Source organism: Pezoporus flaviventris, unplaced genomic scaffold, assembly GCF_033815535.1.
Source record: "Pezoporus flaviventris isolate CSIRO_AGI_PZ_B2104156 unplaced genomic scaffold, CSIRO_AGI_Pfla_v1 ptg000016l, whole genome shotgun sequence".
NCBI lineage: Eukaryota > Metazoa > Chordata > Aves > Psittaciformes > Psittacidae > Pezoporus > Pezoporus flaviventris.
The window spans coordinates 4,519,285-4,663,463 of NW_026892564.1; the positions used below are offsets into that span (position 1 = coordinate 4,519,285).

The 144,179-nt window shown below is 40.4% G+C and overlaps 4 protein-coding genes and 1 long non-coding RNA gene across 5 annotated transcripts; 4 read left to right on the plus strand and 1 right to left on the minus strand.

Moving 5' to 3' along the window:
• Nucleotides 1-486: 486 nt before the first annotated feature.
• On the plus strand, nucleotides 487-50,190 carry LOC133269859 (uncharacterized protein C12orf50 homolog). Its single transcript, XM_061454522.1, has 9 exons — nucleotides 487-517; nucleotides 2,297-2,467; nucleotides 3,329-3,406; nucleotides 3,499-3,642; nucleotides 4,457-4,534; nucleotides 5,717-5,917; nucleotides 41,446-41,535; nucleotides 42,073-42,164; nucleotides 49,965-50,190. Exons 1-9 carry the CDS (start codon nucleotides 487-489, stop codon nucleotides 50,055-50,057), a joined length of 978 nt encoding a protein of 325 aa, XP_061310506.1. The 3' UTR covers nucleotides 50,058-50,190.
• Nucleotides 15,961-23,719, plus strand: LOC133269920 (centrosomal protein of 290 kDa-like). The gene is made up of 8 exons (XM_061454657.1): nucleotides 15,961-16,379; nucleotides 16,713-16,835; nucleotides 17,154-17,314; nucleotides 19,937-20,078; nucleotides 21,476-21,549; nucleotides 21,703-21,806; nucleotides 22,632-22,735; nucleotides 22,931-23,719. Exons 1-8 carry the CDS (start codon nucleotides 16,266-16,268, stop codon nucleotides 23,117-23,119), a joined length of 1,011 nt encoding a protein of 336 aa, XP_061310641.1. The 5' UTR covers nucleotides 15,961-16,265; the 3' UTR covers nucleotides 23,120-23,719.
• Nucleotides 24,083-31,917, minus strand: LOC133269926 (RNA ligase 1-like). The gene is made up of 7 exons (XM_061454662.1): nucleotides 31,796-31,917; nucleotides 29,950-30,067; nucleotides 29,536-29,631; nucleotides 26,843-26,959; nucleotides 26,256-26,450; nucleotides 25,095-25,264; nucleotides 24,083-24,517 (listed from the first exon to the last, which is right to left on the minus strand). Exons 1-7 carry the CDS (start codon nucleotides 31,883-31,885, stop codon nucleotides 24,329-24,331), a joined length of 975 nt encoding a protein of 324 aa, XP_061310646.1. The 5' UTR covers nucleotides 31,886-31,917; the 3' UTR covers nucleotides 24,083-24,328.
• Nucleotides 38,940-39,434, plus strand: LOC133269937 (uncharacterized). The gene is made up of 2 exons (XR_009743615.1): nucleotides 38,940-39,030; nucleotides 39,217-39,434. It is a non-coding gene; the product is annotated as an uncharacterized LOC133269937 (long non-coding RNA).
• A 3,163-nt stretch (nucleotides 50,191-53,353) lies between the features above and the next one.
• On the plus strand, nucleotides 53,354-61,987 carry LOC133269860 (uncharacterized protein C12orf50 homolog). Its single transcript, XM_061454523.1, has 10 exons — nucleotides 53,354-53,542; nucleotides 55,437-55,590; nucleotides 56,452-56,529; nucleotides 56,622-56,765; nucleotides 57,580-57,657; nucleotides 58,557-58,679; nucleotides 58,840-59,040; nucleotides 60,122-60,211; nucleotides 61,238-61,311; nucleotides 61,895-61,987. Exons 1-10 carry the CDS (start codon nucleotides 53,354-53,356, stop codon nucleotides 61,985-61,987), a joined length of 1,224 nt encoding a protein of 407 aa, XP_061310507.1.
• The last annotated feature ends 82,192 nt before the right edge of the window (nucleotides 61,988-144,179 follow it).

Consider the following 144,179-nt stretch of genomic DNA (forward strand, 5'->3'; position numbering starts at 1 on the left):
AACGTGGGGCACAGGGACTTGGGTTAAAAAAACACTCAAAGAATAAAGTTCATCTTTGTCTTCTCAAAGATTTGTTTCCAAGACCACAGGTTCTACGAGAAGAAGTTGGGTATTATTTAAGCACCACAAGATGGGTTTGTTTCAGTATACGTGAAAGGAATATGGGGTGGGAGAGTAGGAGCCTCTTGGAGATGCTCTGATTTTCCATACTTTGATGAAACGAGATCAAGAAAGATGCTCAAGCTGGACAGGCCACATGCAACCATCATGCTGACGTCACCAACTGGAGGAGCCCTTGACAACCGCAAAACATTCTATGGAACCCAGACTACGGAACACTTGTTGAACATTCTCTACTGGCTAGCAGTTGCTGACGTCAGCTCAGCGAGCCTGCAGAAGGCACCATCTCCTTTGCACACTAGAGTGTGATGGAGGTGAAAATGGACACGAATGGGACAGAATGCTATTTCCAGTTTTATTCCCCCTATGCACAGGTACGTGACGAGAAGAGCTAAAGGTAATCTAAACTATATACAATTTCAACTGGGCGCAGGCAATCAGAGAACACAGAGGTTAGAAATCACACCTATAGACCACTCATCACTTTCTTACTGAGTCAACATAATACTAATTCTGAACAAATAGACCACGTTTATAATTTCTTTTTGGAGCAACTTCCTGAATTACTGTAAAATCTCTTGTTTAAAACAAAGCTCTTCAGAAAGGGATTGTCCTCAAAAAAATTACTTAAATTCCACTGAGTGAAAATCAGGGTGGCCATATGGACACTTGGTTATTGTCCACATTTCATCACTGGGGGATGATTAATTGTCACTAATGGCTGGGAAATTGGCTTTGGCTCCAGACCCCAGAGATTCTCCAGGTATAGGCCAGTTCTCCTGACTACAGTCCAGACGTGGCCTCTTTTCTTTCTAAATGTCTGGCACTGGGTGAAGCCGACCTTCAAATACTCTAATATTTTAAAGCGTGTCTTTGTTGCCTTTAAAAACTCACACACAAACTCACTGAGAAACAACAGGTCACCTGGCGTGTATAGCTCTCAGCCTGGATGCGGTTTGTATCCAGGATAGAAACATGAGTTTGCATTTGTCACTGTGACACTGTTATACATGGACTACTGCATCATCTTCCCCATTTATTAAAACCAAAATCTTTTAAAAGAGCAGAGTCACCTTTATGACAGCCACGGGGGTATGGGAAACCAGTGTGAATCTCCAGAAATTTGTTTTCTTCGGGTGCAGATTCTGTCAGTGTGGAAAACCTCTTGGATGCGGTACTGTGCGCCCACTATGAAAATGGAGATAGTTGCATCTGTTCAGTGGATTTAGAGATACGGAAATGCAGGTGGAAAGGAGCAAGTCCCTTCAAAACACATGTTTAAGTCTGAAAACAAAAGTGACTTTCTGCAGCCGAGCTGATGTTTCCAATGGGAACTGGAAAAAAAAAAAAAAGATTTTTTTCCAGATTTTTAAGTCCAAGTGTGACAGGTCTGTGCAAGGATTACAAGTTCCCAAATGTCTAGGCTTTTGTTTCTTGTCAGGAATCTTTGTGGGGTTTGTTTTTTACTTCTCATTTTCCCACAGACCCATGTACTCGTAATAGTAAGAGAGTAATTGTGTGAGATTTGCCACATGTACGGCAGATTTTATTCAAGATCTTTAAATGTTCTGAAATATCAGAATACACTCCCACCAAGTCTTACTTGTATGTGCACAGTAGTTACATCATGTACTGATCCATTAAGTCCATTTTTACTAGTTCATTTACAGTATCTGAAAACTGTTCCCTCCTGCAGCAGAAGTTAAAGAACATTGCCTGCTTGTGGGAAAGACAACCCTCAGGCTGTGTGAGGATCAGCTGTGCCTTCCATCACAGCAAACCTCGTTATATCAATGGACTTTTTCTGCCACCTACTAACAGTGAGTAAAAATATTTTCTCAACAGATTTTTCATTAGAATTCAGAAAATATCCTTCTACTCTTGTTCTATTGTATAATAAGGGCAAGAAACGTACCATGCCAAGACAGTCAGGCATGATCTGCTATAGCGAGATACTGAAGTCATGGAATGCTTTGGCATTGGAATGCTTTGGCATTGGAATGTTGTTGCAGGAATTTTGCCTATCATGTTACAAATTGTCATAGCTACCAGTGGTATGAAAGATGAAGTCATGAACGGTAGCTTAGATTGCTGAGATCCACAGAGCAGGAATGATTTTTCCTTGGGTATTTGGTAGATTATATCTCTCTAGTACCGATCCTGCTCTTTTCTGCAGATGCGCTATTGCCACAGGCTGACCAAGAAGTGATTCTGCCTCCAGCCCAGTGTCAAGGCTCACACACACGTCCAGGGAATATTGTAATACCAATTCACTCTCCACTGATTATAAACCTCAACGATGAAGAGGATGATGAAGAAGATGATGAAGAGGACGATGAAGAGAACTGTAAGCAAGTTTTTTCTATCCTTTACAAGCAAGTAGAAGGTATTTTGTAAAACATTATAGTGTACTTCTCACTCAACTGATTCATTAGAATGAGCATTATTTGCATAAAAGAGTGGTTGACAAGTTGCTAAAAGAGTTTCCAGCAAATCTCCAAATTATCAGACCTGACAGTCACCAGCTGCGAGTGAGGCATCATTTTCTAATTCCTGTGAAATGCCCAGCTGTATGTTTCAACAGTGGTATAACTCACATTCCTCTTTCTCATTAACTAGACTTTAAAGGGTGATCCCCAATTCAGATAATTTGTGAATTCAACTTATATAATCTCCTCAACTGATTTCCTCAACTCCATAGGCAGTCTCATTACAAAACATTATTCTGACGTCTAGCAAACACAATGCATACCAAGCTCTTTCCTAGCTTACCTGAATGTGTATGTTTATGTACTTAGGTCCTTATGTTTTAAAACTTATTAAATGCGGTTGAACCATTCAGTGAATCTCATTTAGAGATGGCAGATCCATAGGGAAGAGATGAACTGCACATTCCCGGTGAGTGAAAGGAGAGAACAACCTGCTCTAAGGCGCACACTGCAGAAGTTAAAGTACTAATAATTTTAAGTCAACACATGTTATCTTCTTACAAGGCTTGTAACTGCAATTCCCTTGCCCTTGGAAGTACCTAATGTGAAGGAATGATTTCCCTGTCCGGAAGCAGAGGTTGTAATTGGGATGGAAATAAAAAGGAAAACTAAACGCCAAAAACCGTAACCAAGTGAAATTCATTATGTATTTGACTGTTAAGAATTGTTGAAGGTCTTTGTCTAGCTATCCCCTGATCTTTTAAAAATATTTCCCACAGATGTTACTGACTGTGTGCCTAAGACTGCTGAGGATATCGAAGAGGAAAGAGCAATAAAGGAAATATGCTATAAATCTGGTAAGTAGGAAAGGAGTTGTCACGCTTTTCTGAGCAGCCATGCTGCACACACAGTAATCTTTGGGGTATTTTTCCCTCTTGATAATGTTCAGGAGAGTTTTACGGGATTCAGCAGCCTGGCCAACGGCAGTCACCTAACCCTGTGTCACCGTCCCAGGAAACTGAGCTACGGCCCTCGGAAGCTACCCAGTGGGACTTGCAGAAAGCCAAGTACTTTTCATCGCCTCGGACAATGGGTACCACTTTTGGAATTACTCTTACAAGGAGAAACTAGGACACAGTTTGCCCCTCCTCTCCACTTTTTGAACTCAGGACAGTCCTAAGGCGTTTGCAAATATCATAAAAATACTTAGTTTTTCTTCTTATTTGTGTGTATGGGTATCACACAGGTGGTGACTACCTGCATCAATTGTCACTGTAAAAGGTGAAAATGGGCTGCATATTAACCCCAGGAGTACTTTCCTCGGGTACACAACATCAGTTTTTTGTGTAATTGTTCTTCAAAATCACAATTTATGTACTCTAACCATTCTAATGTTAAGAACTGGTTTCAATTTCTCTAGCAGGCTCTCTCTTGTAAACAGGGACAAGAGTCCCTATTTACACTCTGATAGGGCTATTTATTGCACCGTGAGGATGCCAAAGAACGGTAAAAAACAGCTTTCTCAGAGGCATTTTGAACTCTCTGCTGAACCTCTCTGGTGTCTAGAGGATGAGACGTAGTGGTATATTTCAAGAAAAGGACAGATATGTTTCCCCAAAGCTTTTTTTCAGCCAAGTTCTCTGAGGCTTTAGGTTCTGTGATAACAGGCACCTTGAAAATGCCATCAATTTAATGAGGCAGAATTCATACGTATCATACATGAAGAGTGAATCTAAAGGAATGATTTCCCTGTCCGCAAGAAGAGGTTGTAATTGGGAAGGAAATAAAAAGGAAAACTAAGAGCCAAAAAACGTAACCAAGTGAAATTCATTATGTATTTGACTGTTAAGAATTGTTGAAGGTCTTTGTCTAGCTATCTCCTAATCTTTTAAAACTATTTCCCACAGGTGTTTCTCACTGGGTGGATAAGACTGCTGAGGATATCAAAGAGGAAAGAGCAATAAAGGAAATATGCTATAAATCTGGTAAGTACGAAAGGAGTTGTCACGCTTTTCTGAGCAGCCATGCTGCACACACAGTAAACTTAGGGGTATTTTTCCCTCTTGATAATGTTCAGGTGAGTTTTACGGGATTCAGCAGCCTGACCAACAGCAGTCACCTAACCCTGTGTCACCGTCTCAGGAAAATGAGCTACGGCTCTTTTGATTTTTCTTCACAATCTAGATTTATGTAGTGTAGTTTGAAGCATCCTAAGATTCTTTTCACTGTATAGTATTGACTGACCAATTTTGCAGTCCTAAATTATTCCACAGAATTTGGCAGATTCTTGGTTTTCTCCTTTCTACATTTAAAATGCATCTTGTTAGAATAGTTTCGATGATTTTTTTCTGGCACATGTTTATATATGTTTAGAGTACAGATGAGAGAAACAGTAAGAAATATCTGGGTTTAAGGCACATCCTTATTTTTCATAAGATACATTCTGAGGAAAGCATAGACAGATTTACCCAAAGCATTTCTTTAATTGAGTTCTCCGAGGCATTAAGTTCTGTGATGACAGGCAGCTTGAAAATACCATCAATTTGGTCAGGTAGGATTCATAACTACCATTCATGGGAAGTGGGAAGCTGAAGAACAAGCAGGTAACTTGGAGCTGGTTCTTTCCTTTGGAGCCAGTGCCTTCTTTACTCTGTGTACAACGGTATTTTCTTGGAGGGCATGAGTGTTATAGCTCAGGTAGTGGAGTTACTCCAGGCAGGATCCAAAGAACAGCCGAAAGAGAGAGAAGAATATAAAAAGGGAGTTGGAAGGCAACTGCACTGAACTCATGACAAGCTCCCAGAGGTGGGAGGAAGCGAATGGCAGTGCCCTTCCCAGTGCTTAAACACCAGCAGCTGAAACATTGTTTCTGGTGCTTTCACAGGTGAAAGCAATACAATTCCTGCAGAATTGAGCAACACAAGTAGAGGAGGAGGAGGGAGTACGGGAAGGAGAGTACCAAAAGCGAGTATTTCCAGAACTGGTTGCAGATCCTTTGAAAATGGAGGTAAGATACTTGAGCGTGGAGTCCTTACGGCTAAACATTACCTCATGAATGACATAACTGTCTATATTTGGACTGGGCTATCCACAAATAAAATGTTTTTTGATTTTAGTCTTGTCTTCCGGCATGACGTCAACATTATTATTTGTTTTTTCCCTTTTAGGAAGCCACACTGCCAGTCCCAAAGTACAGCCCAGTTACCAAACAAATGGTCAAAGTAAAGATGGTGAAACTTCTTCTCTTCCACGTGACAGAGAAACCGGGAGAAAGCCTAACTTCTGTTCTTCAGAACCACGAAGATCAGCATATGTAGTCTACCGTTCTGTCACTGTCACCCAAGAACCAAAGTTCACTGGACCTAGAGGTGAGTTCCTGCTTCAAACGGAGGATTCTTAAAATGCCTCTAATACACCTGCCTGTATTGCGCTACAGTCGATTGTGTCCCTGCAGGTAGAATATGAAGATTTATGGTTAAAGATGGGAAAGAGTAAATTTGATCCAGTGTAACTTTCACAAGTAGGTTGCAGCAGTACACACACAAAGAAATGTAAAGATTTTATGATTGTTTTCATAATTTAGGCTTATGTTTCATCTTCAATAAAAATGTCCTTGGATTTTAATCAAGCTGCTTTTCTTGAATTACATGCAGTGTAAATTTCTGCAATTTATTATTGTTTCTTCACATTATTTCTGTTGGACAGAGCAGTGAGGACATTCTTCCTGCCATTCGTGCAGGATGATATTTTCCATCAACTTCTCTCCGTCTTGCAAATATGCCACTATCCTCCTGATAGAACATACTGTGTCATAAATTTGACAGGATCTGACAGGTGGGATTCCGAGCCCTGTGTCTTCCTGTTTGGATATCTAATTTGGATGTAATCATAATTGTACATCTTTTGCTTTAATTTTCTAATAGAGCTTCACATAATCAAGTACATAATTTGAAGTTTATGTGCCTTTCTCCCTGCCCTGTCCATGATAACTCTGGAAAACTGCTTGTTTCATCTGTCACTTCATAAAAATTAGTAATAAAGTATTTCAATAACCCTAAGTTAAAAAGTCATTTCCTCTAAGCAGTTTTGATCACCTATCTTAAACCATGTTGAATCTCCATCTCGAGGTGCCTCCAGGTCTTTCCAATGAAGGGAACTTCTTTCATATGGAGAAGATCAATGAGGTTAAGGGGAATGAATTCCCATATCAGTACTCTGTCCCAGGGACTAATAGTTGTGGGGTTTTTCTTTTTGCTTTTAATGTTTGCTTTGATAAAATGTGGACAGATGGGTGCAGAAATTACAGAGAGTTCATTCTTAATGTGAAGACTACATCTTATCAAGCTTCCAGGTTAAAAAAGGATACAGTATGTCTAAAACAAGGTGATCAGCATTATTCTCATAACAACAACCGTTACCATTTTGGTTACTGGGTTGTTTTTTTTTCAGCAGTTCCCGAGCCATCTGTTCGAAAATGCTCCAAAGGAAAGAATGAACCTGGCGAGAATAGGGGATTTGTGACGCAAACAGGAAACTGTGGTAATACTGCAGTGTTGGGTGTAAACTGAATATTTCAGGTTTAGTATGGAAAAAATAATGTGAATTAATGCACTTAGTCTGGAACTAAGAGAAAACGAGGGTACTTAAACATAACATTGCCTTGCATCTAAGTGCATTCACAAGCAGGGATAAAACAGGAGGACTGATTTATGGATTAGTTTCCTCTAAAAGCAACTGATACCTTTTGGAAGATTTTGGGTACAGGAACACGCACTTAGTTAGAGTCCCTGACAACCATGGCAGAGGGTCCTGGGTTCAGCTGTAGCAGTCAGTTTTTCTTAGTATCTGGTGCAGTGCTGTGTTTTTTACTGTCAGCATGGGAACAACATTCATATCACTGATGTTTTTAGTGCTTGCTAAGTAGTGTTTGCTCTGACCAAGGACTTTCTGAGTCTCATGCTCTGCCAGGGAGGAAGGAAAGCTGGGAGGAAGCAGAGACAGGACACCTGACCCAAACTAGCCAAAGGAGTATTCAATACCACAGTACGTCGTGCCTAGTGTGTAAACTGGGGGGAGTTACCCAGAAGGCCCAGATTGTTGCTCGGGTCAGGTTGGGTATCAGTTGTCACATGGTGAGCAGTAGTAGTTTTGTGTTATACCTTAGTTACTGGACTGTTCTTACCTCAGCCCATGGGAGTTCCACTTTTTCGATTCTCCTCCTCATCCCTCCGGGAGCTGGGGGAGGAGAAGTGAGCTAGCGGCTGTGTGGTTCTGAGTTACCGGCTGGACTTAAACCACGCCTCGCTTGGGAGGTCCTCAGAGCCTCATGGACAGCCTGCAAGATTACAAAAACTCGTTGAAAAGAGAACTAGAGAGAGAGAGAGTCTGTACTTAATCCTAGCTTCTATTTTAGAGGTGCTACAGGACTCACCTGATGCATTCACGGGTACTTCAGATAACATAGTATTTGTAATAATGTAGTATCTGATTCGCCTAAGAAAGTCTTCCCAGAAAGTGCATCTCATATGAGGAAACCATGTCTATGCTCTTCCTACAGACAAATACACTTCAGGATCCTATAATGCACCAACTCCGAGGAAGAGAAATCGAGAAGAGAACCGAAAAGGAAAACGATGTGAAGACAGGAGGGGGATGAATAAAGTACTTGAATTCACAAGAAAAATCTGAATTGAAATAAGGAAATTCTCAAATGGAAAAACCAAAGATGATAATATTGCAAATTCAGATAATAAGATGCAGGAAGTACATGTGATTTGTCAAAACTGTTCAGAAACTTTGAAAGTGTGCCCTGAATTGTCACGTATAAAGTTAATAAATATATTCAAGAAGTTTAATCTGTTACAAAAGTTTGTTCCGTGAATTGATTTTTGCAAAGCTTTTTAATGCATCATTAGTCTTGTGAATAAAAGCAATTAGTTTTACTTAGCAATTGCAGAGGACTTAATGTTAATCGCAACAATACTGCATTCCAGAAAGTAGCTGTTTTGGTGAGAAACCCAGATTCTTAGATGGTTTGTTTAGTGGTTTGGCTGATGTTTTGGGGCTCAGTCAGAGTTTAATCTTGAGATTTTGCCATTTTAGCAGAGCAGCAGAACTGTGGACATCATTGTAGTACATGATGCCTTGCAGCAATATTTTATATTTGTATATATAAATATATAAATATTTTATATTTACATTTTAAAATGACGAGGAATGAAATTAATTTCTCTATGATGCCTGTGCAAACTCCACTCTTCTCACTGATTTATTAGCAGCACCTTGGCAAACACAGGGCCTACAGTCAGGATTGCTGAAGTGTAGCTTAGCAGCCTTTAGCAGGTACGCTTGTTGTCGTGGTTTAAACCCAGTCAGCCACACAGTCTCGCTCACGTCCCCCTTCCTCCCCCCACTCCCGGAGGCATGGGGAGCAGAATCGAAAGAATGTAACTCCCACGGGCTGAGATAAGAACAGTCCAGTAACTAAGGTATATATGAGCCACAAAGGTTCATATGTGCTCAAGCCATACTCATGAAATGCTGAGAGACTCCACTTGGGGGGAGCTGCCAGATCCAAGCACAGTGCTGTCAGATCCAAGCTCCTTGAGCACTGGAAATTTTGAGTTTTAAATTCTTGGCTGCCCCTAGAGTGGCTTTGCCCTGGAGTTTTGAACATAAATAGTCCCTTCTCTTTTGTCTAGGGGGCTCATGACACAGATGTGTCACAGAAAGTTGAGATCGCAGTCAGCCAGCTTGGAGAAAATGAGGCATGTTTCTAATGGGAGAAGAGTTCTTGACAGGCAGAAACCTTGACTGTGATTCCCTTGAAATAATTTTTTAAAATGATACATTCCCACAAAAACCTTTTGTTTTGACACATTCACAATTTCTACTGGAACGAAGCAGTTAGAAAATAACCAGCTCTCCCTAAGTTCCATTTAGTGAATGTTTTATTCATGGCACCCTAAATAGTACCTCTCAAAACTGAAATGTCCCAGTCATTTCATTCTCCACGTAATCAATGTTTTCCCAAGCCTCTCTTCATTTTGGTTGCCTGTCTCTAAGCTTTTTGCCACATCCTTTTTTGAAGAAGTAATCAGCACAGAACAGTGATTCAGAGGAATCTCTCTCGTTGATTTATATGATGCTGTTCACTTCCAGGATCATTTTCAACATCGCTCTGTCTGCATCCTAACATTCTGTTTGCTCTTTTGATTGATGCCATGTATTGAGCAAAGACTGTTACTGAGTTGTTCACAGAAGTATTCAAGTCCTTTTTTCCCCTCTGTGGTTGCAGGTAATTTAGAGCCCTGTAAGGTAATGTAAGGTGCATTAGTAGGTCAGATTATTCTTCCCAGTGTCTGTCACTCTCTTTTACTTCTGAGCCCTGTAAAACAGGCAGGAAGTGGTTCTGCAATCAGGCTTACCCTGAAGGATCACAGCTTGAAATTTGGCCTGGGACTCTGTGAGCACACTGCACCAGCAGCCATCTGGGAGAGGAGTGGAAGAAATGTCTTCCCCACAGAGAACTGTCCTCCTCATCACCAAGTGTGCACCCCCCTTCCTCTCACACACTCGAGTTGCAAGTTACTAGAGGAGCACATACTAAGAGGAAGGCCCCATTTCCGTAGTTTTCTCAAAGAACTGTGCTTCAGAAGCCTAGAGTTTACCGCAGACTGCATGTTGTATGAAGAAATATTTCCTACTGGGTTCAGCAGTAGCAGTCATTTTTTGTGAGGCTCATGCTCTGCCAGGGAGGAGGGGAAGCCGGGAGGAAGCAGAGACAGGACACCTGACCCAAACTGACCAAAGAGGTATTCCATACCACAGCACGTCATGCCCAGGATGTAACTGGGAGTTACCCAGAAGGGCTGGGACGGCGGGGTTGGAGGAGGTATCGGTCAGTGCTTGGTCGGGCTGGGGTGGGGGGGGCAAGTTATCAGTCGGCTGTGCTGAGGTGTTGTGTTCTCTTCCCTTGTTATTTTCTCTTATCATTGTTGTCGTTGGTGGTAGCGGTGATTTGTGTTGTGCATTAGTTACTAAACTGTTCTTATCTCAACCTGTGGGAGTTGCGTTCTTTTCGATTCTCCTCTCTGTTCCACCGGGAGCAGGGGGAGGGAAAGAAGGGGGGGAGCGAGTGAACGAGTTGCCTGACTGGGCTTAAACCACCGACACTCGTATTACTTTAAAAACCATTTGATACATAACTGGTCAGCGTTATGGTTTAGGATGAGAACTGGCAAGACGAGTTTAGCAGCAACTAAAACCATCGGTGTTATCAGCGCTGTTCCCAGGCTGAAAGTCAAAAACACAGCACTGCACCAGCTACTAAGAAAGAGAAAAATGACTGCTACTGCTGAGCCAAGGACACTTGTTAACGAAGCGTAAGAAGTGGCGGCATCCTGCTCAGCCTCTCTGCTGTGCTGGGAGGGAGCGCACAAGCATTGCTTATTTTGCATAGGTTCTTTTGTAGCTTAATGGAATTTAACTGCAGAAGTGTGACAGTGATTGGGTAAATGGCACCTTCCTTGTAAGGTGACACTTCCCTTACCTTTAGGTAAGACAGTGCTTTTCTGCTCCCCTGTTTCTCCTTTCTCACCTGCTCCCAGGATTTTCACTTACAAATGCAGAACAGTTGCAATACTCCCCGGGGCATCAGAGAGGACAGTTGGTTTGGTCCACATCTTAAGAGGAGAGTTTTCTTTGCAGCGTGAGCTGTGAATTAGACAAAGGTAAACTCTAGGTAGGGTAAAAGGCTGCGGCAGTTTACAGTCACTGTCCAAGGCATGATTTGGGGTGTGGAGGTACCCTACAGTCTTGTTTAGGCTAATGGGAAAGAAGTGAGGTCTCAGTGTAACTGCACAAAAACTGTGGGGAGTGAGAAGTGATAAAGATTTAACCTAATTTCTGGAATAAAAAACTGAGGTAGCTATGATAATCAAGATAACTAAAGGGCCAGGTGTGGGACGGGTTGAGACAAAGCATGAACCACAGAAGTTATTTAGGAAATGTTGGAGGCAAAATAGCTGGGGAAGACTCATTGTGGGGGAAGAAATTCACTGGATAACTCAAATGATACACTACCTGACCCTTTGACAACTTCTGCTTCATACAGTCCCCAAGCATGAATAGACACTTGGGCTCCCAGGTAGATAGAGTGAAAATGCCTCTTGGAAAGTTCTCATGAGCAGCTGGATGGGATGCTGGTCAGACACTACATATAATAAAAGCAGCAGAGCTTTTGAACCTGTTACAGAAGCTGGACGTACCTCCTCTTTCTTAGTACTCTGAATTGCCTTTTGTATTTAGCTTTCCGTCTGTAAGGACTGGGGGCATCCTTCTCTCTGCATACTTATTGTAGGGTAGATTGCAGGTACACATCAGTGACCTCTGATTATCAACCCAAATTCCTGTCTACCTAGTGTCACCTGTTTGCACCCAGGGGTTTATTAACATGTTTAGATTATGTTCTAACCGCTCTGGTTATAATACTGGACGTATTAATATTGAATATAATATTGTTATGATATTGTCATAATTATCTTGACTAATGTTTGAGACTTGCTACTCTAACAGAGTTTATGAAACTTAAGTTTGATCAAATAGGGAGGAAAAACATTGAAAACGGGAAGAGGGAAAAGTCTAACATAAAACCAAGAAGAAAATAATTGAAAATATGTGCACGACTGAGGTGTACAAGACAAGTACTAACAAGTGAGGGAGTTGAAGGAGAACAAGTCAAGAGGATGAGGAAAAATCACTTTGTGAATTTGATGTGAATAGGTGTTATTTTGCGGCCTTTCAGTTTGGACGGGATGCTTACAACTACAGCTTATAGCCTGCAAGTGGCTTTTATATGTTAGAAAGTTTAAAGTCAGCAAAGCAAAACAAACAAACCAACCAAACAGATGAACAACCTGAGGTTTTCAAAGAGCTTTTCCTGGAAATGCGTCTTGAGATTGAGGACTTCTGTGGGTTCTTTGATACGTAATATCAACTCAGTACTTACTGTAACTTGGGAACAGGAAGCAGAATTAAGCAAAGGAGGTTGGTTTGATTCAGTTTGCTTTTTCCCCTTGAAGCTGGCCACCTACTTTATAACAGCATTTATGGGAATTTGATATTTTGTTACGCTCTTGTTCTTCTTTTGTTCTACAAGTTTCTTGGCGGTCAAAACATTATTTTGCACAAGATGGAAGTAAAAATAGAAAAAATATGATGCTGATGTAGCCATTTCTTTTTGGAGCTGGTTTCTTTCTGAAAGAAGATTAAAAACTAGAACAAATCATAGAATGTAGCTATAAAATAAAACAGAAGGTATTGTGGATTGATACTTCTGGATCTTCAAATTAAAATAAATACCGCCATAGTAATTGTTTCATTTGAGCTGCTAAGTGGTGATCGAAGTCTTACTCTTTCTTTCTGTCCTCTGCCCTTGATACTCTGTACTGAAGTAGAGAAAACAGTGCTGTTGTACCTTATCCAACTTTTTATGAATGTCTGCTGTCACCATTGTATCGGTGCTTAATAAATAAGAACTCATTTTCATTTTGCCAAAAGAAAACAGTTCAGCAACAATCAAACATTTATTTCGTGGCCAGCCTTCTCTGGCCTTGCCTGATCTTCTCCTCTGAGATGCTGCTATATCTTTGATAAGGGTAAACTCTTAGGTCTTGCAAGATTCTGCCTTTTGAGATCTCAAAGGCAATCATTGTAATTATATTACTTTCTGTCTGGCTTTCACTCTAGAAATAAATCACTCATGAGATGAATGCTGTTATATAAGCTCAACTTCAGAGTTAAGTTTAAGAGAATTAAGACTTCAATTTTCGTTGCATGATATCCACTTCAGCCAAAAGAATGTGCTGGAAATGGAACCATTAGCTTCCAAGTAGGAAGCTTGTATTTAAACTGTCACAAAATACAGAGCGTGAGAAAATAGACATGTAAATCTGACAGAATTAAGAAAGAAAAACCCTAGTTAGTGAACAGTTAATTAACACAATACAACCTCTTTGGTGAAATGTGGACAGATACAGCACAGGATTAATTCACGTTATACCAGGTAGGCACAGCCCATATACTCCTGTAAACCCGAAAATAACTCTACATCAGAGTGATCTTTTTTTTTCACAAAGAAATAGAAGCTCTGTGTGGGTTCTACCAGGAACTCCACTGTCAAATGCTTTTAAATGCAGCAGACCTCTTGGTTTGCTCTTTTCTCCTTCACTGGTGTCGCTGATGGTATAGGGTGGGCCACAGACTGTGGCTCTCCTGAAAAATAAAAGTCAGATCCATTCTATACTACTGCTATAGTTAAGACCAGGATTGATTTTTTTTTCTATCCAACTGCTTTAGTTTAGTTTAGTTTAGTCTACTAGACTATTATTGCTGCTGCTTCTCCCTCCTAATAAATAACCAGAATAAATCTATGCCAGTTATCACAGCTAATTGCATTTGCTTCTTAACTAAACAGGGTGGACTACAGCATAAGATCTAAATTATAAATGTCTATTTATTAACACCTTGCAATTTTTGCATGAAGGAACGTAGATAAATTCCAAATGCTAGGTGCAAATTCAACTTACTAAGGTATAATGGAATGTGAGAGAGAAATGCTTTTGCCTTCTTTTGCAAGCGAAGAAATAATATATAATTGCATACCTTAGTAACAGGGTATGCTTTGACAATGAAGAGATTTTTGGCAACTGAATAAAGTGACAGTGACAAATAGACTCAACTGCTCAGGCTAAAATAAATGTCTGGACTTCCATATGTCTGCACCTCACTGCAGGATCACGTACTTGTTACCAGCCACTTTTTGTTCCCCCACTTATTTTAATCCTCTTGGTTACTGACTGTGGTACTGATTGGAGGTGTTTATAGGCTGGGATAGATATACTACACTGTTTCTAACAGATTCTTTATTCCTTGCTGAGAATGTCTGATGTGTCAGGTTTGTTATGTATGATCTATGTGAGTAATACCTGCCTTATCAGAAGTGTGATAGCTCATGCTATTGGCTGCCTGAAAAAAAATGCAAGCACACAAAAACACGCAAGGGAAGTTATACCCTAGTGTTTTGCTTTACTTGAGCTGGAACATCGGATTTTGATGTCTTTGTAGGTCAGCTGATGATAATGTCTATGACTGGTGGACTTTGGCAAAGAGAGGAAGGAAAGTCAAACCAAAGAGAAAGAGGCTTTTCCAAATACCTTATCACGAAAATGTGGTTTTGTTTCCTAAACTGAAAGAAGAATGGAAGGAAAGAGTGACAAATACAGCTTTCAAATTCAGGTCTTTGTAGCATACATTTCAAAACTGTAAAAGAAGATTTCACATCATTTATACAGAAAACTCCTACTTTTTGCATACAGTTAAAAAGACTCTTCATGATTATCCTGCCTTTGCAGGACAACTGTCAGAACTACGGTTTAGGTAATATTGTCTAATTTAAATGAATTTCTTAGGCTTTTTTTCATAATTGGAAATGGTCAGCATTGACATTCCAGTTGAAACAATTTTCTTTCAGAAGACATGTGGAGGTTTCTTCAGTCTTTTGGGGGAGAGGGGAGGTCTGGGGTTTCAGTTTTATTTTGGGTTTTTTTACAGTTGAACTTAATCCGCTAGAGTATTACTAATTTGCTCCCATAAAATGGTACTTTAGAAACCTTTAATGTGTTTTTTATAAGATTCAAAAAATCAGGTTATTTTCTAACAGCAACTGCAAGCTCACTTGCTTTGAAGTGTTATTAATACCTGAACTGTTTATCATTGATACAGTGATTTTTCTATGGGTCTAGTTCTGGATCATTAAAGTTGTGAAAAGCTTTGCTGGTAACTCCAGTGAGCATCAGAAAATCCATGCTACTTCATACTTACAGTATTTGTCTCATTTGTAACAAGACAGTATAGGATCAAAACATATTTGATTCGTATTCTATAAATTTTAAAGCTCTCAGCTTCTTACTGTGTTTCCACCTCCCACAGCATTTGAAGTCTTTACAGCTTGTGCTAATCTGGATTTGTAAAGTAATTATTAAAAGACTTTGATATTTATAAAAACACAAGAAAACAACCCCATCCCCAAACCCCAAAACTTACAGTTTCTGTGTTCTACATTTAGAAGTTGAAATATTCAGCAGCCTAGCATATGCGGAGAAATAAGGGATATGTATTTTTTAAATATTTATCACTCTGCAAGGAGAATATATGCCTTGGGAAAAGGGAGATTTACTTATGCTTTAAAATGTAGTTATTCCTGTCACTTTCATCCAGCAGAAGTTTATTTTCCTTCAGACAGTATTAGCATTCAAGCAGTTGCATGGTCTGTTGGATGAGGGAACTGCTGTACAAGAAAGCTAAAAAATAAAGTAGTACTTTGATTTATTTTGCCGATGTTTCAGTCTAGTTCATAAAGCACAGCAGATTTCGAGACTAACTGCAGCTTTCTTGAGTAACACAGAAAATGAAGGAATTGCTGTCTTGACTTTGAGGAGCTAAGTATGCAAGAAACTTCAGGGCTCAACTCACACCAAAATATAACTTTTTTTAATAAACAGACATTGCAGCGGGGAAATAAGTGATAAAATAACATTTGGAGTATCTCAGAATGTTAAGATGAACTGTTAACTTCCTTTGACTTTTTTTCTTTCCTCTCTATAGGCTGGTAGAAGCGGAAAGACAGTTGCAGAATTGGAAAAAACAATTGGTTTGATGAAAAAGGTTGTAGAGAGAGTCCAAAGAGAAAATGAGGATCTGAAAAAAACTCCAGCTGTGGTTTCTAATGAGAAATTACTTGGTCTTGAACAGGAAAATGAGAAGCTAAAGGTACCGATATCTTTCCAGCAACTATATTCAGATAGCCGGTTAGCGTGCAAGTTAGTAGGAAAATGAAACGGCAAGCCTGTTATTGGTATCGACTGGCAGAAAAGTGGTTTAAGAATACCAAATATGAAGGCTGTAGAATAGAAAAGCAGAACTTCATTGTACTGCATGTTTTATGTAATGGCACTCTGTGCCTTAAGGATATATTTAAATACATGATTAAATGTTATGTTCATTGTGCTAGGTAGCTGTCACTATGCCATGCTTTAAAAATGGAGATCTGATATTTTCTACTAAGCAATGCATATGTATTTTAAGAAACTGTTTGATATTTAGTCTGAAATGGAAAAGATGAAACTTCAGGTGGGGGACCAGCTGAGTATGCGTCATGACTCTAAAACCAAAGGAATGGAAAAAGTCATTACTGAAAACGAGAGGCTGCGTAAAGAACTGAAAAAGGTATGGTCATTGTAATGCATCCCTTGATTTCCATTAGTTACTGGTCGTGGTAAGTGTATTTATATATATTTTTAATGGTTGATATGGATTGGACACTTTTTCTAAGAACTGCTATTGCTATGATAGAATTTTGAATTATACGTGGAGGGGAGACATCCAGGGAGCAGCCAAAGACAGAATTTGGAAGTTATAGCAGTAGTGATCTTGTAGGTAGTTTTCCTCTAAATCAGCACTGACCCTATCCCACCCTCACTTCAGATAATCCTGAGCTTCGTTAGGTTAAGTATTCCGTAAACTTTTGTTTTTATTGAACAATAGGAAGCTGACAATGGAGAGAAGCTACGAATAGCAAAGAATAACTTGGAGGTATTAAATGAGAAGTTAACAGGGCAGCTGGAGGAAACCATTAAGAGGCTAAATCTGGCTGAGAGCCAAATTGATGGAGCTGACAGCAAAACCTGGAAGCCCATTGTAACAAGGTAGGAATTGAGAATGAAGTAAGGAAGATAATTTCTCTTTAAATATTAGCAAACAAATTAGGCTTGAATTTTCATAATTTCTTTCTTCTTTTGAAGATAGTTTAGTATCATCAGTATTTTATTTTCTGATTATATATCAATATGTAGAATCAGTATAAAGGTCCAGCAGAGATCTGGTGTCCTTAAATACTGGCCTGTCAGCTGCTTCTACAGAGTAGCCAGTGACTTATCTCCCTTCTTCAGATTAGCTGTAGGCTTGTGGATAGTTTTGGTAAAGGAAGTATTTTGTGTTCCTTGCTGGTTAAATGTATTGTATTTGTGCTTTGTGGAATGTCAGCGTTTTTGCTGAGCTTAGAAATTTTCCAGTACCTTACCGCATGGATCATAATCTAAAACAAAAACTGTAAGTCAGGAACCTGCTTTTCCCAGCTTGGCTGGATTTGAATCTAGGTTTTAACCATGTCAATGTGCAGAGGTTGTGTTAGGAAACACACTGGATTTCTATATTCCTTGGGGCATATAGTCATAGCTGATGCTCCCTGGTGTGTGTGTTCTGAAGGCTAATTGCAGTCAGCCAGCTGGTTCTGTTATCTGTAGAAGAAGGGAGAAAAACTGACAGACTGGCACTGGATTGTCTTTTTCAATATATTATTTGAAGCGTGTAAACCACCATTTCCAGATTTTTAGATAAAACTCAGACTTTGAGATCAGAACCAAAAATCATGTTCTGTTTGGTAGTAAATGTCTGTAACTCTTTACCAGTAAGTTATCTGCACATTACCTATCAGTTGTTTTAAAGTAATGATTTTGGCAAACAGTCACCCCCAGACCATTCCTGTTAACACCCCTTTCAGTCATGAGCTGCAAAGAAAGATGCTAGTTACATGTCCCGCTAGAGTGATATAAAGACTGACAGAAGATACATTCACATGAAATACACGTGTGTGGATTCATCAAAGTAGAAGAGGAATGAGAATTTTACTCCTCTTGAGGCAAGAATTTTTAACTGGATATTATCTCATTTACTGATGTAACTCAGAAAAGGACACGAAAACAAAACAATGCATGTGCCATTAAAATAAATAAATAGCCTGTGTCCTGCCTAAGGATGGAAGGGAGCAAATCCGGGGAAGAAGTACTTAGTCATGGATGATCTCAGGATGACATTAAGATGACATGTTGCAAAAAGTACTATTTAATAGTTGTAAACAGAAGTGGAAGATATCTACAAAACCAGAACCTCTGACAGCCACATTATTAGGGCAGAAAATCAGCTGGACAGGAGAAGCCTGTCTGATTTCATCCTAGGTCGTAACAGTGTTGAACAATCTTTCTGCTGATGCCCAGCCTTGTACTCCCACAAGATCCCTTTCAGATTTAGTGTGTCTCTGCCATACTGCTGAGCCATTTTACTTCACTGAGACTTCAGAAAGCTGTCCTTTTTTTTTTCTTCCTTCCTAACCTTCCCCCTAACCATGTAGTGAGGTAAAATGTCCCTACGCAAGGTCAGTGACAGCCATATTTAGCATACGGAAGGAAAGCAAAACCGGCTGCCAGCCACTGGAGGAGGAAGACAGGAACATGCAGTGAAGATGGTAGGCCCTTAGTAACTAGTGTGTCAGCTCAGTGGTTTGAACATAGTTTTTCTTCTAGCTCTCCACCTGTTCAAAAACATTTCTACTTAGTTCTGTTAAGCTGACATAGATACACAGTTGTAGACAGGTAGGTAGGTATAAAATATATGGTTATGCTTAATTGTGCTTGTCTATTTCAAGTGGTGTGAATAAACTTTTATTTGCGTTTACTTTAAGATGATTTTAAAGTAAGTGACTGAGGTTAAGACATTACTAACCTAAAGGAGCTCACCAGGTCACTTCAACATGCAGTCCACCCCACCAGCAAATCTTCCAAAGTATGGATGTCATAGTAGAAGGTGTCTGAAGGGCAGACAGGGGGATCATCCAAGTGATCCTTTGGAAGGCTCTTCAGCTGGTAGCAAGACGTAGATCACAGTGGTATCTGAAAGCCCGCTTCAGACAGGAGATTGGACCTTGTGATCTCCAGAGGTACCTTCCAGCCAACATTTCAATGATTCTACAAAAAACCTTTTTGTAGCCTTCTATGGCTCAAATCGAAACAGAATCCTCTTCCAACTACTGTTACTCCAGGGTAAACAGAAGTTCTTGCAGAATGTTTTTGTCTTTGGAAACTTCATCTTCTGTATCTATATTAGCCCTTTCTCAGTACATTAATTTATTTCAATCAATCAAAGATATGACACTGAAGTAAGACCCAACCCATGTGCATGCTGTATCAATAACAGATGTGCATGTTTTTAGCAGGAGGTAGTTTAGGGTTCACGTGTAATAGAGTAAAAAGATCTCAGTCCCCCTTTAATAAAGTACAGACACTAAGTAAGATCCACAAAGGTGTAACGCTTGCAAAAGCCTTTACTCTAAGATTAAAAATGCATTTTTCTTTCAGCTCACTTATTTTTAAGACCAATGCCCCAAACGTAGAGTGTATTTTATGGCATTTAATCTCCCACAGATATTTTAGTCTCTATTTCTACAAAAGTATTAGCTTCTGCTCTTATCTTTCTCTAAATAAAAATACTACCAGGATGCACAAAACGAAGATAAAGGAAATGGAAATGCATATTGCTAAAAAAACCCAAAGCATTACTGACCTTAAACGGCTGCTGCAGGAAGCAACAGAACGTGAACAGAATGCTGATAAAAACTTACAAGATCTAAAAGAACAAGTGAGTAAAATTTAGCCAGATGACTCTGAGAATAAATTCCTTAATATTTATTTCTTTCTAATATCTATATGGGCAGAGTTTGGTTTGTTATTTTTCTCTGATCCATGCTTTTATGGGTTTTTTCAGCCCTGGTTGCTGTACCTGTACATTTACATGTTTTAGCCATTAATGAGGTTTACTACAGATTATCAACATATACTTCTGACTTGCAGTCTCAGGGGAATTTTTTTTTTCTGTAGTATTCTTCCATGTGTTTGTTGTTGGTTTGTTTGGTTTTTTTTTTTAATGATAGCTTTCATTGATCACATGTAGGTACAGATGCTTCAAATAAAATCTTTCTAGCTTGTTCCACTGCAGGAGTGAGTTTGCTGGAGGAACTTACCTCTTCCAGGTCTTTTTTGGGGGACTGATTAACTCTGCCACCATAAAGGGCATGGATCTTCATGCCTATTACCAATATGGCCTCTGAATATGCAGTCCCTAATAAGTCATACAAACATTATTTCACACATGGAAGAGTTGATAAATTTTAAACTCCGGCACCTTTGAAAAGATGTATCAAATTTTGGCTTTTAAGTACTTTGCAGATGCAGCCCTAGGACTACCCACCTAGGTTAGCTTCCATCCTCTCATTTATTAATACGTGCAGGGTTTTGCTCCCCAGGCATCTTGTACTGGCCATTCTTGTTGTACTGAATCAAACACACAACTTCCACTATAGGAAGTCATATATTTCCTGTAGGCAACGAAAGCATTCAATAAATAGAACTTGGAATTGAGTGCTATAAAAAAAAAATTTTGTTAATTTGTGTTTGGTTTTCCTTTTCTAAAGTCAGATTATTAACAGGAAGTGTACAACAGCAGCAAAATTAACACAGAGAGAAAATTATTTCATTATGTGATGCTACTGTGGAGCAACACACTTCCCAGTTTGTTTTGTGTCTCAAATACTGATGAAGAGATGTGTCAAGGGTAGCTACATTAAAAAGAAACAAGAGATTGATGGTTGTTAAAAAAAAATAAACACAACCAAACAAATCCTTATCATTTTAGTTAATAATAGAACGAACGGCTATCACTGACCATAGCCTTAGGAGAGTTCATAAATTGTCACTTCATTCAAATATATAGTCTTGTATTTTTTGCTCGTATAGCCTCTGATTTTTTGCTCCTGCATCCTCTACTGAAAAGCACTTGAAGAGGCTACACCCCTCTGTAGGTAATTAGCTTTGTGAAAACTGTCAGTAGATGAACACTCTGATGATCTAGTACGTGGTTATGTCCTTAGTATTATTTTCATTCATTTTTCTAATTCGGTATCAAAGAGAACTCCATCTGAACTGTATTACCTCTGGATACTGTTTCAAGAGTAAAACTTTCTTAATTTTTCTTTTAAGATTGAGCTTCTCAAACAGTTTCCTGAAGGTACAAGGACAGAGCAAAGCCTTTTCAGGGAGCTTCAGCTTTTAAGGTAATGTACTCTTTAAATACCTAAATAAATAATTCAGCCAATATACATGAGAATAATCAGGAAACGGCCACCGCGATTTTTACTTATATATTTTATATTCTAAAATAGTTTAACAGTTTTTAAAAATTATTCTAAAAATGTTTTATATTCCAGATTAACTAATAACCGATTAGAGAAAGACAAAGCAGAACTAGCTCAGCAGGTGGAAGATTATAAGCACCACATGCACACATGTACAAGCGAAGTTTCTGCAGCTGGTAATCGTTTTCAATACTAAAATGATGATCCTCCTGTATTTGGGGCCTTAAGTAAAAATAGGTTAAAATGTATGTGCAAAATGGTAATAAACCTACAGAATTATGTGAATTATGTTAATTACAGAGTAGCGTAAACTGGAGCAAATTAAGGTCCTGGATTTTGGAGTTACTTTCACAAGGGGTTTATAGAGAAGTGTTAACTAATTGCGGAGATTTTTAAGATCTTACGAACAAGAGCTCGTAATATTTGTCAGATTTCCCTTTCCAAGAGGATGTATAGTTCATCGCTTTGCTTTATAAACCTCAAAAGACTTCTTGTGTCAGTCATTCACTGAAATCCTCCTGCTTATTACCCCTTCTGCCTTGGGTTGGAAGCTGCCATAGAATTCTATTCATCTCTTCCCAGATACCAGCTCTGCAAATAGTTTAAGACTCCCAAGGGAAAAGCAGAGCACTATAGAGCAGCACGTTGCCGTATGACTGGGAAAAGAAAAACTAACCCTTTCTGAAATTATGATTATAGTTAACAAGATCCTTACACTACGTTATTGCCAAATTTCCTGCATTTAACTCAGAGAAACTGAATGCAGGACTGGCAATGGGAGCACTGCATTCAGTTACAGGAGCCAGACACACCCACTTAATTTGTGTAAGAACTAAAGCCCAAGTGACTTGAATTTTTGGTGGTTGTTGATCCCCATTGGGTTTACACACTGTTACAAATTGTTCAGCTTTCAGGGGATGCAGAATTACTGTGACAAGATAACTCGTATCATTGTTTTTCATTACCTTAAATTTTGTAACAAATTACCATGACTTTTGCAGGACAGAATGAAATTTTACAGAAGGATAAAAGTGACAGGTTAATGGAAGCAGCTGACCTCCAGACACAGTTGAAAGCCTCTGAGCTGGAGAAACAGCAATTAAGGGTGAGTTGCAAAGATCATCCTGGGCAAGACAATGAGACAGTGGTTATCTAGGAGGAGTTGGTTAATATCTAAACTAATATCTAGTGTCTCTAGAGAACATGCTTATTATTATCTCATCATTTACCACTTAAGTTGTTGACATGTATTTCCCAAGTTCCGGATAAAGGTAGTGTATTCCTTCATTCTTTTTAACAGGAAGAAACAAAAGCGCTGAGAAGAGAACTAGAAAACTATGGCCCTTCCTTTTTTGAAGAAATTGAAGATCTGAAATATAACTACAGTGAAGAAGTTAAAAAAAATATTATCTTAGAAGAGAAACTAAAGCAGCTTTCTGAAGAGTTTGGCATTCAAGGGGATAGTCCAGGCAATGTTTCTGTTGATTAGGCTAGTGTTTAGTGTCCTCAGTATTAATACAGTAAATAAATTCGGGGGCAATTTCATAATATTTATTTTATCTGTTTTTTATCTCGGAATAATACAAGTCTATTGAAGTTACAATAGTTTGGCACATACCTAAGAGCACAGAATTGGATTAGTCGACAGATTATGGTCAGTATTTATATACACCAGTCAAAAATGAGTTTTACTTCTCCCAGCCCCTTTGCAATACTGTATCTTAATTTAGAACAGTAATTTGAGTTATACACAGGTGTTAAGCGAAGTTGAAACCTTGGACTTACCCTGTAAGTCAAGAAACTCTTAAAATGTACCAAGTCTGCCAAGTTCCAGACCAGTAAAAACGTGCAATTCGTTCTGCTGTCTCGCGCTATCATCCTTAACTGTGGACTCAGGGTCAGTGTGCTGACTACCTGCGCTTACATCCCTGACTGTTTTTACCTCAAATTTTAGAAAATCCAAGAACAAAGAATTGAAAATAAAGTTATAGTAGTATTTCAACCAATCTAATGGTGTTTTGGTATTTAAATAATTTTTCATTTTGTATATTTTATATAGCTGGATGTATACTTTTACAGCACAAATAAAGCCAACTCCAAACAATCGGGCGGTCTCACCTTTATTATTTATAGGTCATCTTTCTTAATATGCCCTTGATGAAGTTTCCTAATTGAGATGCAGTCTGGGTGTTATTGAGCCAAGTCATGTCTCAAATCACTGAGGACCTCTAAAACAGAAGTTTACTTTCTTTCACGCTTTTTGTCTCAAAATAGCAGACGGACTTAAGTAGCGTATAGCTTGAGTGGGCTTTTGAGTAACAGTATAATGCTGCAGCTTACCAGTTAAGTAATACCAATGAAAAGTTTTCCACCAAAAGAAACTGCTACAACTTAGAAAAAATAAAAAATGCAATTTTATGGGCCCACCTGAAATACATCCTTTACAGTATGCTTCTGACACTTAACTTATAACAGTTTCCAGAAATGGATTCAAAAGTTAAGAATTTTTCCAAACTGAAAAGAAACATGCTAAAAGCTAGATCTCTGCTCTGGATGTTGGATCTCTCGCTACATCAAATCAGTCATTTAGGAAAAACTTAACATTGCACACAGTACCTAGGCCGTTGCCCGAGATAGGAGATTATTTGTAAAGAGTTCTGTGGTAGACGCAGGAGGAATGTAGCTCATAAAACCCATATCAAGCATCAAACTTGATATCTTGGAGTCTGTCAAATCTTTGACCATTCAAGTTTGAAAAATGGTGAAACAAACTCTTTGGTTCAAAGTCACAGTCATATTTAGCTCTATTAAAAGAAATTACAACCGGCTGAGAATTGAGGTGCGTCTCTGCAAGTGGCCAGCGTAAGCCAAGATGATGGCGATGGAGCTAAAATAGAAAGAAGTAAAATCAGCTTAGAGGTTCTGGTATAGTAGCCCAACAGTTCCAACTTGCAGGGAGGTGTGGGTGTGCATGTGCTTTCATTCGAAAATCCTCTGCACTGGGGCACTTAGAATCATTAAGCAGTTATCTGAGTAACACGAGTAACAGCAAAGCACAAGACAAACCAGAACCAAGGTGTCATCCAGAGCTTCAGGAAAAAATACGAACCTGCCAGTTAATCAAAACCCACATTCTTATTAGCGATACTTGTTCTGTAAGTCAACATTACAAGAAAGGAATTTTTAAGACAAAGAAACGAAGCTTTAAAATGTTGAGTATTCCTATACTGAGAGGCAAGAAAATACTATGTTCTCAATTACCTTATTAGTATAATGTAGATAATGAAAAAGTTTAATATGTTGTCACTGTAGTGATTCACTGTCTTGACTAATTCTACTGTCATCTCACTTGCTCGGAGAACGTTACTACTAAAGAATTTGGAAAGCGAGACAAGAAGTGAATACCTCACTTGAAGTCGTATGAATTACTCTACTGCTTCCCCCATGCCCACATATATATTTACCTTGATTAAACACCCATCATTGCAGTGCCACACAATTCCTTCCACTTTACCCTCACTGCAGCCTTCAAACCAAGATAGTATGTCATTTTGTTTCAGAGGGGGCGGATTCTTTATTTCAAATGCTCCATGTGGCACAAGAAGATGTACAGGCTGCTTCTTGCTTCCTAATCCTACGTTAAGAGAAAAAAAAACAAACAACTGCTGCTAGTTACGTGCGTTAAGATTTTCCTCACTTTTGTTACTATGGCTATCTAAAGCACTATTAAAGGTAGACTTTTATTAGATTCTGTAACAGTTAAGAGAACTGTTTAAGGGAACAGTTAAATACGTACTTTTAAGTACCAAATGTAGCTGTTTCTTCCTCACGTAACCTTTTATTTATATATTTTCTTATAAATATAGATTAATACTTAAGCCAGGCTGTTAACAACTGCATTGCTGCTTCGCTGACCGTTCAGTGTAAGTCTCCATTTAAGAATACAGCCATTAAACTTTTGTGTTGCATTTCCTTTACATTCTGAGAAAATGCTTAGACCAGATACTACTATTTTTCCTATCTGTCCTTGCAAGTTACCCTAACAGCAACGCTCAGAAATCAGTTGTGCTCATATCTATTTTTGTTGTTGTAAGGATTTTACAGAGAAGCCACAACCAAAATTTAGCTTAAATTACATTTCCCTAAAAAAGTATTCATAAGATTTTATAATTAAAAAATTACAATTTCTGACTTTACAGGAAAAAAAAAACAAGCAATCATTTTCTGCTTTAAGGGAATAAAGAACATCAAAAGAGCAAGGAAAAAAAAAAGTCAAGAAAAGACACTAACAAACAATCTTAAATATTTTAGTATTTTAATAGTAACATTTTAAACAACTAAAGAGTAATGCAAAGCATTCTTCTAGTAACTCCTGAAGAACACGCAGGTGAAAACAGGTTTACTAAACATAGTTTCGTAAAAACTCAGCTTTCTGAGGCGAGCATTTCTGGGTGGGTGTTTTTTGAGCCAGCCCTTTCTCTCCTTTCTAAAAAAGTTACACTGCTAACTTGGAACTTTTAAAAAAACTTATTAAAAAAAAAAAGCAAATAAAAAAAAAAGCATTGACTTAACTCAAAAATATCACCAAATAGGAAAGTATTTAAGAAAAGACCATAGAAACTTACCATACGGATTTGCATTAATATTAGTCCCAATAAGCTCCAGTGTTTGCTCTAAAATTTCTGATAATGGCACTGGGCTGATTTCCAGAAGCCCTGGATCAGCATGGTGTTTCAATACCAGTGCTATTTCAGCCTCATAATTTACAACGGATGAGTGCCAGCAATACTGCTTACTATTTTTCTCCACAGGCACCCAACCTAGGAGAAAACATTTCATTTTACCAAAGTAAATACCTGAAGTTATCAAACATGTAGTAGAATTGTACATGCATTAAAACCCAAAACAACAATACACACCATTAACTCCGAACAGAAAGAGTAACAAGAGAAACTCTGTTGTGTCTCAGAGAAATGTCAGAGGAATGCAAACAGGACAACTATGCCTTCAGCTGAAGCCCTGTAAGACTGTACAGCAAACTGCAATTATTTTCATTGTGTCAGAAGAACAAAGCCTTTCTAGACACTGAATGAATGACATGCAATTCTTTTCTGAACAGGTTAACTACTACTTTTTACTCTACAACTAATTCTAATTAACTTCAAAAATGGATTTCCCCCCACCCACTTTACCCATTCTGCATCTTAAGTACCTGGCATATGTCCGTTCTCATCAGGCAAGGGATTGCCATTAGAAAGCTCTATGTCCTTTGCTGGAATCCAGGTATCTGGAACAGGCTTGAAATCCTCTTCAATGTTCCAAGCAAATTCTAGATGTGTAAGTACGACATTTAGTTCCTGGCAAACTCTTAGCCAATTTTACGTTTTGATCGTCTTTCAATGCAACTATTAAAATACCACTGATCTAAACTTTGTTTTACAGGCAGTAGTCCCAATTAGTACAAGCACTAAAATCTGGCACACTCAGGCAAGCTACAATTAGGATGGTGTAGTTTAAAAGTTCAAAACTAAGAAGCGGAAATAGGCATCTAAATAGCCAACATTGTATTTAAAGTGGAACAAGATAAATAAGAACAAAACAGAACGGAATTTTGGTTGGAAGGGACCCACAACAATCATCCAGTCCAACTGCATGACCAATTCAGGGCTGACCAAAACTTAAAGCATGCTGTTGTTGTTAAGGGCATCGTCAAAATGCCTTTTGAACAGTGACAGGCCTGGGACATTGACCACCTCTCTAGGAAGCCTCTTCCAGTGTCTGACCACCCTCTTAGTAAAGAAAAGCTTCCTAATGTCTAAACCCTCTCCACTTCCCCTCCTCAGGAAGCTGTAGAGAGGAAAACATATCACCACTCAGCCTCCTTTTCTGCAAACTCAACAAGCCCAAAGCACTCAGAGTACCTTCTTTCCAGCCCCATTACCACCACTGTTGCCCTCCTCTGAACGCATGCAAGGACCTTAATGTCCTTCAAGCTCTAGGGCCCAGAACTGCACACCGGATTCAGGGTGAGGCTCCACCAACACTGAATACAGCAGGATAATCACCTCTTTTGACCAGCTGGTTATGCTGGTTTGATGCACCCCAGAATGCAGTTTGCCCTCTGGGCTGCCAGGGAATGCTGCTGTCAACCAGAACCGTAGAATTGAGCCCTGAGGAACACCACTGGTGACCAGTCCCCAGCCAAATGCAGTCCCATTCACTACAACCTTGGGAGCTCTGCCCTTCAGCTACTTCTTCACCAAGCACACTGTGAACCTTCTTAGTCCCCACAGTTGGCCAACCTCTCCAGAAGGATGCTGTCAGGGACAGTATCAAAAGCCTTACTAAAGTCCAGAAAAACTACCCCCACCACCTTCCCTTCATCCAGTAGGCAGGTGACCTAATCATAGAAGGATACCAAATTAGTTAAACAGGACTTTGCCTTTGTAAATCCATGTGACTGTGCCAGACGACTATTTCTTTATTCTTTAAATGACTTTCAACAGAACCAAGCAGAATCTTCCCCATAATTTTTTCTGCAACCAACATTAGACTAACAGGTCTGTAGGTTCCCTGGTCTTCCCTCATGCCCTTTTTGAGGACTGGAGTAACACTGGCTAGATTCCAGTCAGTGCAGACTTCCCAACTCCCAAGACCTTTTTGGTAGATGATCAGGAGGGGTCCTGCCCTAACAGGACTAGCTCCCTCACCTGAGGCCCTTCGTGTCTTTTTCCTGCATGATTTTTTTTTCTGGAGAAGAGGAGGCTGCGTGGAGACCCCATAGCAACCTGCCAGTATCTGCAGGGGGCCTATAATGATGCTGGGGAGGGACTCTTCATTAGGGACTGTAGTGCCAGGACAAGGGGTAACGGGTTAAAACTTAAACAGGGGAAGTTTAGATTGGATATGAGGAAGAAGTTCTTTACTGTAAGGGTGATAAGGCACCGGAATGTGTTGCCCAGGGAAGCTGTGAATGCTCCATCGCTGGCAGTGTTCAAGGCCTTGGGTGACACGGTTTAGTGTGAGGTGTCACTGCTCATGGCAGGGTGGTTTGAACTAGATGATCTTAAGGTCCTTTCCAACCCTAACTACCCTACAGTTCTATGATATACAAACCATGTCTCTCTAATACTCCAGCAAAGCCCGACCTTGCTTCCGGAGATCATAGGATTTCCTTTCCAAGACCTGCTCATCACAGCAGTATGATATTCCCAGCTGATGTCTGGGAAATCGCAATCTCCCACAAGGACATGGGCTACCGATCCGGAAACATCTCCTAATTGCCTATGAAATAACTTACTGCTGCTTGCATCCTGGTTGGGCTATTGGAAGTAGACACCCCTCTACAACGTCTCCTTTGTTTTCCATTTCCCCTACTCCACAACTGCATCACCTACTAACCATACAGACTGTAGAGTCAAACCTTTCCCTCATGCACAGTGCAACACCTCCACCTCACCTGCCCTCTCTATCCCTCCTAAACAGCCTGTAGGCCTCCCTCCCAGCACTCCAATCGCACCACTCATTCCGTCAAGTATCAATAATACCGATGATAGTGTAATTCTGGGAGCTAACCAATGCTTCCATTTCATGCTGTTTGCTTCTCACACTGCATGCACTGGTGGACAAGAATTTCAGACACACTCCTGAGCTCTCCATGCTCCCAGGAGACCTGTAAACGTTCCCACAGGCATTGCCACCCACTGGCCATACCATGCCAGCCCTTATCTCACCCACTGCACTGCTTTTGGTATCTCCTTCCTCAGTCGACTCTAAAGTTCTCTTCAAGAGTGACATTAAAATAATTTGAGTATGATCACTGACATTTCCTGCATTACATGAGAGCCGCTTTGCAAACTAGATTAACTTCTATCGGAAAAGAAAAAGTAAGAAATCTTCACCAACCTTTGCAATCTTCCAATGAATACAAGAATTGTTTAAACTTTTTTTCAGCTTGCTTGTTAGGTTTACAATCCAGCCTAGCCCACAGATAGGGTTGCCCTAGAGTTTCCAGAGAAAGAAAACCAGCAGTTTACTGAGGTGACCATACCCGCTGAAATCAAGTACATAAAAGACAAGGTATGAATTCTCATTTGCAACAAGAGAAATTATTTTACGGCCAAAGACACTACATAAATTCATACATTCATTAGACTACATGGACCTATGGTTACGGTAACTATTACTGCGTGGTCAAGATCTTCAATGGCAGCTGCATTCACAAAAGCTGTAATCCAGTAAACCTCACAACAAAAGCAAAAGCTACATAAAACAAGGCTTCTACTCAGCATGAGAAAACTCACAAAACCGTTGCATTACCTTTGTAGGTAGTTACGTAACAGCAGGTTCCATCCACCTTTTCAGTAGGAATTGCACTGTATATATCTGCCTCTATCGCCTTTGCAGTTATAGTTTCAGTAGCCAAAACTTTAAACGGCTGAAAAAAAGACAGGTATTTTAAACCCTCATCATGGCTAGATTACTGTCTTTTTTCTCATGTGGATTCTTGCTCCTGACAACTGGACTCTAGAAGCCAAGTCTTACTCATCCTATTCCTGATTTCTAACCCTATCAAAATACACCAGTTTCCTCAAGACATGGCAGCCTGGAAAATGCTCTAATACAGAAGACCAAAGGCAATCTCTTTGCAAACTCTCTCCCCCTTTTCCACACTTGTTTATTATTTAGAGATAATTTTGCCATTTTATGCACTTCAAGTAGTGCATATAAACTAGAAGGGCTCCAGGCTAATGCTGCAGTATTTGGATGTGCCTTCCTGTATGACAATGGCAACAGAAATTCATCCCCATGAGCTGCTCCAAGCTCTCAGTTCGGAACTGGAAGCCAACAGCACCATTTTATGCCATGAAATACAAGGGCCAGTGCAACACAAGGTAGCAAAAGCATCCTGATGTTACACACTTGGTATCAGAGCTGCCAACTAAACAGTCTTCCACTTCCAAGAGCAAAGACACAAGTGATCCAGGCATCTGAAATAAACAGCCACCCACAACTATTCCAAATTTCTAAGCGGGGTTCTGTAACAGCATCACTGTAAACATATCACCAGTCGTGTTTGGATTCAAATGTTCCTGCAAAATCATCTCCCCTTCCTCCTCTCTCCCAGGACACCTATGAGTTGTGAATCTCAAAACAGAACTCTGAATTCATAAAATGAGAACCTTCTACAGGCTTTCTTTGTATCAATGGGCTGTTTTCTATTTTAGAAAACAGATTTGCAATCATCTATGACAATTTTATGAAGATTACATGAAAATCGTTCAGGGTAAGAAGGTAAAATTCCCGTTGGTTTTCTGACCACCCCCCCCCCCCCTTCTTCCCTAGCAAACAGAACCCCCTCTGGAATTCTTGCCTGCAGTTTGAAAAAAGGGAAAACACAGCGTATGCCAGTTCTAGACCTAATCCCCTAATGGTTTCTTCTGCATGAATTAAGAAAATACATAGGGAGACCCTTACATGACCATTACCACGATGGTGTTGCTACTCAGAGTTGAACAACTTAAGTTACTGAAGTCTTGGCAATCATTTCAGCTCTTCCGTCCAGAAGTGAAATACTAAAGGGTGAAAGTCACCCACACGGATAAAAGTTCACCATGCAGCTGACAGAAAACAGGAGGTACTGCTCCTAAAACCAGGTAAGAAAGATTGAAGGTCTATGGCTAGAGAGGCGAATCACACCCCAGTCTGTCTTGACACTGCCATTTCCATCTCAGGAAGTCGTAACGTTGACTCGGATCCACTACTTTCCCCTTATTAGATATCCCACGTTTTACAGCCTCAAAGGAATTCTTCCCGCATAACCCTGTTACTGCCCGGATCACAACAAAACAGAAGAGAAAAAAGCGCGTTTATTCCCCACAAGGCTCACAGGCGGGCATGGCGCGACAGTTTTACACAACTCCCAGTCTGTCCACGGTGGAGCAGGCTCGTTCCTTGCCGTGACCATTTCCGACTCTTGCGTGAGCACCTGGATACGCCACCGTCCATTTCGCCAGAGACCTGCAGCCAAACCTCTCACCACTCGGCTGACTCACCCCGTCGGGTGCGCTCCGGTCAGCTCGACCCGGCACCGGACTCGGCCCCGCCGCGGAGACTGGGGCCCCCACCTCCTACCGCCCTCCCAGCCCCGTGCCGCCCCGACCACCTGCCGCTCCCGCTTGGCCGACGGCTCCTCCTTCACCTCCGTCACGAACAAACACGGCACCTTCCGCTGCACCGCACCCCGACGCCTCATGATCCCGGCCCCAACCCACCGCCAGCCCCGCGCCGCGCCGAGCCGAGCCGAGCCGAGCCGAACCCAGCCCACACTGCGCCTGCGCCGCGCCCGCGGGGCGCCACGGGAAGTGGAGCCCGTTACTGCCCCCCCCGCCAAGCTCTGCGGCACGGCCGTGGGCGCGGTGGGTGAGCTGGGCTGCCCGTGTCCAGCAGCCCGCAGCCTCGGGTCGGTTCCGCCGCCCCGCCCCGCCCCGCCCGGCCCGGCCGCGGGCCTGGGGCAGCTCCGCTCTCCCCAGCGGCAGTTGCCGCCGGGCCAGGGCCGGCCCGGGAGCCACAGTTGTGCTCGGAGATGGGTCCCGGCGGCCGCGAGGCCGAGGCCGGCCTGAGGCCCCAAGCTGTGGGGACCTCTCCCTCAGGACAGCCGCCTGCTGTCCTTACCCAGGCTCTGCCTCGGCGTACAACCCTTGAGTCTCTGCCGCTTGACTGTGCCTGGACGCCAGGCACTCGCTCACCAAAGCTGCTTTGCCGCTGTGCTCTTCAGCTGCACAGAGGGGAGAACATAAAACGAAAGGCTCGTCGGTCGACACAAGGACACGGACAGAGATCGCTCACTCTTTTCTCTCAGTTTATTGCCAATCGCAGCCGAGCAGGGGCATGAAAAAATAAAAGTCAAATTTCTCAACACCACCTCCTCACCAGTCCCTTCTCCCCTGTTGTCATTGGCCCTGTTGGACACATGGGAAGCTTCCAGCAGCTGCTCCCTGTAGCCCCCAGCTACCACATCTTTGCCACACAAACCCAGGGCAGAATCGGTTCTTCCTGACCAGCCCTGCTTCTGTGCCTCATGTAGGCCCAGCTGCGCAACTACAGAGCCTCTGTGGATAGCCCCTGGGCTATCCAGCCCCTGGGCTGCTTCTGCCCACTGATGGCTCCTTACTCATGGCCCTCATCTGCTTTCCTGAATTCTCCTTCCCCTGTGTGCCCCAGTCAGTCCTGCCTTGGCACACTAATGTCATACAGCACCGCTGTGCTCTGCTGACCTGTCCTGTGAGTCTAGTCACCATGCACTGCTGGGTTGGGTTCTTGTGGAGTTTGTTGGGTTTTTTTACTTTGTGATTTTCTATTTGTTTGTTTTCCCTAAATTCCCCGTTTTTATAAAAAAGTGCTCATAGGTGTTCATTTCCAAGTCACAGATGTCTCTCACTGCTGTGGATTTGACCCCACGAACTGGAGATAACAGCATGCCTTCACTGATTTCCAGGACCAAAATTTAATTTCCGCCCCCCCCCCCCCAAATATTTTGTTTGTTCAGAGGCAGCCTGGGACCTGAATGGGAACAGCAGTTTTTGTTAGGGATCCATGTGTCCGTTGCTCTTTCTGCTGTGGCACTGGACATCGTAGAAACAAGAAAAAACAAGGAACGCCAGCAATGTAAGCAGTTAACACCTAGCACCCTACTACATTTTACAGTAAAGAAACACCAGAATGGGAGACTCTGAGAGACGGTCCCGTTTTCCATACTTTACTCTGAAGCAACAAGAGAAAGGAAGATGTTCAAGCTGGACAGGCCACATGGAACCATCGTGCTGATGTCACCAGCAGGAGGAGCCGTTGGCAACCGTGGAAACGGAACACTCTACACCGGACAGCAGCTGCCTCCTTCAGCTCAGGATGCCTGAAGGTACCACATCCTTCCTCGAAGCCTATTGCTTTGTGGAGTTTTGTTTCAAAAAAACCCCAGCAGAGCTAATATTCTCAAGGTCCAGATTTTGAAACAAAGCTACTGATTTTAGGATAAGATTACGGTTTGCCAGAATGTAAAAGCTTTCATGTTTTCATGTCTGTTCAGAGAGTATTGAGAGAAAAGGACAGGTAGAAGAGGTGAAGATAGCAGCAGCAGAGAATGAACTCAATTTCCATTTTCATTCCCCCTATGCACAGGTAAATACTTTAGATTTTAGAGTGGTTTGTATCCTTGATTTTCTTGATATCTCCATGTTGAAAGGGAGGACCATTATGTAAACTTTCAAGTTGCTATGGCATCTTCTCTGTGTCACAGCAGCACCTGTAAATCAAAATACATAATTTTCAGAGGTGTCGAGAAGAGCTAAAGGTAATCTAAACTATATACAATTTCAACAGCGCACAGGCAATCAAAGAACATAGAAGTTGGAAATCACACCTATAGACCACTCATCACTTTCTTACTGAGTCAACATAATACTAATTCTGAACAAATAGACCACGTTTATAATTTCTTTTTGGAGCAACTTCCTGAATTACTGTAAAATCTCTTGTTTAAAACAAAGCTCTTCAGAAAGGGATTGTCCTCAAAAAAATTACTTAAATTCCACTGAGTGAAAATCAGGGTGGCCATATGGACACTTGGTTATTGTCCACATTTCATCGCTGGGGGATGATTAATTGTCACTAATGGCTGGGAAATTGGCTTTGGCTCCAGACCCCAGAGATTCTCCAGGTATAGGCCAGTTCTCCTGACTACAGTCCAGACGTGGCCTCTTTTCTTTCCAAATGTCTGGCACTGGGTGAAACCGACCTTCAAATACTCTTAATATTTTAAAGCGTGTCTTTGTTGCCTTTAAAAACTCACACACAAACTCACTGAGAAACAACAGGTCACCTGGCGTGTATAGCTCTCAGCCTGGATGCGGTTTGTATCCAGGATAGAAACATGAGTTTGCATTTGTCACTGTGACACTGTTATACATGGACTACTGCATCATCTTCCCCATTTATTAAAACCAAAATCTTTTAAAAGAGCAGAGTCACCTTTATGACAGCCACGGGGGTATGGGAAACCAGTGTGAATCTCCAGAAATTTGTTTTCTTCGGGTGCAGATTCTGTCAGTGTGGAAAACCTCTTGGATGCGGTACTGTGCGCCCACTATGAAAATGGAGATAGTTGCATCTGTTCAGTGGATTTAGAGATACGGAAATGCAGGTGGAAAGGAGCAAGTCCCTTCAAAACACATGTTTAAGTCTGAAAACAAAAGTGACTTTCTGCAGCCGAGCTGATGTTTCCAATGGGAACTGGAAAAAAAAAAAAAAGATTTTTTTTCCAGATTTTTAAGTCCAAGTGTGACAGGTCTGTGCAAGGATTACAAGTTCCCAAATGTCTAGGCTTTTGTTTCTTGTCAGGAATCTTTGTGGGGTTTGTTTTTTACTTCTCATTTTCCCACAGACCCATGTACTCGTAATAGTAAGAGAGTAATTGTGTGAGATTTGCCACATGTACGGCAGATTTTATTCAAGATCTCTTTAAATGTTCTGAAATATCAGAATACACTCCCACCAAGTCTTACTTGTATGTGCACAGTAGTTACATCATGTAGTGATCCATTAAGTCCATTTTTACTAGTTCATTTACAGTATCTGAAAACTGTTCCCTCCTGCAGCAGAAGTTAAAGAACATTGCCTGCTTGTGGGAAAGACAACCCTCAGGCTGTGTGAGGATCAACTGTGCCTTCCATCACAGCAAACCTCGTTATATCAATGGACTTTTTCTGCCACCTACTAACAGTGAGTAAAAATATTTTCTCAACAGATTTTTCATTAGAATTCAGAAAATATCCTTCTACTCTTGTTCTATTGTATAATAAGGGCAAGAAACGTACCATGCAAGGCCGTCAGGCATGATCTGCTATAGCGAGATACTGAAGTCATGGAATGCTTTGGCATTGGAATGCCAATGCTTTGGCATTGGCATAGGCTTGTTGCAGGAATTTTGCCTATCATGTTACAAATTGTCATAGCTACCAGTGGTGTGAAAGATGAAGTCATGAACGGTAGCTTAGATTGCTGAGATCCACAGAGCAGGAATGATTTTTCCTTGGGTATTTGGTAGATTATATCTCTTTAGTACCGATCCTGCTCTTTTCTGCAGATGCGCTATTGCCACAGGCTGACCAAGAAGTGATTCTGCCTCCAGCCCAGTGTCAAGGCTCACACACACGTCCAGGGAATACTGTAATACCAATTCACTCTCCACTGATTATAAACCTCAACGATGAAGAGGATGATGAAGAAGATGATGAAGAGGACGATGAAGAGAACTGTAAGCAAGTTTTTTCTATCCTTTACAAGCAAGTAGAAGGTATTTTGTAAAACATTATAGTGTACTTCTCACTCAACTGATTCATTAGAATGAGCATTATTTGCATAAAAGAGTGGTTGACAAGTTGCTAAAAGAGTTTCCAGCAAATCTCCAAATTATCAGACCTGACAGTCACCAGCTGCGAGTGAGGCATCATTTTCTAATTCCTGTGAAATGCCCAGCTGTATGTTTCAACAGTGGTATAACTCACATTCCTCTTTCTCATTAACTAGACTTTAAAGGGTGATCCCCAATTCAGATAATTTGTGAATTCAACTTATATAATCTCCTCAACTGATTTCCTCAACTCCATAGGCAGTCTCATTACAAAACATTATTCTGACGTCTAGCAAACACAATGCATACCAAGCTCTTTCCTAGCTTACCTGAATGTGTATGTTTATGTACTTAGGTCCTTATGTTTTAAAACTTATTAAATGCGGTTGAACCATTCAGTGAATCTCATTTAGAGATGGCAGATCCATAGGGAAGAGATGAACTGCACATTCCCGGTGAGTGAAAGGAGAGAACAACCTGCTCTAAGGCGCACACTGCAGAAGTTAAAGTACTAATAATTTTAAGTCAACACATGTTATCTTCTTACAAGGCTTGTAACTGCAATTCCCTTGCCCTTGGAAGTACCTAATGTGAAGGAATGATTTCCCTGTCCGGAAGCAGAGGTTGTAATTGGGATGGAAATAAAAAGGAAAACTAAACGCCAAAAACCGTAACCAAGTGAAATTCATTATGTGTTTGACTGTTAAGAATTGTTGAAGGTCTTTGTCTAGCTATCCCCTGATCTTTTAAAAATATTTCCCACAGATGTTATTGACTGTGTGCCTAAGACTGCTGAGGATATCGAAGAGGAAAGAGCAATAAAGGAAATATGCTATAAATCTGGTAAGTAGGAAAGGAGTTGTCACGCTTTTTTGAGCAGCCATGCTGCACACACAGTAATCTTTGGGGTATTTTTCCCTCTTGATAATGTTCAGGAGAGTTTTACGGGATTCAGCAGCCTGGCCAACGGCAGTCACCTAACCCTGTGTCACCGTCCCAGGAAACTGAGCTACGGCCCTCGGAAGCTACCCAGTGGGACTTGCAGAAAGCCAAGTACTTTTCATCGCCTCGGACAATGGGTACCACTTTTGAAATTACTCTTACAAGGAGAAACTAGGACACAGTTTGCCCCTCCTCTCCACTTTTTGAACTCAGGACAGTCCTAAGGCGTTTGCAAATATCATAAAAATACTTAGTTTTTCTTCTTATTTGTGTGTATGGGTATCACACAGGTGGTGACTACCTGCATCAATTGTCACTGTAAAAGGTGAAAATGGGCTGCATATTAACCCCAGGAGTACTTTCCTCGGGTACACAACATCAGTTTTTTGTGTAATTGTTCTTCAAAATCACAATTTATGTACTCTAACCATTCTAATGTTAAGAACTGGTTTCAATTTCTCTAGCAGGCTCTCTCTTGTAAACAGGGACAAGAGTCCCTATTTACACTCTGATAGGGCTATTTATTGCACCGTGAGGATGCCAAAGAACGGTAAAAAACAGCTTTCTCAGAGGCATTTTGAACTCTCTGCTGAACCTCTCTGGTGTCTAGAGGATGAGACGTAGTGGTATATTTCAAGAAAAGGACAGATATGTTTCCCCAAAGCTTTTTTTCAGCCAAGTTCTCTGAGGCTTTAGGTTCTGTGATAACAGGCACCTTGAAAATGCCATCAATTTAATGAGGCAGAATTCATACGTATCATACATGAAGAGTGAATCTAAAGGAATGATTTCCCTGTCCGCAAGAAGAGGTTGTAATTGGGAAGGAAATAAAAAGGAAAACTAAGAGCCAAAAAACGTAACCAAGTGAAATTCATTATGTATTTGACTGTTAAGAATTGTTGAAGGTCTTTGTCTAGCTATCTCCTAATCTTTTAAAACTATTTCCCACAGGTGTTTCTCACTGGGTGGATAAGACTGCTGAGGATATCAAAGAGGAAAGAGCAATAAAGGAAATATGCTATAAATCTGGTAAGTACGAAAGGAGTTGTCACGCTTTTCTGAGCAGCCATGCTGCACACACAGTAAACTTAGGGGTATTTTTCCCTCTTGATAATGTTCAGGAGAGTTTTACGGGATTCAGCAGCCTGACCAACAGCAGTCACCTAACCCTGTGTCACCGTCTCAGGAAAATGAGCTACGGCTCTTTTGATTTTTCTTCACAATCTAAATTTATGTAGTGTAGTTTGAAGCATCCTAAGATTCTTTTCACTGTATAGTATTGACTGACCAATTTTGCAGTCCTAAATTATTCCACAGAATTTGGCAGATTCTTGGTTTTCTCCTTTCTACATTTAAAATGCATCTTGTTAGAATAGTTTCGGTGATTTTTTTCTGGCACATGTTTATATATGTTTAGAGTACAGATGAGAGAAACAGTAAGAAATATCTGGGTTTAAGGCACATCCTTATTTTTCATAAGATACATTCTGAGGAAAGCATAGACAGATTTACCCAAAGCATTTCTTTAATTGAGTTCTCCGAGGCATTAAGTTCTGTGATGACAGGCAGCTTGAAAATACCATCAATTTGGTCAGGTAGGATTCATAACTACCATTCATGGGAAGTGGGAAGCTGAAGAACAAGCAGGTAACTTGGAGCTGGTTCTTTCCTTTGGAGCCAGTGCCTTCTTTACTCTGTGTACAACGGTATTTTCTTGGAGGGCATGAGTGTTATAGCTCAGGTAGTGGAGTTACTCCAGGCAGGATCCAAAGAACAGCCGAAAGAGAGAGAAGAATATAAAAAGGGAGTTGGAAGGCAACTGCACTGAACTCATGACAAGCTCCCAGAGGTGGGAGGAAGCGAATGGCAGTGCCCTTCCCAGTGCTTAAACACCAGCAGCTGAAACATTGTTTCTGGTGCTTTCACAGGTGAAAGCAATACAATTCCTGCAGAATTGAGCAACACAAGCAGAGGAGGAGGAGGGAGTACGGGAAGGAGAGTACCAAAAGCGAGTATTTCCAGAACTGGTTGCAGATCCTTTGAAAATGGAGGTAAGATACTTGAGCGTGGAGTCCTTACAGCTAAACATTACCTCATGAATGACATAACTGTCTATATTTGGATTGGGCTATCCACAATGAATACTTTCTTAATCTTGTCTTCCAGCCTTCAGTCTCCTGCAGTATGTCAAATTTTCAGTAATAGCACAACAGTATGGTTTGTTTTTTCACTTTTAGAAAGCCACACTGCAGAACCTAATGCACAACCCAGTTACCAACCAAAGGGTCACTGTAAGGATGGTGAAAACGATTCTCTTCCTAATGTGAGAGAACCTGGAAGAAAGCCTCATTCCCATTCTTCAGAGCCACGAAGATCAGCGTATGTAGTCTACCGAACTGTCACAGTCACCCAAGAACCCAAGTTTAGCCGACCTAGAGGTGGGTTCCTGCTTAAATGGAAGATTCTTAAAATGCCTCTAATATACCTGCCTGTATTGTGCTGTGGTCGATTGTGTCCCTGCAGGTAGAATACGTGATTTATGCCTGAAGACAGGTAAGAGCAAATTTGATGTAGCGTAACTTTCATACCTAGATTGCAGCAGTACTCACAGACAGAAATGCAATGCTTTATAAAGCTCTGCAATTAGTCAGACAGAATATTCATCAACAGTAATTAACCACCTTCAAAGCAGGAATTCTTTTCTCTGCCCAACAGAGAGGGACGACTGCAATGATGTGCTGATATGTATGAATATACCAATCCACATTCATTAATGTGTTTTTCATTCTTTTGAAATATGTATTAAAGCTTGGAATAGTACCTTTAACTTCTCAATTAAGTATGGTGGATTTACAATTATGTTATTCAGGATTTTTTTTTCATCTTGAATAAAAAAGGATTAGATCTTACTCAAACTGCTCTTCATTCAAATGCAGTGTAAATTTTTATGATTATTGTATTTTCACTTTTTTTTTCTGTTGGACGGAGCACAATTTCATTCTTCCTGCATTCATACAGGATGATATTTTCCTTTGTCTTTGTCCTCTTGATAATATGTACTATTCTCACATTTGACAGGAGCCTACAGGTGGGATACTGAGACTTCTTTTGTTCTTCTTGGATATCTGGTTTGGATGTAACCATAACTGTATGACCTTTGCTTTATTTTTAACTTGCTAATAGAACCTCAAAAATCTAATACATCATTTGGGGTTTATATGACTTTCTCCTTTTCCTGACCGTATCTGGACTTGTGAAAATCATTCAACACTGTCCCACGCGACATCCTTGTCTCTAAACTGGAGAGACATACATTTAATGGATGGACCACCCGGTGGATAAAGAATTGGCTGGATGGCTGCACACAGAGAGTTGTGGTCAAGGGCTCAACATGCAACTGGAGACCAGTAATAAGTGGTGTCCCTCAGGGGTTGGTGTTAGGACTGATCCCTGTTCAACATCTTTGTCGGCGACATGGACAGTGTCCATGTTTGCCAACGACGCTAAGTTATGTGGTTTGGTTGATAAGCTGGAGGGAAGGGGTGCCATCCAGGGGGAGTTGTGGGCCAATGCCAACCTCATGAAGTTCAACATAGCAAAGTGCAAGGTTGCTGGGTCAGGGCAATCCCAGGCACAGCTACAGGTTGGGCAGTGAAGTGATTCAGAGCAGCCCTGCGGAGAAGGACTTTGGGGTATTAGCTGAAAATGAGCCAGAAGTGTGCGCTCGCAGTCCAGAAAGCCAACTGTATCCTGGGCTGCATCAAAAGGACCGTGACCAGCAGGTCAAAGGAGGAGATCCTGCCCCTCTACTCTGCTCTTGTGAGACCCCACTCGGAGTATTGTGTGCAGTTCTGGTGTTCTCAACATAAAAAGGACATGGGATTTTTGGAACAAGTCCAGAGGAGGGCCACAGCGATGACAAGGAGCCTTGAGCCATATGAAGACAGGCTGAAAAAAAAACTGCAGCTGTTCAGCCTGGAGAAGAGTCGGCTTCATAAAGACCTCATAGCAGCCTTCCAGTATATGAAGGGGGCTGTGGTGGTTTAAGCCCAGCCAGTTCTAAGTTGCTGGCTGGGCTTAAACCACAACTGGGGCCTACAAAGATACCAGAGAGGGACTTTTCATCAGGGATGGTAGCAATAGGACAATGTTTTTAAACTTAAAATGTTAAGGTTAGATTTAAGGAACTAGTTCTTTACTATGAGGGTCATGAGGCACTGGAACAGGTTGCCTAATTAGTGGTAAATGCTCCATTCCTGGCAGAGTTCAAGGCCAGGCTGGACAGAGCCTTGGGTGACATGGTCTAGTGTGAGGAGACCCTACCTGCGGCAGAGGGGTTGGAACTAGATGACCTTTGAGGTCCTTTCTAACTCTAACCATTCTGTGATTATATGATTCTATGTTTATATGATTTTTGTTATACCAACAATTACCATTTTTGCTACTGTTTTTTGGGTTTTTTTCAGCAGTTCCCGAGCCATCTGTTCGGAAATGCTCCAAAGGAAAGAATGAGCCTGCCAAAAATAGGAAATTTTGGACACAAACGGACATCTACGGTAATACTGCAGCGTTGGGTGTAAACTGAAAATTTCAGTTTTAGTACGGAATTAATAATGTGAATTAATGCGATTAGTCTGGAACTAAGAGAAAACAAGGGTACTTACACATAACGTTGCCTTGCATCTAAGTACATTCACAAGCAGGGATAAAACAGGAGGACCGGATTATGCATTAGTTTCCTCTAAAAGCAGCTGATGCCTTCTGGAAGATTTTCAGTATAGGAACATGCACTTGGTTAAAGTCCAGAATGACCGTGGCAGAGTTGCCTCGCTTGGGAGGTCCTGTGAGCCTTATGGAAAGCCTGAAAGATTACAAAAAAAATCTTTGAAGAGAGAACTAGAGAGAGAGAGAATCTGTACTTAATCCTAGCTTCTGTTTCAGAGGTGCTGCAGGACTCACCCGATGCACTCATGGGTACTTCAGCTAAAGTAATATTTGTAATAATGTAATATCTGATTCACCTGTCAGGCTAAGAGAGTCTTCCCAGAAAGTACATCTCAAGTGAGGAAACCATGTCTATGCTCTTCCTACAGACAAATACACTTCAGGATCCTATAATGCACCAACCTGGGGGAAAAGAAATCCACAGGCAAAAACATTCTCCAAGACTAAAACAACCATTCAGGTAACTGCTTGATAGAGATTTTGACCGCCTGGTCTCTCCCCACCTAGAAACCAAAATTCCAAAGTAACAACTTCCCCAACCAAATCCCAAAAGGTCCTACGCAATGCTGAGCAGTCTGGAAGAGCAGTTAAGAGTTGTGTTGATGTGCAGACCTGAAATTTGGCCTGTAGAACTAAGTGATTCCTAATTTTGTATAGTTTTACTGAAAGAGTGTATAATTTTACTGTATGAAATAATGCACAAAACCGTGTTCTGCGTATCTATTTTAACAACAGAGCCAAGAACACATGGAAGCGACCCAAAAAGGAAACCGATATGAAGACAGAAGGGAGATGAAACGAGTACTTGAATTCACAAGAACAGTCTAAACTGAAATAAGGGAATTCTCAACTGTAGTTCAAACGATCATAAAATTGTAAATTTCAAAAGTAAGATGTAGGGTACTCTCTGTAGTGTTTCAATACATTAGAAATTGTGGAAATTGTTTAACAATAATTTCACTATAATCCTAAATGTACTATACATTTACCTAATAAAAGTGAAGACGTATCATATTTTATTTTCATTATTTCCCTTGCTTGTATCAAGACTGTAATCACTTAATATAAATTACACTGAACTTTGACCACATTGAATTGACAAGCACAGTATTACACCTTCTTCAGCCTCATCCTTCAGCCTCAAAGCTCTTTGCAGAGAACTTGGCACCTCAAACCAACAAAACTTCTTCCTCTGTTATGCTATTAAAAGCAGGCCAGTGCAATGCGAGATGGCAAAGGCATCCTGGTGTTAAATACTTCCTATCTTAAAAACCAGGTCTGTCACCATTAATCTTAAAATGCAGCATCCATGAAGATTTCATGAAAAGGGAAATTTTCAGAGGACAGAGAAAACGGATTGATTTTCCAGAAACCTCCCTGCTTCTACCCTAGCAGTCACAGCCCTCTCTGGTATCCTTGCCTGTACTTTGTAAAGAAAACCCAGCATGTGCCAGTTTGAGATCTAATCCCCATCAGGTTCTTCTGTATAAAGAAACAACAACTGAGGAAGTACCACAGTTTAACCCCAGCCGGCAACTAAGCCCCACACAGCAGTTTGCTAACTCACTCATTCCCTCCTCCCTGGTGACTTGTAAGAAAGAAGCAGAAGGGCAACAGTGAGAAGACTCCTGTGTTCACATCAAAACAATTCAAAGGGGAATGCAAAGCTGCACACACAAGCAAAGCAAGGACATCACTCACCACTTCCCAGCAGCAGGCAGGTGTTCAGACATCTGCGGTGCTGGCTTCCCATGGGGTCACAACCTCCTTTGGGTATCCCCTGCTCCAGAGCGGGGTCCTTCATGGGCTGCAGGGGGACAGCCTGCCTCACCATGGTCTTCACCACAGTCTTCACATGGACTGCAAGGGAATCTCTGCTCCAGCAACTACTTCTTCACGGCAATTGGGGTCTGCAGATTTGCTGCACTCACAGATTCTCACCCCTCTCTTCAGGTGCATCACTGCAGGTTTTTGGTTGTTTTTTTTTCTCCTTTCTTAAACATGTTATCCCAGAGGCCCTGCCACTGTTGCTGGTATCTCCAAGTCACTGATGTCACTCACTGCTGAGGAATTGAGCCTATGTCAAATCTACAGCTTCATCTACCCCTCTAAATATTTGTTGTGGTTTAAGCCCAGCCGTAAATCAGACCATGCAGTCTCTGTCTCACTTCCCCCCTTCTCCCCTGACCCTGCTCCAGAAGGGACGGGGAGGAGAATCAAAAGAATGTAACTCCCACGGGCTGAGATAGGAGCAGTCCAGTAACTAAGGTATAACACAAACCACTACTGCTACCACCAATAATAATAATAATGACAAGGGAAATAACAAAGGAACAGAACACAACTGCCCACCACCCGCCGACCGATACCCAGCCCGACCCGAGCAGTGATCTAGCCCTTCCGGGTAACTGCCCCCAGTTTTACAAACTGGGCATGACGTGCTGTGGTATGGAATACCTCTTTGGCTAGCTTGGGTCAGGTGTTCTGTCTCTGCTTCCTCCCAGCTTCCCTCCTCCCTGGCAGAGCATGAGACTCAGAAAGCCCTTGGTCAGACTAAACACTACTTAGCAAGAACTAAAAGCACTGGTGTTATCAGCGCTGCTCCCAGGCCGAAAGTCAAAACCACAGCACTGCACCAGCTACTAAGAAGGAGAAAAATGACTGCTACTGCTGAACACAGGACTATATATTTTGTTCAGAGGCAGCCTGGGGCCTGAATGGGATCAGAGCTGCTTGTTAGGGACATAAGCATCCACTGCTCTTTCTGCTGTAGCAGTAGACATCATGGAAGCAAGAAAAAACAATGAACCCCAGCAGTGTAAGCAGTTAACACACAGCACCTAAGAGCAGGAATCAGGTAATTTCTCAATTCACTAAAAGGAGTGAAGTAAGAAACGTGGAGCACAAGGACTTGCGTTAAAAGACGCTCAAAGAATAATGTTCATCTTTGTGCTCTCAAGACAACAGGTTCTACACAGGAAGAAGTTGGGTCTTATTTAAGCACCACAAGATGGGTTTGTTCCATTTTACATTAAAGAAACATGGGACGGGAGAATGGAAGACTCTTTGAGATCGTGTGATTTTCAATACTTTGATGAAACGAGATAAAGAAAGATGTTCAAGCTGGACAGGCCACACGGAACCATTATGATGATGTCAACAGCTAGACAAGCCATTGGCAGCCATGGCAATGGAACATTCTATACTGCCTAGCAACTGGTAGAGAATGTGAACTCAAAAAGACTAAAGAAGCTATCATCTCCTTCGCACAAGTGAGAGTAGGGAAGCACAAGACGTGCAAATGGCCACAGGTGGAAATGACTGCAATATCTATATGACAATGGTTTTGAAATTAGACCAGATAGTCTCAACCTGGATTTGATTATCACAGGTCCCTCTTCACAAAATAAACCTAATGCTCTTTTCTGCAGATGCGCCATTGCCACAGGCTGACCAAGAAGTGATTCTGCCTCCAGCCCAGTGTCAAGGCTCACTCACACGTCCAGAGAATACTGTAATACCAATTCACCCTCCACTGATTATAAACCTCAACGATGAAGAGGATGATGAAGATGATGATGAAGAGGATGATGAAGAGAACTGTAAGCAAGTTTTTTCTACCCTTTACAAGCAAGTAGAATGGGGTTTGTAAAACATTACAATGTACTTCACAGTCAACTGATTCATTAGAATAAGCACTATTTGCATAAAAGAGTGGTTGACAAGTTGCTAAAAGAGTTTCCAGCAAATCTCCAAATTATCAGACCTGACAGTCACCAGCTGCGAGTGAGGCACCATTTTCTAACTCCTGTGAAATGCCCAGCTGTATGTTTCAACAGTGGTATAACTCACATTCCTCTTTCTCATTAACTAGACTTTAAAGGGTGATCCCCAATTCAGATAATATGATCCACAATTCAGATGGCCATCGAATACTCTTCACAAGTCCTCATAATTCAGGGATGACGTTACAGGCTTAGGAGGTACTTCTTTTCCTGGAAACCAGCTTTCGAACACGGGCTGTACTCACTCATCAGTGAAGCTGATGGAAGTCACAGCTTTGTTTACAAAAGACAATTGTGTGAATTCAACTTATATAATCTGTTGTACCGATTTTCTCAACTCCGTAAGCAGTCTCATCACAGAACATTAGTCTGAAATCTAGCAGACAAAATGCATACCAAGCTCTTTCCTAGTTTACCTGAATGTGTATGTTTATATACTTAGGTCCTTAGGTTTTAAAAGTTTTTAAGTGTGGTTGAACCATTCAGTGAATTTCATTTAGAGATGGGAGATCCATAGGGAAGAGATGAACTGCACATTCCCGGTGAGTGAAAGCAGAGAACAACCTGCTCTAAGGCGCACACTAGACAAATTAAAATACTAATAATTTTAAGTCAACACATGTTATCTTCTTACAAGGCTTGTAACTGCAATTCCCTTGCCCTTGGAAGTACCTAATGTGAAGGAATGATTTCCCTGTCCGGAAGCAGAGGTTGTAATTGGGATGGAAATAAAAAGGAAAACTAAACGCCAAAAACTGTAACCAAGTGAAATTCATTATGTATTTGACTGTTAAGAATTGTTGAAGGTCTTTGTCTAGCTATCCCCTGATCTTTTAAAAATATTTCCCACAGATGTTACTGACTGTGTGCCTAAGACTGCTGAGGATATCGAAGAGGAAAGAGCAATAAAGGAAATATGCTATAAATCTGGTAAGTAGGAAAGGAGTTGTCACGCTTTTCTGAGCAGCCATGCTGCACACACAGTAATCTTTGGGGTATTTTTCCCTCTTGATAATGTTCAGGAGAGTTTTACGGGATTCAGCAGCCTGGCCAACGGCAGTCACCTAACCCTGTGTCACCGTCCCAGGAAACTGAGCTACGGCCCTCGGAAGCTACCCAGTGGGACTTGCAGAAAGCCAAGTACTTTTCATCGCCTCGGACAATGGGTACCACTTTTGAAATTACTCTTACAAGGAGAAACTAGGACACAGTTTGCCCCTCCTCTCCACTTTTTGAACTCAGGGACAGTCCTAAGGCGTTTGCAAATATCATAAAAATACTTAAGTTTTTCTTCTTATTTGTGTGCATGGGTATCACACAGGTGGTGGCTACCTGCATCAGTTGTCACTGGAAAAGATGAAAATGGGCTCAATATTAACCCCAGGAGTACTTTCCTCGGGTACAAAACATCAGTTTTTTGTGTAATTGCTCCTCAAAATCACAATTTATGTACTCTTACTTTAACCATTCTAATGTTCAGAACTGGTTTCAATTTCTCTAGCAGGCTCTCTCTTGTAAACAGGGACAAGAGTCCCTATTTACACTCTGATAGGGCTATTTATTGCACCGTGAGGATGCCAAAGAATGGTTAAAAACAGCTTTCCCAGAGGCGTTTTGAACTCTCTGCTGGACCTCTCTGGTGTCTAGATGATGAGATGTAGTGGTACATTCCAAGAAAAGGACAGATATGTTTCCCCAAAGCTTTTCTTCAGCCAAGTTCTCTGAGGCTTTAGGTTCTGTGACAACAGGCACCTTGAAAATACCATCAATTTAATCAGGCAGATTTCTTACGTATCATACATGAAGAGTGAGCAGCTAAAGAACGAGGAGGTAACTTATATCCAAATCCTATAAAATTTAATGATACAAAAAAAGGAGGAGAGAGTTCAGGAAGAAGAGTACCAAGAAAGACTATTCCCAAAACAGATCACAAATCCTTTGAAACATGGAGACAGGATACTTGATCATTGACTTCTCATTGCTGAACATCGTATCATCAATGAAATAACTCATCAAGTATCCTGTCTCCTGCAGTGTGTAAAATTTTCACTAATAGCACAACAGTATTGGTTTGGTTTTTCTTCTTAAATTACTTTAATTCTTCTCTTTATCATGAGAAAGAAGCGGGAAGAAAGACTTCTTTCTAGTATTCAGAACCCCAAACATCAGCATATGTAGTCAATTGGATTGTCACAGTCACCAAAGAACCCAAGTTCAGCCGACCTAGAGGTGGGTTCCTGCTTAAATGGAGGATTCTTAAAATGCCTCTAATATACCTGCCTCTGTTGTGCTGCAGTCAAGTGTGATCCTGCAGGTGAACAGGAAGTGATTTATGCCTGAAGATGGGTAAGAGCAAATTTGATCCAGCATAACTTTCACAAGTACGGTGCAGCAGTACTCACCGACAGAAATGCAAAGCCTTATAAAGCTCTGCAATTAGTCAAGACAGAATATTCATGAACAGTAATTAACCACCTTCAAAGCAGGAATTCTTTTCTCTACCCAACATAGAGGGATGAATGCGGATATGCACAAATATATAGATTCCCACTCCTTAGAGTACCTTTTATCTATTACTCAAGCTGCAAATTTTTGTGATTTATATTGTTATTGCTTTTTCACACTATTTCTGTCGGACAGAGCACTGAATTCATACTTCTTGACATTCACGAAGGATGATATTTTCCTTCGTAATTTTTCAGCTTGGAAATACACTACTGTCCTCCTGATAGAATGTGCTATGTCTCAAATTTGACATGAGGTTACAGTTGGGATTCGAAGTCTTGTGTCTTTCTGGCCATCTAACATCAGTGTAATTTTACATCTTTAAGCTTTATTTTTAGCTTGCTAATTGAGCTTCACAGAATACGGCACATCATTTCAGGGTTTCTTAGCTGCAAATAATTTCAGTAAGCCTTAATTAAAAGTAATTTCCTCTTCCTACTTACAGTCATTTCTCTCAAGATGGGCAGAATCATCATCTTGAGGTGCCTCCAGGTGCTCATTTCCAAAGAAAGGAACCTTTTTCATATGGAGAAGATCAGTAAGGTTAAGGGAAATGAATCCCAAAATCACTGCTTTGTCCTGGGAACCAACAGATCTGGGGTTTTTCTTTTTGCTTTTAATGCTTGCCTTGATAAAATGTGGACAGATGGGTGCAGATGTTCCAGAGAGATCGTTCTTAATGTGAAGACTACATCTTATCAAGCTTCCAGGTTAAAAAAGGATACAGCATGTCTAAAACAAGGTGATCAGCATTATTCTCATAACAACAACCGTTACCATTTTGGTTACTGGGTTAGGTTTTTTCAGCAGTTCCCGAGCCATCTGTTCGGAAATGCTCCAAAGGAAAGAATGAACCTGGCGAGAATAGGAGATTTTGGACGCAAACAGGAAACTGTGGTAATACCGCAGTGTTGGGTGTAAACTGAATATTTCAGGTTTAGTATGGAATAAACAATGTGAATTAATGCACTTAGTCTGGAACTAAGAGAAAACAAGGGTACTTAAACATAACATTGCCTTGCACCTAAGTGCGTTCACAAGCAGGGATAAAACAGGAGGACAGAATTATGGATTAGTTTCTTCTAAAAGCAGTTGATGCCTTTGGGAAAATTTTCATGACAGGAACATGCACTTAGTTAAAGTCCAGGACAACCATGGCAGAATCGCATGAGTCACCTGATGCATTTGTGGATGCTTCAGCTAACGCAGTATTTGTAATAATGTAATATCTGATTCACCTGTCAGGCTAAGAGAGTCTTCCCAGAAAGTACATCTCAAGTGAGGAAACCATGTCTATGCTCTTCCTACAGACAAATACACTTCAGGATCCTATAATGCACCAACTCCAAGGAAGAGAAATCCACAGGCACAAACATTCTCCAAGACTAAAACAACCATTCAGGTAACTGCTTGATTAGAGATTTTGACCGCCTGGTCTCTCCCCACCTAGAAACCAGAATTTCATAGTAACAACTCCCCCAACCAAATCCCAAAAAGATCCTATGCAATGCTGAGCAGTCTGAAAGAACAGTTAGGAGTTGTATGGATTTGCAGACAATAATTCCTAATTTTGTACAGTGTTACTGATCTGAAGGCAAAAGTTGTACTTGCCTTTACAATGAGGAGCTACAGGAGGGGGTTTGGCTTGTAGCACTAGACAAAGCTCAGCAGAGACACTGCATGAGCGTGGTCTATTTGTCTCTCTTTGTCTGCTTATGTAGCATCTCCAAAAGCCAAACACTCATCAGCCACGGTCCTAATTCATGAAAGGAATCACTCTAGTAAACATTCACAGAATGCCCTGAGGGCCTAAAATTAATAGATTTTACAGCTGAGCAGAAAGCAGAGATGACAACTTGACCTTGCCTCTTGTGTCAACGGTTTACTGCTTAAACTGCTTCTGAAAGAGCGTATAGTTTTGCCATAGGAAATTATGCACAAGGTGTTCTGTGTTTGTATTTTGACAACAGCACCGAAAAGACATGGAAGTGAACCACAAACGAGAAGGGTATGAAGACAGGAGGGAGATGAAGAAAGTACCTGAATTCACAAGAACAACCTAAATTGCAGAAAGATAGGGGAATTCTCAAGAGGAGAAGCCAAACACGATAAGAATGCAAATTCCAAAAATAACACGTAGGAAGTACACTGTAACACTTCAAAAGTGATTAAATTTTAATCCTTCATCATGGCTATGCTACTGCCTTGTTCTCATGCAGATTCTTATTCCTGACAACTGGACTCTATCAGCCCAGCCCTATCCATCCTATTCCTGATTTCTAATCCTATCTACGTACTCCAGTGTTTCCCGAAGACGTGCCAGCTTGGAAATTGCTCTAAGACAAAAGAAGAAAGACAATCTCCTTGCGAACTCTTTCTGCCTTTCCCATTATTGGTTAGAGATAATTTTGCCTTTGTATGCAGTTCAAGTAGTGTATATACACTAGAAGGGTTTCCAGTCTAGCACTGCAATATTTGGAGACGTGCCTTCCTTTATGACAATGGGCAACGGAAATTCAACCCAGTGAGCTGCTCTGAGCCCTCAGTTTGGAGCTGAAAGGCAATAGCACCATTTTATTCCAAGCAATACCCAGGCCAGTCCAGTGAACTATGGCAAAAGCATCCTGCTGTTAAATACTTTCTGTTTTAGGAACTGCGTTTGTAGCCATAAGCATAAAATACAGAAGCTTTGAACATGCATGGGCCAGTTTGAGATCTAATCCCGTGTCAGATTCTTCTTGATGAAGGAACACCAACTGAGGAATTGCCCCAGCAGGCAACTAAGCCCCACACAGCAGTTTGCTCGCTCGCTCGCTCACTCACTCACTCACTCACTCACTCACTCCCCGCCCCATTGACGTGTGGGAGAAAATCAGGACAACTGAGAGAAAACTCCTCGGTTCACATGAAAACAGTTTAATAGGTAAAGTAAAAGCCACACACACAAGCAAAGCAAAGCAAAGCAAGGACCTCACTCACCACTTCCCATCAGCAGGCAGGTGTTCAGACATCTCCAGAGAAAGTAGTCATCACCACGCCAAACGTTTCCCCCCCCCCTTACTTCTTGTTTTCCCAGTCTGTCCGTAGACTGCCTTTTCCAGATCGGGAAGTCAGAATACTGGTTGGGTCCCTTGAAAGTTTCCCAGTACCATTATCCTGGAGTGACCCCGTTCCTTGCCGTGACCGTTCCCGACACTTAGAAAAAGCAAACGCAACACCTGCGTGAGGACCCGGATGCGCCACCATCCCTTTCGCCAGAGACCTGCAGCCGAACTCCTCGCCACCTCCGTCTCGAACAAACACGGCACCTTCCGCTGCACCGCACCCCCACACCTCACAACCCCCGTTGCCAGCTCTGCGCCGAGCACACACTGCGACTGCGCCTGCGCCGAGCACACACACACACACACACACACACACACACACACACACACACACTGCGACTGCGCCTGCGCCGAGCACACACACACTGCGACTGCGCCTGCGCCTGCGCCTGCGCCGAGCACACACACTGCGACTGCGCCTGCGCCGAGCACACACACACTGCGACTGCGCCTGCGCTGAGCACACACTGCGACTGCGCCTGCGCCGCCCCCGCGGGGCGCCACGGGAAGTGGAGCCCGTTACTGCTTCCCCCGCCAAGCTCTGCGGCACGGCCGTGGGCGCGGTGGGTGAGCTGGGCTGCCCGTGTCCAGCAGCCCGCAGCCTCGGGTCGGTTCCGCCGCCCCGCCCCGCCCGGCCCGGCTGCGGGCCTGGGGCAGCTCCGCTCTCCCCAGCGGCAGCTGCCGCCGGGCCAGGGCCGGCCCGGGAGCCACAGCTGTGCTCGGAGATGGGTCCCGGCGGCCGCGAGGCCGAGGCCGGTCTGAGGCCCCAAGCTGTGGGGACCTCTCCCTCAGGACAGCCGCCTGCTGTCCTTACCCAGGCTCTGCCTCGGCGTACAACCCTTGAGTCTCTGCCGCTTGACTGTGCCTGGACGCCAGGCACTCGCTCACCAAAGCTGCTTTGCCGCTGTGCTCTTTAGCTGCACGGAGGGGAGAACATGCAACGAAAGGCTCGTCGGTCGACACAAGGACACGGACAGAGATCGCTCACCCTTTTCTCTCAGTTTATTGCCAATCGCAGCCGAGCAGGGGCATGAAAAAATAAAAGTCAAATTTCTCAACACCACCTCCTCACCAGTCCCTTCTCCCCTGTTGTCATTGGCCCTGTTGGACACATGGGAAGCTTCCAGCAGCTGCTCCCTGTAGCCCCCAGCTACCACATCTTTGCCACACAAACCCAGGGCAGAATCGGTTCTTCCTGACCAGCCCTGCTTCTGTGCCTCATGTAGGCCCAGCTGCGCAACTACAGAGCTGTGGATAGCCCCTGGCACAGCTGACCTGGCCTTCCTAGGGCTGCTTCTGCCCACTGATGGCTCCTTACTCATGGCCCTCATCTGCTTTCCTGAATTCTCCTTCCCCTGTGTGCCCCAGTCAGTCCTGCCCTGGCACACTAATGTCGTACAGCACCGCTGTGCTCTGCTGACCTGTCCTGTGCGTCTAGTCACCATGCACTGCTGGGCTGGGTTCTTGCGGAGTTTTTCTGATTTGTTTGGTTTTGTGTTGTTTTTCTTTGTGTTTTTCTGTTGCTCCTTCTCCCGTGGAACCGCTGGTCTCATGCACTTCTGATGCTGCTATGAGCCACTGATTCTCTTTCTTGCTGTTTACCTTGTATCCTCCCTCCCGTTTCTTTGGTTTCATCTCTATCCTTATGACTCTCAAAGTAATGGCATTTTTCTCCCTGGGGTCATATCTCCTTTTCTTTTCTGTGCTTCCGTTTGTGTTTTACTACCAAGTTCCCATGATTTGTTCCCACAGTGCACAGAAGCATTCATTTCCAAGTCACTGATGTCAAATATACAGGTTCTTCTTCCCCACAGATATTTTTTATTCAGAGGATGCCTAGCACCTGAATGGGATCAGAGCTGTTCTTTAGGGACACAAGTGTCCGCTGCTCTTTCTGCTGTAGCTGTGGCACTGGACATCATAGAAACAAGAAAAACCAATGAACCCCAGCAGTGTAAGCATTTAACACCTAGCACCCTAGTAGCGGGAAGCAGCAATCCACAGAAAGAGGTGCAGTAAGAAACGTGGGGCACAGGGACTTGGGTTAAAAAAACACTCAAAGAATAAAGTTCATCTTTGTCTTCTCAAAGATTTGTTTCCAAGACCACAGGTTCTACGAGAAGAAGTTGGGTATTATTTAAGCACCACAAGATGGGTTTGTTTCAGTATACGTGAAAGGAATATGGGGTGGGAGAGTAGGAGCCTCTTGGAGATGCTCTGATTTTCCATACTTTGATGAAACGAGATCAAGAAAGATGCTCAAGCGGGACAGGCCACATGCAACCATCATGCTGACGTCACCAACTGGAGGAGCCCTTGACAACCGCAAAACATTCTATGGAACCCAGACTACGGAACACTTGTTGAACATTCTCTACTGGCTAGCAGTTGCTGACGTCAGCTCAGCGAGCCTGCAGAAGGCACCATCTCCTTTGCACACTAGAGTGTGATGGAGGTGAAAATGGACACGAATGGGACAGAATGCTATTTCCAGTTTTATTCCCCCTATGCACAGGTACGTGACGAGAAGAGCTAAAGGTAATCTAAACTATATACAATTTCAACTGGGCGCAGGCAATCAGAGAACACAGAGGTTAGAAATCACACCTATAGACCACTCATCACTTTCTTACTGAGTCAACATAATACTAATTCTGAACAAATAGACCACGTTTATAATTTCTTTTTGGAGCAACTTCCTGAATTACTGTAAAATCTCTTGTTTAAAACAAAGCTCTTCAGAAAGGGATTGTCCTCAAAAAAATTACTTAAATTCCACTGAGTGAAAATCAGGGTGGCCATATGGACACTTGGTTATTGTCCACATTTCATCACTGGGGGATGATTAATTGTCACTAATGGCTGGGAAATTGGCTTTGGCTCCAGACCCCAGAGATTCTCCAGGTATAGGCCAGTTCTCCTGACTACAGTCCAGACGTGGCCTCTTTTCTTTCTAAATGTCTGGCACTGGGTGAAACCGACCTTCAAATACTCTAATATTTTAAAGCGTGTCTTTGTTGCCTTTAAAAACTCACACACAAACTCACTGAGAAACAACAGGTCACCTGGCGTGTATAGCTCTCAGCCTGGATGCGGTTTGTATCCAGGATAGAAACATGAGTTTGCATTTGTCACTGTGACACTGTTATACATGGACTACTGCATCATCTTCCCCATTTATTAAAACCAAAATCTTTTAAAAGAGCAGAGTCACCTTTATGACAGCCACGGGGGTATGGGAAACCAGTGTGAATCTCCAGAAATTTGTTTTCTTCGGGTGCAGATTCTGTCAGTGTGGAAAACCTCTTGGATGCGGTACTGTGCGCCCACTATGAAAATGGAGATAGTTGCATCTGTTCAGTGGATTTAGAGATACGGAAATGCAGGTGGAAAGGAGCAAGTCCCTTCAAAACACATGTTTAAGTCTGAAAACAAAAGTGACTTTCTGCAGCCGAGCTGATGTTTCCAATGGGAACTGGAAAAAAAAAAAAAAAGATTTTTTTTCCAGATTTTTAAGTCCAAGTGTGACAGGTCTGTGCATGGATTACAAGTTCCCAAATGTCTAGGCTTTTGTTTCTTGTCAGGAATCTTTGTGGGGTTTGTTTTTTACTTCTCATTTTCCCACAGACCCATGTACTCGTAATAGTAAGAGAGTAATTGTGTGAGATTTGCCACATGTACGGCAGATTTTATTCAAGATCTCTTTAAATGTTCTGAAATATCAGAATACACTCCCACCAAGTCTTACTTGTATGTGCACAGTAGTTACATCATGTAGTGATCCATTAAGTCCATTTTTACTAGTTCATTTACAGTATCTGAAAACTGTTCCCTCCTGCAGCAGAAGTTAAAGAACATTGCCTGCTTGTGGGAAAGACAACCCTCAGGCTGTGTGAGGATCAGCTGTGCCTTCCATCACAGCAAACCTCGTTATATCAATGGACTTTTTCTGCCACCTACTAACAGTGAGTAAAAATATTTTCTCAACAGATTTTTCATTAGAATTCAGAAAATATCCTTCTACTCTTGTTCTATTGTATAATAAGGGCAAGAAACGTACCATGCCAAGACAGTCAGGCATGATCTGCTATAGCGAGATACTGAAGTCATGGAATGCTTTGGCATTGGAATGCTTTGGCATTGGAATGTTGTTGCAGGAATTTTGCCTATCATGTTACAAATTGTCATAGCTACCAGTGGTATGAAAGATGAAGTCATGAACGGTAGCTTAGATTGCTGAGATCCACAGAGCAGGAATGATTTTTCCTTGGGTATTTGGTAGATTATATCTCTCTAGTACCGATCCTGCTCTTTTCTGCAGATGCGCTATTGCCACAGGCTGACCAAGAAGTGATTCTGCCTCCAGCCCAGTGTCAAGGCTCACACACACGTCCAGGGAATATTGTAATACCAATTCACTCTCCAATGATTATAAACCTCAACGATGAAGAGGATGATGAAGAAGATGATGAAGAGGACGATGAAGAGAACTGTAAGCAAGTTTTTTCTATCCTTTACAAGCAAGTAGAAGGTATTTTGTAAAACATTATAGTGTACTTCTCACTCAACTGATTCATTAGAATGAGCATTATTTGCATGAAAGAGTGGTTGACAAGTTGCTAAAAGAGTTTCCAGCAAATCTCCAAATTATCAGACCTGACAGTCACCAGCTGTGAGTGAGGCATCATTTTCTAATTCCTGTGAAATGCCCAGCTGTATGTTTCAACAGTGGTATAACTCACATTCCTCTTTCTCATTAACTAGACTTTAAAGGGTGATCCCCAATTCAGATAATTTGTGAATTCAACTTATATAATCTCCTCAACTGATTTCCTCAACTCCATAGGCAGTCTCATTACAAAACATTATTCTGACGTCTAGCAAACACAATGCATACCAAGCTCTTTCCTAGCTTACCTGAATGTGTATGTTTATGTACTTAGGTCCTTATGTTTTAAAACTTATTAAATGCGGTTGAACCATTCAGTGAATCTCATTTAGAGATGGCAGATCCATAGGGAAGAGATGAACTGCACATTCCCGGTGAGTGAAAGGAGAGAACAACCTGCTCTAAGGCGCACACTGCAGAAGTTAAAGTACTAATAATTTTAAGTCAACACATGTTATCTTCTTACAAGGCTTGTAACTGCAATTCCCTTGCCCTTGGAAGTACCTAATGTGAAGGAATGATTTCCCTGTCCGGAAGCAGAGGTTGTAATTGGGATGGAAATAAAAAGGAAAACTAAACGCCAAAAACCGTAACCAAGTGAAATTCATTATGTATTTGACTGTTAAGAATTGTTGAAGGTCTTTGTCTAGCTATCCCCTGATCTTTTAAAAATATTTCCCACAGATGTTACTGACTGTGTGCCTAAGACTGCTGAGGATATCGAAGAGGAAAGAGCAATAAAGGAAATATGCTATAAATCTGGTAAGTAGGAAAGGAGTTGTCACGCTTTTCTGAGCAGCCATGCTGCACACACAGTAATCTTTGGGGTATTTTTCCCTCTTGATAATGTTCAGGAGAGTTTTACGGGATTCAGCAGCCTGGCCAACGGCAGTCACCTAACCCTGTGTCACCGTCCCAGGAAACTGAGCTACGGCCCTCGGAAGCTACCCAGTGGGACTTGCAGAAAGCCAAGTACTTTTCATCGCCTCGGACAATGGGTACCACTTTTGAAATTACTCTTACAAGGAGAAACTAGGACACAGTTTGCCCCTCCTCTCCACTTTTTGAACTCAGGACAGTCCTAAGGCGTTTGCAAATATCATAAAAATACTTAGTTTTTCTTCTTATTTGTGTGTATGGGTATCACACAGGTGGTGACTACCTGCATCAATTGTCACTGTAAAAGGTGAAAATGGGCTGCATATTAACCCCAGGAGTACTTTCCTCGGGTACACAACATCAGTTTTTTGTGTAATTGTTCTTCAAAATCACAATTTATGTACTCTAACCATTCTAATGTTAAGAACTGGTTTCAATTTCTCTAGCAGGCTCTCTCTTGTAAACAGGGACAAGAGTCCCTATTTACACTCTGATAGGGCTATTTATTGCACCGTGAGGATGCCAAAGAACGGTAAAAAACAGCTTTCTCAGAGGCATTTTGAACTCTCTGCTGAACCTCTCTGGTGTCTAGAGGATGAGACGTAGTGGTATATTTCAAGAAAAGGACAGATATGTTTCCCCAAAGCTTTTTTTCAGCCAAGTTCTCTGAGGCTTTAGGTTCTGTGATAACAGGCACCTTGAAAATGCCATCAATTTAATGAGGCAGAATTCATACGTATCATACATGAAGAGTGAATCTAAAGGAATGATTTCCCTGTCCGCAAGAAGAGGTTGTAATTGGGAAGGAAATAAAAAGGAAAACTAAGAGCCAAAAAACGTAACCAAGTGAAATTCATTATGTATTTGACTGTTAAGAATTGTTGAAGGTCTTTGTCTAGCTATCTCCTAATCTTTTAAAACTATTTCCCACAGGTGTTTCTCACTGGGTGGATAAGACTGCTGAGGATATCAAAGAGGAAAGAGCAATAAAGGAAATATGCTATAAATCTGGTAAGTAGGAAAGGAGTTGTCACGCTTTTCTGAGCAGCCATGCTGCACACACAGTAAACTTAGGGGTATTTTTCCCTCTTGATAATGTTCAGGAGAGTTTTACGGGATTCAGCAGCCTGACCAACAGCAGTCACCTAACCCTGTGTCACCGTCTCAGGAAAATGAGCTACGGCTCTTTTGATTTTTCTTCACAATCTAAATTTATGTAGTGTAGTTTGAAGCATCCTAAGATTCTTTTCACTGTATAGTATTGACTGACCAATTTTGCAGTCCTAAATTATTCCACAGAATTTGGCAGATTCTTGGTTTTCTCCTTTCTACATTTAAAATGCATCTTGTTAGAATAGTTTCGGTGATTTTTTTCTGGCACATGTTTATATATGTTTAGAGTACAGATGAGAGAAACAGTAAGAAATATCTGGGTTTAAGGCACATCCTTATTTTTCATAAGATACATTCTGAGGAAAGCATAGACAGATTTACCCAAAGCATTTCTTTAATTGAGTTCTCCGAGGCATTAAGTTCTGTGATGACAGGCAGCTTGAAAATACCATCAATTTGGTCAGGTAGGATTCATAACTACCATTCATGGGAAGTGGGAAGCTGAAGAACAAGCAGGTAACTTGGAGCTGGTTCTTTCCTTTGGAGCCAGTGCCTTCTTTACTCTGTGTACAACGGTATTTTCTTGGAGGGCATGAGTGTTATAGCTCAGGTAGTGGAGTTACTCCAGGCAGGATCCAAAGAACAGCCGAAAGAGAGAGAAGAATATAAAAAGGGAGTTGGAAGGCAACTGCACTGAACTCATGACAAGCTCCCAGAGGTGGGAGGAAGCGAATGGCAGTGCCCTTCCCAGTGCTTAAACACCAGCAGCTGAAACATTGTTTCTGGTGCTTTCACAGGTGAAAGCAATACAATTCCTGCAGAATTGAGCAACACAAGTAGAGGAGGAGGAGGGAGTACGGGAAGGAGAGTACCAAAAGCGAGTATTTCCAGAACTGGTTGCAGATCCTTTGAAAATGGAGGTAAGATACTTGAGCGTGGAGTCCTTACGGCTAAACATTACCTCATGAATGACATAACTGTCTATATTTGGACTGGGCTATCCACAAATAAAATGTTTTTTGATTTTAGTCTTGTCTTCCGGCATGACGTCAACATTATTATTTGTTTTTTCCCTTTTAGGAAGCCACACTGCCAGTCCCAAAGTACAGCCCAGTTACCAAACAAATGGTCAAAGTAAAGATGGTGAAACTTCTTCTCTTCCACGTGACAGAGAAACCGGGAGAAAGCCTAACTTCTGTTCTTCAGAACCACGAAGATCAGCATATGTAGTCTACCGTTCTGTCACTGTCACCCAAGAACCAAAGTTCACTGGACCTAGAGGTGAGTTCCTGCTTCAAACGGAGGATTCTTAAAATGCCTCTAATACACCTGCCTGTATTGCGCTACAGTCGATTGTGTCCCTGCAGGTAGAATATGAAGATTTATGGTTAAAGATGGGAAAGAGTAAATTTGATCCAGTGTAACTTTCACAAGTAGGTTGCAGCAGTACACACACAAAGAAATGTAAAGATTTTATGATTGTTTTCATAATTTAGGCTTATGTTTCATCTTCAATAAAAATGTCCTTGGATTTTAATCAAGCTGCTTTTCTTGAATTACATGCAGTGTAAATTTCTGCAATTTATTATTGTTTCTTCACATTATTTCTGTTGGACAGAGCAGTGAGGACATTCTTCCTGCCATTCGTGCAGGATGATATTTTCCATCAACTTCTCTCCGTCTTGCAAATATGCCACTATCCTCCTGATAGAACATACTGTGTCATAAATTTGACAGGATCTGACAGGTGGGATTCCGAGCCCTGTGTCTTCCTGTTTGGATATCTAATTTGGATGTAATCATAATTGTACATCTTTTGCTTTAATTTTCTAATAGAGCTTCACATAATCAAGTACATAATTTGAAGTTTATGTGCCTTTCTCCCTGCCCTGTCCATGATAACTCTGGAAAACTGCTTGTTTCATCTGTCACTTCATAAAAATTAGTAATAAAGTATTTCAATAACCCTAAGTTAAAAAGTCATTTCCTCTAAGCAGGTTTGGTCACCTACCTTAAACCATGTTGAATCTCCATCTCGAGGTGCCTCCAGGTCTTTCCAATGAAGGGAACTTCTTTCATATGGAGAAGATCAATGAGGTTAAGGGGAATGAATTCCCATATCAGTACTCTGTCCCAGGGACTAATAGTTGTGGGGTTTTTCTTTTTGCTTTTAATGTTTGCTTTGATAAAATGTGGACAGATGGGTGCAGAAATTACAGAGAGTTCATTCTTAATGTGAAGACTACATCTTATCAAGCTTCCAGGTTAAAAAAGGATACAGTATGTCTAAAACAAGGTGATCAGCATTATTCTCATAACAACAACCGTTACCATTTTGGTTACTGGGTTGTTTTTTTTTCAGCAGTTCCCGAGCCATCTGTTCGAAAATGCTCCAAAGGAAAGAATGAACCTGGCGAGAATAGGGGATTTGTGACGCAAACAGGAAACTGTGGTAATACTGCAGTGTTGGGTGTAAACTGAATATTTCAGGTTTAGTATGGAAAAAATAATGTGAATTAATGCACTTAGTCTGGAACTAAGAGAAAACGAGGGTACTTAAACATAACATTGCCTTGCATCTAAGTGCATTCACAAGCAGGGATAAAACAGGAGGACTGATTTATGGATTAGTTTCCTCTAAAAGCAACTGATACCTTTTGGAAGATTTTGGGTACAGGAACACGCACTTAGTTAGAGTCCCTGACAACCATGGCAGAGGGTCCTGGGTTCAGCTGTAGCAGTCAGTTTTTCTTAGTATCTGGTGCAGTGCTGTGTTTTTTACTGTCAGCATGGGAACAACATTCATATCACTGATGTTTTTAGTGCTTGCTAAGTAGTGTTTGCTCTGACCAAGGACTTTCTGAGTCTCATGCTCTGCCAGGGAGGAAGGAAAGCTGGGAGGAAGCAGAGACAGGACACCTGACCCAAACTAGCCAAAGGAGTATTCAATACCACAGTACGTCGTGCCTAGTGTGTAAACTGGGGGGAGTTACCCAGAAGGCCCAGATTGTTGCTCGGGTCAGGCTGGGTATCAGTTGTCACATGGTGAGCAGTAGTAGTTTTGTGTTATACCTTAGTTACTGGACTGTTCTTACCTCAATCCATGGGAGTTCCACTTTTTCGATTCTCCTCCTCATCCCTCCGGGAGCTGGGGGAGGAGAAGTGAGCTAGCGGCTGTGTGGTTCTGAGTTACCGGCTGGACTTAAACCACGCCTCGCTTGGGAGGTCCTCAGAGCCTCATGGACAGCCTGCAAGATTACAAAAACTCGTTGAAAAGAGAACTAGAGAGAGAGAGAGTCTGTACTTAATCCTAGCTTCTATTTTAGAGGTGCTACAGGACTCACCTGATGCATTCACGGGTACTTCAGATAACATAGTATTTGTAATAATGTAGTATCTGATTCGCCTGTCAGGCTAAGAAAGTCTTCCCAGAAAGCGCATCTCATATGAGGAAACCATGTCTATGCTCTTCCTACAGACAAATACACTTCAGGATCCTATAATGCACCAACTCCGAGGAAGAGAAATCCACAGGCAAAACCAACCATTCAGGTAACTGCTTGATAGAGATTTTGACCATCTGGTCTCTCCCCACCTGGAAACCAAAATTTCACAGTAGCAAGTTCCCCAACCAAATCCCAAAAGATTCCAGGCAATGCTGAGCAGTCTGAAAGAACGGTTAAGAGTTGTATGGATTTGCAGACGTGAAATTTGGGCTGTAGAACTAACCCATGATTCCTAATTTTGTACAGTATTACTGATCTGAAGGCAAAAAGTGCCTTTAAAGTGAGGAGCTACAGGAGGGGGTGTGGCTTGTAGCACTGGACAAAGCACAGCAGAGACACTTGCATGAGTGTGGTCTATTTGTCTCTGACTGCTTGTGAAGCATCTCCAACAGCCGAACGTTGATCAGCCACGGTCCTAATTCATGAAAGGAATCGGGCTAGTAAACATCCACAGGATGCCCCGAGGGCCTAAAATTAATAGATTTTACAGCTGAGCAGAAAGCAGAGATGACAACTTGACCTTGTCTCCTGTGTTGACGGTTTACTGCTTAAACTGCTTCTGAAAGAGCGTATAGTTTTGCCATAGGAAATTATGCACAAAATGTTCTGTGTTTGTCTTTTGACAACAGCACCAAGAAGACATGGAAGTGAACCGAAAAGGAAAACGATGTGAAGACAGGAGGGGGATGAATAAAGTACTTGAATTCACAAGAAAAATCTGAATTGAAATAAGGAAATTCTCAAATGGAAAAACCAAAGATGATAATATTGCAAATTCAGATAATAAGATGCAGGAAGTACATGTGATTTGTCAAAACTGTTCAGAAACTTTGAAAGTGTGCCCTGAATTGTCACGTATAAAGTTAATAAATATATTCAAGAAGTTTAATCTGTTACAAAAGTTTGTTCTGTGAATTGATTTTTGCAAAGCTTTTTAATGCATCATTAGTCTTGTGAATAAAAGCAATTAGTTTTACTTAGCAATTGCAGAGGACTTAATGTTAATCGCAACAATACTGCATTCCAGAAAGTAGCTGTTTTGGTGAGAAACCCAGATTCTTAGATGGTTTGTTTAGTGGTTTGGCTGATGTTTTGGGGCTCAGTCAGAGTTTAATCTTGAGATTTTGCCATTTTAGCAGAGCAGCAGAACTGTGGACATCATTGTAGTACATGATGCCTTGCAGCAATATTTTATATTTGTATATATAAATATATAAATATATTTACATTTTAAAATGACGAGGAATGAAATTAATTTCTCTATGATGCCTGTGCAAACTCCACTCTTCTCACTGATTTATTAGCAGCACCTTGGCAAACACAGGGCCTACAGTCAGGATTGCTGAAGTGTAGCTTAGAATGGCTTGGCCATGAGAGGAATACTTGTCTGATCATGGATTGTTGTGGAACCAGATCCTCATTGCAATATCTATTGCTTTTTTACTGGATCTTCCTTCAGAGAAATTGCGGATACAGTTCTCTTTAGTTGTTACTTGCTCAAGGTGGCAGGTCACAGATAGTACAAAACACCTCATCATTGTACAATAAATACACAGTTCAACAATATATTAACAGTTCCTGTGAGGTGTTTACTATTCTTGGCTGGTATCAAAGGAACAGTAAGGGATCAGTGGGTTGTATGATCAAATCTTCATGTAAGATTTTCCTATAACACCTTCCAAGATCCACTAACATAATAAAAGTACATGCATGTTTTTCAGATCACAGATGAATTCGCTCTTATGCTCCTTAATCCCCTTCTGCCTGGTTGTCTCTACCATTAGGGCCTCAAGGAGGAGCCAAAGGATCTTGGGGGTATTCATCATTTCATGCAGTGAGGTCCTAAAGACTGCATTTCTGTTTTCATATACCCGCTGCATGACAAATCACCCACACTGGTTTAAACTAACAGTACTTGAAAGTAAGTTCTGAGATAATATGCCAAAGATCAGAGTCGGAGGGCTACTGCAAGAGAGTTGAATTTACCCGAGTATTCTGTATGCATGTGCATTATCTGCTTCTGAACTGAAAGAAGAGGAAAGTTATTTATTGCTTTCACCTTACACATGTTAAAGTATGCTACACTTTTTCTAGATGGTACTTCTAACAGCACATCAGACGTCTAGAATAGGGGAATCATCTTAAATAGTAAATGGATTTACAAAGGTACCACCTGTACTTTATTATAGTTTGCAAAGATTCCAGCCAGAGATCCTATGTTCCTGAATAAACATAACAGCTGAATTGAAATCACTAAGTCCCAGCATCTCAGCAGCACTGGTATTTTAAATAAGATGTTCATTAATTAAGGTAGCAAAGTCCATCTCTAGTCAACATCCAAATATGAAAAAATTTGTTGTTGTAAAATAAAATGAAACTTCCCCAGGAATTATAAAGATTGCTTAAAAACGAAGGATTTTTACAATATCCTTCTAATGAGACATTTGCTTATAAAATATTCCTTGTGTAGCAATGCTTTATGTAAATTCATACATTTATTTTTAAAAAAGGCTGTCGATTATTTAACTATCTCTGCAGTCACTAGGGGTCAGTGCAGCCACAGGAGTGGGCTAGAACAACGCCCAGGACCGAATTTTAATTAGCGTGAGCTTCATTCCAGCTCTTCAGAGCTTAAGCCTCCCTGCAGTGTTCTGTAATAGCTTTAAGTTAAGAGAAAAGGGTGGGGTAGGCTTGTTATGCTTCCTAATTCAGGGGAGCGGTACAACAACCTGTAATTAAAGTTACTAAATGGCTATTTTTAGTCTCTTAAAACACAGGCATGATGTCACCCTACTTCTCCCTCTTCCTACAGGCCTTCCAAAAGGTGTTTGTGTTACCTATTGATCTGGGCAGCCCTCACCACAGCTTCTTCTCAAGGAAATAGTCTTTCAAAATAGGTGTTCATAGACTGAGAGCCTCCTTTAACCTTTCCAGTCTGGAAACCTTTTAGATGATTGTATATATCTTTTCACGTTCTGGTTTTTGGTTTGGTTTTGGTTTTACAGGTGAAGATAATAATAGAAACATTGCTATGATATTTAGTATTTGAGACACCTGTTATGCGTCAAACACAAGGGAATTTCTCCTGCTTCTTTCCTCTTTTTGAATTACTAAGAAAAAGGTAATTAGGCATAACTAAATATTTAAATTTATGTACTGTTTGAGAAGGTGAAGTGAACAGCCAAGACTTCACTTTGTTTAAGAGCACATATACAAAATGCACTCGTTTTGGACAAAAGCAAAGCAATGTCTTTCAAGGTTGGTGTCCTTGTTGTTGCTGTTCCTACGTGATGAAGTTTTATTAATGGATTTCCACTGTAAGGATAAATATGCTGCTTACACCTTCACAACTCCTTCTGCCCCCCAGGAGAATCTGCAGATCAGATCTTGAAGATTGTTCTGCCTTACAGGAGTATGCACCAAGCACAACGTAATCTGACATGACCCATGGTAATTCTATTATTTCAACACAATTATTCCTGTTCTTAAATCCAAGTGTATTTTGAGTGATCACAGCAGAGTGACCTCCAAGGTTTTCATTGCAGCACACATTGCAGCCTGCCAAATTGGTATTGCTCTTGGAGATAAATGAAAGTATGTAATGCAGCAAGACTTTAATTTTCGAAGCAAAATTTGCAGAGTGGGCAAATATAGTAGAGGATTGCAGGAGGAGCAATAAATTATGGAAAAGTGGCAATCAGTTGCAAGTTAGATAAAACATGCTTTGAACCAGCTTTTTCAGTTGGTAGGTGACAATCAAAACCTTTGTTCTTTTGGCATAGGGAGAACCTGATGGTGAAGAGAAGACAGAAGACATGAATAGCTTGTGCTCAAAAGTACCAGATCATTAACATTAAGAAATTAAATATTTATTTGGGGGGATTATTCAGTTTACTCCATTATGTTTACATCTGCAGGTCTTTCTCATGGGCGAAAGCAGAAGTCAGGAGGAATAGTGCCAGTACAGCTTGGACATGTGGACTGCTGAAATAGACACTAATGTCACTGCCAGCAGTCAAGAGAAGTCTTGAGGTTGTTAAAGAACTAAAACTGAATAGTTTGTGGCTGTATTTTTGTGGCCAGTTGTCGTGGTTTAAACCCAATCAGGTAACTCGTTCGCTCACTTCCCCCCCTTTCTTGCCCTCCCCCTGCTCCCAGAGGGACGGAGAGGAGAATCGAAAAGAATGTAACTCCCACGGGTTGAGATAAGAACAGTTTAGTAACTAAGGTATAACACAGATCACTACTGCTACCACCAATGATAATAATGATAAAGGAAATAACAAGGGAAGAGAATACAACACCTCAGCACCAGCTGACCGATAACTTGCCCCCCAAGCCCGACCAAGCTCCGACCGATACCTCCTCCAACCCCTGCAGACTCCCAGCCCTTCCGGGTAACTCCCAGTTACATCCTGGGCATGACGTGCTGTGGTATGGAATACCTCTTTGGTCAGTTTGGGTCAGGTGTCCTGTCTCTGCTTCCTCCCGGCTTCCCCTCCTCCCTGGCAGAGCATGAGGCTCACAAAGTCCTTGGCCAAACCAAAACATCACTATCAGCTCTGTTCCCAGGCCGAAAGTCAAAACACTGCACTGCACCAGCTACCAAGAAGGAGAAACATGACTGCTACTGCTGAACCCAGGACACCAGTATAGGGAATTATAACCAAAATATTTTTCAAATTGCTTAAATTTTAATCATTGGGAGAGGGAGTTTCCCAGTGTTTTATAAAGTGGCAATCATGTATTCCTTAGTGAAAAAGTACAAAATGGTGCTCTGAGATTCCTGGTATACTAACAGCGAAATTTCCTTCAGGTAAGGCAGCTGCAATGTTTCAAGTCTGGAAACCAGCAGATGTTTAGCATTTCTTACCTTGAGGCCAGAGATACCTATTGTTTGATTTAAGGCATTAGAAAAACAACTAGTGTAGCTTGACATGAAGTTGCTGTAGAATAAATAGCCACAAAAGTTGAACTCTCCTAGTGTAGCTTGACATGAAGTTGCTGTAGAATAAATAGCCACAAAAGTTGAACTCTCCTGATTTACAAATGTTGTATTTGTCCTAGAGTGCACTGAGCTATTTTAAAGTGACACACCTCAAGGGCTCACAGGAGACTTCCCTCCCCCTATTCCAGCATGATCAATCCAATATTTGATTTGCTGGAAAACTGTTTTAAAAGCCATTATTTGAAAATCCTTTGAATAGTATATACACTAATGTTATTTAAAAGTCAAGGAATAGTGGTGCGTAAGATCTACTCTAATACATTAGCAACCACTTTTTATTAGGGTAAATAATTGAAATAAGTTTTAATTTACCAAGTCATGTCATTCATCTCTCAAGAATTTCATACATGACTCTCATCAGAGCTGCGCTAGACAAAACCAATCTCTTAAGTCCCATGTAAGCTCCAGGCAAACAGTAGCAAAGAGCTAATGTCCTGAAAAGCAGGTTTCCTGATTTTTATATTTTTTTAAATGTACACTATTTTACTGTTGATAGAAGTAGTATTTACCACATTACATGGCTTGTTTCAGTGACCTTGTAACGTAAATTCTTAAACTGTACCTTTTTCTTCTTAGAACCTACAACTGGCAATGCTTCCAATTTGTAGTCACTGCATGTGTAGGATATTTATGCTGATTGAAACTCTACAAGCTCATAAACTATGATTTCTCCAGGTTGATTACCAATCCAGATATCCCAATAATCCGTTTCAAGCAGTGACCAAAAGAGGGTGCTTCAGGCAAACTGCAGGCATTTTCAAAGCAGGGAAATGATGAGCAGTACCTGCTTTGGAAAGTTTCTTTGTTTAGGCGTGATTTTACGGCTTGATGTGTGTGATTTTTATTTTCTTTCCAAATATATTTTCCTCCTGCCTAATATAACTGGAGTGGTGAATTCCACAGCTTTTTTTCCCCTGTTGTACTTAACATATTCTTTTTTTATAATCAGATTTCAGCTTCTTGATTTTCCTTTCCCTTAGATGATGTGTCCTTTTCCTATAAACAACTAACTACACTGAAGACAGACAATTGGTATTTTTATTCTGTTAAAAATTCTGACATTTCAAAAAGGTTGTAATTGAATGTTTCATTTTGTACAAGTTGTGTCATCATGTTCCCCCCTTCCTAATACCTCCCCAATAACTTTTGTGAAATCAAAGCGCTTTGCTTTCTCAGTTCTTAGGAATTTTATGATGTCACTATACCTGTGTTTCCCTGCAAAGGCAATTTTCCACAGGCTGTTGTCAGAAAACTGTGAAATTGTAATTTTTTTTTTTTTGATTTAAGGATAAAGTAGGGTGTTCACCAGGTTTGGGGTGAAAGTTGTAATTGTGCATATTAGAGAGTTCTGGAGAAAAGATGCATTCCCAAGCACTCACAAAGGAAACTTTTTCCTGAAACCTTTGCCATCAGGACAATGGACCTCATGAGGATTTGCTACTGTGTCCTTTCACCTGTCCCGCATAGACGATAATTGCACATCACTGTCCCGATGACCATCACCCTCAATGAAGTGTGAATTCTGTTCCTGCTCATTCATTTCCAGCTTTCTTATAGACGACACTGAAATGCTTGCTGTCTGAAATGCTGATGACCACTGCAAAGGCCCAATGATAGATGAGGGAATGACAAGCTTACTCAAACAGCTGCAGCATACTTCTGAGTGGACATCTGTTCTCAACTTTTGCAAATCAGGAAGATGGATTAAAAAAATCCTCAGAGTCTCTGCAGTTGCTCTGCCTCTTATTGATCAGAGATTGTGTCTAGAGAATGAGGCAACATCCAGCTTGTGGGGTAACGTCCTCAGGACAGGAGATGACTAGCAATGGAAGCTGGAAGCCCTTTGCATGTGGAGGGGCAGAGTGGAGGCCTTCTGCCAAGAACAGTACCATGACTTTGTCATTGTTCAACAGCATTTCAGGAGCAACTGTTCAAGATGGTGGTTATCACCCTGGATAGCCTGACTGACCCAACCTGACCGCTCAGCAACTGGCCATTTTGAGGTAGATAAATACAAATGAAGACAAAAAAAGCTATCATCAAGGTATCTGCAGCCCTGTACTTATGGATAGTGTTAATGGGAAACATGAATGAGATCATCAAGACAGTTTCTCACTAGGAGTGCCTGAACTGTTTGGATTCTGCAGATGTCATGCTCTTCCAGTCCAGCACCTAAGCCACAGGAGCAGACCTAAACTGTGAGACCTACCACTAAGTTGCTCTTTGGGCTTGAAGGACTATTCATGCAGGGTCACTGTTGTCTTAGAAGGCTTCTTGGGAAAGACACAGTGCTTCATCCTTTGGTGTCCCCTGGATTCTTGTCTGTAGGTGCCTACTCATCTGCCTTTATGAAGAAGAGTATGCTACATGAGCCACAAAGGGTCATATGTGCTCAAGCCATGCTCATGAAATGCTGAGAGACTCCACTTGGGGGGAGCTGCCAGATCCAAGCACAGTGCTGTCAGATCCAAGCTCCTTGAGCACTGGAAATTTTGAGTTTTAAATTCTTGGCTGCCCCTAGAGTGGCTTTGCCCTGGAGTTTTGAACATAAATAGTCCCTTCTCTTTTGTCTAGGGGGCTCATGACACAGATGTGTCACAGAAAGTTGAGATCGCAGTCAGCCAGCTTGGAGAAAAATGAGGCATGTTTCTAATGGGAGAAGAGTTCTTGACAGGCAGAAACCTTGACTGTGATTCCCTTGAAATAATTTTTTAAAATGATACATTCCCACAAAAACCTTTTGTTTTGACACATTCACAATTTCTACTGGAACGAAGCAGTTAGAAAATAACCAGCTCTCCCTAAGTTCCATTTAGTGAATGTTTTATTCATGGCACCCTAAATAGTACCTCTCAAAACTGAAATGTCCCAGTCATTTCATTCTCCACGTAATCAATGTTTTCCCAAGCCTCTCTTCATTTTGGTTGCCTGTCTCTAAGCTTTTTGCCACATCCTTTTTTGAAGAAGTAATCAGCACAGAACAGTGATTCAGAGGAATCTCTCTCGTTGATTTATATGATGCTGTTCACTTCCAGGATCATTTTCAACATCGCTCTGTCTGCATCCTAACATTCTGTTTGCTCTTTTGATTGATGCCATGTATTGAGCAAAGACTGTTACTGAGTTGTTCACAGAAGTATTCAAGTCCTTTTTTCCCCTCTGTGGTTGCAGGTAATTTAGAGCCCTGTAAGGTAATGTAAGGTGCATTAGTAGGTCAGATTATTCTTCCCAGTGTCTGTCACTCTCTTTTACTTCTGAGCCCTGTAAAACAGGCAGGAAGTGGTTCTGCAATCAGGCTTACCCTGAAGGATCACAGCTTGAAATTTGGCCTGGGACTCTGTGAGCACACTGCATCAGCAGCCATCTGGGAGAGGAGTGGAAGAAATGTCTTCCCCACAGAGAACTGTCCTCCTCATCACCAAGTGTGCACCCCCCTTCCTCTCACACACTCGAGTTGCAAGTTACTAGAGGAGCACATACTAAGAGGAAGGCCCCATTTCCGTAGTTTTCTCAAAGAACTGTGCTTCAGAAGCCTAGAGTTTACCGCAGACTGCATGTTGTATGAAGAAATATTTCCTACTGGGTTCAGCAGTAGCAGTCATTTTTTGTGAGGCTCATGCTCTGCCAGGGAGGAGGGGAAGCCGGGAGGAAGCAGAGACAGGACACCTGACCCAAACTGACCAAAGAGGTATTCCATACCACAGCACGTCATGCCCAGGATGTAACTGGGAGTTACCCAGAAGGGCTGGGACGGCGGGGTTGGAGGAGGTATCGGTCAGTGCTTGGTCGGGCTGGGGTGGGGGGGGCAAGTTATCAGTCGGCTGTGCTGAGGTGTTGTGTTCTCTTCCCTTGTTATTTTCTCTTATCATTGTTGTCGTTGGTGGTAGCGGTGATTTGTGTTGTGCATTAGTTACTAAACTGTTCTTATCTCAACCTGTGGGAGTTGCGTTCTTTTCGATTCTCCTCTCTGTTCCACCGGGAGCAGGGGGAGGGAAAGAAGGGGGGGAGCGAGTGAACGAGTTGCCTGACTGGGCTTAAACCACGACACTCGTATTACTTTAAAAATCATTTGATACATAACTGGTCAGCGTTATGGTTTAGGATGAGAACTGGCAAGACGAGTTTAGCAGCAACTAAAACCATCGGTGTTATCAGCGCTGTTCCCAGGCTGAAAGTCAAAAACACAGCACTGCACCAGCTACTAAGAAAGAGAAAAATGACTGCTACTGCTGAGCCAAGGACACTTGTTAACGAAGCGTAAGAAGTGGCGGCATCCTGCTCAGCCTCTCTGCTGTGCTGGGAGGGAGCGCACAAGCATTGCTTATTTTGCATAGGTTCTTTTGTAGCTTAATGGAATTTAACTGCAGAAGTGTGACAGTGATTGGGTAAATGGCACCTTCCTTGTAAGGTGACACTTCCCTTACCTTTAGGTAAGACAGTGCTTTTCTGCTCCCCTGTTTCTCCTTTCTCACCTGCTCCCAGGATTTTCACTTACAAATGCAGAACAGTTGCAATACTCCCCGGGGCATCAGAGAGGACAGTTGGTTTGGTCCACATCTTAAGAGGAGAGTTTTCTTTGCAGCGTGAGCTGTGAATTAGACAAAGGTAAACTCCAGGTAGGGTAAAAGGCTGCGGCAGTTTACAGTCACTGTCCAAGGCATGATTTGGGGTGTGGAGGTACCCTACAGTCTTGTTTAGGCTAATGGGAAAGAAGTGAGGTCTCAGTGTAACTGCACAAAAACTGTGGGGAGTGAGAAGTGATAAAGATTTAACCTAATTTCTGGAATAAAAAACTGAGGTAGCTATGATAATCAAGATAACTAAAGGGCCAGGTGTGGGACGGGTTGAGACAAAGCATGAACCACAGAAGTTATTTAGGAAATGTTGGAGGCAAAATAGCTGGGGAAGACTCATTGTGGGGGAAGAAATTCCCTGGATAACTCAAATGATACACTACCTGACCCTTTGACAACTTCTGCTTCATACAGTCCCCAAGCATGAATAGACACTTGGGCTCCCAGGTAGATAGAGTGAAAATGCCTCTTGGAAAGTTCTCATGAGCAGCTGGATGGGATGCTGGTCAGACACTACATATAATAAAAGCAGCAGAGCTTTTGAACCTGTTACAGAAGCTGGACGTACCTCCTCTTTCTTAGTACTCTGAATTGCCTTTTGTATTTAGCTTTCCGTCTGTAAGGACTGGGGGCATCCTTCTCTCTGCATACTTATTGTAGGGTAGATTGCAGGTACACATCAGTGACCTCTGATTATCAACCCAAATTCCTGTCTACCTAGTGTCACCTGTTTGCACCCAGGGGTTTATTAACATGTTTAGATTATGTTCTAACCGCTCTGGTTATAATACTGGACATATTAATATTGAATATAATATTGTTATGATATTGTCATAATTATCTTGACTAATGTTTGAGACTTGCTACTCTAACAGAGTTTATGAAACTTAAGTTTGATCAAATAGGGAGGAAAACCATTGAAAACGGGAAGAGGGAAAAGTCTAACATAAAACCAAGAAGAAAATAATTGAAAATATGTGCACGACTGAGGTGTACAAGACAAGTACTAACAAGTGAGGGAGTTGAAGGAGAACAAGTCAAGAGGATGAGGAAAAATCACTTTGTGAATTTGATGTGAATAGGTGTTATTTTGCGGCCTTTCAGTTTGGACGGGATGCTTACAACTACAGCTTATAGCCTGCAAGTGGCTTTTATATGTTAGAAAGTTTAAAGTCAGCAAAGCAAAACAAACAAACCAACCAAACAGATGAACAACCTGAGGTTTTCAAAGAGCTTTTCCTGGAAATGCGTCTTGAGATTGAGGACTTCTGTGGGTTCTTTGATACGTAATATCAACTCAGTACTTACTGTAACTTGGGAACAGGAAGCAGAATTAAGCAAAGGAGGTTGGTTTGATTCAGTTTGCTTTTTCCCCTTGAAGCTGGCCACCTACTTTATAACAGCATTTATGGGAATTTGATATTTGTTACGCTCTTGTTCTTCTTTTGTTCTACAAGTTTCTTGGCGGTCAAAACATTATTTTGCACAAGATGGAAGTAAAAATAGAAAAAATATGATGCTGATGTAGCCATTTCTTTTTGGAGCTGGTTTCTTTCTGAAAGAAGATTAAAAACTAGAACAAATCATAGAATGTAGCTATAAAATAAAACAGAAGGTATTGTGGATTTATACTTCTGGATCTTCAAATTAAAATAAATACCGCCATTATAATTGTTTCATTTGAGCTGCTAAGTGGTGATCGAAGTCTTACTCTTTCTTTCTGTCCTCTGCCCTTGATACTCTGTACTGAAGTAGAGAAAACAGTGCTGTTGTACCTTATCCAACTTTTTATGAATGTCTGCTGTCACCATTGTATCGGTGCTTAATAAATAAGAACTCATTTTCATTTTGCCAAAAGAAAACAGTTCAGCAACAATCAAACATTTATTTCGTGGCCAGCCTTCTCTGGCCTTGCCTGATCTTCTCCTCTGAGATGCTGCTATATCTTTGATAAGGTTAAACTCTTAGGTCTTGCAAGATTCTGCCTTTTGAGATCTCAAAGGCAATCATTGTAATTATATTACTTTCTGTCTGGCTTTCACTCTAGAAATAAATCACTCATGAGATGAATGCTGTTATATAAGCTCAACTTCAGAGTTAAGTTTAAGAGAATTAAGACTTCAATTTTCGTTGCATGATATCCACTTCAGCCAAAAGAATGTGCTGGAAATGGAACCATTAGCTTCCAAGTAGGAAGCTTGTATTTAAACTGTCACAAAATACAGAGCGTGAGAAAATAGACATGTAAATCTGACAGAATTAAGAAAGAAAAACCCTAGTTAGTGAACAGTTAATTAACACAATACAACCTCTTTGGTGAAATGTGGACAGATACAGCACAGGATTAATTCACGTTATACCAGGTAGGCACAGCCCATATATTCCTGTAAACCCGAAAATAACTCTACATCAGAGTGATCTTTTTTTTTCACAAAGAAATAGAAGCTCTGTGTGGGTTCTACCAGGAACTCCACTGTCAAGTGCTTTTAAATGCAGCAGACCTCTTGGTTTGCTCTTTTCTCCTTCACTGGTGTCGCTGATGGTATAGGGTGGGCCACAGACTGTGGCTCTCCTGAAAAATAAAAGTCAGATCCATTCTATACTACTGCTATAGTTAAGACCAGGATTGATTTTTTTTTTCTATCCAACTGCTTTAGTTTAGTTTAGTTTAGTCTACTAGACTATTATTGCTGCTTCTTCTTCCTCCTAATAAATAACCAGAATAAATCTATGCCAGTTATCACAGCTAATTGCATTTGCTTCTTAACTAAACAGGGTGGACTACAGCATAAGATCTAAATTATAAATGTCTATTTATTAACACCTTGCAATTTTTGCATGAAGGAACGTAGATAAATTCCAAATGCTAGGTGCAAATTCAACTTACTAAGGTATAATGGAATGTGAGAGAGAAATGCTTTTGCTTTCTTTTGCAAGCGAAGAAGTAATATATAATTGCATACCTTAGTAACAGGGTATGCTTTGACAATGAAGAGATTTTTGGCAACTGAATAAAGTGACAGTGACAAATAGACTCAACTGCTCAGGCTAAAATAAATGTCTGGACTTCCATATGTCTGCACCTCACTGCAGGATCACGTACTTGTTACCAGCCACTTTTTGTTCCCCCACTTATTTTAATCCTCTTGGTTACTGACTGTGGTACTGATTGGAGGTGTTTATAGGCTGGGATAGATATACTACACTGTTTCTAACAGATTCTTTATTCCTTGCTGAGAATGTCTGATGTGTCAGGTTTGCTAAGTATGCATAGATCACAGGTAAACTCAACGCTGAACTTGCTACCGTGTATGATCTATGTGAGTAATACCTGCCTTATCAGAAGTGTGATAGCTCATGCTATTGGATGCCTGAAAAAAAATGCAAGCACACAAAAACACGCAAGGGAAGTTATACCCCAGTGTTTTGCTTTACTTGAGCTGGAACATCGGATTTTGATGTCTTTGTAGGTCAGCTGATGGTAATGTCTATGACTGGTGGACTTTGGCAAAGAGAGGAAGGAAAGTCAAACCAAAGAGAAAGAGGCTTTTCCAAATACCTTATCACGAAAATGTGGTTTTGTTTCCTAAACTGAAAGAAGAATGGAAGGAAAGAGTGACAAATACAGCTTTCAAATTCAGGTCTTTGTAGCATACATTTCAAAACTGTAAAAGAAGATTTCACATCATTTATACAGAAAACTCCTACTTTTTGCATACAGTTAAAAAGACTCTTCATGGATATCCTGCCTTTGCAGGACAACTGTCAGAACTACGGTTTAGGTAATATTGTCTAATTTAAATGAATTTCTTAGGCTTTTTTTCATAATTGGAAATGGTCAGCATTGACATTCCAGTTGAAACAATTTTCTTTCAGAAGACATGTGGAGGTTTCTTCAGTCTTTTGGGGGAGAGGGGAGGTCTGGGGTTTCAGTTTTATTTTGGTTTTTTTTACAGTTGAACTTAATCCGCTAGAGTTTTACTAATTTGCTCCCATAAAATGGTACTTTAGAAACCTTTAATGTGTTTTTTATAAGATTCAAAAAATCAGGTTATTTTCTAACAGCAACTGCAAGCTCACTTGCTTTGAAGTGTTATTAATACCTGAACTGTTTATCATTGATACAGTGACTTTTCTATGGGTCTAGTTCTGGATCATTAAAGTTGTGAAAAGCTTTGCTGGTAACTCCAGTGAGCATCAGAAAATCCATGCTACTTCATACTTACAGTATTTGTCTCATTTGTAACAAGACAGTATAGGATCAAAACATATTTGACTCGTATTCTATAAATTTTAAAGCTCTCAGCTTCTTACTGTGTTTCCACCTCCCACAGCATTTGAAGTCTTCACTACTTGTGCTAATCTGAATTTGTAAAGTAATTATTAAAAACCTTTGATAATTTAAGACTTCTGAAACATTTCTACTGATTAATTATTCATTCCCCAAGTGGTTTAGTACTGCCAATTTGTAATAAATATTTAAGATTTCAATGGAATAAAGAGGGTTGGTTTTGGGGTTGTGTTTTATTGTGGTTGTTTATTTGTTTTTTCTTCATTTTAATTTTGCCTTAATTTTTTTGAAGTTTGAAGAAAGAGGACTTCTACTAAGACTCAGTGCTTTTTTATCTATGTGGATTTTCATGTGTACTGTATATATTTGACTTAATGTTGATGTTTTTTCCTTGAAATCAGCAAAACTAATCAGTTATACTATCTCTGCAAATACACATTAGGCCAGGCTGCAATCCCGCAACAGCTTGCACATGTTCATAATTTCACATACTCAGAATCCTAAACTATATCTGAATGGCCTCAGGGAGGATTATGAAGACTGATGAGGATTCTTATATAATGTGTTGAGAGAACTAGAACTTCAGAAAATGAATTAAAAAAAAATCCCAAGCTTGGTTGGAAGCTTCCTAGAGCTGCCTGGAAACAGCTATGTACAATGTATAATCTCTGTTTCCTCTGTGGAGCTTTAGTGCTGAAGTCAGACCACTCTTTGCAAAAGATGTGATTCTACTTGAAATTCAGAAAGAAGAATCTTATCTTGAGAGGAATCCCCTAACCTTTTTTCAGCACTCTCTGAAGGGATGGTATGACCTAATCACTGAATTTTCAAAGCATGACTGCTGTAGAAGGAGAGGGTAGTGAGAGCCTGGTACTGCACTTACATTATTTCCTGATAGTTAAAATAATAGGATGTGGAAAATATGGCTTTGTTATTTCACCTTCTTTTAAATAATTCAGGGTTAACTTAGCTGGACAGAAAATAAGATAGAGCCAGAATGCCTGCACACTGTGCTGAGAGCTGTCTTTCCACCCAGCTTGGGCCACTTCAGGAGCTTTTACCAATCCCAGTCTCTGCAGCAAGAGTTTATTGGTGACTGTACACAACAGATAAATAGCTAAAATTAATTAGCTAGGAGGGTAAGTATTAATATACTCATCAGGTCCAATGAAGGGACTGTGGCAACCCCACAGTTGCCTGTGAAGTGAAGAGGTATTAGCCTCTGAAGCTCTCTCGTATAGGATAATCCTTCATGCTGTTGTGTTGCTGTCTATTCTTTACATATTTTTTTTCCATATAAGATTTTTACCCTTTTCTGTTAGTATTTTTACTCTTAAATCACTGATCTCCGTACTGTTCCATCTTGAGAATACTTGCACTTCTGAAAATGCCTTCATATGAAATTTTGTCTGGCTTACTTCTAAGTCACTTTTTGAATTCAAAGGTTTGAGACTTGAGATTTGAAGGAGGCTCATTTGCACTTTCAAAGCTTCTTGATGAAAACAAATATGCCAGCAAGGAAGGCTGTTTTGGCCAAAATATGAAATATTTTGACCTCTTTGATACTACCATTTCAGGGCCACCTAGGCATTGGCTAGGCTGTTATCTTTGTGGGCTGATTCTCCTGGCATGCTCTTTCTGGTTTTGGAAAATATTATACACACATATTTTAAACATGGCTGAAAAATCCTCTTTATTTCAGGCAGTTAAGGCATTCTACAACATAATTTTCTTTCATATCACTGTCAAGCACAATCCTCTATTGTTATGGAAGCTATTCACACAGTTATTCTGGGTCCTCTGCTTACAAAGTCCTTGCCAGTCTGGGAAAGATGCTGCTGTTAGCATCTAGGCAATTCTAATTCTAACTGCTTCTCTTTAAAAATCAAAGCTATCCTTTCCTTGAGAGACTTAAATTCATGAAGCTAAGCTCAAAAAGGATGTCTAAATCATGTAGTCTTACCTACTCAGTATGACAGGCTCTCAAATTTTACACTGCTGTCTTACATCAAACCCAAAGGCTTGTTAAGGCTTGAATTCTTACACTGCCTGTGGTAGGATGTTATCTGCAATCTAGCTCAGTAGGTCACTTTTGTTTGAGATTTTTTTATGCGTACAATGAAAACAGGTTATATGCAGCTTAAGAGTTTTATATCCTTTTGTGTCAGTATTTTTCCTCCTGAATCCTTGAGCCACTCACTATCTCAACAACTACACTCTGGTTTTACTTATTATCTGCAGTGGCCTTAGCTTAGTAACTTTCTTTCAGCTTAGCAATAACAATTTTTAGCAGATCCGAGTCTTGGCTATGTAGCTGTATTGTATCAAGCTGTGCTGTATGATACTGCAAAGTTGCAGCATCAATGTCCAAGTAGGAGAAGCAGATTATGTGAGACATGGTAAACAGCCCAAGCAGCGTCTGTTGTTGCAGAGACATGACTTCATTTCCCGCATAAACTCAATATTCCTAGTTTAGATCTTTTAAGGTTATTGTTACCTCTTTTAGAAGATCTGGAGAGTTGTGAGACAATTACTTACAAGCTTTTTGAAACCCTTCTGAGTATCCTAAGAGTGTATTTGTATTTGTATTCTAAGGGTGTAACCTGCATCTGAGCTCTTCAACACAGGTCTCCAGTATTTGACTCCATTGTAACAAACATTATAACACTGTAAATGCTTATTTAATGATTCATGTTCCTCTTTAATAGTAACTTTCTAATTATTTATTATGAAGTTACAATGTGATTTGCATCTGTTTCTGGGACAGTACTGTATACATTTGCTATATAATTATTTGTATATATTCTCTTTTGATCCATACTTTCCATAAAGACACATCCATAATTAATGTCAAAGGTCTGTATTTATTTCCAGAGATAAAAAAAAGTATTCATTCCCATAGCTCATTTGGACCTGCAGGGGAATAGCAATTCTTAGACCTAAATAAGCTATTCAGCATTCCTCTTTGGTTTTTTTTTTTTTTTTTTAGAGCAACTACTTGAATATGTACCAAATGAACATATTTAGCACTTAAATTAACTACATTCAGATAACTCATCTTGTTAAAAGAAACCCTGAGAAACACATGCACATAGATCATTGCAACTCTGAATGTAAACAAAAACAAGGGAAATACAATCACTGAATATAATATTGTAATAAAACATCAAAACACATACAAACCTCAGTCACCAAGGTATTGGCTTCATATGGACTCATAATTAATTCATAGTCTGCCTCAAGTGTGGCTGGGGAAAGGACATAAACAAGGAGTGGGGTTTTGTTGTTTTCCCTTCTGTGACTTTTTTTCTGCCAGATTCCAAATGAAATGAAACCAAAGCTGGCACTACACAAAATTTGATTCAGACACTAAAGCCATTAGGCATACATTTCCTAAATAAAAAATGTGCTGTCTGCAAGCTGCCTTGACATGGTCCACAAAGTCTAGTGCATAAAAAAACAGCCTAGTGAATTGTCAAATCTTACTGACATAAATAAAAAGAAAACAAAGCTCCTCTGCCCCTTCCTTCTTTAATCTCTTACAATTTCTGTATGAATATAATACTCAAGATAAAACAGTTATAAGCCTAAATGCAGAAGGAGAATGATTTTCTATATCACTGTGTAGCTGGAATACAATTTGAGACGTAGTAATTTATTATTTAAAAAAGTGTTTACACCATTTCAGATTTTCATCCAAATGAAGAACTAGGGTTCTTGCCTCTTCCCTGCGGATGTTAGCTGTAATCAGACCTTCTTAGAGGTTAAGTCTCTAAAGCATATCTTAGGTGTCCAAACTATGCTTCTGAGAAAGTAATGGTGAGGTTTTTTTGATGTCTTCCTGTCTAGGCACTAGTAGTGCTTTCTAACTGGGATCAGAAACAATGTCTAAAGCATATAATGGACAACCTATAAAGCAAGGCAACTGTCAGTGTTTTGATTTGCTATACTTAAGCTTCCACATCCACCAAAAATAATTAAATGTCTATATATCAAAGCTCTTAAGAAGTACTGATATGACTATAACTACTGCTACTGTGACTTTGCTTGTCTTGATGGAGTCAACCAGTGAATTTCATCTGTTCTCAACCACTGCAGTTTTATTAGATGCTAGAGTGCATTTGGAGCTACTGATTAAAATAAACTTCTAGTTATCATCATATTGTAACCTGAGCTCAGCTGACTCCCTGCATCCGTGCAAATTCCTATAAATTTATTTAACTGATCCTGCCATGAGACCCACTGCAATAGTTGCAATAAGGTGCTTGATTCTGTGACAATTTCCTTATCTGTAAATAACCCACAAAGAATGCTAATAAAACAAATGGCTCGTGAGCATACTTTCCTCTCCTAAAAAGCTTTCACTAGCGCAAATGGCACAGTTATGATATCCCTTCTGTCTCAAAAATTTAAGTGGGCAAATGTGATATTGTTAAAACACTTTTTTTTTTTTAATTTTCTTCCCCTGGAAATCAACACACTAGTTACTTTGCTACTGACAAATTCCATCTGAGTTACGTAAAATCAACTTTTTTGAGAAAACTAACATATATCTGGAAGCTAAGGCAGAAACTAACTTTCTTCAATTTATAGTTTACTGCAAAAGAAAAGACAGAAATCTTTATGTTTGGTTTTGTGCTTGTTTTATACATAACTAAGGAAGCTTAGGTCTGAGACAGAATGATTAGAATGCTGAATTTACTCACAGAGGCATTGTTTGATCCTACTGGTATTTCTAATAGTAGTATTCTTGGATCACTGACAATGTTAGGGAAATTATCTTTTGTTTGCCAGAGACTTCTCTTGATTTACATGAGGTCTTCTTGAAATGTTTTATGGGAGAGAAACAAAGCAAAGCATAGACTTTGCCAGCTTCAGAATTGGAAAGATTAAAGTTGGAGAGGCAGCAAATTTAAAAATGTAAGAAGACGAAGTTTACACACACACAGAAATATATAAGCTGTGTAGACACAGAAGATCTTGGATATTGAAAAGGTTTATCAAAGTCAATGAGAATAGCCAAATGTTGTAACTGTAAGCATGTACATAAATCTTTGCAGGACCCAGGCCTTTGTTCATAAGACTTGTCACAGTTTTGTTTCATGACATGTCACTTTGAGAATTTCTTTATTTCAAAATGAGTTGAAAACAAAAAAGTAATCTCTAGATATAATTTAAAAACCATTACTTGTCCTTGAAAATGTAATATTTACTTGAAAAAAAAAAATCACCACTTACTTTTCCTCATCTCCTGCCTACCTCTCCACCTAAATTAGTGAAAAAAGTATCCTTAATAAGACACATTTTTTCCTAAGGCACTTTTAAGGTTATATGTTGCCCTTTTAGCACCTATGACTAATATAATTCCATTTAAACTTTATAGGTTTCACACAGGCTTAAATTCTAATACTGCACATGATACTGAATTAAATTAGTATTTCACTGTATAATTAATATCATATTAGTATCTCACTGAATATAGAGACTTAGACATAGACAAGGCTACAAGGATCCTTAAGCTATAATTTTACTGTGTATAGAGGATATGGAGATAAGGAAGGCATGCAACAAGGTAACCAGATATCTTCTCTCAAACCAATGTAGGCCTTCCTCCTGTTGATAAGGCCTGAGAAACAAGTAAATGGCTGTGAAAGAAAAGAACTCATGGAGCCTCTCAGGGTCATAAATTAGACCAAATAAGAACATGCAGTTAGCTGGAAAGACTAAATGCATTCCAATGTCCTTAACTAATGGGTTTTCATAAAAGGATAAAATGAATGGGGGTGTTTCTCCCCAAAACAACCCCCACAGCCCACAGAGACCACTCCTCAAAATTCACAGTACTTGCATTGGAGACTTATCTGCCCAAATTACCATATGCATGAGTAAAGAGAATTGGGTGGACATTTCATGGAATTATAATGAATATATATATAACAAATATATATATGAGCTGTAAACTGTCTCTTGTTGTGTGAACGATAGAGGGAGCAATACCCCATGCACCTGGTACCATAATAAAGTAATGCCGGCTTTCTAACCTTTCATTCTGGTTAGAGAGTTTATTTCCCAGATTTCAGTGACACATGTACATACATACGCAAGTTTAACCATACCATTTTGAATAGTTCTCAGTACTACAGTTAGGAAAACATGTAGGGATGAATAAATGTCAGCACGTTAAAGACCTAGGTGTCAACATTTTACCTTTACTTTTCTTGTAGCAGACTATTTCCCAACCTGAGTCTTTTCAGTGGGGTGTTGACTTTTGATGGCAGATTTAGCCAAGAGAAATCTTCACATTAATTTTATAAATTGTGTCCTGGACATATGTCAGGTGGATTCAAATTCAGGCAACTCTTGTCCTTTTGTCTTCATTTACAACCCAGTAGCTATCCCTCGTGGTGTCTAAGTTTTTGACAGAAACGGATGATAAGCAGAAATTGGAAACACATTCTTCCTCTGTCAGACAAATACACACCTTCTTCGTAATCGGGTGCAGCCTTTTCTCCTCTCGATATTAATATGTGCTTTGGCTAACCTGGTATTTCTAATCCTCTTTCAGTAAAACATGTCTGTGCCAGTTTCATAATCTTCAATTTATCTGCATTTACAGGAAAATTTCTTGCGGTAGCATCTTTTGTTAGATTTCATTTTCTGCTCCCATGTCACGCTATCAATAATAGGTTTTTTTGTGATTCTACTCATCCTTCCACAACATGCTTAAATCAAGGGGATCTTAGCTCCCATTCCCTACTTTTTCCGTGAAATAATAATTTTCGATCTGTGCACATTCACCTTCCGCATCTAGATCCTAGCCTTTTCCATGCATTCATAGAGACAGAAGGAAAAGGTGCTATAAGGAAAAGACAATGTGGTACACAGGCTCATAGACTTATAGGATAGTAGACTTCAGATATTTGCTGAATAGAAAATGTTGGTGGGAGAAGGGAAGCAAGAGAAAGACTGAAGCCTGGCCCCTGGTTGATATCAACCCTGAGGAAAATCTCAACACTTATTTTGAGATCACATAAGCAAACCCTGGATAGTAAACTGTGTTAGTCTGAAAGACATTTAAAAATGGGGAAGGCTGTTTGTGGGCAACACTTAACTCATCCCAGAAAGGAAAGTATGGAAGCTGAAATGTCAGCTCTTCTTCTGGCTATAGGTTGCTTGTATCTCTGTTAATTAACTGTTAAATGACAATTAATTTAAATGGCAGAACTGTGATCATTTTTTGGCAGATATTTAGGTAAGACCAGTGATAGCTGGAACTAGGCTTCCCTGTCTCTCACTAAATGAAGCCTCCGTGGGGAAATATATTAGCTTGCTCAGGCAACACTAAAAAGCTGTAGATGAGTACATAGCTAAGAGGGCAGTCTGTGCAGCTGCTTTACTTGGGAAGGGCAGAAGAAAGAACTCCTTAGTTTGGAGGACAGGGAAACTCAAGGAGCATTTAGCCCCTGGGAACAGAGGATGCTTCTTTGGTAGCAGTCCTGCACTCTGAAAGAGCAGCTGTCAAATTTGTAGGAGGCAAATAGCTGAAGGCTTGCTGCATACCTGTCTCTGAAGACTGTTCAAAAAGGGTGTGAACAGGTTTAGAAAAGACCCTGATAAAGTGATGAAGCCTTACCATGCTCAGGTGAAGATAAAAGGCAATAGCTTAATGACTTGCAGGCAACCAACCAAAAGAGTAGTTCGCAGTGGGAGTATGCGCTGGTGAAGGTGCAAAATACTTCAGGTCAGCCTATTCCTGTTGTCTTAATATGCTTGGATATTTTCACATGTATTGGTAGCTAGCCTAATAAGTGTACAGCTTGGTAAGAGTGGACACCCCCTTGTCGTGGGGAAAGAGCTTGTGTGCCCTTGTGAGGTTGATAGCTATGCTGGTGGTGGCATATGCCTCTGGTAGGGTCTGCCATGCCAGACAGGTCTCAACTGAAGGGTCAGACAAAGTGTGCCCATGGGCAGGATGGGCTCACTAGCCTTCGGGCAACCATCCTAGGAGAAGGACAACTTTAACTTCAAACCTGGGCAGATGGAGCTCGTATAGCCCTGTAAGGCCATCCATCTAAGAGAAAGACACTCTAATCAAACCTAGGGCCTGAGGACTTTGCTGTCATCGTCCAAGCTCACTAGGCCCTGGCAGATAAACCTCAGGTGTGAAGGGTGGGGCCAGTTCTGCGCACACTGTGCCTCACCCAAAAAATCCACTGTGCAGGCCCAAAGGGTTTACCCACACTTGCAAAGCCCTGTAGCGACAGGCGAGGGACGAAACAGCAGGTGATAAGGTGCACTGGAAGTCGCAGACCCAACCCTGCATGCAGGCGGTTCAGGACATTGGTCGCTTGAGACTGACCCAGGAGATGACAATCTTGTTTGGCAACATCCTGAATGACCAAGCAGCCTTTTTTTCAAGGAGAGCACTGCTTGTTCCATATGGAGAGAGGCCTAGAAAAGGTGGCCTAACCAAAGCTCATCTGCCCCTCCACCTGGTTGGCTAGCCGCGGCCAACAGGCATCTTCTGTTGTGGTCAATTAAAGACAAAGAGACAAAGGCATACACCTGCCTCCAAAGGTGCATCCAGATTGACACTTGCATGTTGGAACATCAGAACCATGCTTGATACAGCAAACAACGGGCGTCCTGAGCACTGTTCTGTGCTAATTGCCCACGAATTGTCACGACTTAACATCGATATTGCTGCTTTCAGTGAAGTTCACCTTCATGAGGAAGGTAGCCTTAAAGAACATGATGCCGGCTATACACTCTACTGGTCAGGCAAATCCAAAACTGAAAGTCATCTTTCTGGAGTTGGCTTCATGATTAAAAACTCCATAGTCTCTAAACTTGAAAATTTGCCGATAGGTCATTCCGATCATATTATCTCCCTACGTCTTCCACTATACAATAAGCAGCATGTTGTTCTTTTCAGCATATATACTCCAACTCTGCAAGCTGACCCTGCAGAAAAAGAAAAATTCTACTCTGACCTGCATCACCTCACTCAAAAGGTTCTTATAGAAGATAAGATCATAATCCTTGGTGACTTCAACGCCTGAGTAGGTAAGGACTTTGAAGCCTGGAAAGGAGTACTAGGCAAGCACGGTGTTGGCAGCTGCAATGATAATGGTTGCCTCTTACTAGAGTTCTGTGCAGAGCAACACTGTTTTCCAGCAGAAAGACAGCTGGAAGGCAACCTGGATGCATCCTCGATCTAAACATTGCCACCTTATTGATTATGTCTTAGTGCACCAGAGAAATATTTGTGATGTCTGTCACACCCAAGTGATGCCTAATGCAGAATGGCAAACAGACCACCGCCTTCTGCGTTGCAAACTTAATTTCTACTTCAAGCCCAAACCTAAGAGGGGCGGCATTCTGAGGAGGCGGCTCAATGTTAATAATCTCCAAATAGCTGCAGTGAGGGACAGCTTTCAGGCTAACCTTCAGACTAGGCTTGAAGACCAGCTTATAGATTCTTCTCCTGAAGCACTTTGGCAACATATTAAAAATAGCATCCTGCAGTCCTCTGTAGAATCCATTGGGTTCTCCTTAAAGAAAAACAAAGACTGGTTTGATGATAGCAACCAGGAGGTCCAGGAATTGCTGACAAAGAAGAGATCTGCTCATCAAGCACACCTCGCTAAGCCACTTTGCCGTGTAAGAAAAGCAGCCTTTTGTCTTGCAGGTAGCAAACTCCAACAGAAACTTTGAGACATCCAGAACAAGTGGTGGCTCAACCTAGCAGAAAAGACTCAATTATGTGCAGATCTGGGTGACCACAGAGGATTCTATGAGGCTCTGAAGGCAGTGTATGGACCTACATTTCAGGTTCAAAGCCCCTTACTTAGTGCAGATGGCCAAACGCTTCTTAGAGATAAAATCTCCATCCTGAATCGTTGGTCTGAACATTTTCAAACATTCTTTAGTGCTAACCGTGTAGTCCAAGGCAAAGGAATCCAGCACATTCTACAACATCCGGTGAAAAATGAATTGGATTTAGACCCTACCATGGAAGAGACTCTTAAGGTTATACAGCAGGTGAAAACTGGCAAGGCAGCTGGGGCTGGCAGAGTCCCACCTGAAATCTGGAAGCACGGAGACCAAGTACTTCATGCTAAATTTCATGAGCTAGTTGTGTGCTGTTGGGAACAAGGTGAATTGCCATCAGATTTTCGTGATGCAAGCATCATCACTCTGTATAAGAAAAAAGGTGTAAAGTCAGACTGCTCAAGCTACCAAGGTATAACTCTGCTCTCCATTGCTGGAAAAATTCTTGCAAGAATACTATTGAACAGATTAGTACCCGCTATCGCAGAAGAACTTCTACCTGAAAGTCAGTGTGGTTTCAGAGCTAATAGAAGTACCACAGACATGGTATTTGCTCTCAGACAACTGCAAGAAAAGTGTAGAGAACAGAATAAGGGGCTCTATGTAACTTTCGTTGACCTCACCAAAGCTTTTGACACTGTGAGCAGAAAAGGCCTGTGGCTGATCTTGGAATGATTAGGTTGTCCCCCCAAGTTCCTCAAAATGATTATTCTGTTACATGAGGATCAGAAAGGCCAAGTCAGATATGGTGATGTACTTTCTGAGCCCTTCCCAATAACCAGTGGTATGAAACAAGGTTGCGTTCTTGCACCAACTTTATTTACAACCTTCTTCAGCATGATGCTCCAAAGGGCTACGGTAGACCTCAATGAACAAAATGGCATTTATATTCGATATCATACTGATGGTAGCCTATTCAATCTAAGGCGACTGAAGGCCCACAATAAGACCCTAAATCATATTGTCTGTGAACTGCTTTTTGCTGTTGATGCCGCCCTTGTTGCCCACACAGAAGCAGCTCTGCAGTGTTTAACATCTTGCTTTGTGGAGGCGGCTGAGCTTTTTGGGCTGGAAGTCAGCTTGAAGAAGACAGTAGTTCTCTATCAGCCTGCACCACAAGATTACCATCATCCCCACATTACCATTGGCGAGTCAGAGCTTAAGTCATTTCAGCAGTTTAGCATTATTTCCTCGGATGCTACAATCGACAAAGAGATAGATAACAGAATAGCAAAGGCATATAGAGCCTTCGGAAAACTCCATAAAAAGGGTCTGGTGCAATAAACACCTGAAGAAAAGTACAAAGATCAGTGTCTATAGAGCCATTGTACTGTCTACTCTTTTATATGGGTCTGAATCATGGGTCATCTACCGCCATCACCTGCGACTCATCGAATATTTGTATTTTGTGCATTTATGGCTGTTCTTCTCCAGCTGAACATATCTTAGTTGTTTCATTGAGGCATAGAAATTATTGTTTTACAGCTGTAGAAGCTGTGTAAATCAGGTTGAATAATTGACTAATCACTTTCTGTGTTTGTTTATGTTAATAGCTTTACTCAATTATGCTATCTTAATGTGGGCTGGAAAAGACTGACTTTATGATTTTAAGCAGTGTTGAGTTTAGTTAGTTTTTCTAGAAAAGTCCTAGATAAAGCAGTAAGACCCTACCAGAGTTTCAGAAAGCAGTTCGCTCATTGTTTTATAGTTACTTCATTATGCTTTATTATAATGGCGAGATTCTGTTTTGATGGAATAATTTGGACAAAAAAATCAACTATTTCAACTCTTATCTAGGTAAATGCTTCTAGCTTTTTGATGAAAAGACTTCTTTGATAAAGCAGGTTTAAGACAGACATGAAAACATGCAGTTTTATGGAGAGAGAAACCTTCAGTGCAACAACATAGTTGCACAAAATTTCTGTATCCTGCCATAAAGATGAACAAGTGATTCTTATCTGCTGGCTGTAATGGGTTCAGTGAACTTTCTGTGTAGCTGATGATGAGATCCAGCTGATAAGAGCTGTTAGCCAAAATGATGTGGATGACTGAGCTACATGATGTAATTGAGGATATATAATTAGTGTTCCCTCTTTCTTGTGAGGAGTAGGTTGAGTGGTTAGGACTCTGTGGTTGCTGAGTTCTGGTAAAACTTCTGGCTTTTAGAGATTAACCCCTGGAGGTATTAATACAGGATCATATGTTAGGTATGTATTTGGATTTAGACTGTCAGTTTAGCTTGCCTTTTCTGATCCAAAGCATGGTAAAACTGTGCTGTGTTTCCATAGAAAAATCTGCTTTTGTTTGTTTTTGTTTCTTTGTCTTCCAAGAGAGCAGCTGTAGTGTATACCAGTTCTGAAAATTCTGTGCAGGATCTGTACAGCTCAGTGGAGATGGAGTAGACATATTACTTGCTGCTGGGTATACCTAGGTAAAACACCATCTCCCTGCTCCTCTCTCTCTTCCTCCCTCCACTCCCCCAATAAAAGAAAGGTGTCTAGTTAAGCTGGCATTCATGACTTAGTGCTGTAATGATATGGTCAGTGAATGAGGCTTCTGGGCAGCTGAAGAGGTGTCACTAAAATATTAATACCTGTAGTGTCAGTGTCTTTGACATCCAGAATGTGCACTGAATAATCTACAGGCCAAAATTTAGTGCCAAGGACACTGTGAGGAGCAAGTAAAAATATCCTTGTATGATGCCTTTCTGGGAAACATTGGGGATTTACTCTGTAGAATAAAGGCTTAGCCAGACTGCTTGCCTGAAGAAGCCCTGGATGCTTTTTTTTCTGCCTTGGGAGGAAAAAGGAAAGGAAAAACAATTTGGCAGGAGGATCTGAGCAACTGGTCTGGGAGAAAGCCTTAAGGAAGACAACATAGGATGCTTATTGGAAAACTGCATCTAGAGTTTGAATAGAAGAAACAAACCTTAAAACCTACAGAGAACATTCACTATTCGTATTTAATTTTTGAAATGAGAAATAGTTTCTAAGATCTAAATACGTGAATAACATTTTGTGACAATGTAGTGCTGGGTTGCTAGAAGAAAATACCTTATGTTAATGTCAGTAAGAAGGAGAGAGGGGAAGTTGCCTCACATACAGATGGAGGTCCTTTGTACTGTCTAGGATGCTCAAAATGAGCTCTCATCTAGGCAGTTAAGAATATTGCCCCATCACAGGGGAGAACACCAAAAGCAGTTTATGCTGAAAATCTTTTTTTTTTTTTTTTTTGTTATGGCCAAGGTGTTCAATTTTTTGGAAAGGTTTGCAAATGAAAAAGTCTTCTGGTCTTTGTAACAGTTGAACATACTATGCTGCACAGCTTGGGATGAAGGAGAGGAAACTGTTCTCCAGGTGGTCTCCTTCTCTCTGTATCTGAGCACAGCTTTGACATAATTGGCAATCTGTCCCTGCATGGTCCCTCTATGATGTAGGAAAGAAGAGAGATGGTGATGTGACTGATCAACAACCCCACCACTATGGAAGACTGCTCAGAGGAGATAGGCATAGGTATTTGACTTGTGTAGCTCAGGGAAGAAAGCAAGGAGTGACTGCATCTACTGTAAGAAAAACTGAATTTAGGTCAACACAACAGGAACCAGCTGTTTTAGATCAGCTGGCTGTATCAATTGAGTGGGTCAACTGGCTGTGTAATTGATTTTTATTTTTTTTTTCCCAGTTAATCAAGTATAGGAATGTTTTCTTGAGCTAGCCAGACCAGCATGGAGGAAGTGCAATAGAGTATAAAAACTTAGCAGCCAACAGAATGAACTTTGAAGATGGCAGTGGGCTTGAGCTGGATCCTACTTAAGTATTCTCTCCTGGTAAATGGGGATAGCCGGTGCTATGATAGTGAACACACAGACCAGTAGGAGAAATCGTATTTGTATTGTGATACAACTACACATCCAATTGCTATGTTCTGCCTGTATTGTGATTTTGCTACATTGTCATATCCCTCTGCTAAATCAAAATCCAGTGTAACACGTACTATCTTCAATTAAGCAACTTTGGTACTAAACATTAAACCCTTCTCATGCTGAATGTTTAAAAGAAGCTGCTCAGAGAGTAATGGGTTCTGAGAGAGCATACAGGGAAAAAAGGGTTTGTATTTGCAAAATTTTTTTTTCAGCTTCTGCAGACACATGTCAGTTTGGGGTTGGGGGGTCAGTGGAATTGCCAGTGTGTTACATTCGGTTGTTATTTCTTGATGTTGCTTTGTGTTGAAATTCATTTTGCACAGAGGAGTGGAAGTTTTTATGCAAGTAAGAGAATAGTTCTCCAGCACTGAAAGAATACAGATTTCTGGTAGTTGATGATCACCTACTTTATACACAAACATGTTTAGTTTGCCACTAGGTGCCCCCACAACCATAGGCATGTTAAATTTAAAAGACTGATACAATAAAATGATTTGAAGAAAGTGTAGGCAGTTAAAATCTGACAAGTATTTCTTATGCTATAGCCTATATCAAAGACCAAATAATACTATAAAATTGTTGGGTTTTACAAGTTACATAGCTTTAAAGTGCTTTTTAAATGCAGTTGAATTAAGTGTTCTTTTCTCTTTTTCTTTTTTTTTCCTGCATCTTGAAATAGTCCATTATCACCACATTTTCTTTTTTTTTTTTTTTAAAAAAAAACCACCAAAAAACAAAAAACCAACCAAACAACCCCCCCAAAACTCCGGAAAACTGTATAGTGTGTATAAATGGTTGTGCAATCTCGTTGGTATGTCAGTTATATATCCTTTTTGGTGATCTCATAGAGAGCTTTCTTCAAAAAAATAAAACTTTTGAATTAATAGTCAGGTAGATCATATATATGATTTTTTTTTTTAATTTTTTTTTTTTTTTGCTGGGACAGGATAGCTGAGGACTAGGGATATGAAAATTTTTGACTTCTATGCAACCAGCTGTACTTGTGCCAGCTTGGAAGGGTTCAAGCCACTACTGACTCTGTGTTTCTAAATAAAGTTGCAGGTTGGCTTATAGGAAGCACTTGTTGGTTACTATACTTTGCTGAGTGGTGGGCTATGTTAAAATGTACCAGAAAAAGGTTTAGAGAAGGGAAAAATAATTTGGATTTGCCCCAGTGTTTACACTTTGGCAGCTTCTTGTTAACTGGACATAAGCAGGTAATGCTGCATTGGTACATTTACAGAACTTGTCATGTGTTTGGCAGTGACACTAAAAACAATAAATTACTGAAAAAAGCCCTATGTGAAATCTGTTAAAGCTGTGGTAAGCACTGAACACTTAAGATTTGGAAGTAATCTTAATTATATCTTTATTTTGCATCTTGCTATGTATATTAATTTTATCAATATTTTTCCATCTATCCTCAACATGGCAGGGAATAAGAGAGTTTTGCAGAAGCATAAGATAAGAAATTTGAAGCGAAGAAATGGACACATTGATTGGGGCAAGCATCATTCTAAGTCTTCAGCTGTGAGGGCTGGAAACCAGAGTCATTGCAAAATAAACATTTCTATTTCCAGAGACACAGAATCGACTGTTAATCCATGTAGTCCATCAATCAAGAGCACAGCTCAGAAAACAGCACTTAACTATTCTTTCTGTTTGAAAATGAGAATGGTTAAGATGGTTGCTGCACTCTGATTTGTGTGCCTTAGCTTTTCACTTCATGGTGGATTTTAAAAAAAAATTAAAAAAGACATTTCCTCACTTGGTGCTCTATACAAGCAGTGTGTCTCAACTAAGGAGTTAATTTGACAGCATGACACCTCGAGTGAGACCTCTTTAATAATTTCTTGTGTGATTATTATATCTCTTTCCATACTGAAGTGGTTCGTGACCCTCTCACAAATGTACTTCGACCTTTCATTCTCCTTGTCTTCAATCCCAGCACGCACCTGCATCCTTCTCCCCTTATCTTGAGATCCTGCTGTTGTTATCTCTCTCTGTTTGGAGTGGGTGCAGACACACTAAGCACTGGAATGGTACTGGGTAATTTGGGTGTTGGGCTGGACTGGTAGTACCAGGAAGGGCTGTGGAAGGGACCAGTGGTGGGGAGGGAGGTGGGTGTACAAGACAATACTAAGGTGATGTGGGTCTTGCAGGTTCATTACTCACCTAGCTGAGCTATTGCTGTGTTCACTCTCTAGCCACCCATTTTGTTACTGTCTTCAAGGAATGGAAAAAGACCATGGGTTGGGAGGTCCAGGAAATGTAACTTGGTGGCTGTATTGAATAGGCAGAGTGGGCCTGGGCATAGCATTATTCCACTGCCTTTGTGCCTTCTAGTAATGTGTGTGTGCTGGGTGTCTGTATTTGAGTGGCCGGGGATGTAGTAAGTGGAGCTGTCAGAGCTGAGCTCTGCCCTTCAGTTGTGTAGGCAGACTTGTGTTGAAACCTCTCACTTCACTGTTCAGCTCCTTTCTCCCTTCTACTTTGTTATGATTTTCCTTTTTTTTTTCAAGTAGAAAATTAAAACCAGCCAACCTAGTTCCCAGGAAACTGGATGCTCTTTTCTTCTTAACTTCTCTTGGCTAGTCAGTGTTGCTTCTGCTTCCTCAAGCACAGGAAAACTGGAAGGAACTATCAAGAAGCAAACTTTAAAATAATAGTTATTTAGTTTAAAAGTTTTTTTTTTTTTCCACAAAATATGAGTTTATATATTTAGAATTAAAAGTGAAAACTAACGTAATTACTCCAAACCTGATTGTGTATTCTTTAAAGGTATTATTTTCATTTTGGGGGGTGGGGAAATCTTAATTTGTATTAGGACTTGACAGAGACCTTAGAGATTACCTTTCAGAAAATTACTTTACTCCTCTTTCAGGAGATTCAGAAATTCAGGTTACCTTAATATATGAATTTAATTACTTCTATCCTCTAACTAAGAATGTATCCAAGTGGAAATATCTGAGGAGGGGAAGGCAAAATGTGTCTTATTGTGTGTGTATGTAACCTTATATGTGTGGGGTGAAAAGATAGATTGTAACTGTTTCTGACTTTGTACTTCCTTTCTAAGGGCATGCAAATTGCACAAGTGAAATATTTAATGGCTGGGTTGTTACTTCACAAAAATATTAGTGAACACTATATATAATTACCTAAGTTTCAAAAATTTATGACAGTTAGCTGATATTAGCAGTTCTTAGAGAAAAAAGCAGACAGTTGGATAACTAGAATAGACAGATGATCGTCTGCAGTGTCATTACAGTTTGAATTTTATGTGTAATATTTCTTGTAATTCAACTCCAGTTTGCCGTTGTTTTCTGTGACTTTTACTTTCTTGCTGTGAGGGTTATGGAAGGTTTTGTGATGAGAAGATTGATAAGACAGGTCACCTCTGTGAAATTTTCCATTCATATCCTAAAATCACATCTGTTATGTATTTATGAAGAATTAATGAACTAAGTGTTGCCATTTCAATTTTTCATGCAGTTTAGAAATGGCCTGTGTGTTCAGGCATGGCTCGAAATATTTAATCCAGATCTAGTTCAACTACAGTCTAATGTGGTGAAGCCTGAAATAGTTTTTTATTCATATCTCAAGGGCAGAGATTGCTTGTTTATTTTCTGTGATGTCTAAAATTACCTCCTTTAGACTGACTAGTGAGAGGCTTTGTAGAACAAGAATACCTAATTCCAGAATGTTTAAAAACATAGCTATTGCTTGTACTTCATTTCCCACCACTCCTACACACAGCTTTGTATGAAGAAACACACCGACTCCAGCATATGTACTTGTATTTCTTTCCTACTAAGTAATTGTATAAACTGGAAATCATTCGAAGCATGGTACATACTTTTCTAAATGGCTGTACTGGAAGCATGATAAAGGCTGCATTGCAACAATGATTTCTTGATAAATGTTATATGTCTGTGCCCAGTAGAGAGGGAAGTAAAAATGGGATAAACATGAAAACAAATAACAGGTGAACTGCTCTTTTACTTAATATTACTTTTCTTGTAAAATGTTCTGTATTTTGCCTAAAAGACTTATTGACCTCTTCTGATGGGATACACACCAAAACCTTCTCGTTCAATTTCAGTATCAAGCTGGCATCTGACAATATCCATATAGGTAGATACTGTATGTCATATTTTGTACTGTGGAAATGTGATCATATCTATTAAGCAGAGTAAAATCATTGCATTATCAGACCAAAATATTTATTTATATAAAATCCATTCAATTTTCCTAAATTATACAGATAATATCAAAGGAGAAAAATCTGAAGCCCTCATCCTGTAAGAGCCCTTTCTGGACAAAAGTATCCCCTCCTGAACAGTTTCTGTTGTGTTTCAGGGATTAGTTCAATAATTTATCCCCCTGACTATAAGAAAATGCTGAATACCTCAGAACTGAAAGCCTTTTCTTTATTCCCTTTGCGTACTCATTTCAGGTTTTTGTGGCTTTGTTCTTTGAATCACTGCTGACTTGCATGTTGGGACTTTTAAAGAAAGCTGTGTGTTACCTTGAGAACGCAAGTGAGTTAATTTTCCACCTAACACTAAAGTAATATAAATTACCATATACTAAGTACTGCTTGTTGTTTTGATTTCCTTGAAGTATCATGGAGAAATTATGAATACAATTTCTTGTGTAATGGGTCTGAACAATACCCTTAATAGGTAGAGAAAACAGAGGGAATAAAAAGGAGTCAGAGTCCATCAGATCATATTGTACTAAATATCACTAGGTAGTACATATGTTGACAGCCTGATTGCAATCTCCTGTGATCTGTTCTTCATTCTTTGCCCAGCATCTTGTAATTTAGACCTAAAGAGCTAAATTAAACTCACTTGCAGAAGGTCTGCTGGTAGCACAAAACAGCGACACCAGTACAAAGGGAATTTGCTCTACTCTCACTAGACTATCAATGGACAGTTGTACTGCAGAATCTTGCATGTTTAAGATTAGGAAATGAAGGGAGGAGAAATGGGTGACTGTTTTTTTTTACAGCTCTTTCAGCTGACTCAGAACCTGCAGCTGAGTGGAGTTCAGAGGAGCAGTGACAGCCCTTCCAGCAGAACTTCTCTGGCTCCCACCAGAAGTTTACCTTTGTAAACAGGCACTTCTGACTGCCGTGTGGCTGACTCATTCCTCCATATAATACACAGCTGCAGAACTGAGTAGTTGCTCTGAGACTGTTTTTCCAGCTAGGAAAGTACATAACAAATTCATAAGCAGTGCTGAAAAAATCCAGTTGTGAAATAAGCATTCGGCATTCTTTTAAGGACGTAATATCTGCCCTGTGAGAGGGGCAGAGGAAATCGCTTTCTATTTTAGTTCTTGATTATTTCCATTCTTATTTCAATTTAGAGATTGCACTGTTAGTATCTCTTACTACCTGTGTCTGATTTCTGGGCATTCCTGCCAGCCTGATATGAATTCCCTGTGGGGGCTGTTTTATTGCATCATGCATTAAGTGAAGATAAACCTGTATGTCTGGTTTCTGTGCAGGTGAAACTTAAAGGGAAGAGAAATCTGGCTTTTCTACCTGAGCAGAAACACCTCAGTCTTAAACCTGGCTAGTCTTTTTAATGTTTGTCTGACCTAAGGATGTGTTATTTATTCACAAGGGATAGCAAATGAAAAAACGTAAACATGCTTCCTATTACAACTCTTCTTCTCAATGTATGTGAGAGGTTCATTGCTTCAATAACCAGTACATCTGTGCATGTCCTTATATTTTGTCCTGAGTTCAGCAGTAGCAGTCATTTTTCTCCTTCTTGGTAGCTGGTGCAGTGCTGTGTTTTGACTTTCGGCTCGGGAACAGAGCTGATAACAAGGATGTTTTGGTTTGGCCAAGGACTTTGTGAGCCTCATGCTCTGCCAGGGAGGAAGGGAAGCCAGGAGGAAGCAGAGACAGGACACCTGACCCAAACTGACCAAAGAGGTATTCCATACCACAGCATGTCATGCCCAGGAGGTAACTGGGATTTAGCCGGAAGGGCTGGGAGACTGCAGGGTTGGAGGAGGTAGGGGTCAGAGCTTGGTTGGGCTGGGGGGGGGGGGGGGGGAGAGGGGGAGCGAGTTATCAGTCAGCTGATGGTGAGATGTTGTATTCTCTTCCCTTGTTATTTCCTTTATCATTATTATCACTGGTGATAGCAGTAGTGATTTGTGTTATACCTTAGTTACTAAACTGTTCTTATCTCAACCTGTGGGAGTTGCATTCTTTTCGATTCTCCTCTCTGTCCCTCTGGGAGTAGGGGGAGGGCAAGAAGGGGGGGAAGTGAGTGAACAAGCTGTCTGACTGGGTTTAAACCACAACATATTTGTACAATATCTTGAAGGATTTAAAAAATGAGTGGTCTGAATTACCAATTGAAGGGTGAACAGAAATATGGATGAGTTTACAGGAAACTACCTGAACTTTCTAATTTTCCTGTGAATTATTTCCATTTCATCTAGAATTGGTTTGAATAAGTCATCATATTTTATCATGAAAAGTTTATAATTTATAAGAATTTAAAGCACCTCTGATCACATTCCTCTTTATGGTACAATATGCGTTTTTTATTTGTATCTGAGTCTGTCTAATAATAATGAAAAGAATTATTCAAATACGGGATCTAACTATTAATTTTCCGTGGTGCAAAACTTTATCTGTAGTGGTATCTTTAATATTTCATAGGAAAGTAAAAATGAAAGAAACTTTTATATGTTTGAGAGGGAAGCTTTGACCGTCTTGTCTGAAATTTCTCAAACACAGCTCTTGTGCAAATAAGATCAAAGAGGAAACTAAGATTTCATGTCTTGAAGATCCACTAAGAGAGCACATTTGCTAGTACAGCTTCAAACAGAAAGACTAGAGAGTGTACACCTCAAGGCCTTTCTGCAACACAAACCGATGTGAGTAGTGATGATTGGGAGATCTTCAAAAGCTCACTCCTAGTCTGAGCTAAAACACTAAAGTTTAGGAACCTATTGACATCTGGATACGACACCAAAGGAGATGAGCTATTCTTCAGTTCTTGGTGTCTTCAAATAAAATTTCAAAGCTTTGGATGAAGTTTTCTTTCCAAAAAGTCAAAATACAAAAAGGTTAATAGAAGGAAATATAAGGTGGAATTTGATTACTTAATGAACATATAGGAGACCAAATCTTTTGAGCAGATCCAGTCTTTGGAACAGAGTTGAAATAGTCTAGGCAAAGCAAAATAGATATTGTAATTCTAATGGGTAAGGAATTTGAAATTGAGGTCTTTAAACTTTCATTTAATATAGTTGCAGTCTGGGCAGATTTTTGAGACTGTGTTGTGATCTTTAGTAGCAGTAGCTAGAATGGTATGGCAGCAACATGAATAGAATTGCAGCCTCAATTCTTATAAGCACAGGATAAAAAATGCTTATTTTTTCCATCTTTTCTTGATCTGCTTTTGCTATTATATGTGGAAGATGGAAGTGAAAGCACAGGCCTGCAGCTATGGCTTCAACAAAAAAGGGTCCAGGACTGAAGGGTTTTGTCAGCCCCTTTTATTTATTTTTATTTATTTATTTATTGCCCACAAATACTGGGGCTTTTTGCTTTCTCTGTCTGAAAGTAGAATGTAACCATAAATTTAAATAGAGCCCTGGTCCAACACAGACCTCCATCTATGAATTCTACACAGAAATGGCCAGGACTGAAAGCTTTCAGCAGCCCTCACCTTCCCTTGCAGGCCCTTCACAGCCTTACAAACACTGGGACTCCATGCTTTATCTCTCCCCAGACCCTTACCCAAACCCAGAAATCGCACGTGCTCTTCGATGTCATGGAGGCTTTCAAGGACCAAATTGTCAAGACTTTGGGAGCATGCCATGCAGTTGTTTGTCTGCCCCAAGAGTATACTTTGGTAGCAAATCATTTTTCCAAAGGGGAGACTTAGGTCAGAAGTACTGAGACCTCTCCCTGTGGCTTTCTGCTTCAGAAAGAGCTAGGCTGACTGGAGCTTGTGTAGCTTCTAAAGTCCAGCCTTGTTGAGAAAGATACGGTGAAAGTACTGGTTTGTCTCTTTCTCTCCTAATATCATTCATGCAGTTTCTGCTCTTCTTTTGCTGGATTAGAACATGCTAGCCTATTCTTCATTTTGAAAATTAATTCCACTCTTCTAGATAAATCTTTTCTTTTTCAAATTACCAATTGTTAGATCTATTGAATTTATCCTATGTGGAACTTCCAACTGACTAGACAAGCATTCAAAAAATAAATCATCTTTCTGTTGAACCTGACTGCTTATTATTCTGCCAGATGAAGTTATTCTGTGGGACAATAATGGCTGATATAGTTTTTCCCTCCTTTCCAAGCGCTGTTAAGTACCAGAACCTTTCTACTTGGTGCCAGAATCAAGGTGCCTGCTTAGTTACAGCTGAAAACATGCATCTGCTCAGTATCAGAGGTGCAGAACAAGATAAATACTTGCATAGGTATGCTGAGCTATACACGTGACATTAAAATCGCATCTGCTTATGTATCATAACTTTGATTATTTAATGTAATTATTCACTGTATTTTTTTTTAACATCTCTTGTTACTATGTTATGCTTTGACGTTCTGTTTTATCTTACAATTTTACTTCATTTTGTAAGTAAATGTGTTGCAATATAACAAGATTTGCTATACAAAAATCTGTTAACTTGGCAACTTTTTAATTGTTTGTAAGCTGTCAGCACATTGTTAATAGATGTATCCAGATGGATTTTTAAGAAAGGTACAGAAAAGGTAAGGAAAGTAAATACAGCAAAAAAGATTATATTCTGTCTCTCGAGGTGTATCCTCACTGCACAAAACTGCTTGATGAAAGAAATACTTTTAAGGAGCTGCCACTTCTCATTTCATTATATGGGTTTATAAAAAATCTTGACAGTGCTCTTCAGACTATTAGAATTTGTCTTAATTTTCTGGGGGAAATTTCAAGTTTGATTAATTTGTTTAACACTTATTTGTCCCATTGCTTAATGTTCACTTAGATTAATCTTCTGTGAAGTGGAAATTCTCTTAGAGTTTTTTGTTGCAGTCCATTCAGATTTAGTGTGCTTTATGAAATAATAGAATTTAGTCCTTCATTTGGTGTAGCACAATTCTGTGGTTTATTTATTTTTTTTAATACCTTCTAGCTCAATATGACTTCTAAGGACTACTCTGAGTAAGCACATAAAATCTTGAGATGAGGTCATGTAGTTTTGGTTTGTTTTTTGTTTGTTTTTTGTTTGTTTTTATAATGAAAAAGAATTATAGGAAGGTAGCTGAAGCAACATGTAGATGGCTTATAATTTTCTGTTAAATTCCTTGGCATTTCTTTAACAAATTATGATTTTTGTCTTCTGCTGCTACTAAGCCTCATAGGGATGTAAATTTTGCATGTTCTCTACCTCATTTGATGTTTACCAATTATTAGTTTGGGAACCTTTACTTTTGGAGTTGTTAAGAGACTTGGCCCTCTTCTGGAAGTATGCTTATCATCCATGGGGCATGTGGCTTTACATCAGCATTCTACTAGATAAGCACACTGAGCTCCTCTTTAAAGTGTGGAGGGTCTTCCTTCATGGTTTCATCTGAATTTAGAGGCAAGCAGACAGGAGAAGCAAGACACAGTGACAATCACAGGTTTGTAATTCTCTGCAACAACTTCCCCCCCCCCCCCCCCCCTTTGGTGTTCATTTGCAGAAGCTGATAAAGAGAATAATCTGAAAAACTTATTCTTCCTTTCTAGGAGCATTAATTATTCCTTTCCTGTCTGCTCTTGGATACCTGTAGTGGTCATGAAAGGTAAGCAGATACATCCTGCAGTTGACTGAGAAACTTTGTACCTAGATACTACAGTGGTGAACAGCAGTAAGAGTTCACTGAATCCTTACAGATAGTTTGTGAGTCCATAGTGAGTATGGATTGTTTGTGTGGGTTTGACAATCAACAAAAGTGATTACCCCTTTATAGGCATTTTAAGGTATTAAAGAGTGCTTTCACCCCAAGTACAAGCTTTCTGAGAACTGTCATTTCCATAGAATCTATAGAAGTTAACACAAGATGTGGGGTAAGGATACAGAAATGTTTGTTTAGAAAGGGAGGGAAAAAAAGTCATGCAAACCCAGACTCTACCTTTTTGAAGTCAGGAAATCAGGATTAAAAAAAGTCTTAGTATCTACATTGTTTGAAAAGACCTGAAAAAAATGTTAGGGCTTTTATTACACATAACTAAAGCAGTTAAGTATTTCAAAGGAGAATCAATGTTAGACCTAAAATATCCTGAAAGGTTCAAGATTGGGGCTCAGATATCAGCTTGGCTGTGGAGCCAGTGGACTGGACAATAGGACTCAGAGTCATCTTAAGAGAGAGTGTTGAAGGAATGTGGGAGCAGGCTATGGACAGATGGGAGAGCATACTTGTAATTTCAAAGGGATTACTTTAGATTTTGTGCTTTGACTAAAAAATAACAGAACATTTTTACATCCTTTGACAATTACATAGGGCTCTAGAATGTTCAGCAGGCAAAAATTATTGCCTGTCTTCAGTGAGCAGGAAGACTAACATCTTGAGAGAGGTTCTGAAGAGATCTCAGATCTGAAGGGCAAGTCATGTCAGTATTTTGATTCTTCTTTGGCATTCTGCTTGCTTTATCTGAAAATTATTGATCTTTAATAACAGCTAAGAGAGAAAAGATGAACAGTGTGATAAGAAGTGCACATAAGTAACTTTCCATTTACACACCAATTCACACAATGAATAGTAGCACACTGAAGAACAGAAAATTAATGTGGATTGATAGAAAAATATGGGGTATAACTGGGTTTTACACATAGTTTCCAAAAAAAAATTATTGCTGCATCCAGTACCAAGGATTTAGTTTGCTTTTCTATAACTATTTTTATTATTATTTAGAAAAAGCATAGTTACAGTTTTTCACACATAGCTACAGCTATAAGTATTAATTCTGTTGACCTTTTACAGGATAATTCAAAATTCCAACTGTTCTCAGGTGTTATAAACATAGCTCATGTAGTAAATATTTTTTTTTCAGCTAGAATGTCTTGTGAATTCTAAGTATTGAAGGAAATAACATACTTATGTTCTGCCTATGTATGCATATCAATACCTCTTGAAACAACCATTTTAAAATGCTGCTCGACAATATCTCATAATACAGGAAATATTGCTCATAAGTATCAGTTTGTTAAAAGAGCTCAATTCTGTGAAGGTTTTCAAAAGCAGTATGGCAAGTTTGAGAAGGGTGTAAGTTCAAGCAGTCTTATTTGGCACACAACATTGTTTTTGGACAAAACCTGACTACATTTTCTGAAGAAAGTTCTGATATTGCAGGAAACAGCTGAGCCCTTCACCTAGGATGGTGGCCTCCTAGGAAAGTGCATTTAAGGAAGGGCAAAACACTGGACAGAGAGGAGGAAAAATCCTGCCTGAATGCATTTCATTATTTCACTTGGTATTTTATTTCAAATAGAGGTCTCTGAGTTTGCTGCCTGAGATCCAAAACTCACCTTTTTTTAATATTCCACCAGCTACAGAACATCAGATTGATGGAACTTTCAGTTCACCCATTACCTAACCATACAATTTGCTAACATTAAGGTTTTGAACCTGTGTGTTTTACAAAAGAAGCATTGAATGAACACTGACATAAAAGCAAGCTTCAGCTCTGTGGGACAAAAAACACACTTGTGAATTTTCCCCTATTTTCCTCTCCTATTGCATGTTGGTAATATTTTCTGGGAAAATATCACCCAAAGAACATTTCTTATCATCATGTGTCTTTCTTGAAGAACAGCATTTCTTTTCAAATCATAGAATCATACAATCATAGAATAGTTAGGGTTGGAAAGGACCTCAAGATCATCTAGTTCCAATCCCCCTGCCATGGGCAAGGACACCTCACACTAAACCATGCCAACCAAGGCCTCGTCCAATCTGGTCTTGAACACTTCCAGGGATGGAGCATTCACAACCTCCCTGGGCAACCCATTCCAGTGCCTCACCACCCTAACTTCCCTTGTTTAAGTTTTAACCCGTTACCCCTTGTCCTATCACTACAGTCCCTAATGAAGAGTCCCTCCCCAGCTTCTCTATAGGCCCCCTTCAGATACTCTACCCTTTGTTCCTATTACTGAGATTTGTTCAGTTTCTGACAGGCCGTGCTGGCAGAGGTTCATTATCTGCTGTCCAGAGATTGCCCCAGTGAACTGATAAGAAAAGGCTTGTGAAAATTTGATCACCCCCTTAGCTGGGCAGAAGTCTCAGACAGCAGCTCCTGGCCTTGTTTCTACTACCACCGAAGGGGTATCTATTATCCCTGTATGCAGCGGAACAGTTGATGTGAAAAGGCTAAATTTATGTCCTTCTTTTGATCTTCTGAGGAAAGACAAACTTTCCAGTTTGTTTCACATACAAACTTCTGGAAACCAGCAGATTTGTCATCTGAAGGCTGGGTGATTTGGCATGTTTACTTTAAAACTTTTGATGCAGCCAGTGTACAAGTGACAGAGCAGTGTCACAAACTTAGATCATTATTAGCTAGATGTGAACAATTAAAGACAAAAATCAAGCCAGTTACCTGAATATTATTTTTTATTATTTACTATTGTTATTGTAATATTGTGTCTAATCTTAAATAAATATGATTTTAACTGGCAGCTGTGTTTGATTATAAAGAAACCCAACCCAAATGCTATATATCAAGGTCTTGTGCAAGTTTAAAATACTTATCTGTGCAGGGAGAAAGAACAATGAAATATGTGACTGACCAAAGATAAATTAGTCAATAAAGTAAAAATGTGTGATTCATAAAGAATGTGTCTGTGGATGAAGTGTCACCTCATACATTTAAGGATACCTCTGTTTTCTTTTAATTTACTTTCATTTTGTTATATATATTTGAAAAACAATTTTGTCTGTGCAAAGACCTTGACGATTGCTCTTTGCAGTTTTTTATAAATGTGAACTGTAGATGCTGTGCACTTTAAAAGCAAGGAAGTATCTTTGGAAAGAATACCTTGGAAATAGATCCCTTAGCATAGCAGCAAGGACACTGAAAATCGAAGGGAACCAGTAAAGGATGCCCATAATTAATTTTCTTGAATAAAGTATTTTGATTCCCCACCTTTCTTAAATGTAGTGCTTGCTGGGATCCTCTGAGGGAGTTTCAGGACAGTAGCAAATATATATGGTTATGCAAGCCCTTTTTGTTAAACTTTGGCAATTCTTTCTCTGTGCAAGACAAATCTAAATCTAAGATTTATTTTTTTTCCTTGTGTTACCTGTGTGTTTTTTTTTCCAAGGAGGACTGATGGTACTTAAGGTATCTAATGAGTAATGATCTGGCTGAGATTTGCACTGACAGAGCATCTATCTAAGATTGTTCTCTTCAGGGAGAAATTGAAGCACAGTATTTCATTGTATTCCAGAAGAGAAGGGTTAGAATTATGATACAATAACCACAAACACCATGGAGTAATTATCCTTTCCAGGTCTGGTCATTGCAATAGCATAATTCACTAAATTAGTTCTTGCATTTTAAGGAAGCTGCAAATCAGCATGTTTGAGCAACAGGCAATCTGACTATTACTACATGGAGAAGCCTCCCCTTATGGTGCTGTAATTACATTTTTTAAAGACACTAAGCTCCTTTTTATAGCAAATCACACCTTCTTTTTTTTTCTTTTTTTTAAGCAACTTTCATACTTAGACTTGCTAAGAGTTTGATTAAGGAGCACAGTAATTATGTATACCAAAGACAGGAGCATCCTGCTACACTCTGTTTGAAACCAGGCCCTAAATAGATTGGAATGGGGGAAGGGAAGTTGAATGAATCCCTTCAGAAAAAATGTTGTTCTTGTCTTAACATCTATAGCAATTGCTTTGTCTGGATTTACCTATTGGTATGTTGTTAGCTGCTGTTAACTGTATATGTTATTTCTCTAAAGTGCTCACCAAATGCTTAAGGACTCTATTTCTTTTTCCACTTTGAAGAGCATTCATCTTGTGCTGACACTAGGCAGGAATGTCCAGTTGGACTCTGTTCAATCCACTTGAGCCTTCTAGACAGTGAAAACTCTAGATCAGTTTCAGAAATTATCCCTAATGTAAGGGGTATTTGCTACCAGAATTTATTCTATGATTCAAACCCAGCTTTAGTGATGGTATTGTTGCTTTCAGCAGAGGTAATTATTTAAAGAAATCATCCATCCAGAGTACAAGGCCTTCCAAGGTGAATGACTTGGCCTTTGAGATGGGATGTACTGATGTTTTTAGGGAAACACAGTTCTTTTTCTTTCTTTTTCTGAGCACAGCTTGTTCACTTTATGACCAGAAGTTAACTTTTAAGTGTTTGGTTTTTTTTTTTTTTTGCCTTCTGTTGACAAAACTTGAGGAAAATAAAGCAAAGGTCTGCTTGGTAGATCATATTCTGTAAAGAGGTACAAATAGGAAGCAGTCTCTTTATTCCCTGTTTTAAAGGCTGCTCTAGTTTATCTGGGATCTTGTTTTTCAACAATTTCCTTGTCACCAATGATTAACTGCATGGGACAAGGGTGTGTATGTGTGGCTGCAGTCCCAGTGCTGCCTGAGGGTTATGAATCCATCACTGAACCTAGGTAGGCTTTCAATCATCTGCCACTTGGGCTGCCTCTCTGTGTCACACCTCTGTTGCCCCCTGCCTCCATCTCTTTGTCTGTCTCTACCTTGTTGTCTTACTCTGTCTTCGTCATCCTCTGTTTCTCTGCCTCTTTCTCTTTTTTTTTTTTAATAGCACCTCAGAATATTTAATCAAATTTGACCTAGAGACTTACATGTGAAGTAGTTTTTATCTGGAAAACTCTGGCTTTTGTTCCCTGTGAAGACTATATACATTCTGTATATGAACAGATAATTTGAAGATGTTCCCCTGGTGCATTTGAGTTCAAAGGAGATCTTGGGGACCTGGGGTATCTATACATTTGCTCTGTGATTGTGGCACAGTTGGGATGTGGTCTCTGTTTTAAGAGCTGACGTAATTAGAAATCTGAAAGATTTGCTTTTAGCTTTTTAGACTCAAATAAGTAAGTTAACTCTCACTTCCGAAGTCCTTTTCAGTATGAGTTTTAGCTTTGTTTCTGTGATAGTTGATTATAATCTGAATTGTGAAGACATTAAATGTTCTTTATAAATGTACTTGGTCTCTTTTTAGCTGTTTCATTCTCTGTCTCCATCATTCTCTTCATCTTGATTATATAGTAGTGAATTGTCTGTAAATTAAAAGTCAGTTGCCTATGGCTTTGGATTTCTGATAAGACAGACTTGTTCTAGTTCCCCCATTTCCTCGAATGTGTAGTGGCAAGTACTAGTTGCTGTCCTGTGGAACAGCTGTGAGCTGGGAATTGAAGGTAGTTAGCAGTATAAAGAAGACGGAAGTATTTCTGAGAAGCTGGTTGTTAACATCAGTTATTCTAGTAATGAGCCTGCCACAGAAAATTTATGGACCCAGTCAGAGATCAATATGACCAAAGCTATTTATTGGAAAGCCTTAACCCCTTATATACTATTGCTTACATGCACTTACAGTGATTTGACATATGACTGGATACATGTCTTGAAGATCCTTAGTGACTAACATATGATTGCTTAAGCACAGGTGTGAGAACTTGACCTCGAAAGCTTGCCAACAGTCCACAGTTCTCATAACTCGGTGAATTCCAGCTTCTTCTTATCTTGCTTGCTTAAGCTTCCTCAGGCCTCTCATGGCCTTGCTCTATCTTTCGGGATTATTCAGAGTTCATGTACCAATTATCCATTCTCCTGTGAGAACACTGTCTCCACATCTCCCCCTTTTAGTTTTATATATCTTTTGAATGACCCTACTTGAGCAGGGGATTTGGGCTAGATCTCCAACATATGCCAACTACAGGCTCCTGGGCCTGCCCTTTTTCTCCTGTATTGCTCTCTGGTAACAGAGGAGGCCACCCTTCACATCAAGGTCTGGCATGGCATGTGTCCCCACCACTCCATACCTGCTGGGTTGCAGCCAACAGCGGAGCTAAAGGTTCTTCTTGGTGGCAAACACAGAGGCCAACCCAGTCTTGCCCTTGACTGTGGTAGCAGGCTTTTGGTCAACCTCAGTCCTTGCACCTTGTTTCAATGCAGAGTTTCACCTGCTTCATCCAGTAACAAGTCTCTATGACAGCAAAGCACACACAGATTTACATTAGCAGAGTAACTATTCCAGGGTGCAGCAGCATGCTGAAGATGCTGATGGCAGTGAGGGACTAGCCAAAGAAATTTCTTACCAGTGGAGTTCTCTCACCCTCTTAATTTGTTCCATTACCTGCTTTATAACACTACCGTTGTATTAGAATCTTTCTAGCTTTTGCCTTAGCATTTTCTGGCAGCTGCTGCAAATTTGCATGCTCTAACATCTCTTTTACAAGTGACAAATCTATACAATACAAGGTGCAATTTCTTATTAGCAACTGGCTAGTAAATACAGGTGGTTTTATACACAAAATCACAACCTCTAATAATAGCTACTTTACAAGCACACATATATTCAAGCTGTTACTTTTCAGTTGCCCCCAAGAGATTTGCAATCATTTGTTTTTCTCTTCCTCTATCTCATTCTGCTTTGGGTATTCATGGTCAACTGCTTGTTTGGCTTCAAAATCGGCCAAATTATTTCCAACTTCCTGATCAGAGTCACCTTGTTGATTACCTTTTACAATACATAATAGCTACTCCTTCAGGTAGCTGAACAGCTTCCAGTAATTGTAGAATTTCTGTAGCATGTTTAATCTGTTTCCCTTGTGTGTTTAAAAGTCCTCATTCTTTCCAGATAGCACCATGTGCATGTACCACACCAAATGCATATTTAGAATCAGTCCAAATATTTATCCTTTTATCTTTAGCTAATTCAAGGGCTCTTGTTAACCTTATTATTTCTGCCTTCTGGGCAGAAGTGTTAGTGGGTAAAGATTTAGCTTCTATTACCTGTGAAGTGGTGGTAATGACATGTCCTGCCTTTTGTTCACCATTTTCATTAAGCTACTACCATCAGTAAACCAAGAATCAGTATCTTCCAGAGGTTTTTCTTTCAAGTCTGGTCGGCTCGAATATACAGTCTCTATGGTGGTCAAGCAGTGGTTAGTGGTTCTGTCGACTATTCCTGCAAAAAGGTTGCTGGATTCATGACGTTAGTCATCATAATTTCTGTATATCTTGTTCCGCAAGGGTGGCCTGGTATTTTAAGAAATGTGAAGGAGATAACCAGTGGGCTTCGTTCTGCTCCAGGACTGCTGATACCACATGGGACACTAGTACAGTAATCTTTTGTCTCAAGGTGAATTTGTGAGTCTCTTCAATATTCATGACGACTGCTGCCACAGCACTTAGGCATCTGGGCCATCCTTTGCTTGCTTCATTCAGCTGTTTTGAAAAATATGCCACTGCCCTTCCGTATGGTCCTAGTTTCTGAGCAAGGACCCCGAAAGCTATTCCCTGTTTTTCATATGCATATAACCAAAACAGTTTAGTCACATCCAGAAGTGCCAGAGCTGGAGCTCTCATTAGCTCTGGTTTTAAATTTCTAAAAACCTCCTCTGCTGAATCAGTCCAGTCCAGAGAGGGAGGTTTTCCTTTCAACAGTTCATATAGTGGTCTTACCAGAACACAGTCAGTTCAGTCCAGAGAGGGAGAGTTTCCTTTCAACAGTTCATATAGTGGTCTTACCAGAACACAGTCAGTTCAGTCCAGAGAGGGAGAGTTTCCCTTCAACAGTTCATATAGCAGTCTTACCAGAACACCATAATTATGGATCCAAAGTCTGCACCATCCAGTCATTCCCAGGAATGTCCAGAGCTCCTTGACGGTTGACAGTCATGGAGTCTGGCAAATGGCTTCTTTTCTAGCAGTTCCAAGTTCTCTCTGTACTCCTGTTATTTCATATCCTAGGTAAGAAACTCGGGTTTGGATTAGTTGGGCCTTTTGTCTGGATACCTGATAGCCGTTCAGTCACAGAAAATTTAATAATTCCACTGTCCACTGGATACATTCTTCCTTTGTTTCTGTACCAATTAATAGGTCATCTACATATTGTAACAGAGTCACCGTCTGAGCAGGTGGCTTTCATGATTCTAGTTCTCGTGCTAATTGATTTCCAAAAATTGCTGGACTGTTTTTAAACTCCTGTGATAATACTGTCCAGGTTAATTGAGTTTTTCTTCCTGTGTCAGGATTTTCCCATTCAAAAGCAAATAAATTTTGGCTTTCTTTTGACCAGTGGTAAGCAAAAGAAAGTGTCCTTTAAATCCATGACAGCAAACCATTTCTGATTATTATTCAATTTAGTCAATAAATCATATGAATTAGCTATTACTGGACAAATATCCTCTGCGATTTTGTTGATCGCTCTGAGATCTTGAGCCAATTTGCAACTTTTCCCATCATGTTTCTTTACTGGCCAGATAGGAGTGTTATATTCCAATTCACATTCAATTAATAATCTATATTAATTTTTTTTTTTTTTTTAATTCCCTTTAATCTTCTAATTTTAAGGGATATTGTTTTATTCTAATTGGGCAGCCCCCCCCCCCCCCTTTTTATTTCCACTATGACAGGCAAAACATTTTTCCCCTTACCTGGAACTTCAGATGCCCGTACTCCCAGATATACCTGATTAAGGTTTTCTTCTATTTCAGGGAGGTCCTCCTTTTTGCTTTTCTGCTAAATTAAAGATAAACTCAAAACTGCAACTAATTGATTGCTTTTAACTCTAAATTCCATTTTGCCTTCTTTAAATGTTGTTTCTCGCCCTAATAAAAATTTAGAGAATTTAGCATGCATAAAAATTTATGCATCCCTATTTGTTTTCCCAATTTGTACTTTAAAGGTTTCAGAAAGATTGCCTTTTTTTTTTTTTTGTTTCACTCCTCTGCTCTGGCGTCCATCCTGGCTGTTCCTCCAGTGGAGCACTGGGAGCTGAATCGGAGGGTAGCTTTTTTTTTGAACATGGGTACTGAACTCTTATCAAATAACTTTTTTTTTTCTTTCTCTGCCACTCTGATGCTGCTTAGGTGATGGCTCATAAAGCTTGTGATTGCACTGCTCCTCTCGCTTTTTCAGTTAGCAGTTCTTGTTTCAACCGATCTATCTGTTTCTGCAAGTCTTGGATTCACCCCCAGGTTACTTTAAACATACTAAGCAAGGCTCCCACCATGCATCCACTCTGTTGCAGGTGCTCTTTAGGCTTTGTCCGCGGTTTCTCTACAAACTGCCTCAATACCTCAATAGATTGAGAGGGCTTTTTGTGTTTGTTTTGTTGTTTGCTTTTTTTTTTTTCCGAAGTCGCTCACCCTGCTTTGCATGGCTACAAATGCTGGCCTGCTTGGCAGCAGCTATAAACGCCTACCTGCTAGGCAGCAGCTACAGCTGCCTGCCTGCTTCAGCAGCAACCATAAATAACTGCTGGCAACTGCACTTTTGCATTAACCCTTTCTTGCTTGAAATGTTAAACTGCTACCAGTTAAAAACTTTTACATGAACCCAACAACAAAAAAATACACAGAACACCGTCTGCCCTCAACACATGCGCGCACACACGTATGGGATCCCACAAGCACACTCCACATAACTACAGTATTTGAAGCACAAACTCCAGACAATCATTACTCCCACTACATAGTCCCACGTACAGAATGTGGCACAAGGACCCTGTGAAGACTATCAGGAAACCAGCTCCAAGAAACATCATCGCATTGTGAGGTGGCAGGCTCAACTTTAGTGGGCGTCCCCACAGAGGCTCTGCCTCCCCGACATCGTATGAGGCTTGGGCTTTTATACTGACCAAAATGCACACTCATTCTGACACAGGTGGCCAGCCTATGTTGGAAGAAGTGGCCAGCAATATCTATAAAGGTCTCCAAAGGTCGATAGAAACCTGGACATATATTTACCAACTTCTAGTACATGAGTATCACAGAGAGACTGTATCAAATGAGTTGTATGTGGGGTCCCAAGTCCACGGTCTGCCACAGCCTGCCCGATACCCCTGACAAGACCATACGAGAGACCTTCCCACCGCGGGTCTTGATCCAGAACATACGCCACCAGGAAAGCACACAATACGTCTGCATCCCCCACTTGTCTTGCTTCTCCCTTTACAACTGCCCGTTTATCATGAGGATGTGGGGGATATACATCAGGCTTCTTTTCCAGATGAACAGGCTCCAGGTCAAAAGGACCATCCAGGTCAGCATCAGAATTATCAGGCATCAGAACCTCAGGAGCAGCAACAGCAGTCTGATGGACGTGCACAGGCTCCTTCTCGGAGTCAATAGGGCCTGAGTCAAAAGAATCATCTTCATCTCTGTCCTCAGCCCTCGCAGCAGTGGCGGCAACAGGTGGAGGTTCGGCAGGGGTGGGGGGGGTGGGGGTAGGTGAGGGTAGGGGAACGACTATTGGGCTCCACGATCTCATTTTTTGACTTTAACGTCTCTAAAATAGATCTCCAAATGACTAACATTTTTTTCAGTTGCCTTTTGTAACTGCATCCCTGTAGTGCTTTAAACCCAGTCAGGCAACTCGTTCTCTCACTCCCCCCCTTCTTTCCCTCCCCCTGCTCCCAGAGGGACGGAGAGGAGATTCGAAAAGAATGCAACTCCCACGGGTTGAGATAAGAACAGTTTAGTAACTAAGGTATAACACAAATCACTACTGCTACCACAAATAATAACAACGATAAAGGAAATAACAAGGGAAGAGAATACATCACCTCACCACCAGCAGACCGATAACTTGCCCCCCCCCCAGCCCGACCAAGCACCGACCCATACCTCCTCCAACCCTGCAGTCTACCAGCCCTTCCAGCTAACTCCCAGTTACATCCTGGGCATGACGTGCTATGGTATGGAATACCTCTTTGGCTAGCTTGGGTCAGGTGTCCTGTCTCTGCTTCCTCCCGGCTTCCCCTCCTCCCTGGCAGAGCATGAGCCTCACAAAGTCCTTAGGTAGGGTAAACATTACTTAACAACAACTGGAAACACCAGTATTATCTGCACTGTTCCCAGGCCAAAAGTCAAAACACAGCACTGCACCAGCTACCAAGAAGGAGAAAAATGACTGCTACTGCTGAACCCAGGACAATCCCACAATTTAACTCCTGCACCATTCCACAAAGAGACCTCAAATACAGGAGACTCATCAATTTCTGGATAATGCGTCTTTGACCATTTCAACATTAAATTTAAGTCTGTCTTTAAAGGTTACTCCCTTCACCTTTAGAAGGACTGAAAACATCCATAAAACAGAGGCTTCTTCCTTAGCGATTTTTTCCAAGTCCCAAGCTCAAAGGCTTCATTAACCCCCTGGATCAGCTTTTTTTCTTTACTCCAGAGCAATAGTCTTTTGACAGAATATCATCATACTCTATCCCTCTCGCTGAGGGGATATGCTGCAAAAGCTTAAGGATGGCCATTTCTTCTTTACTTGATTCCCCATCCTAATCCTCTTCCAGACCTGTCAGCTGTTACCTTATTTACACTGCGCAGTGTCTTCCGGGCTCACAAGGCTCTGTTCCGAGGCGTCTACCTCCCGAGCCTGGTCCTGCCGGATTGAACCCAGCCGACATCCCTGCGGCTCCATGTTTTCCGCTTTCTTCGGTGCCACATGCTTTAATTCCTTCAGTTTCCATATGATAAATTGGGGGGTGCCCCATGTTGGGCACCATTTGCCGCAGAAAATTTATGGACTCAGTCAGAGATCAATATGATCAGACCAAAGCTGTTTATTGCAAAGACTTATATACTATTGCTTACATGCACTTACAGTGATTTGGCATATTATGATTGTATAGTGATTTGGCATATTATGACTGGATGCATGTCTTGAAGACCCTCAGTGACTAACATATGATTGCTTAAGCACAGGTGTGAGAACTTGACCTCGAAAGCTTGCCAACAGTCCACAGTTCTCATAACTCGGTGAATTCCAGCTTCTTCTTATCTTGCTTGCTTAAGCTTCCTCAGGCCTCTCATGGCCTTGCTCTATCTTTCGGGATTATTCAGAGTTCATGTACCAATTATCCATTCTCCTGTGAGAACACTGTCTCCACATGAACCCTTATTAAGGAGCAGGAGTAAGCAGCCTTATGAATTATTATCATGTCTATAAAAGTGATAGACCTAAATTCTGTCCAAACACTGTTAATATTGACCTATAAGGTTTTGTAGTATAATCTATATAACAGCTTGAGCTGTGTGAAGTTGAGTCCAAGGCAAAATAATTTATATATTTTACTCTAGATGTATATCACCTTCCCAGCCATGCACAGCAGTCCTACATCTTGAATTGAGAAGATTGTACATAGGTAAGCTTTCAACACTAGAGTTTTCTGCACTACTGTTTTTGTTAAATGTAGGTCTATCTTCATTTTAGAGATACTGTTATTGTAAGATCATAGAATATTTACGGTTGGAAAGGACCTTAAGACCATCTAGTTCCAACCCCCTTGCCATGGGCAGGACCACGTAACACTAAACCATGTCACCCAAGGCTCTGTCCAACCTGGCCTTGAACACTGCCACGGACAGAGCAATTGCCACTTCTTTGAGCAACCTGTTCCACTGCCTCACCACCCTCACAGTAAAGAACTTCCTCCTTATATCTAACCTCATATCTTGTGATTAGAAGAATTTTCTTTTTTTTTTTTTTTTGACTATTTAGTGTGGTGTCTGGCATCAGCCCATCTGAACTACAGTTTTTTTTTTACTTTGTGAGGTCCTTAATGAGATGGCTTATATTTGTCATTGCAATTGCTTCAAAGTTGCGTATGATTTCGTAATCAGTATTTCTGAATATTAACCAATTATTAATTAAACTGCCTGATTTATGATTCTAAATTAATTGAACCTAAAAAACTATGACAATGTGAATTCGGGATAATAGACTTCCTATATGAACATATGAAAGGCAGATAGCTATGCATCTATTCTTTTATCTGAATATTCAAAGAGCTCTGTACGGAAGGATGACCTCAACTATATATTTTTTGATTGAATATGCGCAAATATCAACAGGAGTAGTAGTCAAAATTGCAGATTTATTTATTTATTTATTTTATTTTAAGAGAATAACCAAAAATGTTGCTGCTGTATGACTGCGATTTCTGTTTAAACTGAAGAGCTAAAGATGGTAAATATAATATACTTGCAGTTTTCAGAAAGATGGGTTTTGTGATTACTGTTTTGCTAATCAAAATCATTTTAAAAAATAGACAATATCAAAAAAGCACAAAAAAAAAAAAAACCACCCAAAAAACATTGGTAAAGGGACAGAAGAAATTAAAGTAGTTGAAAACAGTTTTGTGTCAATTCTGGATTTTTAGAAAGCAAGTCAATAAATAACACCTCACCCATGGTCCATTAACTTGGGTCTATTAAGGGAAAAACTGAACAAGATCAGATGCTGAGAATATTGAGCTTTAGTCTTGATTTCAAGATGTAATCCTAGGCAAAGTTAAATGTCTAATTGCCTGTTGCTAAGAAGCTAATATAAAATACAGGCTTACTAATTGAAGCACTGGAAAAGATGTGTTTACCTGATTGACTGCTGTGTGATCCAAAGTATTTGGAACATGCAAAAATTGAATAATTACTGAGAACTGTTACTGTCAACAGAAAAAAATAAAAAAAAGTAAAAAAGAAGATTTTTTTCATTAAGATGATCCTTGGAAGTATTGATGGCACAGAGAGATTGACCATTCTCAGTATTTCTGGTGAGACCTTGTCATGGTTTAACCCCAGCCAGCAACTAAATAGCATGCAGCAGCTCACTTTCTTTCCACCTCTTCCTCCCCCCACCTCCACCGTGGGTTGGGATAAGAAAAATTTAATATTTAAAATTAAGTAAAACATACTAATAGTAATAATAAAAAGGGGATAACAAAAAGTGAGGGGGGGTGTCCACGAAAAATCTCTCAGCAAACAAATAACAGTGATGCATGATACAATTGCTCACCATCCACTAACCGATACCCATCCTGACCCAAGCAGTGATTGGTGGCTCCTAGCCATGTTCCCCCAGTTTCTAGGTTAAGCAGGACATTCTGTAGCATGGAACATCCCTTTGGCTAATTTGGGTCAGCTGTCCTGGATATGCTTTCTTGTGGCCGTAAGGATAAAAATAATAAATTATTATTTATTCTTAATTTCTCTCTAATTAGTTTCTAAAACAGTATTTGTATACATTTATCACTTAAAATTCATATGCTTTGAGACACTTTTTTTCAGGGAATTTTGCAACTAGTATTGAAACTTCATCGTTATAAACCAAAATACTATCTTTTAATAATCTGAACTAAAAAGAAGGCTATATATCTTCCAATATCTTTCATATGGATCAATTTTTATTTTCTAATATTTTACCTGCTTTGAAATTTCAATCACTTAGTTATCATTAATCCATCTGAGATTTTCTGAAGTCAGTGAAGTTTGGTCAATTTCATAGATGCTGGATTCAGGTCTGCAAATACTATAGGACATAGAGGGTTAAACCTGGTGAAATTTGAAATCTAGTTTTAAGTTTGCAGTAATCTTCAGGAAAAAAAAAGAGAAAAAGCTTACATTTTATGGAAAAAAATATCCTATTTCTGTGGTGTATATTAAAGTGGTTTAAGATAAATAATTTGGGTAATGTCTATATATCCTTTTTTTCCTTGAGACTTCCCATACATACTTAGCACACCTTCAAGTATAAGAATAGCTCATCTTACTGCTTAGAAAAGTGCTTATTTGTGTATCAGGAGGCTAGCTTGGCTGAACAGGAAGCTGTTGACCAAGCTCCAATACAAAAAGAACTGGAGATGCAAATGAGAACAGGCTGCAGAGGGGAGCTTAGAAACATTGCCTGGGGTTGCAGGGATGATGTCAGAAAAGCCAAAGCTCAGTTAGAATTGAAATGACAAGGGATGTTGTAGTTAATAAGAATTGAGCAGTGAAAGAATAAATGAAAATGTGGGTTCATGATGAAACGAGCCAGGCATTTAGTGCTATAAAGGATGCAGATAAGGTAGAGACATTCAGCACCTTCTTTGCCTCTATATTCACTATGAGAGCTCCCAAACTTTTATGCCTAGACATAAATTTCAAACAGAAGAGCAAGCAGTGGAAGTCAATCAAGTCAGAAATCTCTACTATTTCTAAAATGGTGTGCATTGAGAAAATTCCCCAATGACTGCAAAAAGGTAACACTGACTCATTTTTACAAAAGAAAAATGATGGTGGAGAGAACTACAAGCCAGCTTCTCTTTGTTGATGAAGAAGTCTTAAAAATTACTTGAGGGATGTTTTAAGTTCTTTGTATGAGAAAGGTAGATATCTATGTGTATATTTTCTGTTAGTGTAATGCTAGTACACTTTCTTTACATCTTTAAATAATTCTTGATGTCTTGTATTTTAACACCCTAGTTTGAAATACTTGAGAATAGTGGATTTCTGATAGAAATAGCTTTGATAAAATCATTTGCTTTAAAAAAGCCTTTTCAACTTGGAGATTTCCACACTTGCCTCATCATAAACTGAATGTCAGGCTATTTGTAGAATATGCCATACGTTATTTTTTTCTTTAATGTGTGTGGAAAATGTAATATGGGAGAAGAAAGTTGGCAATGGGCAAGAATTACTTCTTTGCTAGTGTGTAGAGAAGATATTTTCATAGAATCTCTGTGGAACCTGCTAATTTCATCACTTCAGAGCCGCTCAAATTCTTGTGAAACAGGATTAAAGATCACACTAATTGTGAAATGCAATGCATTATACCCATTTAGAGCGACCAATGCATATTCCATGCATAACTGTTGTAACTAATTGTTGTGTCTTGCCAGGAATAAGTAACAGAACATGGAAGAAATAAAAGAAAATGCATATTAACTGTATCTTCAGAAATGTCCTATAATATTTCTGAACTTGCTGTTGTCAGCACTGTGTTCTATTCAAAAGAAATAATTAACATAGAAGACATTCTTACAAATTTCCCTTTAGGGAAATGAGAAAGGGTAGCCTTGTCCCTGCATGTGAACTTGTGCTGACTTCTGTGGTACTATAAAAACATGTCTCTCACTCCTTCAATTTCATATATGCTATTGCTTGAGATACCAGTTGTTGGATCACATCTAGAATATTGCATGCAGTCTTGCACCACCTAACACAGGGAAAATATTAATAAACTGAAGAAAGTTCCATTTAAGTATGAGCTGGATGGATGTAAAGTTTTAAAGTTTCCATACATAGACTGCTTCTGGAACTGGTCTACACTTCTATGGACAGATATACTTTTCTCTCAAACTTATGTATGTCAATTTAGACTAATAGCGGGTTTTACTTGAGAAACACGAGACCTGTAATAGGAGTGTAAGTTTCTTTGAAATGACCTTAGTTGTCAGGCATTAAAAATTATATTTACAGAGAAGTGATAACCTGTGTTAATAGAGAAATAGAGATGTAATAGCTGATACAAAGCTGATAAAAATTTGCAAGTCTTTAATAAGTCAAATCTTTTTAGGTGTGATCTTCCTTCATATCAATTAAATTGTTGGCTGACCTATTTATTATATATAAATTAGTAAATGAGGTAGGTATTGAGACAAGAATGACTCATGCTTTTAGAACAGTGAATGTAACTGAGGCATGCAACATGCCTGTATATGCTGGTCAATAACAAACCTCATATTAGTACTTATTTTTTTCCCCTCTACAAATCTTATTTTACTTTGTTATTGTTTTTTTTTTTCCTTCTCTGAGAATTACTGTTTTTCTCATACCTGGAGTGACAATTTTTTTTTTCTTCCCACCACCTTTAATTAGTTACAATAAATCAGGTAACACAATGTGATTACTAATGTTGGATGAGATGAGCAAGCCTCCACAGGGACTACAAAATGTTATTGTGGGGGTGTACAGATATGTTGACAGGCTTTTTATTTCTTTTTCAAATCCATTTAGCTAGCTGATATCTTCAAAAAAGTTCACCTAGCGGACATCTGCAGAAATTAGGAAACTATCATTTATTTGTTTCCCCTCCTTCCATCCATTCAATCAGATGTTAGGACTTTTCCTCAAAAAACCAGTCAGGCTGTTTCTGTTATTTCCTTGATGTGTATAAGAAGAAAGAGAAAGCAAAATGACAGCGTCTATTGGAAGAACCTCAAGGAAGAATGCACTTCTGAAATGATTAGATTTCAAAAATTAAATAGGACAGCTAGATATACTTAACAGACTGATACTAGTTATATAATGTAACATTGCTGTCACATGGAAGTCATTTCCAGAACTGAGAGAAAGAAGTGAGTGGGAATAGGCCAGCATGGATTTAACAAGAATAAATCGAACCTGACTGACTTGATTGCTTTCTGTCAAGAAGTGACTAGGTCTGAGGACCAAGGGTGAGAAGTGAATGCATGATAGCATCAATTAATTCAAAGGTATGCAAAAGTCAGTATTTTATCTATTAATTTCTAAATCCACATTCTTTACCTCACTCCTTACCTACATCACAGTTATTCTTGAGATTTCTACTTCTCAAAGTTTGCATAGTAAAAAAAAGCATGTGTATTTACACGAGTATAAATTCACGTGACAGTGAATAATGGGTGATTGTATTTTCTGTGCTCTTTCTAATGTCAGTCATTATTCTGTCTAACATGGATAGCATTTTCAGATAGATGTGTTTAAAATTAATGAGGCATTTATTTTCTCAGTGAGGGAGCTAATAAAGAACACTTTTTCCTATGAATTATGTAGATGAATTAATAAAAATCAACTTAATTTTCAGAGTTTTGTGATTTTCTTCTTTCTAGCAATGCATCCTAACATTTAGAGATTGAAAGAGCTGCAGTGACTGGAATACTAAATTGTAATGAAAAAATGTTTATTAGAAAAGTAAAAAAACAATGGTGTCTTTCTTCAAGGAATAATAAGGAAAAGCTTAGTGATATGCAGCGACTTTTCAGTGTATAAAAACAAGATTAAAGTTACTTTTTTTTAAAAAATAATTTAGGAATTCTAAATTTAAGGAATAATTTAGGAGTTCCATTACACACATAATTGAATATGGTTTTGAAAATTAATGGGGGTTTTGTTTTTGAGAAGATTGCTGGTATACTGTAGAAGTAATTTCAGTAGGTAGAGAACAAAATCTTGTATGTCAGAACTGTGATGTGTTGTCCATTTGTATATATTTTTTGTCATCTTGGCATGTTGGGTGAAGAGGCATATGTGTGACAGTTGCTGATTGCAGCGAATCACATACAACGTGAATATGTCTGAGAGAACCTACAGATTCTGGAACAACATGAGATGAAGTTTGATCTTTGCCTTGAACTGTAAATTGTTTCATGTGCAGCTCTCACATGGATCACAAGAGAGCAAAAACTTGAAATAAAATGAATAAAAAAGGATACAGAGGTTTTGGGGTATTTTTATTGTTTGGAAATAATTGTATGAACCTGCTGCTCATCATAGTAAAATTTTGATACAAAAGGGGGGAAGAATCTTCAAACTATGTTTCTAAATATCGATCTTGGAAATAAAGCGCACCCTACGATCTCCTAGTGAGGTCTATGTATGTAACAGATATACTAGAATATTGTAACATTATAAAGTCTTCAGATAGAATCATAGAATGGTTTGAGTTGGAAGGGACCTTAAAGCTCATCCAGTTCCAACTCCCTGCCATGGGCAGGAGCATGTTCCACTAGACCAGGTTGCTTCAAGCCCTGTCCAGTCTGGCCTTGAACACTGCCAGGGACGGGCATCCACAGCTTCTCTGGTCAACCTGTTCCAATGTCTTGCCACCATATGTTACATACAAACGGAATGTTTTAATGTAATGACACTAGTTGTACGCATTTTTTAGAATTTATTTTGCCTAACAATATTATTCTCTCAACATTATTTGCTCCATTGTAGTTGTGCTTGGGAAGATCTATTGTTTTCCATCTTTGGTTGCTTTCATCTGATGACCGTTTTAATGAAGAATCTCCATCACTGTCCCAGTTTCTTGATTTCTGTAAAGAATGGCTGTTTACACCAGATTAACCTGAGGGTATTCTTTGGTATTTTGGGGAAATTAGATTCAATTGTATGCCAGTTTGGCACTGATTTCAAGCATAGAATCTTCACTTTTAGAATGGCTATAGAATTATTTCCAGGAAATAAAGCAAGCTATCTGGCCATTCTGCAAAGCAGACACTCTTAAGTGCAAGCGCTCTGGGCTCATTAACTTAGATACAGTCCTATGTTAGATACAGCTTGATATCTCTGGCTAGGAGCTGGCTAAGGGCCTAGCAGATATGTCTGTCTTTAACTACATAAATATTCTTATGCTTATGGTCAAAATAGTTAAATTTTTGTAAAATATTTCACTCACTATATGCATGTGTATGTATATACACTTGCAAGCATATATTTGACTGTTCTGATCTGGATGGTAAGGTTTTGGTTTTAATGACTTATGCAATATTTTCAGTGATCTGAAGTGAAAAGATGAACTGTTTAGCTAATAGTATATTTGCATGCTAAAGTATTTGCACCTGTAATGTCACACTATATATTGGAACACACAGTGGTCTTATGAAAAAGTGAGTAATGTGTTTCTTAACACAGAAATTCCAGTAGAGGTGTGTAGAATGACTAACACTATGTTCAAAGTTTTACACATGTGGGTAACTCGGTCTTGCCAGTGATAAAACAAGCTAAATTACTTCAGTTCTCATCTTCTTCCATCACATTCCAAAGAGTCCAGAAACACTGACAAGTTATTTCACAGTTTATTGGGAAGGAACTGGAATAAATCATGCAAAAAGAATCATAGAATACATTTCTAGAAGACTTTGCAACAGCAAAGTGCCGTATCTGTGATGAAATGGTTGCTGTCAGATACAGCTTTTCATTTTGATGGCCTACGCTAGGTAACCTTGAAAACTTTAATCCTCTGAGCTGACTTTGTAATGAATTAGCATCCAAAAAGGATTACATGCTTAGCTACCATCAGCTGTCTCACTGAATTTCTTTGCAAAGTTGTAAACTTCAGAGAAAGCAACATTATAAAAGTCTTTTTATGTTAGCTTTTTTTTTTTTCTTAGGTCTTCCCCCACATCACTTAAGGATTTTGAACCTTTACACTACTTAGATCCTACATACCCTCTTCTTTCTCCCCTTTTTTGTTCTTTAAAGCTTGCCATTCTAAATGTCTTTCTAAATGTCATCTTGTACAGCTGCCAGCTATACAAGCATAAGTGCAGAATAACTTCTCTAACTGTTGCCTATTAAATTTACGCTGAATTTAGATGATCCTGTCATTGAAACAACATCTGGGCTACTACATTCCTCTTTAGTTCTGCCAAACAGTTTTGAGCAACAGTGTGAATAGAGAATGTTTTTCTACTAGATATGAAGTAATTAATCTTCATTGCTCTGCATGTGTAATTATGCAAATATCACCTTTGGAAACTTACTGCATTGATTATGGAAGAGAATACAGGTGATACAGTGCTCTCACTAACTTAAATATACAAAAGACACTGGTGGAAGTGAGAGTAGAACTGATGATGATAATGTTCCTATATATTTCTAATCTTCCTAGGAATACATCAAATAAGCAAAAAGTAACTTTTTCTGCCTTTTAGTATTCTTAAGCCATTTTGAGTTCAAATTATGAACAGTTTGAGAGGGGGCTGTCTCCTCCAAATTGGAAAATCTTCCTGTTTAGGATCTCCTAAAGCATCTTAAGAAATATAATTTAATATACAGCATTAAAAAATTCAGCTGTTTCATTTAAAAAATTAAGAACTCTCAACTCTGAGAGCAGCAGAGAAGCAGCTTTTAGAAATCTAGGTCAATATTAAGTTAATCAAATCACACTTTTAAATCTCAAAACCAGTGCTGATTAGGATTTGTCCTTTTGTAAAATAGGATGCAGCAAACTGGATTACACTTCCAATGAAGGTATGATCTCATCCACAGAACTGATGTAAATCATTAGTGATTTCAGTAATTAATGAAAGGCAGTGTAGAGGATACCACTACCTAAAACGTAGACTGTTAGAGGACTAAAATGAAATTTAGAATAATGATTTAGTTTTAGACATAGAAGTTTATTGATTCTGCTCTATATATGTAAAAGGAAGGGAATGGTAATTTGGTTTGGAAGGATTGTCCAGAGGTATTCTAGTGCAAGCTTTTGCTATAAAAAAGTCTATTTAGATTAGGTTGCTCGGGGCTGTGACCTGTTGTTGTGTGCTCCCAAAAAGGGTCTCTGGCGCTGCCTTCACTTTATCCTCCAATTAAGGAGCTGTAGACAGAAGTGATCCCTCTTGTTGCCTGAGCCTTCTCTTCTTCAGGATGAAAAGGCAGAACTTTCAACATTTCTTCACAAGTTATGTTCTCCAGCCTTCAACCATCCCAAGATGGTGGCCTTCCTCTGCACTTATTCCAGTATGCCAATATTATACGTGCACTGGAAAGCCCCAGACTGGATGCTGTACTCAAGATACATTTGTCTGGACTGGCTGACTACCCTCTTGACACTACAATCCAGGGTGTAGGGGCTTCTTTGCTGCAAAGATGTGCTGCTACTCAGCTAGTGTTCTGCTGTGACCTCCAGACCCTTTTCTGCAGAACTGCTTTCTGCACAGTGACCCCAGTCTTTGAATCTTTCAGTTCAGCAAATTTTCTATCCGCTTCATTGCTTAGCCAGCCTGTAGCTCATGGATGTTGTGATAACATGTGGTTGTGATAGCAACTAGAGGACACTTTCAGACCTTGCTAAAATCAAGTTATAAACATCTGCTGCCCTTCCCTTGCCCTCAGCACCAGTAACTTTATCACAGAAGGTCATGGTGTTGAACAGACATGACTCTCTCATGATCCAACCATGATGGCTGTTGTCAATCACATTGTCTTTCACTTCTTAAAAAGTGCGTTAGAAAAAGATTTGCTCCATGGCCTTCCCTGAGACTGAGTTAAGGGTCCTTGGTCTTCTTGTACATGTGCTTTGCCTTTGCAACTTTCCAGTCAACAAGAATGTCCCCCAGTTGTTGTCACTTTTCAAAGATAGTAAAGGGTGGGCTTGCAATGGCACAGGCCAGCTCCTGTTGCAGAATGGCTCTAAGAGCAAGGCCATGGAGCCTTAGAGGCCTGTGCGAGCAAGGCAAGGGGTAGGCCCCACAGGTAACCGGAAACCAGAGGTGGGAGGAGAATGTGGAGGAAGCTGTGCAGAACTAACCAATACTGTTCTGACTAGTAGGCATGGCTAAACACCAGGGATTTAAGCGAAGTGCGCCACAAATAAAGTAGAAGTTTGCTTATCACCCATATTGGGTTGGCCTGTCTTGCTTCTCCTCGTTGCTTACAAATGGTGTCCGAACAGGGACCATGAACTAAAGGGTCCCGGCTGCCGGGGACCCGGAATACAGGGCCCCAGTTAGCAGGGACCCGGATTACAGGGCCCTGACTAGCGGGGACCCGGATTACAGGGCCCCGGTTAGTGGGGACCCGGATTACAGGGCCCTGAGTATCAGGGACCCGGAACGGTGAGTGAGCGGTGCCGGCGGCAGCGGCCGGGGAGGTGGGCAATGCTGCTGCGGTGGCGTGACGGACCCGGGTGCTTGGACTAACCGAAAGGAATCCGCCGTTGGGGCGAGCCAGACACTGCTGCGTCAGGAGGCCGATCTGGAGACCGAGGTTACAGGACGATCCAGAAGAAGACGATCCGGAAAAGGCCAGCCATGAAAATGGACTGAGAGGTAGCCCTGGACTTATTACAGTGCTTTTTAGAAAAGTGGGGAATTGAGCCCTGGACTTATTACAGTGCTTTTTATAAAAGCGGGGAATTGAGCCTGAGACTCTAAAGCAGCTAGCAGGTCTAGTGGCTGTAGGGAAGGCTAAGGGATTTTTTGTAGATCCTAATACAGTTTTTGAGGAGAGTGAGTGGCAAAAGTTTGGTGATGAACTATTTGACTCAATGCTTAATGATGATAAAACGGCAAAGAAACTCGGTAAACCACGGAGAGAAGTAATATACTGTATAAAAAGATACAAGGCGGAAAAGAAAACTGCCGCGGTAGCAATGGAGAAACTAGGAACAGACGTCCCCGGTCGGTTGAAACCGGGGGAAGATTACAACTCGTTTCCCCCAACTCGAGGGAGCACAGGATTCCCCCCCCCCCTTTTCTCCCCATCCTTCTTCATCAGAAGGTGCCGCGGAGGAGGTGTAACCCCCTGCTCCCCCACCACCCCAGTTCCAAAAGCAGGGACTTTGAAAAGGACAGAGAAAGCATATTAGAAGGGATACGCATGATGAATGTTGAGGAAGCCGAAAGGAAGAGGGTAGTGCCTCGGCGCCGGATCGATTTGGGCCCCATTTTGAAGCACGCAGTAGAAAATAGAGATCATGCGCTAACGGGAGATTTAAAGGAACTGCGAGCCTTTCCAACCCACTATGCCCTTGAGTGGAAATTTTTAACTCAGTTACAGAGGAGCCAGGTCTGCAGACGGCTACATACCTAACGAGAGACATCTGACAGGAAAGACCCAGCTGTGAGCAACAGAGACCCTGAGTTCAGCCCAGGATCAGACCCCGAATCCCCTGAATCCGAGCCAGATTTATATCCTCTGCTTCCAGACTCTGACTCTTCATCTCCCGGGTCGGTCTGCTCAGACTCACTGGCCCTGGAGACGCTCAGCTGTAACAGTGGTTAACCAAAGATGCGATCATTACTGGGGAATTTTCTGCAATGGGCATCTCTGCATATCCTGTGTTTACTACACAGCAGGGGGCTAATGAGTGGGAAGCTCTTGATCTCAAAATAGTTAAGGAGGCCTGACAAGCAGTGACCACGTATGGGTTAAAAATCCTCTTATACTCAAGCTGTATATGTTATGATTTTTTCTTGCAATTGACAGGGGGAGCCCATACAGTTTCTCTGTGATACTCATGTACTAGAAGTTGGTAAATATAAGTATGTCCAGGTTTCTATCAACCTTTGGAGACCTTTGTAGATACTGCTGGCCACTTCTTCCAGCACAGGCTGGCCACCTGTGTCGGAATGAGTGTGCATTTTGGTCAGTATAAAAACCCAAGCCTCATACGATGTGGGGGAGGCAGAGCCTCTGTGGGGACCCCTGCTAAGGCTGAGCCTGCCACCTCGCACTGCAATGATGCTTCTTGGAGCTGGTTTGCTATTAGTCTCCACAAGGTCCTTGTGCCACATTCTGTACACGGAACTGTAGTGGGAGTAATGATTGTCTGGATTTTGTGCTTCAAATATTGTAGCTGTGAGACATGTGCTTGTGGGATCCCATACGCGTGTGTGTGTGTGTGTGTGTGTGTGCTGAGGGCAGATGGTGTTCTGTGTATTTTTCTTGTTGTTGGGTTCATGTAAAAGCTTTCAACAGGTAGCTGTTTAACATTTCGGGCATGAAAGGGTTAACATAAAGGTGCGGTTGCCGGCGGGTATTTATGGTTGCTGCTGAAGCAGGCAGGCCGCTATAGTTGCTGCCTAGCAGGACGGCTTTTGCAGGGACTAAAAAAAAAAGGCGGGGGGGAGAGAGAGAGAGTAATGATGCTGCATTTAACCTGTCTAACCTGTCTACTTCTCAAGAACTGATAACCTGGGGGAGGGGGTATACTTGTGTCCTCCTGCCTACAGGTCCATGGCGACTGCCTGCAAAGTTTGTGAAGCCTTGCCATGAGCTGGACAGACGAATGGAAAAACCTGATGCCTCAGCTACAGGAGCTGACTGTGAATACCCCAAGCAGAATGAGATAGAGGAAGAGAAAGAATGATTAACTGCAAAACATCACTTGGGGGGCAACTGAAAAGTAACATCCTGAATATGTGTGCTTGTAAAATAGCTATTATTAGAGGTTGTGATTTTGTGTATAAAACCACCTGCATTTACTAGCTAGTTGCTAATAAGAAACTGCACCTTGTATTGTATAGATTTGTCACTTGTAAAAGAGATGTTAGAATATGGAAATTTGCAGTAGCTGCTAGAAAATGCTAACGCAAAAGCTGGAAAGATTTTAATACAATGGTAGTGTTATAAAGCAGGTGATAGAACAAATTAAGAGGGTGGGAGAATTCCACTGGTAAGAAATTTCTTTGGCTAGTCCCTCACTGCCATCAGCATTTTTAACATGCTGCTGCACCCTGTAATAGTTACTCTGCTAATGTAAATGTGTGTGTGCCTTGCTGTAGTAGCGACTTGTTACTGAATAAAACAAAAGGGGGGAGATGTGGAGACAGTGTTCTCACGGGAGAATTCATAATTGGTACATAAACTTTGAGTAGCCCTGAAAGATACAGCAAGGCCATGAGAGGCCCGAAGAAGCTTAAGCAAGCAAGATAAGAGGCTGGAATTCACCAAGTTAATGAGAACTGTGGACTGTTGGCAAGCTTTCAAGGTTGAGTTCTCACACCTGTGTTTAACCAATTATATGTTAGTCACTAAGGGTCTTCAAGACATGTATCCAATCATAATATGCCAAATCACTGTAAGTGCTTCAGCCGGGGCCTTGGCTCAACTAAGTGGACTGAGTTGCTGAGTTGCTAAGCAGACAAATACTACATCGAAGGCAATTTCTGATTTGTTGTTTAAATGTTGACTCTCTAAGACATGCAACACTGCAGAACCTTTTCTTGTTGGAACAGGGACATGGATGTGAAGAGTTTGATGGAATGTGTTGTATGAATCTTTCTGGTCATTTTAATTCGATACATGCACAGCTGAAAACCCTGGCTCAGCTTACCCAGCAACTGCAAGTGAGCAATGACCTAGGGATAACTAAATGGTTGTCCTCATGGGGCATTACAGGTTGACTTAAAACACTGCTATTTGAAGTACTGTGCTTATGTATCATTGTTAAGTTAATCATTGTAGCTATTAGACTTGCTTATAGTTGTGTGATAAAACAGGTGAACAGAATAACCCACAATGTCTTGCTCGCACAAAGAAAAAGGGGGGAATTGTTGCAGAATGGCTCTAAGAGCAAGGCCATGGATCCTTAGAGGCCTGTGCGAGCAAGGCAAGGGGTAGGCCTCACAGGTAACCGGAAACCGGATGTGGGAGGAGAACGTGGAGAAAGCTGTGCAGAACTAACCAATACTGTTCTGACTAGTAGGCGTGGCTAAACACCACGTGGATTTAAGCGAAGTGCGCCAAAAATAAAGTAGAAGTTTGCTTATCACCCATATTGGGTTGGCCTGTCTTGCTTCTCCTCATCACTTACAAGCTCCTTCAGCACCCTACATGTATTCCATCTGGTACCTGGGATTTGTGCATGTCCAAGTGGGTTATGTGACACTAAACTTTTTTCTTCTGCTGCACTCTCCTTACCTTTCCTTTTCTACTGATGCACACACCTTTAATTTTGATTTTCTCATTTCCTCTTGGTAATTCCAGTTTCAGCGGACCTCCGTCTTTCCTGACTCTTTTCCTACATGTGTAGGCTATGTTTTTGTACTGGTGCTTCCACCTTACATCCCACCCACTTTTCTTCATCTCAGCTCAGACAGGATCTCCATGTTCACGCATGCTGGCTTTCTGCCATGCTTGCTTGCTTTCCTGCACAGTGGAAAGGACCATTCCCCTGCTCTGAAGAGACTGTCCCTGAAAATCAGAGAGCTCTTCTGCATCCCTTTGCCCCCTTGAGGCAGCTTCCCATGGGATGCTGCCAAGCAGGTCCCTGAAGAGGCTAAAGTTTGCTTTTCTGAAGTCCAGGGTTGTAATTCTGCTGTCAGTCTTGCTCACTTCCCTTAAACTCTATTGAGGTAACTCCAGATCATATTCTAAGGATACTGTGATTGAAAATATATGTAATAAAATTAGCTGTTGCTAAGAGCCATAGCTGTGAAAGTATTATAGATAATGTAAATTAGTTTACTAGAGAAATATGTCTTATAAAAATATTGAGAAAGATGACTTCCAGACAGCACGAGAAGGAAAGCTGTAATGATTTTCTCCATCTACGTATTATACCGGTTTAATGTATAATGCTAATTTTACTCTCCTGAAATTGCATGGCAAATAACTAGAAACAGGGTTTAATTAATGGCAAAATAGTCTCTGCAACCAGAAAAGAGAAAGGAAGTAATACTCAGATTGAATTATTTTAAGGGGGATAGATCACAGACTAGGAGTTTACAAGGATGAGTAAGGATGCTACAAAGACATGATCTTTCCCACGCTAGAAGATTAATTACAGTTCTGAGTTTCAAAAATGTGTGTCTAAAATGGTATAGGTTAGTTGATTTGGGTTTAGACTATGGGAATGAAATACCTTATTTTTAAAAAATGTTGTTATGATTGATGCCTTGGTTCTCTCCTCCCATCCCACTTTTTCGAGTATACAGCAGAAATGACTAGTTCTATCTGATTTTATCTACTCTTTCCATTGTGGAATACATTAATGCATTTATCAGGATTTCTGTTTTTTTCAAATGTACATTCAAAACACCCTCCTCACATTGTTAGGTGGTTTGTGCTATTTTCCTCTCCTGTCCCTATTCTTACCTTACCAATTTTCTTCAATTTATAGTTCATAATTTGCATTCATTAACACTGTTATCCTTTCTGTCATTCATTGTAAACTTTTAATTTGGTTGCATGTTTAATCTAATGTGATATTTTTTTTTAAAAATCCAGTGTTATCTTTTCTTTGTATATCTTAATATACATAGAATCATAGAATAGAATCATAGAATCATAGAACAGTTAGGGTTGGAAAGGACCTTAAGATCATTTGGTTCCAACTCCCTGACATAGACAGGGACACCTCCCACTAAACCATGCCACCCAAGGCTCTGTCCAACCTGGCTTTGAACACCATCAGGGATGGAGCATTCACAGCATCCCTGGGCAACCCATTCCAGTGCCTCACCACCCTAACAGGAAAGAACTTCTTCCTTATATCCAATCTAAACTTCCCTTGTTTAAGTTTTTACCCATTACCCCTTGTCCTATCACTATAGCACCCTAATGAATAGTCCATCCCCAGCATCCCTGTAGCCCCCCTTCAGATACTGGAAGGCTGCTATGAGGTCTCCACACAGCCGTCTCTTCTCCAGGCTGAATAGCCCCAACTTTCTGAGCCTATCTTCATACAGGAGGTGCTCCAGTCCCCGATCTTCCTCGTGGCCCTCCTCTAGACTTGCTCCAAGAGGACACCAGAACTGCACACAATACTCCAGGTGAGGTCTCACAAGAGCAGAGTAGAGGGGCAGGATCACCTCCTTTGACCTGCTGGTCACGCTCCTTCTGATGCAGCCCAGGATAACATCTCTCTACGCTTCCCAGGCCGCCTGTCCTTGCTTCCACTTTTTATAAGCCTCTTTTTTCATTTGAATTTTCCTCAGGTGCTCCTTATCCATCCAAGGAGGTCTCCTGGCCCTCCTGCTGCAATTCCTTCTAGTTGGGATGCAACACTCCCGAGCTTGTAGCAGGTGATCCTTGAATATCAACCAAGAGTCTTGGGCCCCCTGTGGAGGCAGTGTTCTTGCAGGGGAATGGATAATTGGTATATAAACTCTGAAAATCCTGAAGGATACAGCAAGGCCATGAGAGGCCCAAGGAAGCCTAAACAAGCAAGGTAAGAAGAAGCTGGAATTCACTGAGTTAATGAGAACTGTGGACTGTTGGCAAGCTTTCGAGGTCAAGTTCCCACACCTGTGCTTAACCAATTATATGCTAGTTGCAAAGGCTCTTCAGGACATGTATCCAACCATAATATGCCAAATCACTTTAAGTGCATGTAGCAATAGTATTTAAGGGGTTAAGGCTTTGTAATAAAGGGCTTTTTGTCTGATCATATTGATCTCTGACTGAGTCCCTATATATTCTGCGGCAATTGGCACCCGAACGGGGACCCCCCATATTTTTCATATTGAAACTGAAGGAATTAAAGCGCGTGGCACCAAAGAAAGTGGAAAATGCGGAGCCGCAGGGACGTCGGCTGGGTTTGATTCAGCAGGACCAGGCTCGGGAGGTAGACGCCTCGGAACGGAGCCTTGTGAGCCTGGAAGACACTGCGCAGTGTAAATAAGGTAACAGCTGACGGGGTCTGGAATAGGGTTAGGATGGGAAAAAAAAAATGATCATCCTTAAGCTTTTCCAGCATATCCCCTCAGCGAGAGGGATAGAATATGATGATAATCTGTTAAAAAGATTGTTCATCTGGAGTAAAGAAAAAGAGCTGATCCAGGGGGTTAATGAAGCTTTTGATCTTGGGACTTGGAAAAAAATTGGGGCATGCCTGTGGGATCAAGTTACTTGTGGGTTTAAGGAGGCTGCCCCCTGGTTACTACTAAAAGGGACTCTAGCTGCAATGAAGGCTGAGAAATAGGTGGCAAAATCTGCTTTTACCGCTCTCTCTGACTCGCCTTCACAACAGCAGGGCTTGGCACCTACATTAGATTCAGCACCTGGTGCTACAGCCATGGTAGTGTCGTCTGTTTTGGGCATAAAACATTCTGGCCAAAAACCGGCGCACAGTACAGTACAAAAGTTTGAGGACCCTGAGCCTTTCCCCTATCCTGTGTCGATAATGCCTTTATGGGCGGTAGCTCCAGCTGATACTCAGGAGCCAATAGCGGCTACTGAGCAACCGAAACAAACTGATGTTAACCCTTTTCATGCTTCTACTGCCTCTAAACTTAATCTCCAAGATTTTTTGCCGGGGTGGGAGTCTCCTGAGGAGTCTAACTCCGAATAAATACCCACCTCCTCCACATACACCACCGCTTGCATCGCTCCCACCAGAGCTGCAAAATGAGTGGAACTGGGGACAATGGACAAAATCCTTAGATAAACAATTGCAGGACTTGCGGGACCGTCTGGACAAACTGGGGGAGAAGAGGCAGCAAGCCCCAGAAAAACCGGAAAAAAAAGAAAAACCAGATAAAATCAGTCCGTGTGATGTGCCGTTACTACCGACTCCTACATCTAATAAAGCTAATCCTAGTGCCATGAGATGGGGAGGATGCAATTATAGATGGTACTATTTTACCAATAGATGTTCCTGCTGCATTCCCTGTTATTATAAATTCTCAGGGACAGTCTGTATGGACTCCTATGGACTGGAAAGCTATGAAAGAAATTAAGGGACCAATTACTCAGTATGGGTTGTCTTCATCATATACACAGCAAATGTTATCTGCTTTCTTTTCTAGTAATGTTCTAACTCCAAATGATTGTCTCAGAGTGGCTGCAATTTTATTAACTCCGTCACAGCTCCTACTTTTTAAAAGTGGGCTTGAGGAGCTTGCTGCAAGAGATGCAGATGAGAATTCAGAGTGTAATCCTCATCACCCTTTGCATGGTGTTTCATCTGAAATGTTGGGAAAGGGACAATTTCACCCTGATGAAGTACAAGCTTGTATGAAAATTGAAGTTTTACAGCAAGCACAGCAATTGGCTTTAGCTGCTCTGAAAGCTGTGCCGGAAGCTTTTGTATAGATGCATTTGAGCTAAGCTCCAAATGAAGCTGGCTCATTGGCCGGAGCGGCTGGAATATCTCTACACGGCTCTGAACGTTTATTATAGGTGCTGGCAACTGACTGGGTGTGTTGGGATGGAATGATGCCCCCCTCCCCCAACACATCTAATTTAAAGCATCTTTCACCAGCCTGGCAAGCCTCCTACAAAACCAGAGACCAGCTCCACCAGCCCAAAGTAGACCTGGCCTGCAAACTTGGGTCCCATGTTCAAGACACCCAAACCCCTGACTATGGCAGTAGTGTTCTAACCATTTATTAACCTGGCTAATCCTCCTAGCCTTTTTAGGGTCCTCCCCTGTATCCTGAAGAATTGACAAAAAGACTATCTGAGCTCCAGAGCCCCTAACCACCTCTCCCAGGCCTCTGTAGCCCTCTTTATGTTCTACGGGCTACTGCTATCTGTATCACTAGAGGTAGGTAATAGTCCGTGGGACTTACTAGAGCAGGCAGCCTCTCTGAAACATCCCTGATCTGTGTCACTGGTAGGCAACACACCTCCCTTGAGATTGGGTCAGGCTGACAGATGGGTGCCTCTGTGCCTTTTAAAGTAGAGTCCCCTACTGCTATGACCCACTGCTTTTTCCTGGCAGCAGCAGTAGAGAACTTCTTTAGCAGTGCATCAGCCGGTTGTTTCTGGTGCGAGGGTGTTCACACATCAGCCCCCTGCAGAACAGCAAAGCGGCTCTGGGTGGGGACATCAGATTTAAGAGGAAGCCCCTTACTTTTAATTGTCCTCTTCCTCCCTTTTTTTTGTTGTCATTTTTTTTGTTTGTTTGTTTGGTTGGTTGGTTTATTTTTGTTTGTTGCTGTTTCCCAGCTTCCCGGGTTAATGGCTTCCTTCTTCCCTCCATGAGCTACAGGGTATGCTTGAGGAACCTACACAGTTTGGGCCTGGAGCAAGCATTCCTGCTTCCTCTCAGCTTCCCTGACATCTTGCAGCCTATTAACAGCATCCCGCAGCTCAGCCCCTGCTGCAGGAGGACCTCCACCAGGGAGCACCGAGTGCAGCCCTGCCCATTGTGCACCCTCCCCTCACCAGACCAGTGCAGGCACTCTCCTCTCTACACTCCCAGCTCTGCACTGCAGCCTCCCCTCTCGTCGGCTCTGTCTGGGTGCCTACGCTGGCCACCGCCGGGGCAGCCAGAGCAGAGCTCCCAGAGCAGGCCCTGGTCATGTGACAAGTCCTTACCATCCCTGCTCGCCTGCCCGCCTGAACTGTGGCACAAACTGCCAAACCCTGATCGATCATGCTCCTGGGGCAGGTTTTTAACCACTCAGGGCTAGTGCAGCTCCTCCTGGCTCCGCCCCCCGTGAGTCAGCTCCTGGGCAAGTCTTGTCAAGGGCTTGAGACTCCCTCAGTGGCTCTTGCCACTCTGAGTTGAGGCTCCTGAATGCTGAGCTTCCACCTGCTCAGGTGTTGAAGGCATCCTCTCTCGAGCTACTCACCTCAGCAATCAGCTTAATACATCTTAATATATCTTAATATATCTTTGCCCTGCAGGGAAGGACTTGTGGGTGTTGGTTGATGAGCAACTTAACATGAGCGCCGGTAGTGTGCGCTTGCAGCCTAGAAAGCCAACCGTATCCTGGGCTGCATCAAAAGGAGAGTGACCAGCAGGTTTAAGGTGGTGATCCTGCCACCCTACTCTGCTCTTGTGAGACCTCACCTGGAGTATTGTGCGCAGTTCTGGTGTCCTCAACATATAAAGGACATGGAACTGTCAGAGCAAGTCTAGAGGAGGGCCACGAGGATGATCAGGGGACTGGAGCACCTCCTGTATGAAGATAGGCTCAGAAAGCTGGGGCTGTTCAGCCTGGAAAAGAGAAGGCTGTGTGGAGACCTCATAGCAGCCTTCCAGTATCTGAAGGGTGCCTATAGGGATGCTGGAGAGGGACTCTTCATTAGGGACTGTAGTGATAGGACAAGGGGTAGTGGGTTCAAACTTAAACAAGGGAAGTTTAGATTGGATATAAGAAGGAAATTCTTTCCTGTTAGGGTGGTGAGGCACTGGAATGGGTTGCCCAGGGAGGTTGTGAATGCTCCATCCCTGATGGTGTTCAAGACCACGTTGGACAGAGCCTTGGTTGGCATGGTTTAGTGTGAGGTGTCCCTGCCCACGGCAGGGGGGTTGGAACTAGATGATCTTAAGGTCCTTTCCAACCCTAACTATTCTATGATTCTATGATTCTAAAACAGAATAGGAAAACAGGACCTGGGGAGTATCTGGGACTAGCAGATGTCCAGGATGGAAGCAGTTAAACTAACTGATAGGTAGAAGGACAGGATGATTGCTATGTTTGGGGTGTTAGTGAACCCATTAAGCTGGTGTAAAAATCTACTGGGGAGTATCTGGGACTAGCAGATGTCCAGGATGGGAGTAGTTAAACTAACTGATAAATAGAAGGACAGGATTATTGCTATGTCTGTAATGTTAATTAAGCTGGTGCTTCAAAGACTGCCAGAAGTTATGAAGATTATTGGAAGAAGTAAATGACTCTCAAAGACCACCACCACATTTTTGTATGCATGCAGGAAACTTTCTGGAAAATGATGTAATCCATGTGTAGCCTCATGAATATGTATGTATGCCCAGTGACCATATAAGGATGGCCTGTGTAGCAATACAGTGATACACATTAGGAGGTCAAACATGTATTCTATCTAGAAAAGAGTGCACTTTTTTGTCTTTTTTTTTGGCTGGTTGGTTGGTTGGTTTTGGGTTTTTTTTTGTTTTTTGTTGGTGGTGTTTTTTTTATGTTCTCAGTCCTGTTCTGGAAAATAAAGGGAAAGGAGGGGGGAGGGAAGGATGCAGTGCATTAATCTTTATATAAAGATTATAAATTTATATAAAAATACAACACAACCACTTATGAAGCTCTACTGAAAATAACAAAATCAAACAGAAGTTTCACATTTTACCACTTGGGCATACTTGTACCAAGAAAAATCAGTCATGTTTTTAACACACCGGACTATATACTTTAAATACATGGTGGGTTTTACTTCATAACTATTTTTGAAATCTTTTGAAAAAGAACCAAAATAATTCTATAACCAACTGATGGAGAGACAGTGCTTCATCCTTGTCTGCACTTACAACAGTTATCTTTAGGCTACGTGGTAGTGGTTAAACAAATTTCTTTCTAAATAATTATATTGGTACAAATCAATAGAAAACCCTACACCTGCTTCAAAGGGGGGGAGAGGAGAGAGGTAGTTTTCTAACAAAGCATTCTTCTTTTGCCTTACATAATAATAATTTTTTAAAAATTGAGCTTGAATCTGTGCTATTCCCTATAAAAAGGAGACGACACACAGAGGAAAGAACATGAGTTTAAAACAACAAAGCTAAAAGGCAAAGGTCTTTCTATATGCTGTTTAATATGCTACTAAGCTTATAAAATGGATGAGTACAAAAATAAAACATATTATGAAACAGATTATGTTAAACACATGCTTACACCGGGGGTGGAATCTTTCTTTTATTTTTCTTAAACTGATTTTACATACAAAAATCATATTTAGTTATAATTTCATACCACTTTTTGTAGAAGGAGGGCTTATTTGGTATAATTTTACTCACTTGTGTTCTGACTGGGGAAACTTCTAAAAATCTATGCAAATATCAGAAAGATTTTTCTTTTCCTTACATTTAGATTTGGTATTGAAGGAATATGTATGTCAGCAGTAACAGTAATTCTTTGGGTTATGAGAAAGGGGATCAAAGCATTAACCTTGCAGTTTGAGAGCAAAATGGAGGCTATTAAAAGTTCCCAAGGTAGGAAAAAGATAATGTAGGTTCAAATGTATCTTGCATTTCATAAAATTCAATTTCTACATTTAATATAAATCACACAAACTTGCACATAAAATTCCATGTATTTTGTAATGATGAACTGCACATTTAGAACAGTTTGAAAATGAAAGGCAGCAGAAATTGGAAAAAATATATATGAGAAATGTTTAGTTTGCTTATAAAAACAAACATTTTTTGAATATTTAGAAACAGTTTAGGCCTCAATTAGTGGTTTGAAGGCAGTTCTGGCAATTTATCCAAAGGATAATCAGTACCCGTTGAAGACATACTCCTCCTTCTCAAGGCAGGCCTCCTACAGACAGTAACTGTAAGCTCACATCTGTGCTTGAATCAAAACTTCAGGCCTGAGCAGTCAGCATCTGAAATATGACAGGGAAGAAAACTTCAGTCTGCCGTAACATTTAGAGTCCATTTAAACTTGACTTGACCTGTCCCATCAACTGGGCAGGTCAGCTAATTCCTTCAGCACATATGTCATTTTACTTTGCAGTGATGTTCTAAGGTAAGTGCAATTCAGAATTGCTGGTGTCGCTTTCAGCAAACAGGGCAGGATGGAAGTCAGGAAATATGCTTTGCTTTAACATTTATCTGCAATGAATGAAAAGTGTCTATGCTGTCACAAGTAATTTCAGTATGATAAATACTGATTCGTTATCCCTTGTTAATTGATATTAATGTCAGTTCTGGTATAAAATTCTCAAAAGTCTTTGACAGACATGCTCTCATCACAAATTTCCTTTTCATTGGATGTAGCATTCTACATCCCAGACTTTTCTTCACTAAGAATTAGAATTCATCACAGCACTGACAAGTGAATCTGAGAGTGGCAGAACCAAAACTGTGGTTTTCTATAGATATACATCTCATGCAGAGTTCTCTAGCATATAAAATAATGCAAGCCCTGACTGAACTTTTTCATCACTGAAACATCCACAGTATCTCTCTCACATCTGACATTCAGCAAGAGGTAAAGCATTGAAATCTGCATTCCTATTTTCAAAGAGTTTGGAAAAACTGCCTCTTTAAGGATAATCTGTGATATTTCAGAAAAAAGACATCATGATTTAAACTCAATCAAAAGTAACAACAAAAAAAATAGTCTCTTGCTGAAATAACACAGATATGGTACTTTAAGAACTAGTGCATTCACAGATTCAGCAAGCCTCATCTCAACAAAGAAACAAATACTCTGATATATAGAAATCACTTAGGATTTTTTTGCAAGATCATAGAATAATAGAATCATAGAATCATAGAATAGTTAGGGTTGGAAAGGACCTTAAGATCATCTAGTTCCAACCCCCCTGCCGTGGGCAGGGACACCTTACGCTAAATCATACCACCCAAGGCCTCGTCCAACCTGGTCTTGAACACTGCCAGGGATGGAGCATTCACAACCTCCCTGGGCAACCCATTCCAGTGCCTCACCACCCTAACAGGAAAGAATTTGTTCCTTATATACAATCTAAACTTCCCTTGTTTAAGTTTTAACCCATTACCCCTTGTCCTATCACTACAGTCTCTAATGAAGAGTCCCTCTCCAGCATCCCTATAGGCACCCTTCAGATACTGGAAGGCTGCTATGAGGTCTCCACACAGCCTTCTCTTTTCCAGCCTGAGCAGCCCCAACTTCCTCAGCCTGTCTTCATACGGGAGGTGCTCCAGTCCCCTGATCATCCTCATGGCCCTTCTCTGGACTTGTTCCAACAGTTCCATGTCCTTTTTATGTTGAGGACACCAGAATTGCACACAATACTTCAGGTGAGGCCTCACAAGAGCAGAGTAGAGGGGCAGGATCACCACCTTAAACCTGCTGGTCACTCTCCTTTTGATGCAGCCCAGGATACGGCCAGCTTTCTGGGCTGCAAGCGCACACTTACGGCCCATGTTCATTTTCTCATCAACCAATAGCCCCAAGTCCTTCTCCACAGGGCTGCTCTGAATCTCTTCTCTGCCCAACCTGTAGCTGTACCTGGGATTGCTCCAACCCAGGTATAGGACCTTGCACTTGGCATGGTTAAACTTCATGAGGTTGGCATCAGCCCACCTCACAAGCGTGTCGAGGTCCCTCTGGATGGCATTCCTTCCCTCCAGGGTATCAACCGAACCACACAGCTTGGTGTCATCGGCAAACTTGCTGAGGGTGCACTCAATCCCCTGTCCATGTCACCAACAATGATGCTGAACAAGACTGGTCCCAACACCGATCCCTGAGGGACACCACTTGTTACTGGTCTCCAGCTGGAAATTGAGCCATTGACCACAACTCTGTGTGCGTCCATCTAGCCAGTTCTTTATCCACCGAGTGGTCCATCCATCAAATTGATGTCTCTCCAATTTAGAGACAAGGATGTCGTGTGGGACAGTGTCGAATGCTTTACACAAGTCCAGGTAGATGACATCAACTGCTCTACCCCTGTCCGTTAGTTCTGTAGCCCCATCATGGACGGCCACCAAATTGGTCAGGCAGGATTTCCCCTTAGTGAAGCCATGCTGTTAGCGTTAGAACTGACACATAACCACCGGAATGGTTATATGAGGTGCTTTATTGCAGCGCTGGGAAACCAGGGGCACGCGTCCAAATCTGGCTTCAACCCTGTCACATCGCGTTCTCAATTTATACACTAAAATTTCCTAACTAATGCATATGCATTAAGGATTGCTTCATTAGTCCATTACGACATCAGCCTCTTCTACGCTTGCGCAGCCCCTTCTGGTGGTAGTCCCGATGAAGTAAGGAGTCTTCCTCCCCTTATTCTTTTCACCTTTCTGCTCTTTGGACAGGCCCCAACCATTATGTGGATGTCAGCATTCTCACTTTCTCGCTTGGCTTGTCCTTTTATGTTGCAATGATTTCACAAAGCTATCAATATTGCAGAATGAAACTTTCTGCTGCTTAAGATACATGGTTTCCATTTCTAGACAAAGCTTCCTTGTAAGTAATACAAAAATTATGAATGTCTGTATTATCAAGACGCACAGTTAGACAAGGCTTCCCTGTTCTACACTACAAGGTCTTAGGCCAGGCATCCTGTATCCTTCTCGTTGTTACATTAGTTTCTACTGCTGAGGCTACCATAGCAAAGTTACAGCATTCTTTTAGTATACAGAAGTCTACTCTTGATTTGAAAACTTTTCAAATATAGTCATTTCTCTTGCTCTATATAATCATTTTAACTTAAAATTTCACTCTTTTTCTAACAATGCTGGCTGTCACCAAGCACCTTGTTGATTTTCATGTGCCTTAGCATGCCATCGGGGAGAATCTGCTTACACTTTTTGTACTAAGGTCGTAAGGATCTAAAACTACCTTCAAGCACCTCAGTTATTTTCTATTACAAAGCCATCAAACTTAACCTTATTTAGAACTGATTACATTTTATGCTTTTGTGCCTCCTTGTCTCAGAGGTAACTGCTACTTGCTGCTGCTGGCCAACATCATGACCTTGGCATTTCTTTATAAGAACAACCGCTTTACATGCACAGAATTGAGAAAGCTCAGAGAAAAAATATCACAGTTGAAACAGTTTTTTATCTGGGAAAACTAATACTAATAATCTCCATAAGGAAAACTAATAATAATTAAAAAAAAAACAAACAAAAAACAGACCAAAAAGCCCCAAACAATCCCCCCCCCCCCCAAAAAAAAGAAAAACAAACAAAAAAAAAGAACAAACAAAAAAGAAACCCCCAAACCAGAATACCACAAACAAACGAAAAACCCCTAATCCCACAAGGCATTATAACCCTTTTCATAAGGGTTTGGTTTACTACCTGTCTATATAATAGCACTACTGAACATCTCCAGAATGAGTATTTGTGATGGTCAAGAGACCCTTTTTTTGTGTTTTTCTCAAAACAACTCGATCTGATGGGGAGACAGTGTTCTCACGGGGGAATGCATAATTAATACATAAACTCTGAATAATCCTGAAGGATACAGCAAGGCCATGAGAGGCCTGAGGAAGCTTAAGGAAGCAAGATAAGAAGAAGCTGGAATTCACTGAGTTAATGAGAACTGTGGACTGTTGGCAAGCTTTCGAGGTCAAGTTCTCACACCTGCGCTTAACCAATTCTATGTTAGTCACTAAGGGTCTTCAGGACATGTATCCAATCATAATATGCCAAATCACTTTAAGTGCATATAAGAAATAGTATATAAGGAGTTAAGGCTTTGTAATAAATTTGGCAATTGCTTGATCACATTGATCGTCTCTGCGTTGTCCCTGACTCCTGCGTCAACAATCTGACAGCTCGGGGGGGGGGAGGGGGGGGGCAGAGCAGGGATCCTGCTCCAGCAAGGCGGGGGATGCTTCCCTATCTTGTCTGCCCTGATGCCGTGAAGATCAACTTCCCAGGCAACAAACTGCCTAGAGACAGAGTAACAGAGGACAGACACTGCGGATCCTGCCAGGGCACAACGTGAACCAGACCCTCTGTGCTAGTCCCCGTGGGAGGCTTCCAAGAGATCCTGACCCTATGAAAATACAACCGTCCTGCAGTCGTCTGAGCACATCCCTCCACCCTGGGTACCAGCGGGATCACTGAATTGAAGGACCACAGCTAAAAGAATTTCCACTCTCAGACTGAGAGGATGTCGCTGGATCCATGGGTGGGTGGTGATCCTATTTCATTGTTTTCTTTCCTTCTTTCCTTTCTCCTTCTACTTCATATCTTTGATAAGAATAGGAACTTGCCAAGACTTTTGTTCCTCATGAAATGGTTTTAGGGAGGTTTATATTAAAATTAATTGTGGTTCCATTTTTTAGGGATTTCTTGTCCTAGGTGAGATGAAAGAATGACAAATATTACATGGATCCAGAATATTTATGATTTTTTCTTGAGAAGATCTCTTACAGTCCTTGCAGTAGCACATTATCTGGAAATCTTTATGGTTGTAGTAACTTACTCAGTATTGGCTTTTGTGGGTAGAAAGTCAGAGTGGTTTCACTGCTTGATGAAATAAAGGAAGATTGTATTTCTAAGCGTAAATGGTGCTTATCATGTAAGATGAAATGGTATATAATTTTGAATGGCTACTGTGTTTATGTCATTCCCTCTTTTGTGTAGTTAGCGTGAAGAAACTGACAGACCTTTAGGTGAGAGGATTTGGCTGGCCTGTTATTACAAAGATGAAGAATGAAGGGCATGTATCTTTGTACTCTACTGTACACATCTTCTGGTTGCTTTGATTTTAGTTCTGTAGACATAAAGACAAAGATTCAGATACATACTCTTCACCAGATTTTTTTAATGCCTTTACAGATTTTGAGCAGGAATCTCAGTTCTGCATCTGCAAGCACATTGCCCATCATTTTGAATGATTATTTGAAGTGAGGAGAAAAAAAGAGGGCTCAGTGGTTGATTGCAATTGTGAGGGCTTACAATCATTTGGTGATTTAAGTAACAGTAGTAAGTAGTGGCCATATAGTAAGTCCAAAGAAAGAGAAAAGGTGGACAAATATGTAGTTTATTTTCTGTTTGAGAAAATACTCAAATGATAAATTACAGCAGGATGCAGGCCAGAACTTGAAATCTAAAAATCATTGCCTGGAGAAAATCTGCCCCACATCCAGATTTCAAGTTGCCTGCTGCACTGGTAGTAAAGTGCAGCCACATAACTTTTGTGTGTCAACTTTGATAAACATCAAGAAGTAACGCGTATCATGAAGTTTGTACCTTAGTGACAGTTTTATGAAACTAGGTGGCACCCTCAGATTTTACGTGATGCAAAGGGTTAACAAATGTACAGGGGGGTTAGGGTTGAGCCACTTGCTTAACAATGTTACTGCTTGCTCACGCTTATCGTTCATGGTATTTGCAATATGCAAGGGGATAGGTCAAACCGTGCATCATACACATCAGCAGGACATTGACTGATACATGTTACAGGTCTGAAAATAAATTTTCTTTAATCTTTTCTACAAAAAACATGAGAAGAAGAAGTACAAATATCAAAATACTGCAAAAAAAACCCAACTTATTTAGAAATGCATAATGGCATGTTAGGAAAAGCATGTGTTTAAAGTAATTCTATTTGTTGGGGGCTGGGTGCTTTAGTGTTCACAGTCCAGAATATTCCTGTGACAGTGGTTACAAACGCAATAATTTCAAAGAAACTACTATAGCTCACTATTTTCCTTTAACACTGTGGTAATGGAGAATATGTGGATTGTATACGTTTTTCTTTAAAGGTCTTCTGTTCCGAGTGCTTTCCAGAAAAATAAGAAATGTGGTTTCAGTTGCATCCTCTGCTGAAAGATTCAGACACCCAGTTCTACTTTCCAAGACTACATGGAAAGCAAGAAGCTAAGAAATGACTGCATATCAGTGTCCCTACTGATAGTATGAGACTGGGCAGAAAGACTTCTGTAAATGCATGAGCATGAGAGAGACTCCAGCTCAGCTTTTAGAGTATTCAGTGTGCAGAGGAATCTTGTTTTCAGTTAGGAGCCAAAAGGGAGGAGCTGACAAGTATTTGTGTCATAGGCTTTAGCTCTGTTTTAGAGCTATTTGCTTGTGGAGCATCAGGTCCTGCTAAAGTCTCTGGTGAGGGTGGGTGAACATCCCACTATATGTAGATTCTGCATATAGTTTTAACTGCTGTAAGAACTACGGAGCTTTGTGCTACAGAAAAGAAAAAAAATCACTCTTGTGCAGCTGCTGCTCAGTTTCTTGTCAGAGCTCTGCTTGGATTTAGGCAGAGAGAATTTACAAGAACCCAGCTTGTCATAAACCAGCTGACTTACGTATTTGTCTTATGGATGAGAAATTATTGTCTTATGGATGAAGAGTTATGGCCTTATGGTTGCAAAATCGTTTTCTGGATTTCCAAGTGGAGCTATGCTCATACTGATATTGGCTCCTGCTATAATAATGAAGAAAAAAACCAATTGATCTTTGTTTTCTGTTGTCAGGTTGATTAAGAAATACAAACCTTGACTCTGTGTTTTTAGATATTAATATTTGCTAGCATGTTACCAACAATGTGCTGGAAATAGAACATAGGTAGTAGAACTACAGATGTTAATGTTATTAATTAATAGTATCAAGTTACTATAATTTTGAATGCTAGATCATTCTTCATTGCAGTGAAGAACATGGCAGTTTTCCCATAGCAAGCTGTTCCGAAGAAGTGAAAATTTTGTGATCATTCTTGTTTCCAAATATTGAAGAGAATTGCAACTGTCCCAGAAATATGCTAGAGAAATTACCTCAGGCAATATTTCATGTTTAACATTTAAAAGTCATTAAAACAGCGAAAATTCATTATGTATCTTAATACACATATGTTTCTGTTAGAAAGGTAGACAGATGTACTTGATCTGGAAATTGTGTCTGTTGATAACATTAAATGGGAGGTATACACTAGACAATGTTATGTCTGATATTTCAGAACACTGTACTGACAGAATGGCTGTGATGCGATGTATACAGTATGTTAGCAGGCTAACCTGGAAATCCAGTTTAGCAGTGTAGATAAAATGTGCTGAACTTTAAATGTCACTGAAATTAACAGGCATTAAAGGTTGAGTTTCACCTGAAGCAAATAGTTAATTACTATGCTGAGTCATTATTTATGTGGGTGTTTTTTTCATTGAGTGGAAAAGATTATCTAGGAAGACTAGTTCTGTAAATACTCTTGTAAACTCAAACCCCAATCTTCGGTGGCAGATAAGGTGAACATCAATGACATTCCTGTTTTTCTCCTTCCTGTTTACTGTTGCAAATGATAATGAAAGTTTGAAAACAGGCATGATTACAGAAATGCAAGGGTAAGAAAAATGTCATCATGGTACTATGATTTCTGAAACAGCTGTTCTATTCTGCGTGCCTATCAATGCTACTGGTGTTGCTTATTTCACTCAGTAGCTCTTGTTATTAAGTGCTATCACTTTAGTGATTTTTTTTCTATAGGCTACCCAGAACAAACTTTTCTTTATGTATGTTCAGGTGTCTGTTTTGCTCAGCAAATTTTTATCTAAAATAAATTTCATGAGCAGGCTTTCAGTCATACTAAGGACTAACTTATTTTAGAAAAATATATTGGAACTCCAGAGCAGACATATGTTTACTAAGATACAGACTGCTCCAGAACTATTGAAGGTGCCAGTCACGTGGATAGTGTTGCTTGTATTATATCACCTAAGAATATCTCTCTTTGACAATGAAAAGACTGATTTGAAGCAATTAACCTGAGAACATGGTAAATGAAGTTTCCAAGAATTAAGTACTTCTAACGAACTTCATTATAGTAATTTTTGTTAATGTCATTTGCAGTAATTCTAATACTAAGAAAAAAAATATTGTCAAGTGTAAGAAGATGGATATTTATATTTCATTTATTATAAACATTAAAACATGGGAAGCTATATGTTTTTTCTTTTGGCTTTGAAGATGATTATTTGCTCATTCTCTCGTTTCCTTGTAGCTTACAGTTGCTAGTGATTCATCATTGAGTCATCTCAATAATTTCTTAGCTGATATCTAATTCTACTTTTTATATAAATACAATTTCCGTTTATATCATTGACATTTGACTCTGTGCATTCATTAAGCCTGCAGACTATTTAAATGATGATATGATTTGATTATCAATAAGAGAAGCTTTCAGAGTTCAGGATTTCTGTAGATATATTTTGTGTTATGTTTATTCATTATGTACTTTAAATTTCAGAAGCAAAATTTGTCATGTTATTGGAATTCCTATGTAAGGAATTGACTATTTTTCAAAAGGAGCAATTGGAGACATGGGGAATCTAAAAGTTATAAAGGCAAATTTATAACTGGAAATGGAAAATCATCATTATGATGATGGGGTTGAGTGGTCATATGTCTCTTTTTCAGATTATCTATCTAATGTAGTTAGCTACAGTATTTGATAGTAACAACCTAGTTAACGGAATGTTCATGAACCTTCCACTGTGGGTAGGAAAGGAGACCATCTCCTGCAGCTGGCCAGTCTTGTCAAGTGTGACTGAGAATGTTAAGGCAAAATGCTAACAAGTAGAGAGTACTTATTTTTAAGACTGAGAAGAACTAGCTGGGGAAGGAATTAATGTAGGAAATTTTTGTAAAGTGTCACAGAAACATCCTATAAACAGCTAGAATTATGTCAGTCTTCACGGATAGATCTTCACTTGTCACCGTGTCGCCCCCACTGAAATCTTTCACATTCAAACTCCTTTGTAAAACAGCGTGAATTTTCTGTGCTATGACTAGGGTAAGCTTTATCTGGTAACTATTTTATGAAGTTCTTATTAATGATAAAAATCATGATTGAAATTAATTTCTTCAGCCCATGCTTGGTGTACATTCAAAACGTGAAATGCACACTCAGGTTTGGCATTAGATGCAAAATTGGTACTCTTGAAAATCAATTCTAACCTGTGTGAACTGTAAGATCCTCTGTGGTTGCACATAAGCAACAGTCAATTTTGGTTTTATTTAGTACAAATTTTGTAGTACTGGAGACATACTGAAGGCACTCAGGCCAGGATAATTGGCTGGTCATGCATTCTTATTTTGGCAGTCACCCTTATCTAACATGCCAGTGTAACGGGGCATGATGTGCTGTCAAGATGATTTTACAAACATGGGAAACTTTAAAGACAGTATCTACTACATAGGATTTTTTTATTTATCAATGCACTTTCAAGGAGTTGTTTAAATATGCTCACTAATCTGTTTGCATAGTCCATTGGAGTTAATGAGCACAGCAGCATCACAATGTTTGTTTCTAGCAGCTCAGAGCTGGCAGTGTACAGGAAACTACTGGGAGCAAATAGCAGAGGATCTGTGACTGATTTGCTTTTAGTTCCTTGACTCTGCAATTTTAGTTTGCATAATAATGCCTCATGGCCTTGATCTTGATTAGATCATCTGACTGTTACAAGAATATGAATACTAATCATGGAGAGCTGTCTTAAATTTGAAACTTGTGTTTTTATTTCTTTTTTTTTTTTTTCAGGCTTTGGCAAAGAACCAGAAGACAGCTTCCAAATTTTGCTTAAGATAAATTGCTGAATTCTTAATTTGAAAAGACATATTTTGGTGCTTAATGCCCTCCCTTCAAGATTAAATGAGACTGAGAAATACAAGTAAACCTATTCCTCTCTCCCTTTACAGACAAAACTAAAAAAATCGTACCATCAATCTTGCATATAATTATAGATCATGATGGAAAGGTACTACAAGTTCTCGTATTAGCTCAACTCAAATGTATTAATACAATTCCCACAATTTGTGCTGAAGCAATCTGTATTTTACAATTGAATGAGGATTTACGATGGATGGGCACTTATTGCAACATAGCTATATCTAATCTCAAGCCTCCCAAATCTATTAATGCATGAGTAGAGTTCCATATGTTGATTGAATCCCCCAGATCAATCTAACTGTGCTGTTTGTCATGTGCAAAGGAGTCCGATGCTTTCTTGAAGCATCAGACCTACCCTGTATACACATTGACTGTATAGCAGAGGTTATGGCCACTACATCAAGTATTTCCAGATAGTGTCAGACATACTTCTGGTGTCCTACAGCTACAGTGTATGGACATTAGATGTTTTGAGATGATTGGCAGCCACTGATGAAATGTTTGATGCTATTAGCTATGTAATAAATATCATATGGGTAACTTGCACATCTGAAAATCCAAGGCAAACATATTAGTTCCGCAAAATTGCACAGAAGGATTTTTCCAGATGGAAACCAAGCACAAGTGAGGTAAAGCAGTGGTGTTCTAGTGAAGAGAAAGCTGGTCGGACTATGTGTTACAAATAAAAACAAGCTTGCTTTCCTCACCAGCAGAATCAAACAGTTCAGGATGTTCTGGCAATTAAAGGTGGTTTTTTTTTGTTGGTGGTATTTTGTTGTTTTTATTTTTTCTTCCTTCGTGTTTTTTTT

Bases quoted from the DNA above. Each gene is read 5' to 3' on its own strand.
- LOC133269926 (XM_061454662.1), bottom strand. From the start codon at position 31,885: ATGAGGCGTCGGGGTGCGGTGCAGCGGAAGGTGCCGTGTTTGTTCGTG. The intron at 30,068-31,795 runs GTGGTCGGGGCG...TCTTTTTTTCAG, and splicing joins CGGCCAAGCGGGAGCGGCAG to CCGTTTAAAGTTTTGGCTAC. The intron at 26,451-26,842 runs GTACTTAAGATG...GTTTTCTCCTAG, and splicing joins TGAGAACGGACATATGCCAG to GTTGGGTGCCTGTGGAGAAA.
- LOC133269920 (XM_061454657.1), top strand. From the start codon at position 16,266: ATGAAAAAGGTTGTAGAGAGAGTCCAAAGAGAAAATGAGGATCTGAAA. The intron at 16,380-16,712 runs GTACCGATATCT...TTTGATATTTAG, and splicing joins AGGAAAATGAGAAGCTAAAG to TCTGAAATGGAAAAGATGAA. The intron at 16,836-17,153 runs GTATGGTCATTG...ATTGAACAATAG, and splicing joins TGCGTAAAGAACTGAAAAAG to GAAGCTGACAATGGAGAGAA.
- LOC133269859 (XM_061454522.1), top strand. From the start codon at position 487: ATGCACAGGTACGTGACGAGAAGAGCTAAAG. The intron at 4,535-5,716 runs GTAAGTACGAAA...TTTCCCTTTTAG, and splicing joins GGAAATATGCTATAAATCTG to GAAGCCACACTGCCAGTCCC. The intron at 5,918-41,445 runs GTGAGTTCCTGC...GGTTTTTTTCAG, and splicing joins AAAGTTCACTGGACCTAGAG to CAGTTCCCGAGCCATCTGTT.
- LOC133269860 (XM_061454523.1), top strand. From the start codon at position 53,354: ATGCTCAAGCGGGACAGGCCACATGCAACCATCATGCTGACGTCACCA. The intron at 56,766-57,579 runs GTACCACTTTTG...TATTTCCCACAG, and splicing joins TTCATCGCCTCGGACAATGG to GTGTTTCTCACTGGGTGGAT. The intron at 61,312-61,894 runs GTAACTGCTTGA...TTTTGACAACAG, and splicing joins AGGCAAAACCAACCATTCAG to CACCAAGAAGACATGGAAGT.